The sequence below is a fragment of the Antechinus flavipes genome, chromosome 2 (genome assembly GCF_016432865.1).
Source record: "Antechinus flavipes isolate AdamAnt ecotype Samford, QLD, Australia chromosome 2, AdamAnt_v2, whole genome shotgun sequence".
In the NCBI taxonomy this organism is placed as follows: domain Eukaryota; kingdom Metazoa; phylum Chordata; class Mammalia; order Dasyuromorphia; family Dasyuridae; genus Antechinus; species Antechinus flavipes.
This window is the reverse complement of record NC_067399.1, coordinates 433,531,274-433,634,402: the sequence shown is the minus strand read 5'-3', so window position 1 is coordinate 433,634,402 and position 103,129 is coordinate 433,531,274. Positions and strand designations below refer to the sequence as shown.

At 37.5% G+C, this 103,129-nt stretch overlaps 2 protein-coding genes and 1 long non-coding RNA gene across 3 annotated transcripts; 2 read left to right on the top strand and 1 right to left on the bottom strand.

Moving 5' to 3' along the window:
- Positions 1-24,715: 24,715 nt before the first annotated feature.
- KIAA1191 (KIAA1191 ortholog) lies at positions 24,716-60,048 on the top strand. The gene is made up of 9 exons (XM_051978985.1): positions 24,716-24,979; positions 26,026-26,143; positions 28,478-28,556; positions 32,116-32,306; positions 34,447-34,564; positions 45,820-45,944; positions 57,166-57,272; positions 58,128-58,270; positions 59,520-60,048. Exons 3-9 carry the CDS (start codon positions 28,526-28,528, stop codon positions 59,723-59,725), a joined length of 921 nt encoding a protein of 306 aa, XP_051834945.1. The 5' UTR covers positions 24,716-24,979; positions 26,026-26,143; positions 28,478-28,525; the 3' UTR covers positions 59,726-60,048.
- A 965-nt stretch (positions 60,049-61,013) lies between these two features.
- On the bottom strand, positions 61,014-91,212 carry SIMC1 (SUMO interacting motifs containing 1). The gene is made up of 10 exons (XM_051978984.1): positions 90,596-91,212; positions 83,924-84,772; positions 77,225-77,454; positions 76,868-76,937; positions 75,314-75,468; positions 72,881-73,027; positions 67,938-68,066; positions 66,290-66,446; positions 65,734-65,818; positions 61,014-62,359 (listed from the first exon to the last, which is right to left on the bottom strand). The coding sequence occupies exons 1-10, from the start codon at positions 91,193-91,195 to the stop codon at positions 62,112-62,114; spliced, it is 2,670 nt and encodes an 889-aa protein (XP_051834944.1). The 5' UTR covers positions 91,196-91,212; the 3' UTR covers positions 61,014-62,111.
- Positions 84,636-84,979, top strand: LOC127550254 (uncharacterized). The gene is made up of 2 exons (XR_007950808.1): positions 84,636-84,724; positions 84,830-84,979. It is a non-coding gene; the product is annotated as an uncharacterized LOC127550254 (long non-coding RNA).
- Positions 91,213-103,129: the final 11,917 nt, after the last annotated feature.

Genomic DNA, 103,129 nt, shown 5'->3' with positions numbered 1-103,129 from the left:
TCACAATTTTAGCTGGAACTCTAGAGAAGTATACTTGAAGCAAGGTGTTAACTCAGTGGAATTGATGAGATAATGGTTTTCTAGTTCACTTATATACTTAGTACTTAATATGGTGATGTAATGGTTTTCTAAGCTCACACATAATTAGTATGCTGTAATGATATACAATAAGGTATATAAGGGCTAAGGACTGGAAGAGAGACATTCTATCTTTGACCAGACTTATGGTGGCTCTCATGCCTCCTACACTAAGATCAAGACTGGGCCAGAAAAAAGAATCTAGACTCTAGTATTGACCATTCTCGAGGTGTCTATCCTGCTGAGAACAAGGCCCATCTGAAGGTCCTCCAGAAAGCCAGCCCGAATATTACACACACTAATTAATAATAATTATACAATTTCTTAATCCCAATTTAAACAATTAAATCCCAATTAAAGCCCAAATTTAAGGTGGCAGAAAACTGCCCTTTCAAGTTCTTACACAGGGCTTTAAGAAATTGGCAGACTAGGACTCTGGGGGAAGAGGGTCAGAGAAATTTGGACCAGATGTCTGCCTACAGGTCTGTGGCACATCCTCCATGCCAGAAATTCTGGGGAGAGAAAACATGTCAAAGATGTTGGGCACATTACTCTAGCCAAGATATATTCCACAAAAATGAGGGAAACTTGGAAAATCCTAGAACAGGCATTTTTTTTTTCTTCTCAAGTTTTTTTTCTGTAAGTCCCAAGTTCTGGCCCTCAGAAAGCTTTTAATCTTGTAAATTAGGCCTACTTAAAAATACAATAGATCATTTCAATTTAGCAAATGGACAGTGTCAAGCTACTTAAAACTCAATCTCAAAAACCCCAGAATAAAATGTTTTAACAGTTCTGTAACTTTTAACTATTTCTGCAGACCCAAATTGGCCAGCTTTAGGGCCACAGAAGTATCTTTTTTTTTTTTTTCTTTTTGCTGTGGCAGTTAAAAACTTTCCCTATTTCAGAATTAACCCTCTCTTTTTCTAGCTAAAAGCTACTTGCATAAGTCTAAGTAAGTACAAAACAAGCACTTTTTAAATCCCAAACAGCTAGATCTTTTCTTTTGTAATTTGGCTGACTGAGCCAAACACACACACACACACACACACACACACACACACACACACACACACACGAACTGCTTTTCTAAATTCATCCAGCTCCCATTCTTGGCCCCACCTTGGAGTAGAAGAAAGGAAGTTCTTCAGCTAAAGCCTTAGGAACAGGTATGCAAGACTCTTTTGAAGGAACAGGTATGGAAGACTCTTTTGAAGGAACAGGTATGGAAGACTCTTTTGAATTTACATCCAACCCTTGGGGATGGACATTTTATCAGAGTGAGCTGGACACTTGCCCAAACAAAACGACAGTATTTAATTCCTATACTTTTTGGTACTTTATCCCAATTCTTCCTAAAGAGCTATCTTCCAGGGTCACCAAATAGGTTTAAAGCCAGTTTGGAAGAGAGTCCTCTTAAGGATAGAGTCTTTCCCCACCTTACCAGTTCTTGCTTTTCTGGGCTGTACTGCACAACTTAACTGACTGATTTCATACTTTTTTCAATTAGCTTTTTTCTCCTGAGCTGAATTAATCCTCTATTTTTGCTAGTCTACTTCCATTTTTCTCTGAGTGTCTCTCTTAGGGAGTTTACCTGATCAGAGTGGGAATTCCCCAAGTCAAGTCCAAGTGAAGGAATATAGCTTCTAGGGGAGACAGCAGGAGGGCAGTCCCCCTGACTTTGGAGTGCTTCTGTTCTAACAATCTCTCAGTGATTCTAAAGTCTTCTGACTTTGGAATCAATGATTCCAAGGTCCCCCTGACCTTGGAGTGCTATTATTCTGGCAATCTGTCAATAATTGTAAGTCTTCTGGCCTAGGAATATAATAATTTCTTCCTTTAGATTTTAGGGAAGGTATATTAGTAATCCTAAGGCCCTTTGGTTTTAGAATGCTATTATTCTAACAATCTGTCCACAAACATTGCTGATTGTAAGATATATGATTTGCTGCTCAGTGATAACCAAATTCCTGAGACCACTCTTCAGTTCTACCTCTGGGCCATAAAATTAGTATATCAATGACATGAAAAACTGGATAAAAGTGTCTCCTTTCTCTTAGTCCTTTGCTAAAATTCTTTTGGAATTTAGTTGGCTTCAATTGGTGTTACAATTACAATAAATTTTGTCCCTTGACTTGGATATGAGTTCATGCCTGCAAATTCTTTTGAGACACCTCATGACACCAGTTTGTGACCCCCAACCTTTTGGGGTCCTCTCTGAACCTCAATACAAGGACCACCAGAGAACTCTCTGGAGGTTGCCTGCTCAAGGATTTGGTATAGGAGAGACCCTCAGGAACAGGAAATCTGGAATAAACCCCCAAACCTTGTGGGACATTATTGACCACAAAAACAGATTCTAAGAGTAAGTAAAAGCAAAAAGGGATTTATTACTGTTGAGTTTGGGAAGGGACCCCAAAAGGTTGAGATTATAGACATGCAAAGTGTCTCAAAAGAATTTGCAGACTTGAATCAATATCCAAGTCAAGGGGCAAAGTTTGTTGCAACTGTAATATCAGTTAAAGTGGGACTAAAGTCCAGAAGATTTAGCAAAGACCCTCAAGAAAGGAGGCAAATTCATGCAGTCCATGTCATTGATATGCTAATTTTGTGGACTATAGGTAGAACTAAGGAGTGATTTCAGGAATTTGGTTATCACTGACCAGCAGATCTAGGACTATCCCAAAGTCAGAAGATTTTTAGAAACATTGAGAGACAAGATTGTTAGAACAATATCCTCCTAACATTAGAGAGTCTCAGGATCACTAAGATATCTTTACTAAAGTTTAAAGGAAGAAATATTATTATATTCCTAGGAGGGGAAGACTTTTACAATCATATATTACTTCATTATGACCTTGGGAGAAAGGGCATTTCCCATTTGACAAAGTGTTTGTCAATAAAAGGAGTGTGCAAAATAAATATAGTAAAACATAAGATTAAATAGCCTGGGAGGGAGGGGAAAAATTGGAACAAAAGGTTTGGCAATTGTCAATGTTGTAAAATTACCCATGCATATAACTTGTAAATAAAAAACTATTAAAAAAAAAAAAAAGATTAAATAGCCTGAATGCAGAAATACCAAAAGGTCACACAACTAGTCTGGCCTTTTCTCCCATTGTTTGGGAGAGAATAGGCTGACATCTTAAATTTGGAAATCTATCCCAGAAACGAAAGAGTACAAGTCAATAAAAATAAAACTCAATTTAATTTTCCCTAGAGAACAACTATACAAGCAGGTACCCTAGAATAAGAGAATTCAAAGCTATCACCTTTAAAAGAAGTACTTAAATGCCATTTAAGAGCTGGTGGGAAACAGGAGGGGACAAACAACCTGCAATTTTTGCAGCTATAGCTCTACTTGTCTCGAGTCACAATTAAGGCATAATTTAAAGCTATATTCCTATGACAGTATCTTTCACACAGGTTAACTTCACACAGGCCTAAGGCTGTTTGTTTCTGTTCTATACCCTTTGTTCTCCTCAGTTTCAGGTGCTGGGGTGATCCCCACAAGTAACCATAAGACTGGTGGAATTTGGATTGTAGGCCAGCAAACCTAGCAGGGAAGCCCTGAAAATCAGGGATGCCTGGGATCCAAGCCCAGAGTCACTGTTGATTTGGAACTAGTACTATACTCTATGGCAAACAAACTAAGCTATGAACTTAATCTTTTTCCCTTCCCCAGAGAATGAAATGGTGAAAAGGGGGGAAAATTATGCCTCTCCTATGTTGAAGCTTCATCAAAGAAAGGATTAGTTAGCAATACAAATCTTATGGATGTGCAAAAATAGTTATAGTTGTTTTTGAAGTGGCTAAGAATTGGAATATAAGGGGATAACAAGCTGGGGAAGAGCTTTAAAGTTGTATATATAAGTGGGATAGAACACTATTGTACTATTAAGAAATGAAGGGGATGGTTTTAGAGAAACCTGGGGACATTTGAATAAATAAAGTGAACAAAACCAGGAGAACAATTTATACAGTGATAATAATATGGCAAAAATAAGTAATTTAGAAAGATTTAGGAACTTTGGTAATCTTCAGAACTAAATAACCACTTTTCCAGAGAACTAATTGAATGGAATTGGTTGGAGGAAGTATTTGCCAGTATTGTCACATGATCCCTGCTTTCTGTTTCCTGGGACCTTGGGGAGGTCATTTGATCTCTGGAGGAATGAACTTTGAATTTGGAGATACAGGAAGTTGCAGGAAGTGACTTGATCGGTGGGAGGCAGCTGGCATTGGTGACCATTGGTCAAGGATAGTTATGTCCTTTTAGTCTATCCAATGAGAAGGCTGGAGTTTTTTGCTTTTAAACCCTGGACAAGAAGGAATCTGGTCAGGTTCCAGAAGCATATGGTAGGAATTGGGATGGCTCTCTGGTGTGTCTGGGCCTCTCCCTGCAGGGATTAAATAAATGCTTTCTCTTTGTACCTGATGATGTCTCTGATTAGTTAATTGGGAAGAGGGTCTTGCACCCAACCTGTTCCACACATTATGATGAAATATTATACTATTTATTTTCTGATAGAGATTATATGACCAAAAAGATGTGTGTGTGTGTGTTTACAGGACAGCCAATATGGAAGTTTGTTTTGTTTAACTATATAAATTGATAAATATGGTTTTCTTTTTCTTTGGTCCCCCCTAGAGGGGGAGTGGTAAAATGAGAAAGTGGATTTTTGCTAATTGCTTATTACTGATCATAAAACAATTTTATGTGGTTATTCATTGTTAATTATCCTTTTTCAGAATACTTATATACTTTGACTATCCATTGCCAGAACCCTCATTTTATGGATGAGAAATCAAAGCCCAGAGAAATTAATCAATTTGCCCAAAGAGATAGTAATAAACTCAGAAACTTCAAATCTAAATCAGAGCTTATTTTTATTTTTGGATTGCAAATTTAATGTTTTTTTCTTCTTTCTTTTTTACTAAGATTAACTTTAATTATGTTGAATTTTAGGTAAAGGGCCACTTAAAAGAAAGAAGTGAGATGGGCATGGAATTTGGCTGAATAAGGAAACAGGAGAGGTCAAAAAGATGGATATGGGAAGATAAAGATGGAAATATGAGCAAGTAGACAAAAAAAGATTTTAAAAAATATAGCTAATGTTGAAGGGACTGAGATAAGAGAATCAAAATATCAACCTATTTTTCATTTTCAAATTTAAACTTAGCAAAAATGTGAATATTTCAAAATATGAATAAGAAGATTATATTGGCAACTGTAAATTGTAATCAAGTACAGTCTGTTTTTTAAAGAATATAGTAAACTTAATTTAGTCATAGTATTACTGCTGGTAGTGGTGATGATGATTCTAACAGTGATGTTGAAATTCAAAAGGAGACCCAGAGAGGTTATTTCAAAGGAATTTGCAGGCCTGAATCCATCTCTAAGCTAAGGGGCAAAGTTTATTCTAATATTAATGCCTGGGATGTTTATTCTAATATTAATGCCTGGGATAAGTTTCAAAAGGATTTAGCAAAGAACTTGGAGGAAGAAGATAAGTTTATAGGAAAAAGAGAGACCAGGTGCTTCACCTCACTGATATGCTAATTGTATGACAGAGGTAGAATTGAGGAGTGATCTTATAGGTGGGATTGAGGAATGGTGTTATGCATCTCATTATTATCTCAGAATCTTTGTGATTACTGACCAACAGATTGTTATCTGACAACCAGAATTGTTTGTGGAACTGGAAACTGGCTAGGCCCTGTGGTCTCAGGGCCATATTTCCCTGTATCCCATCAATGTTATTTTTGGTCCTCTTCAAAAATGAAAGACAACAACCAAACTAACCACTTGGTGGTGGTAGTAGTAGTAGTAGCTGTTAAATTTTCCTGTACACTTCTGAACTTGTATTTTCCTCTGCATGTAGCCTATATAAACTAACATCACAGGGATAGGGGAGTCCTTATCTCAGCTCCTACTGGCATAGAAAAATCAAGTACCTCAAACCAAGATTAGCTATATATCCTCTTAAGTTTCCTTGGGAGGGAGACCCCTGAGCAATTGTAAGAGTCTTTTTAATGCTATTATCTGGAGTCTCCCTTCTGTTCTCTACAATATCAATCACCAATTGCAGTTAATGTCTCTCCTAATTGACCCAAGGATTAGCATCCCATGATCATTTAATTAATTAATGCCGATTAGCTTTCACAAAAGGACATTTATGTAGCCTTTTATTTTTATATTTGTGAGAAATAGATGGACATTTGTTTTCCACAGTCATGAAAATTAAATTGGAGAGATGAAACTTAAAATTAGAAAACTGAAATCCACAAGGACATAAAGCACTTAATGAAGAATGAAGTTTATCTTCCCCCCAAAAGAATGTAAGCTCCTTGGGGGCAGGGACTGACTTTTATAATAAGGGGTGGTGACCTGAGATTTGAAAAGAATCTTTTGTTTTTTGCCCTAAGCCCTATGGGTACTTTTCCTCTTCTAGAAGGAAAGTTCCTTGGGAGCAGGGATTGGCTATGTAATGAGGGGTGGAGATACTTGATCTGTAACTTCTGTAATTTCCAATTAATATGGAATCAGGGGAGGGACTTGTACTTCTGGATAGGAAATAAAATGCTTGTTGCCTTTGGAGTCCCAAAGGTGTGTCTCTTCATCTAGGCACCCATTCTTGCAAGAATGTGAAATAAATCTTTCCTACATTCATCAGTGAGTCATTGGAGTTCTTGGCAAGATATTTTGTTTCTTATAATACTTATATTCATATAGATTATATATATTTATATAGCATTCATATAAAGATATAGTCAGAAGAGAAATAAAAACACATTTATCATTGATGAGACTGAGCTCAAGCATAAAGAAATTGTTACAAAGTATTTGTTCCACTGAATTGACTTCAAAATGCTTCATTAGGGTCAAACTCTGATAACAAATAACCAAAAAGCCATAGCAGCTCTGCAACTGCTGTTAAATAAGAAAAACCTAGAAAGCTCACAAAGATTATGAAAAGCACAATTAATTCTAAAAAACAAAACAAAACAAAATACATCCAAAGAGAGAACAATGGCTTTCTTTATTTTATTGGAGGGAAACTAATCCTCTCTAGTGATGGGGGAACCCTGAAACTGTCCTTGACTTTTGGGGTGAGTCCTGAAACTCTCCTGACAGGAACCCATCCTTGGGGCAATTAAGTGGTTTCATTAAAATTGGCCCAGGACCACTCCCTACTTAGCTCAACTTAAATGGTCTCATTTAGCTGGAGATCTGGACCTGATTTTTCTACTGAGTAGCTGGCTGTATCCTTTATTGAGCTGAAAATTAGCCCAGGATCACTCCTACTTAGCTGGAACTTAAGTGATCTAATTCAATTAAAAATCTAGGCTTGGAGGCTGTGGCAATATTGAAATAATTTCATTCAGTTGAAACTTCAATCTCAGATTTCCTATTTAAAGGGGTATTTGGGGGTTCATTTCTTTGCAGAAGCCTAAAAGCAGGACCATGCCATGCCAAGGGACCTCTCTTTGGCATAGCTGCCTGCCACCCCTGCTCACTATGAAGACATTCTCTTCTCAGCATTAACCCCTCTATCTCTCTGTCAGGATTTCTCTGCTAGGATCTTTATCTCTATGTCAGGACCTTGCCACTGAGGAAGCTGACTTCTCAGTGCCAATAAACGTCCTTTTGCCAGTCTAATATTTCGGGTTTGTGAATTCTTTCATGTTGGAACTGCTCTGACCAAAGAGGGATTCCCACAACTCTCTGCACTGCCACTAACAGCATCATTTGCTTCCCTGACCGGGAATAACCTCATCATTGGGAGATCTGCTTTAGTGTGGGCAAATCTTGGTATAACAGTGGCTACATAGTGAGCTGTAGCCCTGACAATGAGGAGTAACAGTAACAATGTGACAAGTTTGATTCATAGCAGGACTTTATGACCAGAACAGGAGTACTACAAGTGCTTGTCTGAGCTCCGGGACTGCGTGGAGCTGGCGAGAAACAGTGCTGGAGTTTTGCAGTTGCTAAGATCATCAAGATGGGGGAGAGCAAAGCATTGTTGTGTCAAACTCAAGGCACAGCTTCTTTGCTGGGTCTTTGCTCTGGAAAACATTGTGATTTCCTAATAGTAAAAAGAGCAAAAAAGTCTTGGTGGTGTGAGTATGTGAGTGATGTAGACACCAGACAATGGAAGGCACCAAAAGGTTTGATCATGTGAAGAATTCACAAAGACCATTCTCTTTGGCAAAAAGTAGATTTATTTAGGGAAGAGGTTACAGACAAAATGAAGGAATAGAATAGACACCAGGAATGGTAGATATGAAACAGAGTGGGAGAACATGTGAAAGACAAATTCCTCAATGGAACTCACAATTACCCAGTAGAAAGAGAACACCCCATGAGGTTGGAGAGTGTTCTTAGCTGGTAGGCTACATTCTGAAAGGGACATAGCACCCTAAAAGAGTTATCTATAAGGAGGCAAAGAGGGGTCAGAAGAGACATAAGTTATGGTGGGATTAGGAGAGATACCATGTGACATAGGAGAGGGTTAAGGAGAAAGACATTGTGACCCAAAGGAAGGCAACAGTTATGGGATGGCCCATAAGTAGATTTTATAGGGAAAATTTAATCTTAGGGACATGACTATGATTTCTGATAGGACAAGGTAAGGCTGTCCAAGACCCCTTTAGAGAATAGACCTCATGGGTTTGACATAATTTGGATTTCTGAATGGATGACTTCCCCAGAGAATGGAACCATGGAGCTAAACTGATTTCTTTCAGTACTTTCTCCCTGCCTGCCTCAGGGATTCTTTTTTTTATCAATTTCTCTGCTAATCACACCCAAAAATGAAGACCTCATCTTTGGCATGGGGATTCTGACATTGCCAATGGTTGAGAACTCTCTCTTGGCTGCTATAAGTTCAGTGAAGATCAAGTATGTAATTAAGAGATTATTAATATCTTTATAGAGAACAATTTCAATTCAGTGAAAAAATCAAGGATATGGAGGAATTTGAAAATTTGAGAAGGTTGGCAGTGTTTTAGCCCACTATCTCAATATATGAAATAAACTGAGGGAAGACCTCACATGGGGATATGGCCTTGAGACTTTACAATAACAAGTTGTGCTGTAGCTAAAAAGATGCAAGTATTCAATTGTCTTGGATGAATATTTTTCTTCCTGTTTCCCACTAACTCTTAATTGGCATTTAAGTACTTCTTTTAAAGGCTTTGATAGCTTTGGGAATTTGGAAAAGAATTCTCTCATCTGCTCTTGTTCTAGGGGAATCTGAATTAAGAGTTTGTTATTTATTCTTTTGTTTCTGAAATAGACTTTCATGTTTAGAGAGTAAGTCTGGAGTTCCCCAGACAATGAGAGAAAAGTTGGGGGAGGAGGGACTCCTGCATTCAGGGTATATTTAATGTTGTGTTTTGCAGTTTGTACTTTGCACGCCTTTACTGACACCTTGTCTGTTGGGAGTTGCCCTTTCTTCTGAGATCATAATAAATCCTTTTTTGCCTTTTTTATCTAGAGAGTCTCTGATTGTTTTTATGGTCATTACTGCCTCACACAGATAACTTGCTAATAAACTGAAGTTTCTGATGTTCTACTGACTTTTCTATCTCATAAAATGGAGGCTTAATCAGTTTTATCCAATCTTTTGTCACTTGAATCAAGAAAAAACAGACAGCATAAATAGAAGCAGCAGTAGGACCTAGTATTATGGCTTAAAATAAATTAGGGTGGGGAGAATAGACTGTTGCATCACCTGGAGATTTAGGATAACTATTTCCTCTTCACCCAAATGCAGTCAGCAAAGAAAGAGGACTTACTTTGGCTAGTCATTTGAAAGATGTAAGAAAGGCCTACTCTCAGGCCTCAACCCTCACTTTCCTTCCACGTCCATAGGGTAATTACAGTACAGTGACCTATTATTCACCCCTGTTTTGCAGCTGCTGAATAACCCTGGGAACAAATATAGTTTAAAGAACACCGTCTGGGGTGGATTCTGGCCAAATTCACCAAGGACACATTATCTATATACTGGAACTTGCCACTACAGGAGTAAAGCTTCACTCTTGACAGACTCTGGCAGGACTGGCCCCCCTTCTGGATTCACCGAAGAAAGTGAAGTCAGTATTGCTGGCATTTAACCACCTTTGTTCCCTGGGCTATTTAAGTTATGATAGATCAATATCCAAATTGGAATTTTACCCATGGAGAGAACTCTCTGCCTGGGACCCTCCCAGTTGGGACTTGCAGGGCTGTGATCTGGGATTCCCCAACCTGAGTGATGTATTATTTCTTCTCTTCTCTTGATGTGATACAAATGATGAGATGCAAGAATAGAGAGAAAGAAATTCCCTAACAGCAATGGGATCCCCTTAGCCGGTGGTAGGCTTTATGAAAGAATTCGGAAACCCCAATGAATACAGGCATGAGGTTTGTGGCAGAGAATCTGATTTAATTACACTAAGAAGCCAGCTTGCTAGGAAAACAGACTTCTTAGTGAACAAGGAATATAGCAAAGGTGAGTTACACTGAGAAGAAAATATCTTCAGTAGTGGGCAAGGTTCTGTTAGGAAGTCTGCAAAGATAGGTTTGACCAACCCTTGATTATATCAGGTACACCTTGGCCTGGGCATTTGGGAGCAATTTGAGCAACTCAGCAGAGGATTATTGACTATGAGATCTCCAATTGAATGAGATCTGGGAGAAATGGGAGTTTGAGTCATTCAATATTGATTATGCCCCAGGCCTAGATTTCTAATTGAAAAGAGATTATACTTCCTTTATGGACAGAAGAGTCTGCCCCTCCCAGGGGAGAGCTTGAAATCCCTAATCACCCTTCTCTCACAGATTAAAGGGTACATAGCTTTAGGGCCCCTCCAAAGGTTTAAGAAGACACAATTTATATCACTCTAGTCTATGTATCTCTTTGTATTGTACTAGTTATCTTAATCATAAGATGTATTAAGTGCTTTTGCTGTAAGAACTGCACTGGCAATTCTTGTTGTCCTTTTTTTTTTTTTTAATAATTCATTGTTATTATATTCATTTATTATTAAACATTTTCATCCAATCTGGTATCTTAGGTCTTATTGTGGGAGCAAGCCATTCCGTAGGAGCAAATCATGAATCTTAACGTAACATAATTGGCGTCATGAACAGGATTACTTTACAGGATATCACTCTTTAAAAAGATGAGCTCGAGAGAAAAAGAGATGTATATTCATAGTTGGGATGATTTACCTTATTCGTCCCTGGCCAAAGTTTGGGTACAGGGCACTGTGATATATGAGGATTGGGGGTCTCATGTAAAGCAAGGATCTATCCCACAGGTAACAAAATGTTTGCAACAAATTTCTATTGAAAAAGGGAAACAAATAACAGGTAGTTGTAGGAGAGGTTAGACTTTGTTAATTGCCTACTGTACTGACTGTGATGATAGAGGCTGGAAAATATTAGAGAAAGTGGAACTGGAAAAAGAACTTGCTGAATTACAAGGAAAGTTATCTATGTTTCAGTGTCAAAACTTTATGTTGGGAGATCAAGCTAGAAATTATCAGAACATAGGAGAAAGGACTGCAGTAAGGGTGGTACAATATAAATATAAGAATAGGAAGGGGAAGGTTAATCAGAAGAAAGTGCATGCTGTGATAGCTTCGGCCCCAATTGACTGGACTCCAGATAAATGGGATGGTGCTGTATTGGATGAAAATGAGGAGGATGATTTAGAAGAGGAGGCATGAAAAGAGTGTGAGGAAAAATATCCAGATGATTTGACTACACACCCAGTATTTGGGGGTAAGAAGAGGGCCCAATGGGGCTTCAAGGACTAAGAATGTCACTGAGGATTTTACACAACAAATATTACTGACATTATTGCCGGCTTCTCCTAAAAGTCAGGAGAGCACTTAATTACCTGGGTAGTCTGTCTTAATGATGGAGGAGTAGGAGAAACTTGGCTGCATTACAAAAATTGTATCAAATTTATTAGTATATGTTCCAATCCCTTTGTAAAACAAGCTTTTAGAGACTATGTTAATACAAATGATGGTGCCTGCGCTCCCATAAACACCTCCCTTTTGGAGATAGTATATGAGGGTCTGAAGAACCAATATCCTAATACTATAATGTGGCCAAATAAAGAGAGAGCTTGACACCCTGAAAGATGGTATTCAGAGGTTAATAAGAGGTGGTCATGAAAACTGTTATAATGATGGGAGACACTGATAAATACACTAACAGTCTGGTAATAGCTCTCCATCACAACCCAATAATTAAAACTGCACCTCCTGCTTACAAACATATCATGTTAACTTTGCTGTTAGCAGGTGCGGGAGAAAATTTAGGGGCAGTAATAGATAAAATATCCCAGTTAGGAGATCTGGGGGAATTCAGTTTTACCCCTACAGGCAGTGGTGATCAGTCCAAGCCAACTATCAACACTTAAAACATATTGTCTAGGTGAGAATTATTTTCTGCCTTACTAAAAGCAGGAGTAAAATGGGAAGAGATTGATAGAATTCCAACCTCTGAAGTAGATGTAATATATAATTGGCACAGATAGTATGAGAGAAATGACTATCCGACTATCATAGTTTGCTGTAAGAAAATTATGAGCTATGCTTTAAAGTTGTCAGCTCTGCTGGACATGTATATAAGCTTTTTTTTTTTTAAAGCCCTCCAACCAACAATTTTATTTATTTTATTTTCTTCCTCAAAAATACTCCCCCTCCCCTTTTTTTCTTTTTCTTTTTCTTTATTTTTTTTTAAATTTAATTTAATTTTATAATTACTTTTTTAAAAATTTTTAAATAATTTTTTATTGATAGAACGCATGCCAGGGTAATTTTTTACAGCATTATCCCTTGCATTCATTTCTGTTCTGATTTTTCCCCTCCCTCCCTCCACCCCTTCCCCCAGATGGCAAGAGTCCTTTACATGTTGAATGGGTTGCAGTATATCCTAGATACAATATATGTGTGCAGAACTGAACAGTTTTCTTGTTGCACAGGGAGAATTGAATTCAGAAGATATAAATAACCCGTGAGGAAAAACATAAATGCAAGCAGTTTATATTCATTTCCAGTGTTCTTTCTCTGGGTGTAGCTGCTTCTGTCCATCTTTGATCAATTAAGGCTCTCTTTATCAAAGAGGTCCACTTCCATCAGAATACATCCTCAAACAGTATCATTGTTGAGGTATATAATGATCTCCTGGTTCTGCTCATTTCCCTTAGCATCAGTTCATGTAAGTCTCGCCAGTCCTCGCTGTATTCATCCTGCTGGTCATTCCTTACAGAACAATAATATTCCATAACGTTCATATACCACAATTTACTCAACCATTCTCCAATTGATGGACATCCTTTCATTTTCCAGCTTCTAGCCACTACAAACAGGGCTGCCACAAACATTTTGGCACATACAGGTCCCTTTTCTTTCTTTAGTATCTCTTTGGGGTATAAGCCCAGTAGATATAATTACTTTTTATTGACAGAACCCATGACAGGGTAATTTTTTTTTACAACATTATCCCTTGCACTCACTTCTGTTCCAATTTTTCCCCTCCTTCCCTCCATCTCCACCCCTAGATGGCAAGCAGTCCTATATATGTTAAATATGTTGCAATATATCCTAGATACAATATGTGTTTGCAGAACCGAACAGTTCTCTTGTTGCATAGGGAGAATCGGATTTAGAAGGTAAAAATAACCCGGGAAGAAAAACAAAAATGCAAATAGTTTACATTCATTTCCCAGTGTTCTTTCTTTGGGTGTAGCTATTTCTGTTCATCGTTTATCAACTGAAACTGAGTTAGGTCTCTTTGTCAAAGAAATCCACTTCCATCAGAATACATCCTCATACAGTATCGTTGTTGAAATATATAATGATGTCCTGTTTCTGCTCATTTCACTTAGCATCAGTTCATGTAAGTCTCTCCAAGCCTCTCTGTATTCATCCTGCTGATCATTTCTTACAGAACAATAATATTCCATAACATTCATATACCACCATTTACCCAGCCATTCTCCAATTGATGGGCATCCATTCAATTTCCAGTTTCTAGCCACTACAAACAGGGCTGCCATAAACATTTTGGCACAATGTATATAAGCTTTATGAAGTTATTTAGTTGTTAACTATATTATGGATCTTAAAAGTTTTGAAGAAAAAGAAAATAAAGGAAAAGAGAAAGATGATTTTACATACATGGGACAAAAATGATTGATATGCAAAAACAATTAATAGTTTGAACAGAACATCTAGTTAGAATATCACATGGAAAAATGTTGATTTTTAAAATAATTTTAACTGGTGTATATGTTAAAAGAATTTGAGACAACTGTAAATTACATGGGATTCCTATGCATTATTTTGATAAGTTATGTTATGTTTATTTGGCTGTCATGTGTAAAACTTGTGAAACTGATACTTGTGTAGGGGATATTGTCAAAATATTGAAACCTGAAATTTTTAAGGGTTATTGATTTGGAAGTATGTTAGAAGGAGGGAGCGAGAAAAGAACAGCATGTTGAAAAAAGTGGTGTGATGGTGAAGAATAGAAAGCTTTTGAGGAGGCAAAAATAGCAATATAAACTGCCTTGATTTATAGCTCTTGAAGGAAAGGCCAGTGGAATTACAAGTTTCTTTATTAAATGACTCTACAAATTGGAATTTGTGGCAAAAACAGGGAAATAAAAATGTTCCATTAGGATTTTGGTTCAGAAAACTGCCCAGTGCAGGTTTGAACTACACATCTTTTGAGCAACAGCTGCTAGCCACATATTGGGCTTTAGTGTAAATGGAACAATTGACTATTAATCACAAAGTAATATTGAGACCACAAATTTCTATTATGAGTTGGATAATAGGCACCTCTATTTAAACATGCAAGGTTTACTGATGGAACTGATAAATACATAGGACAGAAACACCCCTGGAAAGCTGTTTCTCATAATCCTGTCACAAAAGTTACACTTGAAACTACTGGAAAAGGGAGAAGCAGTCAGTGGACTGAATTAATTATGATATACCTGGTGATTAAACAAGAGAAAGGATGTCACCTATTTACAGATTCTTGGGCAGTAGCAAAAGAGTTAACTACATGGATGTTTGTATGGCATATAAAAAATTGGGACTTTTATGGGAAACGCATTTGGGGATATGAAATGTGGAAAGATATATGGGACTACTATATTTCAGTTTTTACTAACATTTCATTTTTCATGTAGATGTACATACCAACGGAACACTCCTAAACATAAGTATAATGTGTATGTAGATGGGTTGGCCAAAATTGGAACTACGCAAATAACTCCCGAAGTGTCTGAAGAACCATTACCCTTGGCCAGTTGGCTCCATGTAACTGCAGGACATTTGGGACCCAAGCTTTCTACAGGCAGGCCCTTGCTAGATGAATATCTATTTCTATTTCTATATTAAAATAGATTGCTGATCAATCTGTGCAGTGTCAACTATATAGAAAGAAACTTATTCCCAATACCATACTAGGGGAAACAGGGAGAGGAAGTCTGTCTGCACAGATTTGACAAATTGATTATATTGGACCATTACGTATGAGCCAGCGATGTCAGTATGACTGCACTTGCATGGACACATCTTCTGAATTATTAATTTAACCTGCTCCTATAAAAGGGCAACCTAAAAGAATGTAAAACTCTGATATTATTGGTTATCCAATGCAGATTCAATGTGATAATGGTTCCCATTAAGGGGAAAGAAATTGATCAATATTATCAGGCCCATAATATAGAATGGATATTTCACACACTAAACTATCTACAAGCTGCTGGCTTGATTGAGAGGATGAATGCCTTACTAAAGAAAAACTGAAAAAGTTAGGTAATAATACATTGTCTAAGTGGAAAAATAACTTATTTGAAGCTTTACAATAATTAAATAATTGCCCTATGGGTGATGGTATTCCACTTTCTAGAATGATGACCTCTAATTTGCAAATAAGAATTGCATGAACATATTTTTAAGACTTTGAAATGATGGTTCTATGATGATTTCTTTACTTTGGCTCCCTATCAAGGAATGCCAGGAGCAGTTGATATGACCTGGCTACTGTAGAAAACAGAGGAGACTGGCCTATACATGCTGGTGTAGGAATAAGATTCCCTTGGGATACTATGGTCAGCTCCTCACCCATTCCAACATGGCTATTAAACAAGTTCAAATAGTGGATGGAATTATTGACAGTGCTTAAAGAGGAGAAATTAAAGTGTGTCTCCATAATTTCAGCACCTCTGAAGTATGTATGGCCTTTAAAGGCACCAGAATGTGTCAGTTAATTATAATACCTTGCATGACTCTTTAGTGGGAAAAATATGATAGACCAACTATCAGCACTGCCAAAACTGATGATTTTGGCTCAACCAATATGAAGGTCAGAGCAAAAATAAAGGTAAAGATACCTTACTGATGCTCCAAAGGCCACCAAAATCATAGCAGAAGGAAGAGACAACACTGTCATAATTTGTTATTCAGGGGAGGACACATAGCATCACATTCCTCAATCACAAGAATATTTACAGGAATGATTAATATTTTATAGTGTTCCTGGGAATTGGTGGATTGACGAGGCACACTCATAGGGGGACTGCTGGAGAGTTGTTGGGATAGTTGTGGACTCATTTTGTTGCAGGATGGAGAAACTCTACACTACCCCGGATACACGGCAACTCTACTTACCCTCCTTATTCATGTCCCATCATGAATTGGACAGTGGGACCCGATGCTGAACTGTGGGGAGCACCAGTACCAACATTTTACGCCCATTTATTAATAACTCAGAATTGCTTAACACCACTATGACTGTGTCCTCAGAAAAAGATATACATGTGACATGTTGCATCATATCCTTGGCATTCATTACACCACAAACATACCCATGGGTTCAGCGAGCCTCATATGATAATTGGAATGTCAAGTGCCCATTTCATACCCCATAAACAAGGCAGATGAGGGGAAATATTTTATGTGTGTAAATGCTACTCCTGTAATTAATATAACTGCCTGGGTTACTCACTATGCTCAAATAACACAGGTAACTGAACCAGCTGCAACCCCACCATCCATTGTTAGGATGCTATCTACTTATAAAAATGTGGCTCAAAGAATCAACAAGCATATCCTACATTACCATGTTAGCTTTCCTTCTCTCAATTTATGTTCCAGAGTAAAAAGAACATGGTATGACACATTACTTGGTGGCACAGGAACAGGTTTGGTCTAGTAAATTCAATAGTTCTTGAGACCTTGGCCAGCAGACTGTGCAGTGTTGGACAAGATGTATCTCAAGCTTTGACAGTTAATGCCCAATGGTTACCTATAAGGATCCTGCCTCACCGACTTACTCTTGATTATCAGAAACAGTTCCTTGTGGTATTTCGTTCCTCTGTTATAGCCAATATTAAGATGGGTATTAACATAAGTCAGCTATTTAATTGGACATTATGTTCTTTTCAGAACATGTATACTCTCATACAAATACAAAATGCACAGCAGTTGTTGATGGATGGAATTGTTGATTTGTGGCATAATATTTTTGGAAAACATCTTCTTGAGGATCATTGGATTTCCTCTTCAGTGACAGTCCCCAGGGGCACTGACATCTCATGAACCAGCACTATTATACATTTTATGGTTCAACATCATGCTGTACTGTGCCAATTTCATGTTATTCCTTGTCTTATACCTTATTTTGCTTTATCACATATTATAGGGTAATATATAGACTTGGATAATGTAGCCCATTCTTTAAATGATTGTGGTAGTTGCTGTCAAGGACTTGCTGTGGAATGATCACCAGACAGATGGAGCCCTGTCTGTTAAACCCTTCATCAAATCTATGTGATTTCATTTTGTATCCATTGTCTAACTTTTCTATGTTGTATGAGGTTTCCTCACAGCATATGTGTATATCCTTTAATGATGTTGTTGATCTGTCTTCAATAAGGCAAAATGCCCCCTTTTCTGGTTGTTTAGTGAATATTTTGTGTCTCCACTGGCAGGATGATCATTGGTACTTTTCCCTTGACACTGTGGATGAAGTTACTTTGGATTGGGTACCCAGAATTCTACCTCTATATTTATCTATCCTTGAGTCCTCTACTCTCTGTTTTCAAATCTTGTAGAATGGTATATCAACTATTACAAAAGAATCAGAGAGCTCTCAATGAACATTGCTAACAAACACACATAGTGGCCGGCAAACTAATTGAAGCTTCACATTTAGTCACTTCTGATAGCAGTCATCCTTGGTATGATTTCATTTTGAATATCTGCTACTGCTCAGTGATATTTCTCTATTATAGGCCATCCCCTGTTGCTAGTTGCTATATTGTTAGCACTGTTATCAATATGCAATATATACATATATATATCAGAATTAGAAGAATTTATACTCACTTTATATCACAAGTGGGGACAGCCTTTGCCACTATAATTGGAAATGGCCTACAGCCTACATAATTTTAAGGCCAAATGAAAGAGTAGGTATAAGGATAAGATTCTATAAGCCTCGGCCCTCAGTTTCCTTCCATGTCCATGGGGTGATTACAGTACGTGAACTGTTATTTATCCCTGTTTTGCAGCTGCTGAATAACCCTGGGAACAAATATAGTTTAAAAAACACCTCGTGGGTGGATTCTAGCCAAATCTACCAAGGACATGTTATCTATATATTGGAACTAGCCACTGCAGGAATAAAGCTTCACTCGTGACAGACTCTGGCAGGACTGATCCCTCTTCTGGATTCACTCAAGAAAATGAAGTCAGTATTGCTGGCATTTAGCCACCTTTATTCCCTGGGCTATTTAAGTCATGATAGATCAATACTGAAATTGGAATCTTACCCATTGAGAGGAGTCTCTGCCTGGGACCCTCCCAATTGGGACTTGCAGGGCTGTTCCCCAGCCTGAGGTCTGCAAAGTTGGTGTTTCCCCAAATCAGTGATGTATAACATATAAATTTATATGTTATAAAATGTATAATTTATAACACATATATAATATATAACATATATATTATATATATAATAATTGTATATAATAATATATAATAATAATAACATATAACATATAATAACATAAATGTATAATTTATAACAGCAAATTAGTTGCTGTTAATCTGGGCAATTAATATTTTTGTAAATATTTATTTCAAATATATTGTCAGATTTATTGGCATGTGATGAAGCAAAAATTATTGTTTTAATTTCTTCTTCATTAGTGGTAAGTTCACCATTTCCATTTTTGATACTGTTTATTTAGTTTTCTTCTTTTCTTTTCCTAATCAAATTAACCAAAGGTTTATCTAGTTCATATTTTTTGCCTCTCTTGGCTATCCATCCACTCAGCTCAGCTACCTCTGGATAAAGAGAGCAACTTGCTGTCTGCAGTGGGCTTAAAAAGTATCTGTGAGGTCACACACACATACAGCCAGTCAGAGGGAGAGCCATCTCCCCTTACGAAGCTATCTCTAAATGGTCAGGATCCCACCCAAGAGGCAGTCCTTACCCACAGAAATTACTTTCAGGCCACTCAAATCTCCTGTTGCACTGTGGCTGCTCATTTAAAGGACCCTTACACAATATATATGTGCAGAACAATACAATTCTCTTGTTGCACAAGAAGATCAATTCTAATTTTTAAGGAGTTATATTCTTCAGTTAACTTTTTTTTACCTCCTATTCCATTTGGCTGATTCTACTGTTTAGAAAATTATCTCCTCCACCCCAAGTCCTTTACTCTTTTTTCATGTTTGGGTAATATCCTTAATCTAGCTTTCTTCAAGGCTTAAGTTTATAAGAAGTGATAGTTGAATGCAATGAAATTGTATTCTTGAGATGGAAAATGTGACAAATTGTCCTTTGTCTCTTTTTGTATCCCCAGTACTTAGCACAATGCTTAGCACATAGTGAAAAGGGAGACCCTGAAACTTTAAAAATCCTTGAAGGATTTGCCTCAGTGAGAGACTGCCCCAGGGAATCAGATAAAGTGGTTTACCTAGACAGGGCTGATTGAGTCTAGAGCTAGAGAATTCCAACCTTATTCAAATGTAGATTTTCCACTCAATTCAACTCAAGCTGTCCTCAGCCCCATCAAGAACAACCCCCAATTCATAGCCAACTTGAGCTGTCCAAGCCTCCACTAAGACATTCAATATAAAAGAGCCAAACTAAAACCCTCTCTTGGCAGAGGTTCCAAACATGCCATGCCATGCTATACCCTGCTATGCCAAGGAAGCCTCTTTCCACTGGAATATTCTTTTCCAGTGCCACCCTCTCTTTACCCTCACCTATTTCCCTAACCAGACTTTATCTCTCTCTGTCAGGATTTCTAACCTTACTTCCAATCCCTATAATAAACCTTTTATCAAACTAAGTTTTCAGGTCTGTAAATTCCTTTACAGGGAGCTCTGTGCCGCCAGAAGGAAGTCCCCCAAACTCCCTACCCTTGCACTGAATCCCAAGGGAGTGCAGGGGAGTCTAACCTCTCCATTTGCTTCCCTGAACTCTGAACCTGCCACTAGACCTTATCATTTAACTCCCTGACCACCAGAAACTCTAATCTCAGTTTGGTTCCCTAAATCTAGACCTTATCATTTTGGTTCCCTAGCCGGGAATCCCCCCAAGACTAGACCAAACAGAACCCCAAAACTCTCGACCTTTTAGATTAGCTACAGAATAGGGAAAGAAAAAAGAAGATGCTACAAGAATCTGGGAAAACTAAAAGTTTTTACCTGTCCACAATCTAGAAACACCTCTGCCTCTAAAAATCCTTCCTTGAGCAGAGATACAGGGCTTCAGGAAGCTTCCTCGGTCCAGCCCCTCCAGAGACAAAGAACCTTCCTCTGCATCTTAAGGATTAATAATTAATAAATAAATAATGAACTAAAATTAAAATTAAATGTAAAATTAAAAATAATAAATAATAAATTAATAATAACAAGGATTAATAAAATTTTTCTCTCACCAGAAAGCCCTGCCCTCAGGCAGGAACTCCAAGACACAAGAGGAAATGTCTCTTTAACTCTCCCCTTCCCCCCGCCCCCCCAAGACCAAGGAGACACATGGCTATTCTGGGGACCCAGGCCAGCCCTCTCTTTGATCTGCCTTGGGGAGATAAACAGAGAAACTTAAGAGAAGCCATGCTTTAGTCCTTTTCCCACTCCATTGTTACATCCAGCTCCTGGGGCCTTCAATGATCAGGCTGTAGCCACAAGGAGAAAGGTCACTGAATTGGGGCAAGCTTGGAGACATCTCTCTCTACTATTGGAAACTACAGGGGTTGAGCCATCTTCCCTAATGCCCTGTCCTCTGACAGAAGGTTGGGGTTTGTTCAGCTCCCCTGCCCTCAAGTTCCAATGTGGAATCAACAGAGGAACCCCCGGATAAGGACACTGCATTTCTTTCTCTGCACCTCTGGTCTTTCCTCCCCCTCCCCCATAGAATGGGGATCTCAGAGGAATCAAGGCCTGGTTCAGACTTCTCCCATATGGCCTGATAACCTGTCATTTAAATGCTCTATCCTGTCCCCTTATTGGGGTACTATACAATGGGGAGATTGGGGACTCAATCTTATCTTCTCAAATCTCCAGAAAAGTTTTCCACCAACTTTTAAACTAACAGAAGTTTACCTGCAATCTGGACAAGTGGGCCATGCTTCTCCCAGAAACTCTGCCTGGCTCTTAAGCCAGGAAGCCACAGCTTCCAGCCCTCTCAGGAAGCATGCTTGTCCCATACCTTTTAAAACGGGACTTTGTTTCCCTGATTTCTATTTATTCTGCCTTGGAGCAGTGCCCCCCATCACAGACTTTTACAAAGACAGGGGATTCCAAACTGCTCTTGGTTTTATTTTCCTTGTTTCAGGGCACTTGCTTCAAGTGCCACTTTCTCAGCTCCTTGTGGAGAGATGAATAGCCTAGCTGTGGAAAGCAGTCTATATGTCCTTTCTCTCTCTCTCCTACCCAACTTTACAGGTGGGAACTTTTCAATCCTAACTCCTAATTTTCTCAGTCCCAAGAACTTTTGCTCTCAGCATATTCTCTCCTATTTTTCTGGATTGGCATTTTATGCCCCTGCCAGCAATTAAAGGTTTCTTTCCTGTAAGATCCAACCCTAGCCAGGCTGCAGCTGTAAGACCTTTGGAATGATGGTTGGGGAATAAAATTCCAAAAAAAATTTAATTAAATTAAGAGTGTAAAGATAGCTTCTTTCTTTCTTTTCTCTTCTCATTCCCTGACTGCAGCAGGAAATGAGCAGTTAGAGGAAAAGACCGAAACTATTTGAAAATTCCTTAACTACTTTCAATTTGGTGAACACCTTTAAAGGAAAAAGGCCTTTCCTGTTGCCTTTTCTCTAGCTTGCAGAATTCCCTTGTGGGGATTCCTGTGGGCTCTCTCTCTAGACTTGTTCTCTACCCTTGGTCTGTTATGCCACAGTTCTCTTTTACTGCCTCATTTTCCCTAAACTGATCTCTATCTTGCCTCCGTTTCTCTGACATTACAGCTCAAGGAGCATTTTGTTGCTCTCCTTCTCTGGGGAAGGATGAGAGACTATAGAATCTGTCTGGAGTCAGGCAAGGAGCTATTGAATGAAGAATACTAAAGCCTTTTTTTCCCCTAGAAGTCAAGGATTTCAGTATTTCTAGTGATGGCTGATTTCCCATTTAGTGACTGTTCATGAGTTGGTTTTTTTTTTCAACTCTCTCACCTGAACTAAAACATGACTCTCAGCTCTTTTCACTCCTTCTGGCTTCTTCCACCCCTCTCCCACAAAGAGTAGGGATAGTAGGGGGGAAGGGTCAGGATCTTTGCTTAAACCATCTTAGTAATTTTTATGGTGAGATTGAGGAACCAACTCTCTATTTAAGAAAAAAAAAAAAAAGCAGCACAGACAGGAAATTTCTAAAAGCTTAAACTGCATTCTTGTCTTGATCTGCAGTCCTGACAAGCGGCAAAATGCCTATCCCTAGACCCTGCCTCACCAAAAAAATCAGTGGTTGTTTTTAATCAAAAGCCTCTTAATTGAAGAAGTGTAAATATTAACCCCACGGATTCAGAGCATTAACAATAACAAAAAAAGCCAATGGACATCAGAGGCTTATTAAACCTAATGGGTATCAAGGCCTCCTCCCTAACCTGACTGAGTCCACACCCTTAATCCCTGCCACCCTGACCCAACCCCAGGAGAAATTAGTTCTCCTGGAAACTGGAGTGAAAGGGCTAAACTCTAGGCTACTTAACACTTTTACTATAGACAAATAACTTTTTACTCCTAGCATTTTCTCTTACACTTTTCTTTGGCATTCGATATTGTTGGATGGGCCATCAGCATTCTGACAGGCAGCCCACAGAAGGGACCTGCAAAACGGCTCCATTCCTAAATGTCCTCATTCCACTCTGAAGGACACCCCACTTTCAATCTGCTCCTGAGATCTGTTTTCTCTAGGCTTCAGACTTTGGATTCTCAACTACCCTTCAGCCGGGAGAACTGGGGACAACTGACTGGGACAAACACCTTAGGTGCCCTGCTGCCGTTTTCATACCCCACACCTCACGTCTCACTTCCTGGCATGAACTTCCCAAATCTTATGACCTTTACCAGCTTGAAGCAGTTACATGAAGAAGAGATCTTTGCCCCTTTATCCCAAATGCATTTGGAGGTGACTGCTTGAGGGGGGAATGAAGAGGGGACCCTGAAATTCTAAAAATTCTTGAAGGAGAAAATCTCCTTCAACCGTGTCTCAGTGAGAGACCACCCCAGGGAATCAGATAAAAATGGTTTACCAAGTGGGGCTGGCTGAGTAGTCTTGAGCTAGAGAATTCCAACCCTTTTCAAATGTAGATCTTCCATTCAATTCAACTCAAGCTCAGCGCCATCAAGAGCAACCCCCAGCTCACAGCCCACTTGAGCTGTCCCAGCCCCCACTAAGACATTCACTATAAAAGAGCCAAACTAAAACCCTCTCTTGGCAGAGGTTCCAAACATGCCCGCTATGCCATGCTTGGGAGGCCTCTGTCCACTAGAATATTCTTTCCAGTGCCACCCTCTCTTTACCCTCACCTATTTCCTAACCAGACTTCATGCCCCTCTGTCAGGATTTGTAACCTTACTTCCAATCCCCATAATAAACCTTTTATCAATCTAGGTTTAAGTCTGTAACTTCTTTTACAGAGAACCTCTGCGGGCCAGAAGGAGTCCCCAAACCCCCTGCCCTTGCGCCGAATCCCAAGGGGGTGCAGGGGAGCCAAACCTCTCCATCTGGTTCCCTGAACCGGGACCTGCCACTAGACCTTATCATTTAACTCCCTGACCACCAGGAACCCTAATCTCATTTTGCTTCTCTAAATCTAGACCTTATCAATAGTAGGCACTTAAGAAATGTTTATTGAATGATGAATAAATGAAAATGAAAGATGAAATACGAGGGAAGAAAGCCATAACTTTATGGTTTTCCATAGCAGCCAGGTGCTCTAACCACCCACAATAAATGTTCGACAGCTAGATTAAGGCCGGGTTTTTCATTTGGAACTACATTTCCCAGAGGGCCTCGGAGCGGCATCCATACGTTTCTTCCGTCTCTTCCCCTTCCCGAGAGCAGCCGGCAATTTCACTTCCTGCTCCAAGTCTCGCGATCTTCACGGCTTTTATAAGTCTGGCTTGTAGTCTCTGACCCACTTCGCTCTACTTCTCACAGCTGGGGTCCGTTTGGGTCTTGGCGCTACTTGCGTCATGGCCTCGGTTCGCCCCGTGCTTCGGCGCTTAGCGAGTGACGGGGGCCTAGAGCCTTGTTAGTCTCAGCTTTCTGTCCGTGGCGGAGCCTCGGGCTGCGGACGGCCTCTTTCCTCTTCCCTTTCCTCCATCCCACCCCCTCCTCAGGAGACCTTGCTGGTAAGAGATGAGGGCAGGTGGGGCTGGGGGAGTGGGAGGTGAGGGCTGGGGGAGTGAGGCGGGGGGGGGGGGGGAAGCCGCTCACGGAGGAGGCGAGGGGGATAGTTGGGGGAAGATGTCAGTGAGAAAATATTGTGTGTGTGGTGGGGCTACGGATGTGATGCTGGGGGTTTTGGGAAAAGGTAGAAGGCCTGGAGTGTGAATGGGTGCCTGGCTGTGTGGGGGGTTTCCTGTGGGGGGCTATTGCAGCGAGATGGGACTAGATGATTTTGAGGGGCCTCACGGGGTGCGAATGGGGGAGACACTAGCGTATTCGTCATTTTGGTGGCCGGTGCTGGCTTCCTTATGCTTAAGGGTAGTAATGGGAAGTTTATGAATGGGGGATCGAAGTTTTGTGCATATGTAGATATGTGGGGGGAGGTGCTGTGGATAGAAGGATGTGTAGGGGGTACAGTAGAGTGGGTTGTATGGGTGGGGATAGGCCTGTGAGTCTATACTTTTTGTGGGATGTGGGACAGGAGAAAAACAGATGGTCTTTTTCATCTTGTCTACTTTATCCTTCTTACCAGGAGAGTGGGGAAGGTAGAGTACTTTGGGAAGGGTCTTAGGTTTGGAAAATGGAATTGAAAGCTTTTTAATGTGAAGACTTTCAGTGTGAAAGACCAGGCCCGAATCTTTCTTTTAAAGATACCTCTGTACTATCAGGAACCAATGCCTATGGGACTTTCACTTCAGAGTGTTTTAATTACTGGTATTTCACATGGCAGGAGGTAATGTGACTATATGTACTTCTTGAACTATAGCTAAGTACAAAGTCAGTGTATTTTGAGGTTTCGTGAACTCTTGTTTCGGCATCTGTTTTAATGAGTTCTGTGGTAGAACTGTGTCAGAGCAATTTTCATAGAACTGTTATAACTATAGGGAAACAAACTCTGGTGTCATTGAATTTGAGTTTTTTTGGGTATGAGTGGGGCTTTTTTTTTTCTTTTTTTTTTTTTTTTTTGACAGGGAGAGAAATTAGTAAAAGTTTTCTTTCTTAATTCTAGTCTGGAGAGCCTCTGCATGAGAACTGCTTGGGACTCTTTGCTAGTTCAACACTAGCTGCAGAATGTTTCCTTTTGACATCTTTGTCTTATCTGCATAACTTCCATAGACCTCACCGTGGTAAGCAGATTAAACTATTTACTGTTTAATATGGAGGGGAACCAATAAGGTTAGGCCTTAGACTTGGTTTAGAGTCCATAGTTTCCTCTGGAAAATAATCTTTATGAATATACCTTGGCTAAAAATTTAAAACCTTTACTGCCAACTATTGATAAGCCTCACTGAACTTAATCTGAGCAAGACAACAGATGTCAGTTGCTGGATTCTTACAAGGTACTAAGTCAGTGGAATTGATGGACAATAATTTAGCATGGTTCCTTATGATTGATTTAATCCTACAATGAGATGTTATGGGCCAGAACTTGAAACAAGGTATTAAGTGGAATTGAGGAGACAGTGGTTAAATCTAGTTTAGCATTGATTTAATCCTACAACAAGTAATGGTTTCCTAGTGATATAATGATTGATTGTATACTCAGTGTGGGACATATAAGCTAGAAACTTTCAGAACCAAGAGGACAAGTGCACTAGAAGTTCTCTGAGGCTGAGACAGATTCATTCCATCATCCACTTTTATGGTGGCTGGAGGCTGAAGCACAAACCTTTGGATTCCTAGAGATTCAGAGGGCAGAGAAGGCAGAGAAGGAGCCCACAGAACCAAGGAGAGAGGGAGGCCTCTAAGAAAGCTAACCTGGCCCCAGGAAAGGAGACAAGACTTTGAAAGAGACAGTTAAGTTTTTGGACTTTAATACTTGGCTGCATTTGTGGTGATTACTGAACTGAAAGGAAGGCTGCCTCCAGAGACCCCAAGAAAACCTCAACAGATAACATTACATTTTAAAGAGAATATTACATAGTATTGCTTGGAATAGGTTAGAGAAGAAATTCTTAATGGATAACTTTTAGAGGGACCATGAACTTGGAACTTGAAATATTTCCATGATTTTATTCCTTTTTTTAAAAAAATATTTTATTTTATTTTATTTAATAATAACTTTATATTGACAGAATCCATGCCAGGGTAATTTTTTTTTACAACATTATCCCTTGCATTCGCTTCTGTTCCGATTTTTCCTCTCCCTCCTTCCACCCTCTCCCCTAGATGGCAAGCAGTCCTATATATGTTAGATATGTTGCAATATATCCTAGATACAATAGATGTTTGCAGAACCGAACAGTTCTCTTGTTGCACAGGGAGAATTGGATTCAGAAGGTAAAAATAACCCAGGAAGAAAAACAAAAATGCAAATAGTTCATATTCATTTCCCAGTGTTCTTTCTTTGGGTGTAGCTGCTTCTGTCCATCATTTATCAATTGAAACTCATTTAGGTTTCTTTGTCAAAGAAATCCACTTCCATCAGAATACATCCTCATACAATATCATTGTCGAATTGTATAATGATCTCCTGGTTCTGCTCATTTCACTTAGCATCAGTTCATGTAAGTCTCTCCAAGCCTCTCTGTATTCATCTTGCTAGTCATTCCTTACAGAGCAATAATATTCCATAACATTCATATGCTACAGTTTACCCAGCCATTCTCCAATTGATGGGCATCCATTCAATTTCCAGTTTCTAGCCACTACAAACAGGACTGCCACAAACATTTTGGCACATACAGGTCCCTTTCCCTTCTTTAGTATCTCTTTGAGGTATAAGCCCAGTAGTAGCACTGCTGGATCAAAGGGTATGCACAGTTTGATAACTTTTTGGGCATAATTCCAGATTGCTCTCCAGAATGGTTGGATTCGTTCACAACTCCACCAACAATGCATCAGTGTCCCTGTTTTCCTGAATCCCCTCCAACATTCATCCTTATTTTTTCCTGTCATCTTAGTCAATCTGACAGGTGTGTAGTGGTATCTCAGAGTTGTCTTAATTTGCATTTCTCTGATCAATAGTGATTTGGAACACTCTTTCATATGAGTGGTAATAGTTTCAATTTCATCATCTGAAAATTGTCTGTTCATATCCTTTGACCATTTACATGATTTTATTCCATTGTAATTGACTTTATTTGTGATCCTATGTATTTATTCCAATTAAAACATTCTAAGAAAAGATGCATAGTTTTAACTAGATTGCCAGAGGGGTCTATTGATAGGAAAAAAAGGTTAAGAACTTAGTCTTAGATTATAGACTGAGAAAGAGATGATTTTTCAGAATGTGTACATTGTATTTATTAGCTTAAATCAATTTTACATAGTTTGTGTTATTTAAGAAGTCATTAACCTGATTAGATAGCATTTTTTTCTGGCAATTAATCCATAAATGGTGTGTTTACATTGTGCTATTCTCAAATTCACAATATATCATTATCAATGATAATTTTTGTAGTATGTTTTGTTTTCTCAGTTCAGCATATGAATATATGCTTTATTAATTTATTTGACAGGAATCACCTGGATATCTATCTAGAGAAACATCTGGATCACAGTCTTTCATGGAATCATCCAGAGAGCCAGACGTGCCTGGTAAACTCAATTCTTTTTAGTAAAGCCATACTTTATCTGTTCATTTGTTTAAGTTATTATGGAAGGAATCACTTCATTTGAAGGTAACATTTCATTTGTAAATTGTTTTGAGATTTAACAGGTTAGTATTTTTTAAAATGAGAAAAGTGATTATCCTAATTTATATTTCATAGACTCAGATTGTTACAGCAAGAAAACATCTTGGAGGAAGCAAGTCCAAATCCCTCCTTTTTTAAATGGGGAAATTGAGGCCTAGACAGGGGCATTCTCTGCCTAAGAATTAGAGCTGGTAATTTAGCAAAAACTGTTTAGAATCTACATTATTGATTTTCATTTATTTTTCACAAAATTACCAAACCTCTCTTCTTTAATAGACATTTACCTATTTACATTAGATGCTATAGAAAAGTGTAGGCCATGCCAGTCCCTGCCCTCAGGGCTTCTCTACTCTTTCAAAATAGAGGGAAACCCAGCCTCTGAGAGCTTGTACTATAAGTTTCTGACCATAGAATAAGTAGTTAGGACTGAGATCAGATATGAGGGAAAACTGACAGGTTATGAAGCATAGGGAACATTAGAACAAGTCAGTCCTGTTAATTGGGGATAATCTGGAATTGGTCAGAAAGTATGAAAAAGTACTCCTATTCATAGGAAGATGGATGAGATGAACTCTTAAAGTAAACTCCTTGTAGTGATTAGCAGAAAGATTTTAGTGATTTATTTGACATGGGGAAAAGGGAAGATTTTTTTTTTTTTTTGTTAAAGATTTGTGGCTTTCAAAACCTGTTCCACAAAGATTCATTTAGAAGAACAGTATTTGTTAATTCCAAAATGAGTATTAATAAACATAATCATTCATAATAAAATTCACAAATTCATTTTTTTGACCTCATGATGGCAAGAGTAAAAAAAAAAAACAGGCTATTTAGATTGGTTATGAATTAGCTACTTTAGTTGAGATGATTGGATTTTTTATTGTTGTGATTTCTGGATCTATCCTAGACCAGTAATTAAATTCTTAGTCCCCAGAGTCAACATATTTCCCTTTGTTATCTAATCTGCAAGCAGTATTAAGTGTTTACTCTATGATAGGTACTGTGTTAAGTACTGGTAATACAAAGAAAGGTAAAAAACAGTCTCTTTTCTCCAGGATCTCACAAATAGCAGTAGGAGAGATACCATGGAAATAACCATCTGTCCAAACAAGTTATATACAAAATAAATTGCCAGTAATAAACAGGAAAAGCATAGCTTTAATGGGGATTGGGGAAGCCTTCTTGTAGGAAGTAGGAATATAAGTAGGAATTTAGAAGGTAGAGATGAAGAAAGAGCATTCCAGTAATGGAAGACAACTAGTGAAAAATGCACAGATTTGGGAAATGAAGTAAGTGTCCTGTGAGAGGAACAGAAAGAAGTCCAGTGTCATAAGAAGAGAGAGAAAAGTGTGTGTGTGTGTGTGTGTGTATGTGGGCTGGGGTATGTATGTATATATGTTTTGAGGCTTTAAGGTTTAAAAAGACTGGAATTATGGGGTGGACAAAATTAAAAGTTAAAAAGCCAAACAGGATTTTATATTTGATCTTGGAGGCTATAGGGAGCCAGTAGAGTTATTAAAGGGTTATTATTTTGCTTTGACTTCTAAATTTAATTATTGTTATTCTTATTAATTATTCTTGACTATAAAATAATGTGGAGAATAGAGTGCTTGTTGAGCCTGGAGCAGGAAGACTCATCTTCTTTAGTTCAATTTTGGCCATAGATACCAGTAACCCTGGGCAAATCATTTAATTTCTATTTGTCTCGGTTTCCTCATCTGTAAAATGAACTGGAAAAGGAAATGGCAAGCTACTTCAATATCTTTTCCAAGAATGCCTCAAAATGGGGTCATGGCGAGTCAGACAACAGAAAAAAACTGAACGAGTAAGATGTTGTCTAGTATCAAAGAGTGTTAAACATTAGATTAGAATAGTATCTTTTACAATTCACTCCCAAGCTTATCCAACAAAGTATCAGTATCATAGAGTGCTAGAAGGTCTCTTAGATGCCATCTAGTCCAAATCTTTTGTTTTACATTAGCATTATTTTCCTAATATGGAATCAACTCAAAATCCTAGATGACATCAATTTAGACTGATTTTTCACTCATTGACCACTTCTTCTGGGGTCAGTCACCCTTGTTTATATTATTTCATAGGATTGAAGATTATTAGAACTAAAGTAATTTTGTTATTTTATTTTATTATTTTTTTTTTTGCAAGACATTAGGGTTAGATGATCTCTCCAGGGTCACAGAAGTCTGAAACCTTATTTGAACTTAGATCTGTCTGACTCCAGGACCAGTCCTCTATCCCCTGTGCCACCCAGCTGCTCCAGCACTGAAGGAATTTGAAAAATCACTTGGTTGAACCTCTTAATCCTAGATATAAAGAAACTGAGGCATTGATTGATAATTGCAACAGTTATTATGATGTATAGACTGAAAAAAATTTTATCAGATTGTTACTTAGTGCCTTACTGTTAACAGTTTGGCCACCTGACAAAAGAAATGGAATCTGATGGTATCCTATATTTGGAAGTTTGTTCATTTTCCAAGTACTTTTTGTTGGATATCTAGATGTCTTGCTCTGTATAAGATCAGAATTAACCAGGCATTGAGCAGATTCATCTTTTAATCTAGAATTTAAACAAACAATCTTAATTTGAAGAGCAAACTAATTAAATGAACCTTGTATCCCTGGTTAGAAAACTTATTTAAAACCCTACCACAGCATGAAAGGGGGAGCTGTCAACTGAGAATAACTTTGGAATTAGGTAACAGTATTGTTGTTGCCTTGTATCTCAGTCTTTAAAGGTCAAATCTAACAAAAGATTCCACCTTTATTTTGGATCAGTTTGGAATGTGACAGTTTTTCCCAATGGAATTGAACTTCGATAGGTTTTGAGATGTGTTCTCCTGCCTGGGATAATGCTGAATACTTAAAATTAGAAAATACACTGTTATAATTGAAGAAGGTTCTGATACAGATCATGCTGGGGTACTTTGCAGATGTCAATTTTTTGTAATTAATGTGGCTTTGATAGCCCTAGGGAGTACTTATGGTGGAGTTGAAAAATTACTTGCATTTGGGTGCAGTGATGTTTGATGAGGACATTTTATGTCATCTTCCATAGAAAGATTCTTAATAAGTTTTTCTTGTGGACAACCTCTTATATAATAAGGCCATAGGATGTAGAGCTGGAAGGAACCTTGGAGATTGCTTAGTCCAAATCTCATTTTATGGTTGAATCAGGGGTCCAGAGAAGGGAAGATAACTTGTGTTAGAATATTTCAAGTACTAAGTATCAGAGCTGCTGTAATGTGAATCCTTGGAAGTACCCCTGGTCTTTACATTTGGGTGCTGCTGTTTTGATGTAGTAGCATTTGGATTTTCCATTTTTCTTTCCTCTACTTTGACTTTAGAAAGAATTGATATATTAAACTTGTTCAAAATGGATATGACTGTACACTAGCTAATGTATTACTACCTGTATTCCTCATTATGGACATCTTTGTTCTTAGCTATTGAGCACAGTACAGGTGGGCTTCTAGGCAAGATGTCTTTGCCAATTGGAATGCATCGTCGGGCATTCAGTTATGATGATGTCCTGGAGGATCCCACACCGATGACTCCACCTTCATCTGACATGTGCAGTAAGGTTCTGTGGAAAAAGCCGGTCATCCCAGATCGGAAGTACCAACAGCTTTCCAAGGTATTTAATAGCTGTTGTTTTATGTAGAAATTAGTACATCTCTATCCTCTTAAGAATGGGAGAAATTTGAGGGTTAGAACAATTGGGAAGTGACATCATAACATTTAGGACAAACATTAAGCATCTATTATATACAGAACACAACCCAGCACAGGAGATAAATAGATTCCTTAAGAAGCACTAAGGGTACTAGTCTGTTTGGTGGCTGTGGCTCATTTATATCATTATAATACACAGTGTCAGGTCATGAATACATTAGAGAGGTGCAAAACAAAATTCTTTAGGCTTTGGGTGGAGATTGGTCTCAATTATGGGGAAGCCTTCATGGAAGTGGCATTGAAGTGAACTTTATATAAAGTTTGCTAGGAACTTAACAGGTTAAAAGTAGTTCATTTTAGACTTATGACACAGCTTGAATAAAGGCAGTAGAGGACAGGTAATGTTCGGGGAATAGAAAGTAGTGGAACTTATTGGAAAGAGGTAAGAGTAATTTGAGAAAGGTGAGTTCGTTCCAGTTGCGAATGACCTTGAAGGCCAGGCAGGAGTTTGGACTTTGCTTGGTAAGCCATGAAAAGGTGCTGAATGAGTGGGGCCAGACTCATTTTCCTAAGTTCAGTTGGTGAAGCTAGGGTTTTGCCATCTTCATCAGGTTAGCTTTTTTCTTACTGTTTCTTCCTTGCTATGTTCCATGCTAAGTCTAAAAAGGTAACTTTCAACCTGGGCAAGTGTTACATCTGCATTTCAAAGATGAATAATTAGACCTAAAGAGGTATCTGACCAGAAGGGAGTTATTTTGGATTAAATGAGTTTTGTGCCGAAGACACCAGAAGTACAAGAAACCCTTTCTACTTGTGGGGTCAGCTGCCGTTATGGTTCTTGGTAGTTTTTCCTGACTCTTAAAAAGAGAGATAAGGAAACAGAACAGAAAACCATGTCTGAGGCTAGTTTACCCATTTGTTTTTTGAGTAGACATGGAACATTTTTAAGCGTGGGCAGGGATTGATGGGCAGATGAAGGGAAACATAAAATGCAGTGGACAGTTACCCAGTTTGGTGAGGACATCTTTAACTTCAGTCTTTTGAGATTGAGAAATGCTTTAGAATACCTTCTTTTTTTTTCTTTTTCAATAACTTTTTATTGACAGAACCCATGCCAGGGTAATTTTTTACAGCGTTATCCCTTGTACTCACTTCTGTTCCGATTTTTCCCCTCCCTTCCTTCACCCCCTCCCCCAGATGGCAAGCAGTCCTTTACATGTTGAGTAGATTACAGTATATTTTAGAATACCTTCTATCTCATCTCTTTCCTTCTCTCATCTTTGTCTTCTAAATCAACCTATTATTTCCTTCCTACTACTCTCTCCAAAGATTTGAGCATTAAGTTAGGCACTTAGAATATGGACATCAATCTGTATTTAGGATGAGAAAATCATAGAATTAAGAGCCAGAAGGAATTTTAGGTCTCACTTTGTGTGAGTCTTTTTATAAAGTTTAGCATAGGTGCTTTTGCCCAGTGTCATACAGAGAGACAGACACTTTTGATTCCCATTTTACTGTTTTTAGTCTTTTGAGTCACTTAAAAATTATAAATTAGTATTCTTAATGGTTTATGATATTTGGTTCTATAGGTTATCTAAGCCTATAGTGTTTTCCCCTAATTATACCTCTTCTAATCAGTGGTTCTCTCAGAATTCCTTAATCACTGAATATGGACAAATTAGCCAATTTTCTTTTTTGTTTCTTCCCACATGCTCACAATACCAACTGTCCATTGATATAATTTCCTCAGTAACTTCTCTCACCTTTCTTTCAATTCATTTCTAAAAATCTAGAAATTATATATAGAATTTACGATAGAATTTATATGTGTATTTACAATTTACAATCTAAACTAGTAATATTCCAATTAGGTATTCCAAATTTGTAAATAAAGATTTAAAATTAAAACTACTTTTTTAAAAAAAAATACATATCTTAACAAAATAAAACTAACACTACATTTGTTCAAAACCCTTTTCTGGTTCTGTTTTTCTACTTATGAAGTAGAACAGGTACATTTTAGTAGACCTTGCAAACAGAATTTGTGAATAATTTTCTTCCCTGTCCATTTCAAAAGTGTTTCCTCACCCTTCCCTGCACAGGTTGAGGAAGGAGAAAATAGTTTCTCCATAACCCCCTCAGCTTCCAGTGATCAAATGAACAAGGTCCCAGTGGTGAAGGCCAAGGCTACGCACGTCATCATGAATTCTCTAATTACAAGTAAGCATGTGCTCTTAACCTTTTGTAAGAGTTGAGCTGGGAATACGGGGATGTTAGTTGGAGGTCAAAATACCTCAAATGAGCCTTCAGGTGCAATTCCTCAAAGTACAAACTGTTTATTCTATAGAAGGTTAGCTTTGAGTTAGCATCTCCTAAACTTAGTTTTTAAGCACCTTAGTTGATAAAATTAGATATATCTGTGTTTCTTTTTGCAGTTTAGCCAGCCTATTTTTAGAAAATATTTATTTGAATTTATTTTTTTCTTTTAGGAGAAAGAAAACTTAGAAAATTGTGCTGCCTTATTTATCCATTACACAAAGATAGTTGAATCATGAGTTCATGGGATTTAGAGTAAGAAGGAATTCTAATCCTTTCATTATAATTTAGGAAACTAAGGCACAGGGAGATGGAATAATTTGCCTGACATCACAGAGGGAATAAGTAGTAAGCCTGGAATTGAATCTAATTTTTCTGCTTTCAAATTTAGTTCTCATGTTTGTGGTTGGGGAGGTGGGTTTCCATCAAAGATAATTAATACATATATGACTAATTAGTATTAGTAATTATTATATATTAATAATGAATATATACTGATTTATCTGTGGTTTGAAGTTGTGATCTAGTTGGAGGTCTTACTTTTAAAGAAATTCACGCCTAGGCTTGCTTTTTATATTTTTTATTAAGATAGTTATAAAGGGTAGTCTGAAAGTTAATAATTATTGGAATGGAATTTCACTCTTCTGTTTTTGATGTTTATTTATATAGACTTGGCTTAGAGCTTTGTCAGCTGCTTTTTTGAAGCCAGGAGTAAGGTACAAAGGAATGCTTCCTACTCACTGATTTGCACAATGTCATTTTTCTGATCTCTTTCCAAGGTCAGAAATACTTGTTTAAACAGTTTTAGGAAACCAGTATTGGAATAATAGCAGGACTCAACAGTGATTGATAATCAGTGAAATCAAGTGTTCAGAGGCCATGTTAGCTTTTTTTATTCATGCACATTGACACAAAAATCCTTGCTAATCAATGATTACTTTGTTTTATAGAACTTGTAAAGGCTGTTCCAATGTTGATGGAAGAATAGCAGCAATTTAGCACGATGTATATTATGTATCTAGTAGATAATGTTCTAATGTGGGCATTTTGAAGTGTTTGTTTTAGTAACTGAGAGTACAGTGCAGTGATTGCTAACATAGATGTTGCTAATTATTACTGATAAAACTTTCTGAAGTTTAATGTCATAGAATTTTGAGCTGAAAGTAGCTTTAGAACTTATCCAGTTTAACCCTGGCAGACCCTACCCCCAGAGAGTAAACAGCTTAGACTTGAATCTAGATCTTGTGACTCCAATATTCTTTCTACTGTACCATGATGCTGTGATGAGAATTTTTTGTATTTCTAAAACTGTTTCACAGAACCTTTGTGTGCTCTGCAACATGAATAATAATTTAGAGCAGGGGTCTTCAAACTACGGCCCGTGGTCCAGATGCAGCAGCTGAGGACATTTATTCCTCTCACCCAGGGCTATGAAGTTTCATTATTTAAAGGCCCTCCAACAGTCTGAGGGACAGTGAACTGGCCCCCTATTTAAAAAGTTTGAGGACTCCTGATTTAGAGCTTGCTTCTCCTTCCAGCCTAACTGGCAGAGCCCACTTATTTGGAGTGTTTTGTACTAGGCATTTAGTCTCCCTCATATTGTTAGCTTTTGCCCTAACTTTTGTACCCAGTTCCATAGTGCCTATTATTTTTAGATAAGCAGTAAGTTCATACCTGCCTGCCCTTGCAGAAGCAGGCAACCATGAAAAAAATCCAACCCTGTACATATGCATGTACACAGACAACTCAACCCCCTGAAATGTGAGATTATCGTTGGACCACAGCATATTAATAAGGTTATTTTTCCCTTCCCCATCCCACCGTCCCCCAAAATCAGAGTTTTGATTTGCCCAGAGTTACACAGCTAAATAAGTGATACCAGGCTAAGTAATCTGAACCAGGGTTTTCCTGATTATAAGTCCAGCGCCATCCCTTGAGCCACCTAGCTACACCTTAAAAACATGGGGTATTAAAAGTACTACAACCCTAACTCTTCCTTATGATTTTCTTTTGCAAACAACCATCAGTGGGAGCCAGAGTTAGACTATAGAATGTGTATCAACTTCTTGGATGGTCCATGGATTTGACTGTGGACCTGTGCTAGCCTCCCATTGCTGTATTTCAAGCACAAAAATGCTTTTGTGACCAAATTATGTTGGAAAGCATTGCTCTAATCCATTGCCCTCATTCAACAAAGTAGAAAGCTGAGACCCAAAGAATTAAAGTGACTTGCTGAAGATCAAAGAAGACATTAGATTGGTGCTCCAGATACTGTAGAAGAACTTAACATTTTTAGAAAGGTAGTCCAGGATTATTCTTTATATTACTATGAATATGGCAGTTTCCTAGGTTTAAAATATCAGTCACAGTATTTCACAATTTAAAAGGACATCTCTTGGTTGTTAACTGACTAGGAACTTAAGTGAAAAGGAAAAGTCAGATTTAGTGGGTTTTGTTTGCAAGTCAAGATTAGTCAATACTTTAGCAGCCTTAATTGTGTGTTCTTCCAAGTCTGGGAATGCTGACTATATTCATAGCTAATGTTATGGAAGATTTGATCTAATAGAGAATACAGATATTGAACCTGGTTGAAAACGTTGAGTTGTCTTGCTAAATTTTGGCTAGGTTATCTTGGTGCTTTTGGGGAAAATGTGTTTCAGGATATTTCAGAAAGACCTGGACTTTATTTAGCAAGAGAGTTATTATTGAATATAGCAACTAACATGCATATTATACTTTGGAATGCAACTGAAATCTTTAGTACTTGAAATATTAAAATGCTTGTCTTTAATGAGAACTGTTTGTATGTTAGATTCTTTTGCTGCACTTCTAAAATTGCTCTTGTTTTCATATATACTTAACATTATTTTGTGTACTTGGCTTTTGGGGAAGGTTTTGTTTTGTGACCATATATTGCAATTCCATCCAGGAATTGCTGGTGTGGAAACTTCTTCCACTAACTCTTCTGTATCTCAAAGTCTTAAAGAATTGCTTGTTCACAGTGACTTGGCCAGTGTCTATTATAGAGAAGAGTTGAGCCCCGGTTGTTTGACTGGAAGTCAGTAACAAACATGTAGCAGATAATGGATTTATTTACGTATAAGAATCATGTTTTTGAACTGAAAAGAACCTTAAAAGATAGTCTAGCTCACTCCCTTAATATTCTAGATGATAAGACCTTGAGGAAGGCAGCATCTATTGTGTGCCAGGCTACTCATTTTTTTTTTTTTTTTGGCAAGCCAAATAAGTGGCTTGCAGGGTCACACAGCTGTCTGAGGCTAGATTTGAACTCAGGTCCTCCTGATTTCGGGGCTGGTGCTCTATCCACTGTGCCACCTAGCTGCCCTGGGATAGTCTCTACTCTCAAGGGGCTCACAGTCTAGTGGTACAGACAGTGTATAAATATGTACATTCTAGATATATGTAGGATAAACTAGAAATGATCAACAGAGGGAATGCCCTATAGTTAAAGAGGGTCAGAATTGGATTTTGTAGAGGGTGGGATTTTAACTTGGATTTGAAAGAAATTAGGGAAATCAAGAGATTGAGATGAGTAGAGAGAATTCTGGGCACTAGGACAACCAGTGAAAATTCCTGGTGTCAGGAGATAAAGTGTCTTTTTTGAGGAACAGCAAAGAAGTCACTGTCACAGATTGTAGAATACTTAGGGGTTGTTAGGTCTAAGAAGGAGCTAGGTTATAAAGGATGTTGAATACCAAAGAAAGGATTTTAAAACAATAGAGAAGAGATAGGAAGTCACTGGCTGGAGTCTATTGATTGGGGTTGGGGTAAAGGGAGGTGCAGCATGCCTAATGACACAAGTGACAAGGTTTTAGGAAGATCACTTTGGCAGATAAATGGAGGATGAACTGAAGTGGGAAGAGACTTGGGACAGGCTGACAACCAGCAGTATTATGTACCATAATAATAGCATTGTTGGAGAAAAGGGGGCATATTCAATATTCATATGGGGGTAAGAGTGAAAAATGTATTGTAAATGAAGGGAAAGAAAAAAAGCAACTATTTGAACATAAGGACAACAAATCTATACAGCAGCCACGAAAACTGTCTATATCGCTTTGTAGTTCATCATCTATTAGGAAATAGCTACTAGATTATTTGGAAACAGATGCCTGTAAAAAAATTGTGATTGCTTTTATTTTCATATCATCTAAGTTTCTTCCTTCTAGAGAGCCATCTTGTATAATAAACAAATACAGCAAAAGAGGAAGAGGAAAAAAAACTCCAGCAAAACTGTTTTTAAGTCTTTTCAGTTATTTTTCTTAATCAGAAACATTGAACATTTTTGAACATTGAATAGTTTTTTGCTTCCCTTCCAATCTTGGCTGCAGTGGTTTTGTTTTTACAAAAACTTTTAAATTTAATATAACCAAACTTTGCATTTCATTTTCTCTAGTTCTTCTTTGGCCATAAATTCTTTCCTTCTCCACAGATCTGAGAGGTAGACTATTCCTTGTTATCATATCACCCTTTATGGCTAAATCATGAACCCATTTCAACCTTATCTTGGTATAGGGTGTTAGATGTTGGTCAGTGCCTAGTTCCTGCCATACTCTTTTCCAGGTTTCCCAGCAATTTTTGTCAAATAATGAGTTCTTCTCCCCTAGCTATTTTTTCTTTTTCTTATTTAGAAATTTTCAAATTATTTTTCTTTTAATGTTACCATCCTTATGGTGACAAGAAGGGGAATAAAATATGTTGAGTGCTGTGGGAAAACGGGCAAGTTAATTTATGTATGTGGAACAGTGAATTAGTATAGCCATTCTGGAAAGAATTTTGGAAACGTGTTCCCAAAGTTATTTAAATGTGCATTTTCTTTGGTTCAGTGATATGTTTACCAAAATTCTACCCTTAAAGATATTGTACCCAAAATGTACAATAACATTTATAGCTACTGTTTATATGATGGCAAAGAACTGGAAACAAAAGTGGTGCTCACCAGTAGCACCAGTAGTTTGGCTAAACAAATTATGTTATATAAATGTAATAGAATAGTATTGCATTGTAAGAAATGAAAAAGGGACTAGTTTCAGAGAAATCTGGGAATATTTGTCTAATCTGTTGCAGAGAAAAATGAGTAAATCCAGTGCCTATTCTGTGCCAGGTACTTTGCTAAGTACTTTGCAATTATTAGTTATTTGATCTTTATAACAGCCCTGGGAGATAGGTGCTAGAAACTGAGGCAAACAGTTTAAGAAACTTATCTATGATCATACAACTAGTAAATATCTGAGACTGGATTTGAACTGAGGTTTTTCTGACTTCAGGACCAGCCCTGACCAACCTAGTTGCCTCTAAAAATTGTTCTAGAAGGGTCAATATGATTTAATAACATTTTCTAGAATGAATAACTTTGAAAGATTTAAGAACTTGGACAACTTAAGAATAATCAACCACAATACAATAATTCCCATTAAAATTCTAAAGAATATAAGGGAAATAAATGCAGTTTACCTTAAAATGATAAATAAAATTTATCTAAAACCATTAGCAAGTATTATCTGTAATGGAAATAAGCTAGAAGCTTTCTAGATAAAATCAGAATAAAGCAAGGATGCCTATTATCACTTTTATAATTCATATTGTACTGGCAAGCTAGCTGTAGTAATAAAAGAAGAATTTTAGAATAGGCAATAGAAACAAAACTATCACTCTTTGAAGATGGTATACCATCATATCATACTATATGATGGTATACTTAAGAGAATCAACTGAAAAAATAGTGGAAATAATTAACAGTTTTAGCAGAGTTGCAAAATACAAAATAACCCACATAAGCTGTCAGCATTTCCATATGTTACCAACAAAGTTCAAGAGAGAAATTCTGTTTATAATACCTATAGACAGCATAAAATACTTGTGAGTCTACCCGATATGAACTATATGAACAGAATTACAAAACACTTTTCACCAAAATAAAGTCAGAAGTAAACTGGAAAAATATTAATTGCTCATGGATAGACTGAGTGGATATAATAAACATATAATATATTTAATATCCACAATACACACACACACACATATAATAGAAAATAAAAATAAAAATGACAGTTCTACTTAAATCTGGGAAAACTGGAAAACAGTATGGCAGAAACTAGGTATGGACTACCATTTCACACAGTATGTCAAAATAATATCAGAATGGCTACATGATTTGTACATAAAGTGTGATCCCTAAGTGATTAAGAGAGCATGGAATAGTTATTTTTGTGTTTGGTCATAAATTCTTCCCTTCTCTACAGATCTAACAGATAACAAACAAAAAAGCATTATAAAGCATTATAAAATGTAAAATAGATAATAGATAAATTTGATCACATAATATATGTATTCTTACATATTTACATATTCTTACATTTAAAAAATTTTGTGCACAAAACAAAACTACTGCAAAGTTCTAAGGAAAGCAGAAAGTTGTGGGAAAATTTTTACAACAAGCATCTCTAATATAGGCCTCATTCCCCAATTGGAAATGATCAAAGGATATGAATGGGCAGTTTTCAGATAAAGAAATGAAAGCTATTTATACTCATATGACATACTCGTGAAAAAAAATCACTGTTTAGGTGATTACAAATTAAGATCATTCTGCGGTACCACTTTATACTTGTCAGATTAACTAATATTACAAAAAGGAAAAATAATAATAATCCAGCAACACTATTGCTAATTCTGTATCCCAAAAAGTGGGATAAAAAAAAGGGTGGAGGGCAAAGACTTGTATGTGCAAAAATATTTTATAGCAGCTCTTTTGTGGTGGCTAAGAATTGGAAATTGAGGTACTCTGCATCAGTTGGTATTTACTAAACAAGTTGTGGTATATGATTGTGATGGAATGTTATTGTGTTTTAAGAATGATTTTAGAAAAACCCGGAAAGACTTCATGGACTGTGAACAACAAGAGAATTATACACAGTAATGGCAATATTGTACAATGAACAGCTGTGAATAACTTATTCTAAGCAATATAGCAATATGACTGTCCTAAAAGACTTATGAAATATGCTGTCCATTTTCAAAGAAAAAAATTGGTGTCTGAATACAGCCTGAAACATATCATTTTTCTTTTTCTTCTTTCCTTCTTTTCTCTCTCCTTACCCCCTTTTCCCCAAGTCTTGTATAAAATGAATAATAACAATGTTCTCTGGACTGCCCATGTATAACTTATGGGATTGCTTACCCTCTTGAGGAGAAGAGAAGGGAAGAAGGGAAAGGGGTATAGATGTTGGAACTCAACTTAAAAAAAAAAATGTTAAAAATCGTTTTAACATGTAACTGGGGAAAAAAGAATAATCAGCCACAATTCCAGAAGACTGATGATGAGGCATGTCCCTCCCTCCCCCCTTTCACACAGAGAGTATTGGACTAAATATGTAGAATAACATACATTTTTGGATATGACTAGTGTAGGAGATTTGTTTGCTTGACTCAGCAAGTTTGTTATTATTATTAATTTTGTTTTTCTGTTTTTCCTATTGGGGAAAAGATGTAGGAGGGAGAAAAAATAAATGCTTAATTGAAAAATTAATTTAAAATGTTTAAAAGTTGCTGTCCTTGTATAAATTTTTCTTGTTTGCTCTCTTTATTGTCAGTTCATATTAAGAATTGTCTGAAATCTTCATAATTTCTTACAGCATGATACACTTTTTGTTCAATCATTCCTCACTTGTTTGAAAGGCAATCCAGGAGCATCTCCTAGCTTTTGCTTTGCTTTTCTTTTTCATGTGTAGCTATTTTGCTCCTAAGTAATAGCCTCTTTCATAACTCTTCCTCCCTGCTGACTCTCCTCTCCCCATTCTCTTTTTTTGATTTTATTTATTGATTGTGTTTGTTATATTTCTATATAGCTTTTTTTCTTTTTGTATGAGTTTTGTCTTTTGTGTCAGATAACAGCAAGGTTGATTTGATGCTTATTTTCCCTGTCCCATCTCTTAATGTTTTTATACCCATATATGCCTCCAAATTTTGAGAAATAATATTTTACCTACTTTTTCCTTTTTATACTGGAGTATTATTTTTTACTTTACCTTTTCTTTCCCTTCTTCTTACTTTAAGAATAGACTCAAAAATATCAACAGGATTCAGTTTTTTTCTTATTCACTCTTTATAAATTAAGGTTCTGAAGGGACATTTGTTTCTTTCCTTCTTAGAATGGTAGTATTAAAATCATCATAGCTTCTCGTTGTTCAAGTAACTTTTCTGTGTTTTTGGATTCTTATGTTCTGTATTTCAAAGTTCCTACTTAGCTTTGGGCTTTTGATCAGAATGCTTGAAAGTTCTCAATTCCATTAAAAGTTCATCCTTATCCCCCAAAGCAACACATTCAGCTTTGCACAGGACAAGTTCTGGTTGCAATCCTTTCTCTTTTGCATTTGCAATGTTGTATTCAGAGATCTCACTTTTTATTGAAACTGCTAGGTCTTGTGTGAGCCTGAATATGGTCTCTTGAAACTTGAACTGTTTTCTTTCTAGATATTTGTAGTATTTTTTCTTTGATATGGGAGCTCTGAAGTTTGTCAGTGACATTCCTGGGACTTGTCCTTTTGGGCATACAGGCAGAGGAAGCATTTATTAGACTCTTAGTCTATGCCAAGGAACTGTTCTAAGCACTGAGTATACAAATACAAATGAAAAAGACATTGTCTGTCTTTTTCAGGACTTAAATTCTTATTTATTTAGTAAAGCTTTTTATTTTTAAAACATATAAATAGTTTTCAACATTTCACCCTTGCAAAACTTTGTGTTCCAAATTTTTCTTTCCACTCTTTCTCCATCCCCTCCCCTGGAGGGCAACTAATGTGTGTTAAACATGTGCAATTCTTCTTTATATATTTCCACAGTTATTATGCTACATAAGAAAAATCAGACCAAAATGAGAAAGAAAATAAAATATGAGTAAACAATAACAAGAAAAGGTGAAAATACTATGTTGTGATCTACATTCAGTTCCCACAGTCCTCTCTCTGGGTACAGATGGCTTTCTCCATTCCATCATTGGAATTGGCTTGAATCTCTTTGCTATTGAAAAAAGCCAAGTTCATCAGAATTGATCATCATCATATAATCTTGTTATTGTGTTCTTTTTGTTCTGCTCACTTCACTCAGCATCAGTTCATGTAAGTCTCTCCAGGCCTTTCTGAAATTTTTCTTTCTTTTTTAATTAAAGCTTTTTATTTTTCAGAACATATCTATAGATAATTTTGCAACATTAGCTCTTACAAAACCTTGTGTTCCAGTTTGTCCCCCCTTCTCCTACCCCCTTCCCTACATGGCAGACAGTCCAATATATGTAGAAATGTGTTTAATACAAAAATTTTTTGTCTTTTTTTTTTTTTTTACTGAGGCAATTGGGGTTAAGTGACTTGCCCAAGGTCACACAGCTAGAAAGTGTTAAGTGTCTGAGGCCACTTTTGAACTCGGGTCCTCCTGACTTCAGACCTGGTACTTTATCTACTGTGCCATCTAGTTGCCCCTGATTGTTTCTTATAGAACAATAATAAGGAAACTTACATTCTAACAGAGGAAGACCACATAGAAGAGAACTGGAAAAGGGAGTGGGGCAGAAACCTTTGGGAGGGTGGTGTTGAAGTATAGAAAGTCAGAAGCAGAACATCAGAAGGAATGGAAGTTCTAAGAGCTGAAGGAAGTTTAGGATGAAGCATCTGAGCTATGGTGCCAAAATAGATTTGACTTCTGATTGCTAGTTTTCATTTGTGATTTCTTTAACTGCTTTCCCATCCCCTCTAACAGGGTTTTCAGAGAATTTAATTATTGATTACTAAAAAATGTCCTTGATCTTTTTTTCCAGGCCAGTTCTTTATATCAGATTTTATATTTGATTTTCTCAATCTTTGATTTTGTTTTAATATTTTTTTATATCCCATGGAGTCATTGATGCCTGGTCCATTTCTTGGGTACTTTCTTCTGTAAGTTTTTTTTTCCTTTTATTTCAATTTTTTCTTCCAAAAGTTTTTATTTCATTTTTATGTCTTGCTTCATTTCTCCTATGTGTTTATATAGTCCTTGTAGGAAATCCTTCCCCCCCCCCCCCCCCTCTGAATTATCATTGCTTGCAATTATTACAGAGTTATTCTTTTCTTTTGGGGGATCTTTAGATTTGTAATAATTTTTGATGTTGCTTGATGTTTTATTTTCTCATCTGTCCAGCTTTAGTTCCTGAACTGGAACTTTGTACTCATTCTAGGCTCCCCTTCCTGTTTCTTTTGAGTAAAATTGTGGGTCCTGTTTGGTCTTGCTTTGAAATCCCTGAGTCTTATACTAATCTCCTCTTATGAGGTAGGCTTTCCTGGATTTTTTAATTTCTGAGTATTGGACCTTAATGTCTCTCATTGGTATCCCAGGACACAATGTTGGGAACTTTAGGATCTCTGGCTCTTCATCCTTTCTCAGAGTTCTCGGGAAAGACCTCTGTTTTTGCTGTCCAGGATACATTTCTGAGTGTCTTTAAGTTTTGCTAGAAAGCTGTGCCCACTTGGTGTTGGAGAGGGCCCTTTCCTTTTCTGGTTGATCTCTAGGGTGGAAAAAGTCACTAAAATAGTTTCTTATTGAATTTCTTATATTTAAGTGGTCTTTAATAACCATGGGGGAAATGATTAATCTGTCAAAAAAAAAAAAGTGGTTCATTATCAAACTTGCATCAGTTGGTACACAGAAGCTTAGGAAAATTCAACATAAATATTTATCCCAATGTTTATCCTAATAGTATTCTAAAAATCCTGCTTTTTTTTTTTTTTTTTTTTTTTGGGTATATTTACCTTTTTTCCCATTGGATTATTCAGTTTGGTGAGAATTTCATTGTTTTGGTGGGGAACCTTCTTTTCATACAGCCCTATTGGAATCTGCTTGAAGAAACCCTTTAATTTCAAGTGCTCTAGAAATAGAATTGAATTGTTACTTGATAAGTAATCTTTAGGTGATTTTTTTTCTCTGTTTTTGAGGTTATTGGTATTTTCAATTTTTTTATTGATAATAGTGGAAAAACTGGAGCAAGTTAACTCATCCTCAGTTCTAGAACTTTTTTCATTAGTTATTCTTCATAGTGAAACCATATTTTCTTGCTAATGTGTGGAGCATCTTTGCTTCCTTCTATGTGTTTGCAAACTTGTCTTCTATTTCAGAACAGACGCAAGAGAGCATCCAGCGCTTTGAGCAGCAGGCAGGGTTGAGAGATGCAGGATACACTCCCCATAAAGGCCTCACCACAGAAGAAGCTAAGTACCACCGTGTGGCAGAGGCAGTCCATGTGAGTATAAAACGGCTTGAACAATTTAAAAAGTCAGTTGTAGAAGTTTAACAAAAAAAATACAGTACATAATTTCACCTAACAAAAGCTGATTTCTAGATTCCTTTATAGTCACAACTACCCTGTGAAGAGAAAGGTGATGAAATAATCATTCTCATTTCATGTAATATAATAGTCCAGATTTTAGTCTATAGAATGCTGATTGACTTGAGGTCAATAAATGATGATCATTTTGTTATATTTTCCCTTCAGGCTGAATTCGTTAAAGTGTCAAAGAAATCTGTTGGTGTTTTCTCATCTCTTTTTTAAATTTTTATTTTTATTAAAGCTCTTTAATTTTAAAAAGATGCATGGATAATTTTTCAGCATTAACCCTTGAAAAATTTTTTCCTCCTTTTCCCCACACCCCCTTCCCTAGATAGCAGTCCAACTTATGTTAAACATTTCTCTTTCTATATGAAATTGGTTTTTAGTCTTAGGTTATATTATAGAATTTGGTGCAAAGATTGTGTTTATAGCTAGTTTGATATCAGTACAGTGTGATACAGTCATAGTACTGCTGTGATGAGCAATTCAAATAACTGGATGCATTATTAAAACCATGGGGATCAACAAATCTTAGGTAGATGAAAATATTGGACTTTTGAATACTTGATAAAGTACTTGGTAAGGGAGAGGTGTTTTATGTGGGGTTTTACAGTGGTGCTCCATTTTTGGTGGCACACTGTTTAGTAATGGGATCAAGGAAAATGGGAGATTTTCCTTTGGAAAAAGAAATACTATTTGATAGTTTTGTTCCTCTCATGTTTGAGCTGAAAGATCTCCATGGAAATCTTGTCTAGGAATACAAAGGTTCAAATAGTAATTTCATTATTTGATTGATCTTCATTGTGCTGTTCTTTCAACTCTTGGCCATCAAGTTCTTTGGTAATGCCACCAGATTTCTGTGTAAAACGGTAGCAGTCAAGTAAAGAAGCCTGTCCTTGTTTAACTTCAACATGATTCTCTAGAGGGTAGGGAATATTTTTTTTCTCATTTGAGTGCTACTGATACAGAGGAGAAATTAATTTAGAGCCACATATAAATAAAAATGCCTACTATGCCCCATTAGAAAGCTTTTTAAACTATCTACTTTAAAGGTACAGATTATTTAATTTCCATATTTATTATGACTTAATCATAATCATATGATTATGGGACATTAACTCCATTGAGTCCTACTTTAGTGGCTCATTGTATTATGGAGGTGACTGGTATCTTAAATGTAGTACCAGAGAACTACAAATTGGCATATCAGATAAAGGTTAAAGGGCTTCAGGTAACATGTTGGTGATATTGTCTCTTGTCCAACCTTGTATTTTTAACAGAAAATACTGCATTCCTGACCTCTTTTCTTTCATTGGCTATATCTTTTATTCCCTGTATATATTAGGAGAAGAATAGTTTCCTCACTGCTCCTTAAGATTCTGCTAACTGGGGGCAGCTAGGTAACACAGTGGATAGAGCACCAGCCCTGAAGTCAGGAGGACCTGAGTTCAAATCTGTCCCTTAACACTTCCTAGCTGTGTGACCCTGAGCAAGTTAGAATTGCCTGGAGGGGAAAAAAAGATTCTCCTAACCATCATTACATTCTTTTATATTATTTTGTTTATTATGATCATCATATTCCATTCTATCATTATCATTTAAAGATATTTTGAATCGGGGTCTAGTAATGTATGAAACAATCTTTTCTCTACCCCAAACAGCCTTTCTGTTTGAGAATTTTCATAGACTTGTTAGCATTCCCTCAAATAACCTCTCCTCCCAACACCATCAACTACCTTATGTTCCACAATCTATACTTTTATTTTTGCTCAATCCTATGTTAGCTCTGTAAAAATTATAACTGTACTACTGTGTGTGTTCTGTCCTATCACAACACTGAAATTTTTCTCTCTGGAAACACCTACAATCCATAGGATTTAACTTTTAGGTTTTGATTAATTTTCTTTTTTCTTGCAATATTTTTCATAATCTGGACACTGTCAGCTGATAATGGAGGCCATATTCCCTTCTGTTAATATCTTGGGTCTTTGATCCCATATGTTTTTATCTTTGCACTGGCTGCCCCTCATCTCTGTAATGCATTTTTTCTTCACTCCTATTAGAATTAATCCTTAGTTGTTGTTTTTTTTTAAGGCTCAGGTTCTATCTTCTGCATAAAATCTCTTCTGATCCTGTTGGTTGTTAATGGATTCCTTTTTGTCAAATTACTTTGTATTTACTTATATATGTGTGAGCTTATATATGTGATTCTCCTCCAGGAAAATGTAAACTCCTCCAGGAAAATGTAAACATGTTGAAGACAAGGGTACTGTCCTTTTCCTTCTTTGTGTCTCCAGTGCTAGCATGTGACACACATTTAAACATTGTTGAAACCAAGGGCCAAACCAGCTAAATAGGAAGAGTCACTATTAGAATTTGAGGGGAATGAATTCTTTTTGAATACCTCAAACCCTGAAAATAGCCTTTAAAAAAAATAAATTAATATTGATGTCACAATTTTATGTTGCTGTATTTACCATGTATCATCATTCCCCTCCCCTGACAATTTAAAAAAAAATAATAGAGAAAAAAGTAAAAAGTAATATAGCAAGAACAACTGCATTGTGCAGTATTTGATAATTATCTCTGAAAAAAGAATTAGGAGGACATATCTTTCCTTTTTGGGGGCCAAGATTTGTCCTTATATATTATATAACATTCAGTTTCGTTGTTACTGTCAACTGGACCAGAATTAGCCTTTAACCTGTAGGTTGTTAGAGCCTTACAAAGCATGCAAGAGACAGGAAAGAAAGGGCATAAAAAGTTTTCAAAGATTTGAAATCGAGCACACTTGCAAGTGAAAGCCGCCTCCCTTCCTGCCCTCACCAGAGCAAGGCAGTGCTTTATGTAAGAGGCAGCCTCATGTGGACAATGCATGTGTCCTGGGTCCTGTGGGGACAGTCTCAGAAACACAAACAGAAGCAGAGTTAGCATGGCTGGCTGGAAGGGGACTTTAGCACCTAATTTAGTTCACTTAAGCTGTTATATGAGCACAGGGATTGTGAGCATGTCAAGAAGGGTGATGGAGGCTTTAAGCTGTAGCATACTGGCTCTTGGTTCCTGGGAAATAGGGGGCATAAATCCTTCAGTGAACACCCTGTGCTGGTCAAAGCAGTGAACTTTGCCCTGGGATGAGATCATCTAAAGCACAACGGATTGTTAAGCTCAGGGCTCAACCTGCTTGCTGTTCCTTAGCTCTGACTCCACTTATCCTGACATTAGTGTTCTCTGCATTTACGTTGTTGGAGTCACTGTGTCTGTTTTTCTGTTGGTTCTGCTTATTTCTCTTTATATCACTTGTATAAATTATAGGACAATCTTCTAAGACAGGAGATGCTGTAGTTTGATTAAGAATCTACACTGCTTAAATGATTTTTTTTTTAAGAAATGAAGTAAAGCAGAGGAATAATGAATAAAACAGTATTTCTAGCAGGGGAAGAAGGGAAGAGAAAATAATAGTAGTACTAGTAATAGAAAATAGAAATAAGAGATAGAAATGTAATAGAAAGGGAGGGAAATTTCCACTTTTGATCATTAACCCTGTTATTTGGGATCTATAATTTTATCATTGAATACTTCTATTGCTATAAATTGCAATCCTTCAAAAACCAATTCTGTTTGATTTTTGGCTCTGTTTCTACGCCTTCCATAAAATATATGTTTAGTATTTCACTACTACCTCTAAGATCAATTATAGAATCCTCTAGCTCTTAAATAACTAGTCCTCTTATTGTCTTCCTGGTCTTCTTACACTTTATTCCTCTTTCTAGTGACTGTCTTCATGCTTATTCCTTGACTATGCATGCCATCTTCTAATTCTGTGAGATTCTAATTTCACTGGCTTTCTCCCATGCCTGGAATTATCTTCCTTCAAATCTTCATCTCTTGGCTTCCCAGGTATACTGTAAGTCCCACCTAAAATCCCAGTTCCTGTAAGAAACCTTTTCCAGTCCCCCCTTAATGGTAGTGCCTTCACTCAGTGATTACTTTCAGTTTATCCAGCATAGATCTTGTTTGTACAGTTGTATGATCTTGTGTCCCTCATTTTTTTTAAAATTTTTATTTAATAATTACTTTATGTTGACACTCGTTTCTGTTCCGATTTTTTTTTCCCTCCCTCCCTCCACCCCCTCCCCTAGATGGCAAGTAGTCCTTTATATGTTGGATATGTTGCAGTATATCCTAGATACAATATATGTTTGCAGAACCGAACAGTTCTCTTGTTGCATAGGGAGAATTGGATTCAGAAGGTATAAATAACCTGGGAAGAAAAACAAAAATGCAGATAGTTCATATTCATTTCCCAGTGTTCTTTCTTTGGGTGTAGCTGCTTTTGTCCGTCATTTATCAATTGAAACTCAGGTCTCTTTGTCAAAGAAATCCACTTCCATCAAAATATGTCCTCATACAATATCGTTGTCGAAGTGTATAATGATCTCCTGGTTCTGCTCATTTCACTTAGCATCAGTTCATGTAAGTCTCGCCAGTCCTCTCTGTATTCATCCTGCTGGTCATTTCTTACAGAACAATAATATTCCATAACATTCATATACCACAATTTACCCAGCCATTCTCCAATTGATGGGCATCCATTCATTTTCCAGTTTCTAGCCACTACAAACAGGGCTGCTATAAACATTTTGGCACATATAAGTCCTTGTGTCCCTCATTAAATTGTGAACTCCTTGAGAGTGGGGACTGGTTTTTTTTATTGCCTTCCTATGGATCTCTAGTGCTTGACGCAGTACCTGGTATATAGTAGGCAGTTAATAAATGCCTGTTTAAAAGGAGATCCAAGATGGCAGAATATCAAGAAAGTGTAACTATTCTCTCTAACTCTCCACAAATAACTAGAATTAGTCTTGATTGGTAAATTAAACAACTCACATTGCCATAGGGTCACAGAAAGGGGAGTATGGACAGTTGAGGGATGGGTTCTATCCAGGAATGGTTTTGTGGAGCATTTCCAAAAAGGAACTAAAAAAGGACCAAAGCTTTGAACCAAGGCAAGAAAAGACCCAAGAGGGAGGGAGAGAGAGCCGAGAAGAGAAGGAAGAAGAGAAGAGGATGCTAATCTTGTTCAGGATGCAGGAATACAGAACTAATTGGCAGCTTTGTCATTGACATATCTAGTTGAGATACTGATTAGGGACAGGGTGCAAGTGATGAGTTCATTCCCGTTTAGGGAACCAAAATGATGAGGTTAGTGGCACCAAAACATCTTCTTGTAAGATCAGATCAACTCTAATTAGTTAGCAGTTTGTAAAGATTCCAACATCTCCCCCTTTCTTTTGTTTTAGAACATAGAGTGGTCATGACCTCCCTGATTTCTCAAGGGGGTGAGAACCCCACCTAAAAGGTGATCACGTCTTCCCTGAGTACATGGTATACATAAATTCATCAATATGGGAGGCATTATACATAATTTACATAAGCACATAGCAATATAACACAGGCTAGTAATGTAACAAATAACAAGAATCACCATGAAAATTTAAATACTGCAATAGTCTTATAAACAATATTTCATCTCAAGAAATCCAATGATTCTTGCAATTATATAAAATACATAAGCACATAGCAATATAACACAGACTAGTATTAATGTAACAAATAACATGAATCAACCTGAAAATTTACACATGTCCATAAGTCCTAGAAATAGTCCGTAAGGAATCCATTGTCCATTAGTTCATGTGCCAGGAATCTAATAATTCCTGTAAGCTCTGAAGTACTGCAAAAGTCTCATCAACAATTTTTCATCTCAGGGAATCCAATGATTCTTGCTAGTTTTTCAAGAATTGAAACAGTCTCATCTTGTCTTAGGAAATCCAATGATTCCTGAAGATTTTTAAAGTCCTTTTAACAGTCTCATAGTCAGCCATCTGATTCTTTCTCCATCTGTGGAAATATAAGCAGATCCTCTTCCCCAAGCAGTTAACCTAATTCCCTTCTATTTACCAAATTTGGGATTTCTCCTCATCATCTGGTAATTACATTGGAGTTGTTTGCATTGGATATTGTCTTGTTGTCTTAAAAGGCCTGTATTCTTCCCAACTGTAATCCTGAGTGCTTTTCTGTTGGTTGATGACATCAGAGTCCTGAATTTCTAAAGTCTCTCTGGGTGTAATCTCAGCTGCTATCATGCCCCACCTGTTTGATTGAAACTTTGGAGCTGGGTCCTGCCTCTCATTCCTCTGGGTCAATATACATTTAGAGGCCCAGTGAAAGCCTCGATTACATTTTGGACATGGGGTTTTGGGTTTTATTCTCTCACCCTGTCTTCTCATTGTATCTCTGTATCTACATTGGGCTCTTAGATGTCCAACTTTTCCACACTGAAAACATTGACGAATTTCTATAGAAGTCCCTTGCCAAGAGGGACCCTGTCTTCCCATATTCATCATAGTTTGGGCATAATAAGCATTTGTGCCCACTGTGGCACAGTGTCTTATGATCTCCTCCAAAGGAGCATCTTTGTTTAGCCCCCATATAATTCTTTTGCAAACCTCATTGGCATTTTCTTTAGCCAAATGTCTAGTCATTATTTCTGTTGCTGCATTATCTCCAATGGTTCTTATTACAGCTGTTTGTAAATGTCCCACAAAATCTGCAAAAGGTTCGTTGGGACCTTGCTCTATTTTTGTGAAAGCATTATTTCCATCTTTCTGTCCAGGGAGAGAATTCCAAGCTTTTATTGCTGCCTTAGAAATTTGCTCATACACTGTTATGGGATAATAAATCTGTTCTGAACTCTCTGCATACTGACCTTGACCAGCTAGTTGGTCAAAAGTGATTTGTCCAATAGCTCCTGTTTGCCTCTTGCGTTGGGCTTGAATCCTACATAATTCATGAAACTCCGAAAGCCACAATAAATTTTGTGCAGGTTCTAGACATGTTCTGGCTATGGATTTCTAGTCATTCGGGGTTAAGATTTCATAAGACAAATTATCTTCACATAAGATGATGTAGCCCTTTAAAGAGAGCAACCCTTTTTCAAATCTTTTATTTTTTTCCAAATTAAAAGGAGTGTATCTTCTCCCTTTTTGACCTGAGGAGTTGAGCTCTTCAATCACAGGATATGCATTTATAAAATCAGATATATCTTCTCCATTTTTTGCCTTAATTAATGCTTTTTCTAATCTTGTCAAATTCTGCTTTTCAGGAGAAGCTGACTGTGTTTCTTTCTCTCCCTCCCCCTTGTTCCACCCATGAAGGGTTAATTGCGGGGGGGAGGGTCATGAGATGTGGAATCACCTAATTCCTCCTGCTGTGAAGTATCATACTCAGAATTGTACTTAACTCCATTCTTATCTGATTCTTGCTCCTTTTCACCTAGTAAAGTTGACACTTCTCCCTGCTGCTGTTTCTTCTTTTTCCTTATTTTAATACTTATAAAATTTCCTAAAGCTAGTTGTATTAAATTATATGTATTAAGTATGTCTTTGGAAATTGAATTAGGCCCATTTTTATTATAGAATTGACAAAGATCCTCTCCTACCAATTTCCATTCATTTAGATCTAATTCCTTTTCCAGAGAGAAACAAAGACATATGTCCTTTACAGTTTGTAAAAGTTCAGTGATTTGCTGTAAACTTATAATTAAACCTTAGCTTTCCATAACTTTGACAATGCTCTCTAAACATTTTCCTTGAACAGAAACAGGCTGTTTTCTAAATATCTGTCCCATCTTAGCTGAAATTCTACTTTAACTCTTCTAACAAAATTTCTTTGTTGCACTCACCCTAATTTCTGGGTTGAAGAGTCTTTTCCACTGGATCAGGATCAGAGGCTTTTCCACTGGAATCAGGATCGTAGCTTTTCCACTGAAATCCACTGAGGGGTCTGTCAGTCCCACGTTCAGGGCACCAAAATGTTGGAGTTCAAATGTTGGAGTTCTTGTTCTTCTCAAAACACAGCCGGTTTAGCTTAGAGCCCTCCGAATGTCTCCAAATCCAAAGGTTTTGTCCTTCAGCCTCTGCCTCTGCTTTCTTCAGCCTCCAACCAGCACAGAGAGGGAATGAATCTCTTGTCTCCTTCACTGGCTCAGCTAGCTTTCTGGTGAGTCTTTCAGACCAGCTTGGTCTCCGTGGGGGAAGTGCAGGAGCCCAGCCACCAACTACAGTGGTGTGAGATGAAGATGAATCTGGTTGTCCGCTGAACTCTCGACTCGTAGCTTTTTCCTCTGAAAACTCTTCTTCTGCCACCAGCCAGCCAAATGGAAAATATTCTGGAATAGATCTCTCTTGCCTCAGAGAGAGGGCTTCTGGCGTAATTCCGCTAAAATCTCCCAAAGTGTTCTGTGTCTGTACCAGAGTGCTCTTCTCCAATCCAGCTGAACTCTCTTCTGCCACCAGCCAGCCAAGTGGAAAATATTCTCGAATAGATCTCTCATCACTGGCCTTATATCTGACTCTTTTGAGAGAATGGGATTATGGGTTTTCTCCCATAGTGCTCTCTGGCCCTAAGAGCTTTAAGGGAGGTGTGAATTCTTTGTAACAAAGTTACAAAGTTTACTTTGTGAATCTGGCATACTTGTGAACTCCGATGAGTAAAGGTGTAAACACAAGCATTGTACTAATTAGTTCTACTTAGTACATTTAGGAACTTACTTTGAGGTTACATATTTGAAGTTACATCTGATTATAGCTGCTTGAACTTCAAATTCAGGGCCTTTGCTACTATACATCATCAATTAGAATTTGGTGCCTTTGCTTAATCTAAATATATTCAGTGAGTCTTTCCCTTTAACAAAGATTTAGAAAAATTCTTTGGACAGTATAAGCTGTATTCCATACTTCAAATAAAGGGAATGCTGTATATTCTTAGCTCTTCCCTGGGGCCAGAATCGATCATTATAATTACACAGTATTCAAGTTTTGTTTTATAATTCTTCCTATTTATGTATTGTGTTGTAGTCACTGTGGACTTGTTTTCTGTTCTGAATTATTCTGTATGAATAATTCTATTAATTTGTACATTTGTTCATGTTTCTGCGAATTCTTTATATTAATTGTTCCATGTAGTTCCATTACAATAAATCAGGTGCATATACTGTAAATGTTTGTCTCTCGTTCATTGTTTATTGTGACAGGTTATGAGAAACATTTTGATTTCTGTTTTCTCATTCTGAAGAACTAAACACATGCTTAGGGGAATAGATCCTTTCATTCAGCCACATTAGTGTATTTAAATGAATCATTCAGGAATTTTGGGAGGACACATAAAAGTAAGTCTTTCTGGTTATATGGCAATTTTTAAAAAAATAACCCTGTGAGGCAGGTCCTATGAATGTTATCATCATCTTAGGGGAAACTGAAAAAGATTTGTATAAATATAAACAAATTATAAACAGAATTTCATTCCAGGATGAATTCAAGGCCAGGATTCTTCTTAATATATGATATTGCCCCCTCTTGCAATACTGTTCCTTAATAAATGTTATTTGGGAAATGCTTTCCAAGAATCCTTTTCACTTGGGCTTAGATGCGTTTTCTTTTTTTCAACTATTTTCCTATTTGGAAGCATATACTTTACTCAGTCTCCTAAACTGTGATATGTAACCCTGAATCTCTATTCTTGGAATAGAATCTTCCTTCTTACTGTGGACATTTTTTATTTGTTTCTGTTCAAGTTCCTTGGGCACTTTGCTCCCAGATACTTATCTTCATCTTTAGGATGTCTTGGTTGCATTTTATCAATGTCAAATATTCTTCCATTTTGAACAACTTCTTGTCTTACTCACACCTTTCACCTTCTTACCTCACTTATTTCAGCAAACTACATATATTTATTTGTAGAGTTGAGAAACTTGCTATTTGCTTCCAGACTTCAGATAATTGCTTCCTATTAAATAGGAATTAAAGACCTCAAATTTAACATTTCTTGTTTGTTCATTAATGCTGTAGCATTACCTTTGTGAAAATGACTTAGCTGCCTCATAGACTGGATTAAATGGCATATGTAATGACAACCCTCATTTCTGTAGTGCTTTAAATACATTTAAAAAAATATATCTTTTATATTAAATTTATTATTATATTGCTCTACCTTCTCCCAGAGAGTTAGCCCATATAACCAATATTTAAAAAAAAAAAAAAAAAAAGGGAAAAGAAAACAGGATAAGGAGATACCTTTTCTTCACTTCTGTGTTGGAGAAAAAAAGAGAATAAAAAGTCATCTCCGCTTTATTCCTTTGCAAAGGATATAGAATAGAACATATATTCAGACCTTTTCAATGTATTAATTCTTTTGATGTTTCCTCCCTTCTTCCTCTTTTTTCCCCTCTTTAAAAAAAATATTTTTTATGATGAGATTGGGAAAAAGGAAGGGATGCTAGCAAAAGTTCTGGTGATGTTGAAAACTGTCAAGATGAATTTATTTTAAGAGAAAAAATAAAACTGATCAATATATTGAAAAAAAATCTGACAATACATACATTGTTCAGTACTCAAGAACATGCCTTTTTGTAAAGAAAGAGAGTGTGGTGTCTTCCCATGGCTTCTTTTTGGGGGGCATTCTCATTCTTTTTTAATTTTGCAATATTAATTTTAATTGAGGTCATTCTTTCAATTAATATTGTATTGATTTTGTATATTTTTATGGCTCTGCTTACTTCATTTTGTATCATCTCATTATAAATTAATACTTTACAAGAACTTGGAAGAAGATGATACAAATATCATGATCTTTATTTTATGGATAAGGAAGTACTCAGAGACGTAGATTATATAGCATGACAAGGATGAAGTTTGGAGTTCGCTCTATAGTTCAATGCTTCTCATTACCTATGTGACTTTGGACAAATCATTTAAATATTCATAGTCTCAATTTCTCAGATGAGAAGGGAATTGAATTGGAAGACCTCTTTTAGCTATAAATATTAGTGTTCCGTGGAGGGGAAAGCAGTGTAGTAAATGGCACAACTGAGATTGGAACACAGGTTCTTTGACTTGCAGTTCAGTATTTTTTCCTTATTTTATCAACTGAAGATGCATAGTGGGTGGGTAGTAAAAAAAATGTTTTATTCCAGATCATAATTCCCCATGTGAACTTGAACCAAGAGATTAGATTATACTTCTTTAATAAGCTTATAAGTTGGTGTGAATTCTTTTTCCTCCCCTCTTTCAAACAGAAATTGAAGTTACAAAATGGAGAAATAACAAAAGAAGATAGACTGACTGCTTCAGCCCAATCCACTCCAAGTAGTACACCCCATTCTTCTCCAAGGCAAAAGCCCAGGTATGATGATTCACCAGGATTCCTCCTTACAAAACCATCACCAAAATTTTCAGAGCTAGAGTTACTCTCGTAGACCCTAAAAACTTAGCTCTTTGGATTTTAACAATGACCTGTCAAATAGATGCTTTTATTCCACACTTAGAGATGAAGAAATTCAGATTGAGATATTAAATAAATTGTCCTGTTAAGCTTGTACTAGCCTTATTTATAAATTTATACTTGGGTCTTCCTGAGTAGTACAAGTCCAGCACCCTACCCTATCTACTATGTCATCTAGTTTCCTCATTTAATGGTTTTCTGAATTTAGCATTGTTGTTTCATCATACTCAGATACTCCTGTGCAGTTTCTAAATGAATAGATTTCATTTGGAATTTGTGATGTGTAGCACTACAGTAAAGAATGTGTGTCCTGTCACACCTTGCCTAAACTTTTAATTAGATCTTTTGAAAAGTGAAGGTAGAAAAGTGAAGTAGATTATGAGGGAAATCAGTGTCATAGAGATACCTTATGTTTAATTCTGGTGGGGTGTGGTTTTATGTCTTCTATTGCTTCATTTGTGCCTGAGTTGACTATAGGTATAGAAAGACATAAGCTTAACTGTTGTATTCTAGATAAATCAGGGGAGGCTTCTTACCTGGTAATTTCTTACAGTAGAAGGTCCAAGAAGAACTAATATATCTTTGGAGTTATGGCAACATAAAGGGTATAACTGTTACTGAATAGTTGTAGTGAGCCATGATTTTCATATTCCAGTTCTTCACTGGAAGTATGATCATTGGATAGAATGTTATAGATTTTTATGGGGCCTTTTTCTTGTGTGCCTTATGGACTTTGTGTGTGATTTTTCCTTTCAGAGGTTGGTTTACTCATGGATCTTCTACTTCCTTACCGGGCCTAGATGTCAGCAGCATGGACTCTGGAAATGGAGATAGAGACAAACCCTCATCTGAAAAATGGAGCTTTTTTGGAACAAGAACGCTTCAGAAATCTGACTCGGGTATTATATTGGGAGCACTTTTTTGGGATAAGAAAGAGGAAACCTACGTAGTTAAGATGCTCGTGTTGGCTCTCTGGATAGTTCCCATTCTAACACTGCTGATAATTCCTTATTAGCATTGGTAGTAACATTAACTAGTTCTTAGTAGCTGTCATTAATGTAGCACTTTATGTACAGCAACTTATGTGATTCCTTAAGACCAAAGGGCCATAGAATTAAGGAGTAGAAGAAAGCCTTAGAGATAATCTAAACCTTCTCACTTTATTGAGAAACTGAGGTGGTGTCACTTGCTCAAGATTGCATAGGGCATGGTACAAGAACTGGGATTCACGCTCAGATCTCCTAATTCAATACTTTTTCTATTATGCCAAAACTGTTTCTCAAACACTAAAGTGATAAAAAGCAAATCTCTTTGCTAATGAAAATAGCTGATTCTGAGTTGAAGAAGTTTGGATTGTTGAAAACAGGTTAGGCTTAGGCTGGACATGAGGGATAGAAGTGAGAATTTTTTTGAAGCAGTTAAGTTTGTGAAAAGGGAAGCAAAAAAGCATTTATATATATAGTGCTGACTTTGTGCTACATATTCTGGTCCCATTTGATCCTTACAATAATGCTGAGACTTGGGTGCTATAATCTCCATTTTACACTTCAGGAAACCGAGGCGAACAGATTTAATTTAAGTGACTTGCTCATAGTCACATAGCTAATAAATGTCTGAGATCATATTTTAAACTCAAGATTTTCCTGATTCTGAGCCTGTTGCTCCATCGATCCACCTTACCACCTAGCTATTTAGATATTCTGGGATAGTACCATTATTGCTTACATTGATAGGTGTTATATGTGTTAACTGCTTATGAAAGGTAATTTGATATAAACAAAAAATTAATTTTTTTGAGGATTTCTTGAGGGTTTTAGGTTTTTACAGCAAGTTGAGTACTATAACATATCAGTTTATTGTTGGAGAAATGGAGATTCAAAGGTAAAATGACTTACCTTACAATCACAAAGACTCCCAAGGACCACTCTCCTCTTTATCCCCCTTAGTTCTGAGGTGCTGGGGAGTTTTTCCACTATACTGTATAAATAATCTCCAATTTTTTGAACTGTTTCCATGGCAATTTTCTAAATCCAACTTGTGGGTGTGTTTATAGCTTTAATTTTGGTCTTCCTATCACTAGTTGTCTTAGGCTTCTAGTCTCAGAAATGGATATAATTTGTTTTCTCTGATTGTAATTATTTCACTCAGGTTTCAGTGTCCAATCCTTCAGAGGTACTCAGAAGCCATCACCAATGGAGCTCATTCGAGTTCAGGCAACTAGAATTGCAGAAGACCCAGCAACCTTTAAGCCACCTAAGATGGACCTCCCAGTGATGGAAGGAAAGAAACAACCTCCACGAACCCATAACCTTAAACCAAGGGATATGAATGTGTTGACTCCTACAGGGTTCTAAAGCTTCCTTTTCATATGAGCAAAGTTGCTTTCCCTGGTGAACAACTGTTATATAGAGAGAGTATCTTAGAATTTTTTCTTCCCATCCACCTTGCACTTGATGTCATCCATTCACATCCATTCACGCTATTTCTGAGGAGATGTGATTGTTTCTTAAAATATTTGTAGCAAAGCTTGAATCTTTCTAATGTCCCCAAATTGGTCTTAATAACTTCTCAAAGTACACAACCACAGCCAATTTCTGATCTATAGAACAAGATGGCAGCGGGAAAGGGAAATAATTAAAATCTAGTAGACTTGTTCTGCATATTTATTTAAGATAAATGTTTGTTTGGTGGTACTTTTCTTTGATAAACATTTCTGTTTTCCATCTTGGGTGCTATAGCTAATAGCTTCTTATAGAACACTTAAATTAGAATCAAGGCACTGGTTCAAGAGCCCTGCTTCCTGGTTCCTAGAGAAGCACTAGCTTAACAGGAGATTTCTATTGGAAGTGGAGACTGCTGTTGACAGTCTCCTGTGATACATATGTTAAAAAAATAAGGGTTGTGATTTGTCATGGATGGTGAAATCATTGTCTCCAATAGATGAATAAGTGATCTCCATTCATTTCAGCAATAGATAGCAAACTAAGCTTAGAGACTAATTACTGATTTTGTTAAATTCTTAAGGGAGATTCTGTGCAATGTTTTGTGCTGTAGACGACTAGCTGAAATAACATTTAAAAAAAAACTTTTAAATTCTGAGATAAATCATCCTGTGAATTCATTGGTCTGAACCCTTTTCTTATTAGAAAAGGATGAGCTGCTAGGAAAATAAAAGCTTTTCTCTTTGAGAAGTTAAAAAAACCTAAATCATCCCTTTGTTCTTTCCCTTCCTCCCCAAAAAGATGATTATTTTAATATCCTTTTACATTTCTTTGCTCTCTTGAAAGCCTTTTTCACCACTTATCTCCTGTTTTCTGATTTAGTTTTGTTGAGTGCTCCCTAAAATGCTGTTTTAGAAACACCATTATCTAATGGGCCCCTTGTATTTCGTGTGTGTGTGTGTGTATTATTCTTTTTTTAATATGATGGATGATCTTGATTTGAGAATAAAATTCTCTGCATTATAGGTTTTTGAAAGGCAAAAAAGATGCAATAGGGGAAGATGATTTGTATTTCATAATTTCTTTGTGCCCAGTAGTAGTAGGGAATATAGAATTTATATCTGGAGGACGTTATGTTGGTGGGGGGAAGGAAAACCCAGCCCCTTCTCATTTAATAATTTGTAGTCTTGAAAATAGGAAATTTTATTTTCTGTAGTTCTTTATTCTATAGCTGTCACTTATAGAGATGGACTGCTACATACAATAAAGGGAACATCTAGATGTAAACAACTAGCTGATTCTGAATAAGCTCAGCACTAAAAAGAGAGGCCAAACATTAATTCATGTGTTCACATGGAGCATGGAAGTTTGGAAGCTATATGAACATTATAACATTATGAATCCCAGAATTAAAGGAGTCTGAAACCTAGAACTTGGGTTACTCTTCTCCTATCCACTAATATGTTTATGGAGGGTCTTAATTTTTGGTACAGTATTTTAAAACCTTTAAGATTTAATCTATATGTTTCTTCTACTGCCAGTTTCTGACAATTGTTGGTCTTAATGAGATCACCACAAATTTGGTGATTATGTAGCTTATCTTTAAATGTCAAAATCCAATCCTGAGTCCCACATTTTAAGTCCTTTCACTTCATGTGAAAGTCAGATCTTCTGACTCCAAGCTAGAATTATGCATTCTCCTTTCTTGTAGTCAGTTTGGTACAAGGTTTTAAAGGTGAAAATAGGAAATGGGCCTGGAGAGGGGAAATGGCTTGTCTGAAGTCACAAACAGAACAAGCAGTCATATTCCTTTGATTCTGAAGGCAAAATCACTTTCCATGTTTATCTGTTTTCCCTTTGCTCTGGCAGATGAAGGAATAAAATCAGGGAACTTCTGATTATCTGAGAAACCAAAGACAACTTGGCCCAGACCAGGCTCCATAATCTAGTGGGAAAAGGCTGTTTGTGTATCATTTTCTTTCAGTAAAAGGTGTTGCCCAATGAATCAACTTGCTCACTAAACACCAAACCTAATAAGAGGAATAATGCTAAAAAATCTTAGTTCTTTAAAAAAAAAAAATCCTACACTTGAGAAATTTATTATAAAATAGATATAATTTGTATATCAAAATCACATTTTGAGGAGTAGCTATGATGAATTCATAAGGTGAGTTTTTTGTAAAGGGTTGAAAATAGTGACCAAAAAAAAAAAACTGGACAGGATAGATTGTAGTAACCTACTCCTTTCTCTGCAAAAACTACTATGGTCATGTTGACTTGGGCACTTGAGACCATTGCCCTATGGGACCTGGTTTTCTAGCATAAAGTTCCTGTTAGTTGCACAGAGGAGTAGTAGTTTGAGGAGGAATATCTTCTCCTGGAGCTGAGGCACTAGGGGCTCTCCAAGCTCTCTGGCTAGTCGGACTCCAAAAGCCTTGAACTCTATTTCCACATCCACTGAAGTGATATCATCACCTTCCTGTAGATGGGGCTTGATCCTTTTGATAAGCAGATCCTTCCTTTCAATGACTGAAGTCCTCAGATGCTCTGGAAAGAAAAATAATTTGGAGAGTGTTAGCTAATCAGGACATTAGAGACATGGAATGTCTGTCCAGTACATAAACACTCTGATGGTCTTCAAATTTCTAAAATTTGACCTAATCTTTTTATTTTTGTTTATTTGGCTGAGGCAATTGGGGTTAAGTGACTTGTAGCTAAGAAGTGTTTAATGTTTGAGGCCAGATTTGAACTCTGGTATTCCTGATTTCAGAGCTAGTGCTCTATCCACTGCACCAACTAGATGCCTCTAAATTTGGCCTTATCTTAAGGGATCATAAAGAATGCTGGATCATTTGAGTTTTAAGGTACCAGATAATTGTAAATTCTGTGTGCTTCCTGCAGGACAAATTTCCTTAGACATCATTGGGTAACATTTTTTCCTGAAATAAATGACAAAGAAACAAGTCTCTTCCCATCAGATTATGGAGCTTGCTTGGCCCAAGTTGTCTTTGTTTTGGTTTCTTAGACAATTAGAGGTTAAGAGAAGTATAGAACTTTTCATCTGCCTTGAACATGGCATTTGTATCACTTGGATTTCATAAGAGCAAGATCATCCCAATGACCTTTTAACTAGCATTTTGTAGATCCTACCTTCTTAAACTGGTTCTTGATTCCACATGGGGTCTTGTAGCAATGTGGGGAGTCACAAAATTATCAGTAGTAAGTTTTTGATTTATATACCTGTTTAATGTACTAGAGAGGTCATGAGTGGGGTAAAAGTTTACCCCAGTGTAGGTGAACAGTATAATAAAGTAAGATTTTTTTTTCAGGTAGTCTAGAACAAATATGAAATACTATGTGCCTGCCTTAAATATTTATTAAGGGCCTAAATATGTACCAGGCATTGTGCTAGGAACTCGAGATATAAAAAAGAAAAGACAGCACTTGCCCTAAATGAGCTCATGGCCTTAATTTGGTAGAACTACAAACAAATATAGCTAGACAATCTACATACAGAAAAAATGGGCAGTAATTAGAGGGAAGGCATCAGAATTAAGAGAAGTCGGAAAAGGCTTCCTGCAAAAGACCTGGAAGAGGGAGATCATTTGAGGCACGGGAAATGACCAAAGAAAATGCCCAGAGATGGGGCGTCTTATAGTACAGCCATGTGGTCAGTGTCACTGGACTGAAGAATACACATTGGGGAGTGAAGTGTAAGAAGACTGGAAAAGTAAGTTATAAATGGTCTGGAATGCCATAGGATTTTGTTGGATCCTGTGGAAGCTACTGGGTGGGTTTGGACCTGTGCTTTAAGGAAATCATTGTAGTGGCTGAATGAAGCTTGGATTGCAGTGGGGGGAGATGAGGTGGGGTGGCTCCCCAGCTGCCACTGCAGTAGTCTTAAGCATGAAGTAATGAGGGGGCCAGTGTTAGAGCTATGGTAATTTTGAGAAGGAAAGGGGGCATAGTGAAGAGATGTTACAATGGCACATATTTGGATGGATATAGGAGTGAGAGTGAGGAATCCAGGATGACTGGTAGGTTTGTAAGCCTGTGGGGGGGGGGGGGGGAGGAAAGAGGAGGACTTTAGGGTGAGTATGTTTAGTTCTAAAACTATGTATGGCTGAAAGGCAGTTGGAGATGAGAGCCTGGAAGTCAATGGAGAGGTTGGTTACCTTTTCCTTCCAAATTCTGTGGGTCTCTATTATCTAAATACTTAAACTGACACTTAATACCTTGGTTCAAATTTTGAAGCTCCTTTCTGTTTCAAATAAGGAAGAGAAGAAAAAACTATGAATTAATATGTGTGTGAAATAAAAATTCAGAATTTAAAAGATATCACTAAATAGGTGACTGGTACAAAGTTAATTTTCCCTCAAATCAATTTAAGAATAGAGTAATGAACAACATGAAATACAGCAAACTGGTAGGGGAGAAGTCATGATAGGGTTAAAAATTTTGTCCTATACCCCATTCTTGCTCTCTGCAGACTTTTGGGAAGCATGGTCAAAGATAAACAACAGTACACTTTGAATCAGAAAATGAGGGTTTAAGCCCTATAATTGTGTGACTGGGGCAAGTGTCTCAAATTGTCCTCTCATCTGCAAAAGAGAGACAGGTAACTTTTACTTTCCAAATTAAAACGTCATGCTTTTAATACTTAGTAATGTCAATACAAAGAGGTAGGCATAGAGCAGAACTGTCAAACATGTTGGAAAAACAGTTTGGAATTAAGAGGCCTTTTCCTCTGATGATAGTTGAGCTAATTACATTACTAGGAGACTAGTTTTCCAGATCTTGAGGTTATCAGGGCTACAAACATTTAGGAATCCCTTTTCCATTTACTTTGATTTCCATCTACTGAGTATCCTTTGTGAGAATGGCAAATATTTTGGGTAGCCATTTCTGTATTTAATGCCAACTACACAGAAGTAGCCTAGGAGCTTGAATCTAGTAAAACCTGGGATTGGACAGCATCTCTTACTCCAGCTTTTTTCAAACACAACTAGTAGTGGTATGTGACCTGGGCAATTGCCTTTTCAGGTGGAATTTTTTTGTGTTTATAAAAAGCATGATGAAAGAGATGGGACTTGAACAAGTCTTGGGGGAGAGATAGCTTAAATAAGCTTAGTAATGTGTCATTTGAAGGTTTGTAAGGTGCTTTCCAACAGTGCTGCAAAGTACAAGTGTTCCTTTCATTTTAACTGAAGAATCTAAGGCTTAGAGAGGTAAAGGGACTACCTCAATACCACATAACTAAAAAGTTTGAAAGCTAGCTCTTCCCAGTTCAAGTCTGTTATATATCAATCTTTCCTTAGAGGCCAGCTTTGATGGAGTAGAGGAATCACACTGGAAAGTAGGGACAAGTGGAAGAGGATTTTTTTCAAAACAAATGAGGGTCTGAAAAGCAAGGCTAAAGCATAGGAATGATTGTAAGAGAGCCAGAGAATATGTGGGGAGGACAAAAGCATGTTTTGAATGACAGACCGTGGCCAAGTCATTTCATTTTGGTTTCAGTTTCCTTATCAGTAAAATAAAAGCAGGAAGTGAACTGAATAAAGATTTCAAGCTTTCAAGGAGATAGAAACATAATTTAATTAATACCTGCCTTTCAAAATAAAACTATTAGAGCTTAGGATGTGAACTTGTTCAACTGTAGTGAATTCTGAGGGAAGGAGACATCTTTATATCTAATGTAATGTTTAGTATGTGCCAACTTGCACTGTACTAAATGCTTTATAAATATTCTCATTTGATCACAAATACCCTGGGAGAAAGGTAAGGGATACTATTATCTCCATTGTACAGATGAGGAAACAGACAAACAGGTTGAGCTGCCCAGAGTCTGCCACCTAGCTACCCTTATAAACCTCTGCATCTCTCATAATCCCTTCCATGTATGTACAAAATGGGTTGCTTACCTGTTAATACGTGCTGATAACTAGATAAGAGAAACTGCAGATGTTCAACCAGCTCATCCCAACTCTGCCAATTGCTTTTTTCAGACTGAAGGAAATAATTGAGAGCCATCAGTTACAATTGCTTGTGATCACTCAGCACCTGTATTTTTCAAAATGCTCAAAACTTTTTGGGGATACCCTGGGAACAGGGTAGAGTGTGGATAGGAAATATATGAAGGACTATTAAACTGAAGAGGAATTAGTCTTACTTTGCTCCAGAATGCAGAATTAGTTATGGTTAAAATGGTTAAAAGTGATAGGAAGACAGATTGTGATTCAATGGAAGGGATTTTTTTTTTTTTTTTAAAACAAAGAGCTGTCCAGAAAGCTTCATTGTTAAGAGAACAACCAGGCCATGTGGTAATGGGGATGCCTGCTTCAGGCAGGAGTTAAATTTGATGCCTTCTGAGGTTGCTTTTCAGCATTATTTCACATTATCTTAGGCAATACTCAGACTAGTATCCTGTGTCCAGGCAATAAGTGGAATAAAGTGTTGGAAAGAGGGATCACTAGGTACCTGATTCTTGAGCAGTGATGTTGAATGGTTGAGGAAATAGAGGGTCTGGGCGAGAGAAAGTGGTAGGGGAGTAGGCTTTTCACAGCTGTGAAGGAACAGAACCTCTAATACTTTGCAGCGCAAAAGATGACTCTCCATGGTTGTAAAGAAGATTTCCCTGCAAAGGAGGATGGAAGAGAAGGGAAAGGAGAAATAGAGGAGAAAAGGGTACATGAAAGAGAGATTAAATTATTGAAAATGAAACAAAGTCAGGAACTGATTGATGGTAAACAGGGTAATGGATGGGCCAACTCCCGACTATTCTGTCTTTTCCTAAGCTACCAGCCATCTTAGTTCACAGGGGCTTCTTGATCTCAGAAGCTTGTTGGGATGTAAACTCTGAGAGTACGGGAACTGCGTTTCATCTGTTTCTGCCCAACCCCGAAATACAGGGTCCTCCACACAGATGACATTCAAGCAAAACCAGCGTCAGTCAATAAAAGAACTGTCGTTAGTTTTATCAGAATTCAATGAAGAAGATGACAGCACCGTGTCCTCCACCCTGGATATACTGTATCTGGACTGTTGGGTTTAGTGCTGAGAGCCATTTGTAAGAAATATACTAAACAAGGGGGAATGTCTATCTAGCAATAGCTCAATAAGTGGTAAAAGGACTAGGGCATGTGTCTTGTGAGAACTACTGAAGGAACTCAAACTTTTCCTTTTCCTGCAAACTTCCCTATTACCATCAAAGTTGCCTCCATTCTCATCTTCCACACTTGAGACCTGGCTGCCATTCTCAGCTCCTCACTCCCTTTCCCCCATGTGTCACAGAAGCTTAAGGTGGATGATGTTACCTCTCCTGGTCCTGTACCCACTGCCACATTAGTGTGCCTGTCACAAGTCTTATCACTCTGGGCCTCCCCCACACTAGTGTGACGGGATCTTCCTGGAGTCTGGGTCTATGTAAATCTCTCTTCTCCATGTCAGTGAGTCCCTTTCATCTCCAGGTCAAATACTGTTTGGCATTCAGTGCCCTTCACAACTCTGCTTGCTCTAATTTTAGTCTTCCAGCGTACCCCACCATACATTTGGACTCAGTGACTGGTGTTGCTGGCTTCCTTGCTGCTTCGTGCCCGTTGCCCTTGCCTGGAATATTCTTCCTCCTCATCTCTGCTCCTTGGTTTCAGGAAACCTTTCCTGATCCCTCTAAATTCTAGTGCCTGTCTTGTGTTCATTCCAATTTATCCTGTTTGCATTCATGTTTGTACTTACTTATGTACTTGTTTGCATGAGTCCCTATTAAACTGAGTTCCTTGAGGGTACACTGTAAGGGACACATTTCCTCCCAGCTCTCTTGGCAGAGTGGCAGGTCAGAAGTGGCCTGGTGGACTGGAAAGAATGTTGGGCTCACAGTAAGGAGACCACAGACAAAATCATGTCCCCTTTCTATATCTCCATTTACTCATCTGTGAAATCAGAGTAATATTACTTGAGATAACTATCACAGTTCTTGGGAAACAGTTTTTATAATGCATAAAAGACTACAGAAATAATCATTTTTAATACTGCTAGGTTCCCTTTTCCTTTATGGAACAGGCACAGGAAATCAATCTGAGAAAAGTAAGGTTCCAGAAATATCTAAAAACTAAATAAATAATATTCTCACCTCTGGCTCCTTTCAGGAATGTTCAGCACAAATCCAAACATCATTTCTGCAATCTTATTTGAGCTGCAGGTTGGGGTCCTGTCCACCTCAACGGCCAGAGACAGCATCCTCTGGAGATGTAAAATTACCCTGGGTTCAAAGTACAGGGCAATTAGGAGATATAGGGGAGAGAAAGGACACAGTTTGAGGCTTTAGGAATGGAGTCTTAAATTCAACTTATCTAACTTAGCCATCTTTGTTCCTAAATTTGCTCTTCCAGATTTCACTATTCCTGTTTGGCATTACCATTCATTTAGTCTTCAATGTTCAAAACCTTGAGGCAATAAAAATTCACATTTATATAACATTTGATGGTTTATAGAATATTTTACAACAACCTCAGAATACAGGTAATGAAAAATTTCATAGTTCATAGATAAGGCAACATAGATAGACTCATAGTCTCATAGTGTCAGAATTTTTAATTCTTTAAATCTTTAATAGCTCTATTATGCCTTAGTCTTCCCTCTTTCTTAAACTTTTCAGTTACTAAATTCTTTTAATTACACATCCATAACCTCTCACATTTGTCCTTTCTGCTGCCACTAGTATATGCTCTTATTGTCTCAACTATTGCAGTAACTTCTAATAGGTTTTCCCACCACTACTCTCTTCCCCCACCCATCTACATTTTAAAATATACTATAGACATAGATAATAATTCCTTATCTATAGCTCAAATCATGTGTGTTCAAAAATGTTCAGCAGTTTCCTATTTCTTCCCAAGAAAGTTTGAAAACTCCTTTGTGCCTTCACAGGAAAAGCTTGCTAGTAGAAAGTGCATGAATCTGGAATCCAGACAAACATGGGTTAAAATCCTAATTCCAACATTTTTTTGGCCTCTGATGATAAACAAGAAACAGCCTTTCTCAGTCTCAGTTTTCTGATATTTAAAATGGAGAAAACAATATTGGGATCAACTACTAAAGTGGCTTATTTTGAGTAAAGAGCTTATAATATATCCTCTAGTGAAATAGCAATTATTTTTATTGAGACTCCAATTTTCTAGCCTCATAAAGCCTTTCTAGCTCCAAATTCTATGAAATCAGCATTCTAGTCAAAATTTTAGGTTGATTCCTTGCTCTTAAAAAACAAGGCCAACCTTCTACCTTTTAATTTATATCTTTGCTCATACAGTCCCCATTCTTAGAATGTCCTCTCCCTAATCATATAATTCCTCTGCATCTTTCTAAAATCCAATTAAAATACCATGTCATTTCCTCCAAAAAGCCTTCCCTTATTATATCCCTTTGCTTACAATACTCTTTGGATCTTGCATTCCATTTTGCAACTAATATCACATATATTAGTTTTGTACTAATGTCTCATCTTTCAGCTATTCTGTTTCATGAAGACAGGGACTTTGTCTTAGCTAAATTTTGTAATTTTCCTAATGGTATGTTCCGAAGTCCTTTGCTTACTGGAAGGATCTTAATATGTTGAGTGAATAACCATGTCACTATTGTTAGCAAATAACTATCTGCCCATCTCGTGGGATGTGAAGACAAATATCATTCTTGGATACATGAGAACATTACTTCCTTGTTGTGGAATTGCTTCTTCAGGAAGGATTACTTAGGAACTCACCAGGTCCTAAGACTTACAGCTAGAATGGCCACTAGAAACCATCTAATCCAACCTCTCATTTTACAGATGAGAAAAAGAAGCCTGTTCAAGGTCACACAGCTAGTAAATAGAGTGGGGACAGAAACCTCCATTTTCTAGATCCAAATCCAGCAATCACCACACTACAAAGCTCAGATTTTTAAGTGCCAGCATATTCATTTGAGATTCTCTGCTCAATTAATATCAATATGTATGGCATGGACATGGAAAGGAATAGGGTTGGGATGAATAAGTGAAGTCTTCACGGATAACATGATTAAAAGTTTATGTAAAATTAAAGCTATTGAAAACAGAAAGTGGAGTAGAGCCAAGAGCCAAGCAGAGCAGCAGGAAGAAGTACAGTGAACTTTACAAAACTCCAGACAGATCTAAAAAACGTAGCAGAATGAAGCCTGATGGGGCAATCTGGGACAAAAAGTCACTCTGAGTCATTTGTTTATTTAGCATGGGGAGGTAAGAAAGGTCTTCTGACTACTGAGAATGGGGCTGTGCACCAGGACTGGAGAAGCAAGGCAAGGGATACGAACTGGTGTTCCATACTAGCCATGGCCGAGGATGCTGGCCGACTGCAGTGCTGTCACAGCAAGCTTCCCAGATGGCTGATAGGGACAGAGTCCAGCAAGTTATCTACTGTTGCTCAGATGCAGACCCAGACTAGGAGCCTGAAGAGCTCAGACTATAAGGAACAAACTAACTGTCCTCGATTACACCATTTGGGGAACACTGAAGGCTGCAGGTTGTCCCTGAGCTACCAGAATAACAATCCTCAAACCCCACAAAGTAGTTCTGAGCCCAGCCTAGACCTCTCCAGAAGTACTCAGGAACAGGCTCTCTCATACCAAGGCTAAATAAAGTCAGAAAGTAGTCTTGGGAGAGAAAGAGCAAATAAAAAGAATCCCACCAATAAAAAAGCTATAAAGAGACAGGAACACAATACACAAACCCACAAGAAAAGAATGACTCCAAAACATCTATAAGCAAAGCCTCAAAGAAAATACCTTGGACACAAATTTACTAGACTTCCTAGAAATAATGAAGCAAAAGTTAAAAGTATTGTAAATGAAATGAGAGTGCTAGAGGAACTATCTTAGAAAAGAAAGGAGAGCTATGGAACAAAGAATCAGAAAGGAAGCTGACAGTGGCACAACATGCACAAAACCTTGTCTAAGCAACAAATTCCCTGAAAATCAAAATGGGCTAAATAGAAGCCAATGATTCCATGAGGCGACAATTAACATTAAAACAAAGTCAAAAGATTGGCAATATAAGGGGAAAAAATGTAAGGTTTCTTACAGCAGAAACAACTGACCTGGAAATGACAGAGAAGAAAAAATATAAGGATTATTGGACTAAGAAATCTTAAAAGAAAACCGTCCAGATTTTTTAGAAGAAGGAACCAAAGTGGAAAGAGAAAGAATCTACTGGTCACTACCTGAAAGATCCTCCAATCCAAAACACTATAACCAAAATCCAAATTCTAGGTCAAAGAAAAAAGGACTGCAAGTGGCTAGAAAGAGAATTTAAGTATGGAAGAAACCACAATTAGGTTTCCACATAATTTAGCAGCAATCACTATTAAGGAGCTCACAATATGATATTTCAAAGGCAAAGGATATAAGCTTATAGCCAAGGATCAACCTATCTAGAAAAAAGATACTATTATACAGGGGGAAAATGGATTTTTAATGAAATAGAGGGCTTCCAAGTATTCCTGGTGACTACTTCGTGAAGCTATGGAGAAACTGTAGTTCAAGCAAAAAGAATAAAGAAAAACATTAAAAAAAAAAACAACAAAAAAGGAATAAAGAAAAACAAAAAAAGAATAAAGAAAAATGAATTAAACAAGGACAAAATACTTGGGAAGTTTGATGGAGAGATAACACGTTTCCTCTGAATTCTATCATCAGTAGGGGTCAAAGAAAGAGTTTAACTAGATAAAACCTGGTTCTATTATATCCTGATGACCTTAAGAAAGAAATGGAAAGGGAAAAATGAAGAGGAATGGAAAAAGGAACAGGGGAGGAAGGGAAAGGAAGGTTAGGGAAAACTCATAATCAGGATGCAAAAATGGACAACCATACCAAACAAGGAGAGGGTGAGGGTAGAAGCTGATAGTTAAATCTCTCATCCTGCAGTGATGAAAAGACACATACATTGTTGGTACAGAAATACATCTCAGGGAAACGGGAAGGAAAGGACAGAAAGGGGAGTTACAGAGAAGGATTGGTCCTAAGCAAAACAATTTTTGAGATGTCAGAGAATGAGTATCGGAGAGAGTGCCCCTCAACTAAACAAGGTATGTTATATAAATGTGATATGGTCTAAGAAATGAAAAATGGGGTAGTTACAATAAAACCTAGGAAGAACATATGACTTGATGTAGAATTAAGTGAATGGGACCAGAAAAACAATGGTACACACAGCTCTGAGAGCATTAGGAATTCTGATCCAGGTAAGGACCAATGACTCTAAGGGACTAATGATATAACATGTTACCTACCTCCTGAGAGAGGAAAGGCCAGAGTGCAGAATAAGACAGTATGTGTTGTTTGTTCTTTTTGGGGGAAAGAAGGAAAATTAGTAAGAATGCTACTTATAGAGAAGCGAAGGTGGAAATAACAGTTGAAGTCAGAGAACCTAGGTTTTTGATGTTAGTTCTTATACATCTAGGCTATGTGACCGTGGGCAAGTCACTGCAACTCTTAGCCTCCAGTTTTTTCATTTGTACAATGAAGATAATACTGACATGAGGCAGTATCTGGTGAGGCTATTACTGTGTGGCAAGGACTCTGTCAACTTTAAAAGAGGGATCAAGAGCTGGTAGCTTTTTTGATTGTCCCCCCCCAAACCAGACCCAGATTAACCACAGGACTCAATGACCTTATAAAAGAAATGCCTGGAAAGTTAATTGTACATTTAGCCCCAATCCCATCTGGCTCACAGGCTTTAGAAGGGGAAGGCACCTTAGACGGTACCCAGCCCTTTTATAGAGGAGGAGACAGAGTGCAGGTACCTCTGGTCACAAAAAGAGCTGTTATAGGGCACAGCTGGGTTTCCTGACTCTAACTCCCAGGGTCTACACCATCTTACTTCATTGAGAACAAGCTGTAGGATAGAGACACCCTCAGACCCAAAGGCTTTCTGTCCCTGGAATGACTTGGATAATTTAAAGGATCATAAAAATAAAAAACCTTCACGAGTTGTCTTGTGTGAGAGAAAGCCGCTGCTTCCAGCAAGACCTCCCCACTGCCCTAGCAAAGGAGGCGCCTTTTCCTTACAAATGATGGTTACTCCTTCCAGGGAAAGGTTGGAGAAGGTGGTCACCACTCTTGTCCTGGGGACTTCCTGAAAAGGTTTGTTGATTGTCTTCCTTCTGATCAAAGCCGAGCCTGGTCACAGCACCTACTAGCCACTGGATGATGTCCCTGCAATGGAAAGAGAAGCATTCATTTAGCAAATGAGATGGCTTCTTACTGGGTTTGCTGACAATCTTTCTGGAGAAAGTTTCAAAACACACACACACATATTAAGAGAATGGTTGGTGATGACAACTAGACTTAAGAGTCAGAAGACCCGAGTTTGAATTCTCCCGTTGTCACTTAATTTCTCTGTAACTGTAGGTAAGTTACTTTGCCCTATAAAGGAGGGGACAGCAACTACAGTATTCTTAAACTGGAAGAGATCTCAAAAACAACCTGACTTTAAGTAGTCCTTGACCAAGGATCCCTTGTACAACATCCTAGTGAGTAGTCATCCATCCTCTTTTGAAGGCCTCTTGTGAAGTAACCTGCCCTGGACCACTTCAGATACAATTCAATAAAGCTATGATTAGGCTTATTAAGCTTCTGGAGAGGCAGCATGGTATAAAGCAGTAATGTCAAACTCAAATAGAAACAGGCCCCCTGAGCCAATTAAAATTTTTTGTGTTGCAATGTATTTTATTTTGTTTTGTAGAATATTTCCCAATTGGATTTAAATTTGGTTTGGTCACAATCTGGAACAAACTGGCAAGTGGCCAGTTTGACATATCTACTGTAAAGGACAGAACACTGGCGCTAGGTTCTAGATCTGCTCCTGACATATACTAGCTAGCTAGTCATTTGATGCCTCAGTTTTGAAGGCAGCTCTATATGGTTGTAAATTGGAGAGTGGTTGCCAATCTGTATTGCTGGAGGGAGTTTCCTCATAGAAGTGCTATGCCAATGAAATTGCAGGCTGAAACAGAAGCAAAAAGCTGCTTGGGACTTGTGGAGGCTTGAAGATAAATAAGGTATGTTTTCCCTTGTCCTCAAAAACTTCATACTCTAATAAGGAATGCTCGTGACTAGTTTTATAAAGGCAATAGCTGACATTTATATATTTTAAGGTCTGCAAAACACTTTGTGTACATTATCTTAGTTAACTCTCATAAGTTTATGAGGTGAGTTAGTGCTTAGAGGTGGTATTTGTACTGATTATCAAAAGAAGTTTGGATGCTCCATGTAGGACTGTATCTTATAGTACACCATCAGCTACTAGTAAAATTATGTTATGAAATGTGCTAACTTCCAGGTCCTAATCTCTTTGGTCTTGCTGGATTCACTATACTTTTGGCTTAGGCAGATACCTAACAAGTATGTTAATAAACAAGAGAGGAAATACATGAAGATATATTAATGCCATGGATGTCACAAACTATTGATACAGTCCTGAGTATAAGATAATGATTTCTCCTTAATTCAGACTGCTACTCTTAATCCTAGCATTCAAAGTCCTTCACAACCTCACATTTGTTACCTTTCATTCATTACCTTACACAAATTAAGTTCTATAGCCAAATGGACTACTGTCTATCCCCTAACATGCTTGTATCTTTCTCACCTATTTACCTTTACTCAAGCCAATTCTTGCCCTTGTAAATGATGGGACCTGGCAAATAAAAACTATGCGTTTTGAAGTTGAGCACTGGGCTAAGAACTATGAAGGAAGATACAAAGGAAATAAGACATGATTATTGCCCATATATAAGTTTATCTAGCAGAAGAGCAGACATTAAAAAAAAAAAAAAAAACAGAATGATACTTAATATATTCCTGAGATCACATTTCTATTTACAAAACCCAAAGAATGAACTTAGACTCAAACTAGTCTTGTTACTAATACAGACTGTTACTGAATTGATCCCTTACATGAAGGTCTTAGAAACTCTAGGACTCAATTCTATAGAAAGATTGCATGTCATACTCAACTTTCCTTTGGTTCATCCAGTAAGCCATTTTAATCCTATTTTAAATTTTTTAAAATAGCTTTTTATTTTCAAAATACATGTAAATATAGTTTTCAACATTCATCTTTGCAAAATCTTGCATTCCAAATTTTTCTCCCTTCCTTCTCTCTATTACCCTAGACAGCAAGTAATCGGATACGTGTTAAACATTTAACACAATTTTTTTTTTTTTTTTGTATTGATGGATGAAACCATATTCTGGAAAAGAATAATTTTTTCTTAGGTTATTATTCCCATTTGCAAAGAAGACAAAAGGAGATCTGACTATGTGATTCAACAATTATGGATTTATTTTGAACATCTCTAGAATGAAATCATTCCCTCTGCAAAATTGGTTTCATGAATTCAGCAGCCTACACAAAATGAGTTTCCTCTCAGTGACTGCTCTCCTCTAGCTTCTCCTATCTCTACAATGGCTGCACTCAACTACAATAAGGCTAATTACCTGATATTATGGGGCTGCTTATCACAGGAAAGCACATTGCATGCAATGGATTGTTGGAGGTGATGCCGTTGACGCCTCAGGACCTGTTGAAAATCATCCTCTAGGGTCTGCACTACATAGCGCAAAAAGAGTATTCGGCCAGGCAGTTCTTCCTCCTGGGGGAAAGCATGAGGTGAACTTGAGAAGAGTTATTCCTTGCTTATCAGAGAAAAAGAACAAGTCATGAACCAAGACTTCCACCCTGGCTTCCAGGCTAAGGTCAGGTCAGGTGCTTGTGACAGACCAGAGGCTATCAGCCACATTGGCCAGAGCTGTGCCCTCAGTAAAGCTGAGTCTGTGACCCAGTGATTACACTGGTATGGAGAGCTTCCAGTAAGGGGCTTCCTCCATCAAACCATACCGACAGATTACAGATCAAAGACACTGATTAGGAATATTGTGAAGTGATTTGGCCAAGGTCACAGAGTCACTATGTGGCAAAAATAGGATGTGAATACAATTTTCCCTGATTGAGGATAATTCTTTATTGGCTACTGTCTTATTTTTTAAAAAGAGTAAGAAAAAATTTTAAAGCTTTCTTGATTATTAAAAAAAAGTTTCTGATTTTAATCAGTGTTAAATATCCCCTCCCACCACTACAAATCATAACATCTCCACACTTTAGTAGATGGTTCATTAAGTTGCTGTGGCCAAAAAAATCCATTACATGATAATGTATCTCTTTTCACTTAGCTGAGGTGGTCTTCACTTGAACTAGTCTCTCTCTGTCTCTCAGGTACTTGTACCTGAAACTTTCCTGCCTTGACAAAAAGGCCAGAATCTTTCTACTAGCATAGCTTTGAAGAGGCTCTCCTTTAAGGCCTCAGCAACCACGTTCTTGATTTCAGTTTCCTTCCGCACAACTGTTCCTTCCCTCCACCTTTCTTCCTATTACTTGGGGACACATCTTTTATTACAATTCTTGACAGCTAAACTCTCTCCAATGTTATTACTAAGTTTTGGGATCCATACCAGGTCACATCCACAGAAAAGGTAAACAATGTGTGGAACATGGGCAAATTCATCAGGGGCTGACTGTGTCCCCTTGTAAATGGCAAGAATGTTCTAATGGGCCACTTTGTTTTTAAGTCTGAAGGATACTTTCCTCCTTCAAGGATTTGGATTCAGGGGCCTCCTGATAGAGAGTCAGTACACTCAGTGCTCAGTCCCAACATCCACAAAGGATAATATGGACCAGAGTCCACAGGCCACAAGAAATAACTTACTGAGATTCTGTGATTCATTTTATAGTTCTATAGAAATCTAATAAATTTAGAGACCAGAGAATGGCTTAACTGGGCTAAGATGAAAAAATCATAGGAAACTTAGATGTCACAATAATCCCATGTCCTAATTTTGTAGAAAAGAAAACTAAGAGAGTCTAGTGAGATTAAGTGATATTCCCAAGGTCATAGAGCTCCTAAGTGGAGAGGCAGGACTCGAATCCAGGTCCTTTGACTAATGACATACTCTTTGTATGCGATGCTTACACACATACCTGTGTTATTCACATACCTGTTTTTCCATCACAGAAGTGAGCAGCTTCCAGTCCCATTCCACAGAGGCAACATTGGCTGGATGAAGCCTAAAAATCAAAAATTATGTTCATTAGAGTTTTGGAGAACTTCCTTGGCAGTAGAGGCCTAAAAGATAATGTGAAGAAAGGATCAGCTTCTCTATTTAGTCTCAGAGCTCTCTCATTAGCATCCAATAAACATGTTCCATCTTATCTCCCCAAATTTCACCCTCCCTGGATCTAAAAGTACATCTCTATTTATGCTAACTATTTGGATCAGCAAATTCTATGCAAAACCAAGTTATCAAATTTGGGCCCCTGGAAAATATATTAAAATAATCTGCAAAAGTTCCTACTGTTGAATTTTCATTAGCAGCATGTAGGCCTCTTTCCTGACATCCATACTTTCGGAACCTAGTAAGATATTCTTGATGACATGAGACACAATATCCTTAGGTGGGTAATGTTGGGGGGACACAAAGTCCATGAGGAACTGCAAAGTCTCTCGTGGGACGTTCTCTTCAATGGTGCTGAACACCATCCGTAGTCTTCGGTGGGGAATGGGTTCTTTCTTTTGTTCCTTGTTCTGTAGAGATAATGGAAAATGACAGTTGTGGGTGGTTTCCAGGGCAGACAAAAACAACAGAATCAGGACATTCTCAAAAAAGTAAAAGCCTATTTAGAAGGGTCATCTTCCAATAGACTTACAATCCTAAACTATTAAAACCATACAGTTTGTGCAGCCCACAGGAAAACTGTAACTTCAGCATCCCCACTGGGGAAGTCAACAGTAGGGAACTGATTAAGGTTTGATGAATGTTCAGCAGGCTTTATGTTTCTAGTCAGCTGAGAGCTCCTACTAAGCATTTAGAAAGTAAGGAAATAAGCATTTATAAAGTATTTATTTTGTGTAGGCACTGTGCTAGATGCTTTGCAAATATCTAACTTGACCCAAAGGCTTATTTATCCATAGAGACTTAGGATTCAAGTATTTACAAATTTTCATTTCTATAAGAATATGTAATTTACAAAGTGCTTTCTAAAACACTACCTTGGAGAAGTAGATTGTGTATGTATCTTTATTCCCAGTCTACAGATGAAGAAACTTAAAGTGAGGGTAAGTTGTAGCAGGGGAGAGAGGTGGCAGGTGGTGAGTGATGAAAATAAAAAAAGAGAAGTATTGATGAAACATTAAAAACAAAAGACAAATGGGAAAAATCTTTGTATCTTTCTCTGATAAAGGTTTGGTAATTAAGTTATATAAGCAATTAACAGATTATATAAAGACCAAAAATATTCCCCAATATTCTGATGAGTTGTCAAAGGATATGAAGAAAAAATTTTCAAAAGAATTGCAAACTATTAGAAACTGCATGAAAGAATACTCTAAATCACAAACAATAAAGACAAATGCAAATAAAAATAACACTGAGGCAATGAGTACAGTGGAGCAGTCCCATGACCCAGAAGGGTAAGTATAGAAATAAGCAAGCGGGAAGAATTGGGAAGAGCTAGTCTAGTCACTTTTGTTTTTCAACTGAAAGGAGGCAAATACTAAGAAAAGAACTTCCCTCTGAGGGAAGAATGAAACAGGCTTAGATTAACAGAGAAGCTAGGTTTGTTGGTAACTCGGAAGCAGATCACTGGTTCTCAGATGCCCTGGAGTGCAAGTCGCTGTGGCTTTGTAAGAAGAGGTTTGGAGCCGGAGATGTGGAAGGCAGAGGGAGAACAACTAACTGAATACAATGGATTAAAGAATCCCACTAGTTTTAAAACAAGAAAAGATTTTAACCTGGGCAGCCAGACAAGAAAGTATGAGGAGAAAAGCAAGCAGAGAGTAGGTGCCCCGTAGCCCCAGAGGGTACAGCATCTGGGGCAGAGCTAAGGAAGTCTTTTTTAGCATTTTACTGACTTATTTTGCTGGTTACAGCTCTAAGGCCATTTGGGAGAAAAGAGAGTTAAGTATCTTAAGTACCTTGCTGAGGAGCTTGCTTTTCACCTCCAATACTCATATTTAATTCTGTACCTGAGAGCATGTCCCTCTTCTCCCTCAACTCCGCCTTCATGGGCGGGAGAGTGGGAGGGTCAGTAATACCATCAGCACTAGCAGCTGCACTTGGTGCTGCCCCTTTGGGATGGGGATTTGGGGGTGGAGCGGGGAATTTTGGTCCTTTTTTAGTTTTTTTTTTTTAAAGGCTCCCCATCAATCTATGAGAAAGAGGCATCTTACAACAGTTAGGAAACAATTAAGTACTTTGGCTTTTTAGGCAAGGCTGCTATAGGTCCCCTGACAGCACTCTCACCTGTTCCCATTCAAGAGAAAATTAATACACCGGTGTGGGTGGTACCATGTTCCTTAATCAGTGAAAAAATTCAGGCCTACTGATACACCTCTATTGATATGTATTAGCACCTTCACTGCTGAAATGCAATTTGGTGATACTTATCCAGATTTTGATTCCCAGCAACAGAATCCAGGATCAAGACACTCCTCCAAAAACTAGAGAGGAGGAGCCACAGATAATCCTAGAGAACTTCTAACTTTTAACTTTATGTATTAAAATTTTTTTGATTTTTGACAAAGATGAACTGGCTCCGGCAGACAGGTTTTATAACCCACCGGAAGGGCAGTGTCCGGTGCCAGCAGCTCCACTCTTTAGATAATCACCAGGTAATGTGGAGAGCCCCAGAAAGTGGTGAATGGAAGGGACCAGATAGGTTAACTGCTCGGGGGGAGAGGGTGTGCTTGTATCTCTACTGATGGAGAAGGAACTCAATGGGTGCCAACAAGCCGTGTCTGCCTTGTCCATTAGAGAGATGGAAAGGGATAGGACTCTGAGAGTTAAGGAGATGACCCGGAGGCATCGGGTAGTTCCATTGCTGACTGTGCCCACCACTGAAAGAGCCTGGCAATTAACTCTTTATGTATTTATGAACATCAGAAATAATTCTCAATGAGACTGATGCAGGACTTCAAAACCTGCAGGAATCATTGGATTCCCTGAGAGACATTAAGTGATGGACAATAGATTGCTTTTGGACTATTTCTTGGCTGCTAAAGGAAGGCTATGTGTGGTGGTGAATTGATAGTTATTTTTTTACACCTTCCTTCTGAAATTCATGGAAATCTTCATAGTATTTTGTTTATTCATATTGTTTACATTACTACTTGCTTGTATAATATTACAACTTGCCTGTGTGATTCCTCCCATGATAATGGTTACTATATACCTGCTTCAATTAAAACAAAAGAAAGGGTGAGATGTAAAGGTCAGTCAGTGGGGAAACTCTGGGTAAGGTATAAGACTCTTCAGCCCGGACAGAACCTGCTAACAATGTCTGGGTTTGGCTCCCCATCTCCCCTAAGGGCTCTGGGCTATCCTGAAAAGTCAGAGGGCCGTGATAACCTGGGTTGAGATTGAAGCAGAGTGAAACCAGTTGGAAGAGTGATACCAGGTGGCAAACTACGTACAATAGCCAGGTGTTTATGTGGTCCCACATGCACAGAGTTTTTGTTACATTATAAAAAGGGGAAAGACCTTGAAATAAAGGAATTCCATTTTCCCACAACCCTCAGGAGTCCCACCTCATCACTTTTCCACTAGAAAGGATTTTAATCACCCTGGAGTGGGGGCTCTAGAAAGCAGCATATTTTAATCACCCCAGCATGGAGGCTCTAGAAAGCAACAGTAAGTTTTGTCACCCCAGTAGGAGACTCTAGAAAGCAGAACACAAGTTCTGACAAGAACAAGAATCCCATGATACACCAAAATATTCATAGCACATTTTGAGACATCAGAGAATTGAAAAAGCATATGATCATCAATTGGGGAATGGATAAATCAATTATGCCACACAAATGTAATAGAATATTACTGTGCTATAAGATATGATAACTATGCCAAATATAGAGAAGCAGGGAAAGAGTTACATGAACCGATCTATAGTAAAGCAAATGGAGCTAAGAAAACAACATACTACAACAATGTACATGGATACGATAAACATCCCCTCCAAAGTAAGTAGTGCAGAATAAGCATAATTCAAAAGAAGATATGAGAAGATACCCTTCATCTCACTCCTTTGCAGAGGTTAGAAATCCATAAGTTTAGACAATGCACACTTTTTTGGTGTATGGATCATCTATACTGATTTTTCCCTTTTTCTTTGGCTTTAAAAATGTTATTTTCTACATATGTACATAAAACAATGGTTTTCTGAGAAGGGTATGGAAAGGATACTAGGTGAAACACTAAAAAACTTTAACAGAGTTTCAAAGTTCATATATAATCCTCCATTTCTGTTCTTTAATAAATTTTTTGATAAAATGTTTTGTCTTATTTAGAAAAAATAAAAAACAAAATAAGATTTAGAGAAGTTCTTAGTCTAGAGTCAACCACTGCTAAATAGCAGAGTTAGAATTCAAATCCAGATGTATGCCCCCAAGTTTAGCATTCTTTGCAGTATGTGAAGCTTCAGTCAGTCAAAAAACATTAATTTAGGTCCCATATACTGTGAAGAAAAATGAAATAGTATCTGCAGTCAGAAAGTTCTATTTCACTGCTATAAAGTACTGGATTATAGTGTTGATTAAGAGACAGTTGGAAATCTTGCTCTGCTTCGGATTTCTGCTATATCTCTGGACAAGTCACTGAGTTTTCTCTCTATACTCATTTCCCATCTATAAATGGAAGTAATTATTTACAACATTCTTTGATAGCTCTATACTAAAGGTAAAGGTGATTAAGAACTAAGTCAAATAGAAATTATTCAGTGCTTAATGGAAAAATTAAGACTTCTTGAAAAGACTAATTACAGCAGATGTTTATATGACATAAATATTTACAATTTGGGAAGACTTTTTTCATAGTAACTCTCTGAATGATAATAGATTTACAGCTAGGAGTTAAAAGAGGTCATCTAGTGCAGCCTTTCCATTTTATATATGAAGAAACTGAGTCCCAAAGAAGTAATTTATCCTAAACCACATAGGCAATTGGCACCAAAGTCCAAATCTGAACCCAGGTCTTTGGACATTTGCTCTTTCCATTGTGAATTACTAAAATGTATGAATTAACAATCCCCATTTTACAGAAGAGGGACCTGGCTGATTAGAATATTAGCGGCACCTGCCTGAGGGACTACAACTATTGAATCCCAAGGTCATGACCCAAATTCAAGTATTTTAAAGCTACAGTCAATGTTATTTTTCCCCATCCTGAGTGCTTTTTTTACATTTATATTCACAGATAACAATTCTTCTATAAGACACAAGAATCAAAGAAAGGCAATATCCTAAGCTTAGAAAAAAATAAAATCCAAACAAAGCCCATTAATCATCTTCTTAAAATTGATTGAAGCCATAGGACCCATGGTTGAAAAAACAGCTGGGGAATAAATATTATCAGAAAAGCTATGAGTTCTCCTTCCACAAAGTTATGATCCTTTAAAAATGTAGAATGTAATCTCTCTGCAAGCAAGGACTATTTTTCATTCTAGCTTTGTATCTCTGTTGCTTAGAACAGTGTCTGGCACATAATAAGTGCTCAACAAATGCTTGCAAGGTTTGAAGATCTGGAAGATTTTTTTGGAAGCCACGCTGTGATAACCATATTTTTGTTTCTTAGTGCTATCAGGTCTAAATTGCTAGAAACTAAAAAATAATTTAAGAGTAAATCAACTTAAGGCTTTTGGTACTTTACCTCCTCCATTCATGTTACTAGTTCAAAAACCCTGGAAATGGCTCATTCTTTTCCCATCAATTTCTTAGATATCTCTTTTCCCTCCATGAACAATGGTAAATTTACAATACATACATAATTATGATCTCTGAGGATTTAAGGATTCTTTTAACCTCCACTACTAGACTAACATTAAAAGATGGAGAACAAGGGACAAATGAAGCAAGACTGAGTCAGGCCATATAAAAGATAAAGACAAATGATGATATGGAATTTGAGAAGGTCAGTCAGAATAATAGGAAAGATAGCTATCTAGGATAGAATTAGTATGAATTTCTTAATCTTATTCAGTACTGGCCTGGCCATTTTAACTGATGAATAGAAATCAATTAACTTAAAATGTGTATCCCTCTTCTCCCCACACGGACCACAGTTTGCACATAAAGATAAATAATAAATATTTATTGAGTTGAATTTCCAGGCCATTTGATTAAGACACTTTTTAAGATTTTCTGAATGCTGGGATCAGCTGGTAGAGGGAATGGAAGCAACCTTCAGTCAACGCAACACAAGTTTTCTAGTCAACAAATTCAGCAATTACTAAGTACCTAATCTGCGAAGGGCACCATACTTGGTGCAGGGCAAGAAACAAAGATTAGACACAAGAGGGCCCAGCCTTCTTGCAGTGTATGGTTTAAAAGAGGGCAGAAAACAATACACAATGTTCATCAGAGAGATGCAGGTCAAGTACCAAATATTTGGCACCAAAGGGGGAAAAGGGTATTACGAACTGATCTGTTTTGACCAACAAAATACAATTAGCCAGCTGGATTCCTCACAAGTGCTTTTAAATTTCATCAAGTGCTTTCCTTCAAGTAAGGCTTACTTCAAGTAAGGGGTCCTCAAACTTTTTAAATAGGGGGGCACTTCACTGTCCCTCAGACTGTTGGAGGCCGGATTATAGTAAAAATAAAAACTTTGTTTTGTGGGCCTTTAAATAAAGAAACTTCATAGCCCTGAGTGAGGGGGATAAATGTCCTCAGCTGCCGCATCTGGCCCGCAGGCTGTAGTTTGAGGACCCCTGAAGTAAGTTAATAAAGTGAATAAGTATTATCTCCATTTTACAGAGGTAGTAACTGTCAGATGACTTGCCTTCAACCATTAAAATTTCCTCCTAAAAACTCAGATCTTATTATAGGAGAGGCTAAAACGAGAACTGGTTTTTGTACAAAAAGGAGATGGAAGCAAAGTTTGTGTGGACACAGACACTATCATTATTCCCAGCCCCACCTTCCTAACTTCAGTTAAGTCGCCCACAACTTAGGCCATAGCCATTGGTATCAATGGGTGATGTTGGCTGGAAGGAACCATTACCTCTGTGACTTCTTTGTCCTGGATCAGCGCCTGGAAGAAGAGGTGGTGCACCGGAGGTCTGAGGAAATATCTTAGTCTGTGCAGACAGGGTTTCCTGGGCAAGTCCGCCGCTGGGGGCTTTACTGTCCTGGCAGCCGCCGGCACAGCCTTGTCTAGGCTGTGCCGAGCCCAGGGAGCCCGTTCTGTGGAGAATCGCTGTGCAACGGGGGAGAAGTCTTTCTGGAGCTGACCAGCGTGGCCAGCAGAGGCTCCCTTCTTCTGCCAGTTACCCGCGCACCGGTCGGGGGAGTCCTTCAGGAGACAGCGCCCTGACGCACTCTGGCTGCCGCTGTCACTGCAGCTGCTGCTGATTGGGGAGAGTGAGAAAACGTCGGAGGAGAGCTGCGGACTCGCCAGAGAGCCCAGGTCGCTGTTGAAGGTGGTCGTGCTGCAGTTGCGCTCCGAGCTACACAGCGAGTCCTCACCGCTGGAGACCGCAGGGAGGCGCTCTTCACATTCAGAGCCCCAGACTGGGTCCTGCCCAGCAGGCAGACTTCCACACGCTTTCTTCTCGAGGCGCGGGGAGCCCGCCCCAGTCCGCCGTGTTACCTCACATTTGATAGGATGACCGGCTTCTGCCGCACAATGGGAATGCTGCTTCTGAGAACAAGGGACGGACTCCAGATCTAGGTTCATACTGTTCTTGCAAGCAGGAGCAGAGTTAAAGAGACCCCCCCCTTCCTCCTTTTCCTCCTCCTCATCTTCGTCCTCCAGCCCTGTCAGATCTATAAAACTAAGTCCATTGGGAGTCTTCCCTACTGGGTAAGTCTTCACTACTGGGTCAGTGTCTTCGGTTAAATCGATGAAATCCTGTTGGGGGAAGGTAAAGAAAATGAAACATTAACTAATGATTCTAAACTTTCTTAGTAAAGAAGAGATACATAACTACTCAGAAGTTTGACCTAATAAACCATACAAGAAAAACCAAGTGGATGAAGATTATCAATTGCCCAGATTAATTGAAAAGAAGAAATGAATAATGAGTTGTGCCTTGAATTAAATATAATGAGACCAAAACAGATTGCCTTTAAGAAATTATAAAGTCAAAAAAATTAACAAATGAAAGGAAAAAAGGTCAAGAATTTCCAAAAAACCAATGGAAAAAAGAATGTAAAGGAAGGAAATACAGCAGTACCAGACCTTAAACTAAATTGTAAGGCAGTAAATATCAAAACTGGCTGAGAAATAGAAAGATGGGGTGAGTGGAACAGAATAGAAACATAATTCATAGCAATAAAAATTTCAGTAATCTTGTATTTGACAAATATAAAGATTTAAGCTTTGTGAGTAAGAATTCCTTATTTGGTAAAAAATTTTTGGGAAAGCTGGAAAGCTATCTGGCAGAAGCTGGGCACAAATCAATATCTTAAACCATGTACCAAGATAAGACTAAAGTGGATACATGACAGATACGAAAGGAGATACCACAAAAAAAATTTGAAGTATATGGAACATATTACCCAATAGACTCATAGTTAGGAGAATAACAGATAAACAAGAGAGAGAGAGCACTGTGAGGATAATTTTCAATTATTGTTAGATATCATTTTCAATTATATTAGATGAAAAAAATTTTGTACAAATAAAACCAATGAAGCCAAAATTAGAAGGAGAGCAGAAAATTGGGGGGAAAGTTTAAGAGAATCTATTAGATAAAGGTCTTATTTCTCATACACACAAAGAACTTTATCAAATTTATAAGAATACAAGTTATTCCCCAGTTAATAAATGATTAAAGAATATAAACAGGTAGTTTTTCAATGAAGACATCAAAACTATATAGTCAAATGAAAACATGCTCTAAATCATTACTGATGAAATACAAATTAAAACAATTTTAAGATACCATTTTATACTTATCAGAGTATCTAAAATGACAGATGCCCTTCAATTGGAGAATGGCTAAAAAAGAGTAGTATATGACTGTGACAGAATACTATGGTGATGTAAGAAATGATGAGCTGCTCAACAATGAGATGATTCAAAACAGTTCCAATTGTTCAGTAATGAAAGGAGCCATCTATACCTAGAGAGAGGACTGTGGCTACTGTGTGTGGACCCAACATAGTAATCTCACTCTTTCTGTTATTGTTTGCTTTTTGTTTTCCTTCTCAAGTTTTTTTTTTTTTTTTTCTTTCTAGATCCGATTTTTCTTGTGCAGCAAGAAAACTGTATAAATATGCATATATATATTGGATTTAACATTTAACATGTATGGGACTACCTGCCATCTAGGGGAGGGGGTGGTTTTGCAAGAGTCATTGTTAAAAATATTACCCATGCATATGTTTTGTAAATAAAAAGCTATAATAAAAAATGATGAGCTGGATGATTTTAGAAAAACATGGAAAATCCTGCACCTATAAAAGAAGATGCTATTCATCTTCAGAAGAAGAACTGAGAAGTAGAAATATGTATAGTATAGTATGGTCTTACATATATTCGTGTTTAATTGTAGCCTTCCCTAAGGCAGGCTAGGAAGGAAAAAAATAAAATTGAGAAAAAAAGAAATTATAAAGTCTCTTGAGTAAACTTCTACAAAGCCTATTAATACTAATATACTAACAGTGTTATGTAGCTCTTAAGACATGGAACACAATATGGTCTTCAGTGAACTGAAGATGTGTATCACATAGCAAGCAAAGAAAGGGATATAGAAACATGTAACAAAAAACTTCAAAGAAAGAGTCAAGGATTTATGTACGTGTATGTATGTATATATGTATGTGTGCACATATATAGAGACAGAGATAGACAAAAATTTTTTAATCAGCAAAAGTTCACCTTTTTTCCCTCCTATTCTAATCCTACTCTATTCCCCCTACTCCCCAGATAACTGAGAATAAAAGAAAACCAAAATCCTCATTATAAACATGTATAATCAAGTAAAACAAATGTCCAGACTGGCTATAGCCAAACAAAATATGTCTCATTTTCTACTCTGAGATCTTCATCTTTCTTAGGAGATAGGTAGCATGTTTCATCATTGGTCTTCTGTAATCCTAGTGTTGGTCATTATGGATGATCAGAATTCCTAATTTTTCCAAAGTTGAAACATCTTTGCTACCACTGTATAAAATTGTTCTGGTTCTATTCACTTTACAGCATCAATTCTTCAGTTCATATAAATCTTATCAGATTTCTCTGATCATTTCTTACAGTACAACAATATTCTATCACATTTATATATCATATTTTGACAGTTCTCCAGCTGTTGGGCACTCCCTCAGATTCCCATTCTTTGCCATTTCAAAAAAAGTTTTATTTTTTATATCCGTAAGAGTTGATTTTGCTTAGGAGTAATCCTTCTTTGAATCTGCCTTCTCTCAAATTCTCCCTTCTTCCTTTTCCCTCCTGTTTTCCGACTGAGTGACATGAATTTCTGCATCTAACTCCATGTGTATGTATGTGTTGTTCCTTTTTGTCACTAGTAGATCATCTAATCCAGTGATTCACAGGACTAGGCAGGAATGTCCTCCATGATATATTAACAAAGGGTCGTTCAACTGTGTACTGAGGCCAAATAATAGAAATTATTGCCTAAAATGGTAGCTCATTAAAGTTTCAGACAACTCAATTTCCAGGAAATTATTCCTTCTATGAACTTGGAATTTTCTATCTATCTTTGGATATTCTGAATTTGAAAATAGACTCATTTAAGAGTCATTTGCATAGAGATGATAAAGAGACTAATATAGAGAAGAAGGCCCAGGTGTGGAAGTGTGTGTATGTGTGTGTGAACAAGATGATGATCCTGTAAAAAAGGCAGAGAACAACAAATAGCCACATGGATAAAGGGAGAATCAAGAGAACATGTCACAAAACACAGACAGAAAAGAATAAACCCAGAAGTTGGTCAATAGTGTCAGATGCTATAGAGAAACCAAGATTGAAAACTGATAAAAGGTTAGCAAGTAGTAATGAGAAGGGAACTGTTTTGGTTCAGTTGATGGTATACCCAACTTTTCCTACACGTCAATTAAGAAATGGAGGAGATAGTTATAAGACACTAATTTGAGAGGACAATTAGGTCCAATGGTTTGCTTTAAGAATGAGAAAAAATTTTCATACCAAACTATGAAAAAGTATTTTATAGAGCTAGAAAAAAAAAATCAAAATTCATTTGGAAGAACAAAAGGTCAAGAACATCAAGGGAGTCAATGAAGGAAGGTGACCTCATAGTACCAGTTCTCAAAGTTAATAAAGCTGTAATCAAACAATCTGGTACTGGCAAGAGTGGTAGATCAGTGAAACAGATCAGTTACACAAGACACAGTAGTAAATGATCATAATAATTTAGCATTTGAGAACAACAAAAAGCCAAGCTTTTGGGACAAGAACTCACTATTTGACAAAAGTTGCTGGAGAAACTGGAAAACAGTATGGCATAAACTAGGTATAGACAAATATCTCAAAATGTATAGCAAGATACGGTCAAAAGGGATACATGATTTACATGTAAAGGATGATATCATGGGCAAATTAGGAGAAGAAATAAGTTTACTTGTTAGACTCATGGAGTAGGGAAGAATTTATGACCAAACATGAAATAGGGAGTATTACATAGTGTAAAATGGAAAATTTTGATTATATTATATATAATATGACATGATATATATTTTGCAAACTATATATTTGCACAAAATCAATAATATATATAGTGCAAATAATATATATTTGCACAAACAATGCAATTAAGATTTTAAAAAAAGCAGAAAACTGGGGGAAAATTTTTTACACCAAGGATTTCTGATAAAGATCTCATTTCTCAATTATACACAAAACTGAGTCAAATTTATATGAATATCAGCCACTCCCCAATAAATGGTCAAAGGATACCAACAGGAAATTTTTAGAAGAAATCAAAGCAATTTATAAGTCATTTAAAACAGTGCTCTAAACCACTCCAGATTACAGAAATGCAAATTAGAACAACTTTGAGGTAACTAACTCACACTTAACAGATTAGCTAGCAGAAAAGAAAAATGACAAATTTTTGGTGAGGTCATTAATGTACTCGTGAATTGACCAATATTTTGAAGAACAATTTGGAACTATAAACAAAAGGCTATAAAACCATGCATATCCTTTGTTTTAGCCATTCCACTGGTAGGTTTATATCCCCAAAGAGATTAAAAAAAAAAGGTGGGGTGGGGAAGGGAAAGGACCTGTTTGTACAAAAATATTTATAGCAGCTCTTTTTGTGGTGGTAAAAAATTGGAAATTGAAAGGATGACCATTAATTGGGGTATGGCTTAACAAGTTGTAATATATTATTGTATGGAATGATCCGAGATTTATAAAATGATTAGTAGGAGGCCTTCAGAAAAATCTAGGAAGATTTACACAAACTGATACAAAGTGAAGTGAAAAAAACCAGAAAATATTGTATACAACAGCAATACTGTATAATGACTAGGCCATTTTCAGCAATACAGTGATCCAAGATAATTCCAAAGATCTCAAGATAATAGACATCTACGATCTAAAGACTATCGATTCTGAATGCAGATTGAGACATACTATTTTTCATGTATTTTTTTTTCTTTTGTGTCTTCCTTAGTAACAGGATTAATGTGGAAGTACATTTTGCATAACTACACATGCAAACCTATATCAAACTGCTTATTATGTGTATGTGGGAATGGAGGGAGAAAATTTGGAATCCAAAATTAAAAAAGGACAAAAACTGTCTTTACATGTAATTAGGAATAAAATATTTTTAAAAGAAACTACTGGATACAAGACTGGAGTAGATGAAGTCGGAGTTAAAAAATTTAGAACAAAAGGAGTTAAAAGATTGGAAGGGATAAAGTAGGAATTAAAAGATTGAGGATAAAAAGTATCTTAAAAATGATCTAGTTCAAACCCTTTCATTTTATAAATGAGCAAAATTGTTCTTTGACCTTTTACCTTGTTATTTATAATCTGATTTATTAAGCTAGATGTGGCATTGGGGTCAGGAAGATGGAATTCAAATCTGACCTCAGACACTTAGTAGCTGAGCAAGTCACTTAACCCTGTCTGCCTCAGTTTCCTCATCTGTGAAATAAACTGGAAAAAGAACTGGCAAACCTCTTCAGGATCTTTATCAAGAAAACCCCAAATGGGGTTATGAGTCCACGACTGAAAACGACTAAACAATTACATGATGTTTACTTGCTTCATAGAACCACATGAAGAAGCGATAAAGAAGATGCCGCTTAATATTTACGGCAACGAAATTTGGAAAAAGGAGAGGAATCCCTGGTCCTTCATTTCTTCAAGAAGCTTTACAGTTATGATGGGTAAAGGGGAGGAGCGGCAGAGGTGATGGGCTGGTAAAAAAGGGAAGGGGAAATCGAAAGGGGAGAGAAAAATGAAAAAGGTGAGAAAAGGGAGCAGGAAGAGGATAAGGGAGGGAAAAAAAGAGTAGGAGGGTGGGGAGAGGAGAAGGGTTACCTTCCTAAGCTCTCAAGGAGTGCACAATGCAATAAAGGGTGACAGCGTGCAGACAAGAAACACACAAATAAACAAAAAAGAAATGAGGATAATAGAAGGAAGACATTAGCAAGGGGGGGAGAAAGGGAAGGGTAGGAAGACGAGAAGGGAGAGCAAGGAAAGCCAAGGGTTGAGGAGAGAACACGGACTCACCACCACATTGCATGCGGATTCGGCGTCTCGGATCCAGCGTCTGATTCTGATCCGGTGTATTCTTGTGTTTCGGACTCGGTTTCGGATCCCGCTCTGCCAGGACCTGCGGGTTCGGTCAGCGCCGGAGCTTCTAACAGGATTGCAACGCTCGTCATCGCTGCCATCCGAAATCACAATGGGTTCCGTCATGGGCTCGGCTTCTGAGGAGCTCCTGGAAGCTAGGGTGTCCGCTCCCGAGTGCCTAGGGCTGCGGCTACGGCTGCGGCTACGGCTGCGGCCATCCCGGTCCAGCCCGGGCCTCGCCTTCGCCGTCGCCTCAGCCTCTTCCCGTTCGGATCCCTGTCCGAATTTCCTCTGCAGTGGGGGCCAGGGCCCAGGCGGGCTTGGAGGGGCCTGGTGTGCGCTCTGAAGCGGAGAGGGAGGCCCGGCTCGAGTCATGGATCCTCGGGCAGGGCTTGGGCTCGGGCTCGAACCGGGCCCTCGAGCCTGGGAAAAAGAGAAAGGGCGCTTCGGGGCGAAGGCGGGGTCTCTTGACGCGGGGAAGCCTGTTCGTTTGAGGCCTCCCGAGCTCCTCTGCAGGGCTATGGGGTGGAAGGGCATGAGAGGGCGGAGCCTGGGCACGCAATCAGTGGGCTGGGCTTGAGGAGAAAAACCCGAATCTGGCTGAGCTAGGGCTGGCGTCCGAGCCTCGTAGCAACCTCTCTTCTACTCCACACTGAGAGTAGACGAAGGGAGAGGATTTCGCAGTGGGGTCTTTCCTCCGAATTGGGAAACGGAACCCGATTGAAATGGCTTGTTTTTTAATCGATTGCTAGAGGCGCTGAATCTCATAAAACAACTAATAATTCTTTTTTTTATAAGAGCTTTTTCTTTTCAGAAGATATGCATTGATAATTTTAAACATTCATCCTTGCAAAACCTTGTGTTCCAAATTTTCCCCCTCTTTTCTCCCCCACTCCCTTCCCTAGATGGCAAATAATCCAAAATGTTAATTAATGGGAATACATATTTCCACAACTATGCTGCAAAGAAAAATCAGATCAAAAAGGAAAAAATGAGAAAGAAAACAAAATGCAAGCAAACAACAACAAAAACGTGAAAACACTTTGTTGTGATCCACACTCAGTCCCCACAGGCCCCTCTCTGGGTGCAGATGACGCTATCGGAAAACCATTGGTGCGGGCCTGAATCATCTCATTTTTGACGAGAGCCACATCTGTCAGAATTGATCATCGTATAATCTTCTTGTTGCAGTGTACAATAATCTCCTGTTCTGCATTTCACTCAGCATCAGTTCATGTAGGTTTCTCTAGGGCTCTCTGTATTCATCCTGCTGGTCGTTTCTTACAGAACAATAATATTCCATAATGTCCATATACCACAATTTATTCAAACATTTTCCAATAAATGGGCATCCATTCTGTTTCCCGTTTCTTGCCACTACAAAAAGGGCTGCCACAAACATTTTTGCACATTGGATCCCTTTCACTCCTTTAAGATCTCTGGATATAAGCCCAATAGAAACACTGCTGGATTAACGGGTATGCACAGTTTGAAAGCCCTTTGGGCATAACAACTAAGAATTCTGCGTCAGAGAGGAGTCCAAGCAGCCACATAAGAAAGGCCACCTCACTTCTTTGAACATTATTGGGGGTAGGGGTGAGGGGGAAGGAAGATGAATAGGGAGGAGCAGTGAACTATTAATTTCCTCCTTATTAAGACATCCTCCAATCAGGACTGCCTTGCCTTTCCCAGGGAGATCCCAACTATGCACCTGTCAGGCCAATCAGAAAGAAGACACATTTAGACTTAAAAAGCCCTTTCAGTTCTCACCCAGGGGTCTTTGGCACAAATGAAGGCAGATCACCAGCCCCCTTTGCTGATTTGATATCATATTAAGAAAAGTTATTGTGTTCAGAAGATTGTCTTAGTTTGATTTTTGTTAAATTCTGCTAGTGACAATATAAAATACAGGGTATTTTAGCATTTGTCTCTTCCCAAACTCATTGAATTAGATAATCCATGCATTTCAACAAGAAAAAAGATGCTTCAAAACTTGATGTTTGCCTGGCACTCTTAAGTCCTGGTTGAGCAGTAAGGATGGGAGATTGGCCAGATGTACTGCCCAGCCCCCACTGTTGCTCTTGCCCTCTGCCATGGCTAAGGACTGTCAGGTTGCAGCCCATGATGCTGAGGTGCTCATTACTGGCAGGTCATGGGGCAGTCAGTATAGGGTGTCCTGGCTCCTGAAACAGTAGTAGTAGAAGGGCACTGGCTAGTGTGCTCAGCAGGAGGAGCGGCTCAGCAGGAGGGAGCCCAGGGAAGGCAGCATTGGAGCAGAGGACAGGGAACTCCTAGCAACCTGAAGCTCCGAGCAGGACGAGGGACCATACCTTCCACCCACATATCCAGGCCCCTCAGGAAACGTGGATGTCGTGGGGTGGGGGGAGAATATAAATGTCTCAGAAAGTGAATTGGGTCAAGAAGGGAGGAGCCTGGATGGGCTGGGCTTGTTTTTCTGTTGCCACAAGCTCCTTACTGCTTTGAGGAATTGGGTGGGGAGAGATACTCAGACTGTGGACTGAAGATATACTCCTTATGAGAAAGATCAATTCCATACCTGTCGTTTTCATTTTTACCACTTGTGTCGTCTGGAACCAATTAACAACCAGTACCAAGGTACCACTGAAATTAGAAGGGGGGGGGGTAGTGGAACAACCAACCAGAGGAGCATCAGAAAAGTGAGATTTATTCTTAGCTGTCTTCGAATTTAGGATACCAAAGCTAAATGCGGAAGTTCAGCATGTGCTATTCATCCATTCAACAAAGATACAGGTACAAGAGATGTTGTGAAGGCAAAATGGATAAAACAATAGTTGATGAGATTTGGGGGATGAGGGGGAGAAAATAGTAGGACCGAGTCTGAGAATATAGAAGAATGATATTACCCTCTATTTATAATATATGGTCTCTGTAGTTCAATACTCCTGTCAATGTATTTTTCCTATTTAAGCCTTTGCAACTGTAAATGCTAGTCTTCTCTGACTATAATAGAATTGTTATTGTTTTCTAGCTAACAGAACACATGTATATATAGGTAGACAGATTGGTTAACTGGATTCTATTTCTCTTTAATGAAAGTTCTATTCATCTCACATGTAGAATCCAAACAAAAAGCTGTAACTATTTTTTTTTAGCATCTGTTTGTGCTTGTTTTATGAAGCCATTAATTTTCTTTTTATAATTTTTTTGCATCACTCATTACTTTCATCAATTTTTCCTTTACATTTTTAACTCTTTTTTTAGCTCCTCCAGGAATTCTTATTGGACTTATGTCCAATTTACATTCTTTTTTTCTCTTTTAGGCTTTCCTTGTCATTTTCATGTTATAGGTAGCAGTGGGGCAGAGGACCAGGGACTCCTGGCAACCTTTAGCTCCAGGCCATAGCCAGAGCCCTGGGTGGTACAGGGTGAGGGATTATAGCTTCCACCCACATATCCTGTGGGTATGAAATGATATAGTCTGGTGTCTTAGATTAGCTAGTATAAAAGGGAGCAGTATAGCTTGTTCAAAACACCTATTATGAGAAAAATTAGTTCACACACTAAGTTTATGTCTTGATCATTTCTGTCACCATAGTAGTTTTTCATGGTCAATTTTTTTGTTTGTTCATTTTTTCTAGCTTAGCTCTTGACTTTTTTTATTTTAAAATTGGGCTCTGTTCCCAGCATTATCCCAAGCTTCAGTTTTTTCCTGAATGCTATTTTCAGAGATAGTTCTGTGGGTTAATTTTCAGTGCTTCCAAGGTAGTGTGATCTGGGGATAAGAAGTGTGGTCACTGCTCTTCTCATCTGAGCTTTAGTCTTTTCCCAGCAAGGACCTCTGCTTTCCTGCAGCCACAAGAACCAGTGTTTCTCTCTGCCCTGGAACTGCCTATGGACAATGCAACAACACTCTGCATCCAATGCCAGCTCAGGGTCTGGTCTTCTTTTTCTGAGCGTTGTTCAGTGCCCTTTCTGTCTTTAGCTTCTGCTAAAGCCCACAGATGGTGTCATTGTTATGTTGGGCTCCTGGCCATCCTCTACCCCAGTGTCAGAGAGGTCAACTCTTAAGTTGACTGAAGCTGGAAAAAGTCTTGGCCCAAACTTTTATTGGCTCTACCAATAAAATTCTACAGATTTTAATTTGTTATGTTATTTTAAAGTTGTTAGGAGAGAAATGTTGAGAAGTTCACTTGGATTGTTGCCTTTCTTCCACTATCTTTCCCACTGTTACTATTTAAAACAAAGGCTTTTTTTTTCTTTGCAAAAATAAGCCCCAAGGCTGTTCTTCTTGGCATTGGTCAAACTCATTTGAAACAACAAAAATTCCTTAGGATACTTTGTTTTCCACTTCACTACACAATTTTACTGATTTGTCTAAAAATCCTTAACCTGTTGGGAAGATCTCTCCCTATTTCTAAAATTGCAATAATGTTCAATTCAGCCGAGTGAAGTAAATTTTTGGAAGCACTCTAGTTATTGCAGATAATAGATTTCTACTATATGATAAGATAAGAATGAGTCTTTGGCACTATTGTCTCTATCATATTCAACCAACCACTGCCTTGGGATAGCTGGGAACTACAAAATAAAAAAAAAAAAATCTCTAATGTATATTGGAGATGGAATAATTCTTTTGTTTTAAAGGAGAAATTTTTGAGACATCTTGGGAAGAGGTGTTTTGAACAACTATACTACTCCCTTTTATACTAGCTAATCAAAGACAGCAGACAATACCACTTCACACACAGCATAGAAAGCCATTTATGTTCTTACACGCTTTCTATGGATCCTGTGTAACTACTTTCCCACTAGTCCCTTGGGGAACTACTACTATTTCCCTTTATATCCTGCTCTTTATTAATCTGAAATTACAAAGCCTCTTCTTACTCACATAACTGGAGGAAAGCCAACTCAAAACACAAATCCAAGATATTTTGCATCCAGTCTCCATCTTTCCTAGTTTTTCCTCTACTGGATACAAAGATTTCCTCTTGAATTGCTAATTTTTATGCCTGAGCATGGCAGTTAATTTATCACAAATTCCTTATTTATATAGCAGTTGCCACGAAGTGGTAGTCTAAAAGAACTGTTATCATTCTTCAGTTATTTTCTACAAACTCCAACTTTGACTCTTTTTTTCTCTCAATAGTATTTTATTTTTCCAAATACATGTAAAGATATTTTCAACATTCATTTTTTTTTAAGATTTTGTGTTCCAAATTTTTCTCTCTTCCTCCCTTAGCTTCTCCCCTCCCTAAGACAGCAAAGCAATCTGAAATAGATTATATATGTACAATCCTTTTAAACATATTTCAATATTTGTTATGTTGTACAAGAAAAATTAGACCGAAAGGGAAAAAAAAAAAAACCAAGAAAGAGAAAGGAAAAAAAAAAGAGGTTAAAATACTATGTTTTGATCCATAGTTAGTCTTCATAATTTTCTTTCTGGTTGTGGATGGCATTTTCCATCCCAAGTCTACTGGAATTATCTTGGGTCACTTGGAATTATCATTTGGATATTGCTGAGAAGAGCCAAATCTATCACAGTTGACCATCATATAATCTTGTTACTGTGTACAATGATCTCTTGATTCTGCTCACTTCACTCAGCATCAGTTCATGTAAGTCTCTCCAGGCTTTTCTGAAATCAACCTGTTCATCATTTCTTAGAGAACAATAATATTACATAACGTTCATATACCACAACTTATTCAGCCATTCCTCAACAAATGGGGATCCATTTATTTTCCAATTCCTTGTCACCACAAAAAGTTCTGCCCCAGATTAAAATGCTTCCTTCTATCATCTCAAATTGCTTTGTATTTATTTTATGTATATTGTGAATATGTTTATATGTTGTATTCCATTACTTTTTTCTCTAGAATATAAGTTTCTTGAAGGCAGGAACTGATTTTATTTTTTTCTTTTTATCACAGACTTAATCTAGCACAGAACTTGATGCATAGTCATATAATCTGCTTATTTATTGTTGATTGATTAATAAATTCTACTACTAATGAGATAAAAATTGTAAAAAAAACACCGTTTAGCATGGTGCCTAATGTGGGTAATTAATAAGGGCTTATTCCCTTCCCCTTCCCTTATAGTATGGAATGTGATGCATGTACTACTGCTATATGTGCATATGATCTATTTCTGCATTGTAAACAACTTTGTTTTTTGTGCTATGTATCACATAAGTATGAGTCATAAGACATTCCATACTAAATGAGTTTTAATATTAAAGTTCTTACATGCTGTAATTTTGTATGCTAATATATATGTTGCATGTCCCATGATTAGTGGTATAAAGTTCTAATGCAGCAATCATGTACAAAGTATCTGCATGTGCTTTGTATCTACCCTGTGTTAATTATATAAACTATATGATTTGCAAAGTTCTTTATACTATTATTGTGTTCTCATACATTTCGTTGTTCCCTCATATGATTTGCCAGGGAAGATCTCAATGTAAACTCAAAAGTCCTTTAGGATTTTGCTGGTGGTGTATGCATGGTGAAGGCCAGGAGTGTGATTAGGCATGTCAGACAGATAATGACTTCAAATCAGCTTCTCATATCTATGTTACTTGGAGGTGAAAAAACTGGGGAAACCACAAATCCCAGAGCTATTAGTCAAATATATAGCTTTTATGTGGGAGATAATCAAATATATTCTGACTGTGAAGTGTATGCTTACAATAATTTAGGGTATAGTCTGTTAAAAGGAAAATTCTTTGGGCTTTTACCTTGAATAATGAGACAAAATTCAGGAAAAAGAGAATTAAAAGGAATTTGATAAAAAAATATATCAAGGTAGCAACATTTTGATGGGAGAGATCACCCAGGAATTCAAGATAGAACCAATTTTGTATTGATGTAATGAGATAAATTCAAATATGTTCATGTTAGCAAAAAGGAATGGGCTGTTGTGACTCAGCTCTTCCTCAGTTGTCAGTATGTGCTGACAAATAGGTAGGGGGTGACCTGCTACTGTGCTTAATAGCAGGTAATATAAAGGCTGCAGTCTAGGACACCTTCCTCAACAGAACCTCCCCCAACACTGAAGAGTAGGATTGGGAAGAGGGTCACTAGAGTCAGCATAACTTTTAAAATAAGTCATTCAAAAATTACTAAACCCAGAGAATCAGGAATTCAGGTCAAAGAAGAGAGAATAAGCCTGAGGACATTAGCTAGGTAGAAAGACTCTATTCTGTGTCCTAAATAAAAAAGCTAATAATATTCTAGAAATCATCGGATCACAAATTTGAGCAGGAAGTAACAAACCTGGAAGTCAACCCTTTTTATTTTATAGATAGGGAAATCAAGGCACAGAAAACTTAAATGACTTACTTGTCCAGGGTCATACAGTTAGTATATGAAGTGGGATTTAAATTAAGGTCTTCCTGACTCCAGGTCTAGTGTTTCATCCATGACACCATCTTGCCTTTCTAAAGATGAAAAGCTTTCTAGAAAAGGGGAAAAAAAAGCTGAGAAAGACTTTGTCTTTTCCTTTTTTTTTTTTTTTTCCTTTAACAAGGTTGTACATGATTCTATAACTGAAGCAAGAGTAATTTAAAAAAACAAAATAAAACAAAACAAAAAAACAATTTTCAGTTTTTTGGTTAAAAAGTCATGGTAGAGTCCACTTCTCTCATAGGAAATATTTCAGAGTATCACTATGACTTCAGCTGAAACCAGAAGATAAAAGCAGAGAGAATTCCAACAGCCATGTACTGGGGAAAGACATTTGTGCTGAGGCCATGGGTCAGGCAACAGGAGGCTCAGGAGCCTCTGGTGAAGGTTACTTGGTTAGATATTATTAGTCTAGGGGATATGATTTTCAGGCTCACCCTAATTTATGATGGTTGTTTCATTAATGAGAAGTAGGATGCCAAGTTTTATATCAAAAGAGGCCCGTGGAATGGAGGCCCAGTGGGAGCAGGATGTTGGGGGCACTAGGAGAACAAAGCAGCTCCACAAGCTCTGAAGGCAGAGATAGCCAAGGGCATTCCTTGTCTGTGTGCCCCTGCCGGTGGCCACGTGTATTCTGTGAGTGCATTCCTCTTCACAGTGGTCTCAACTTAAGCTTATGGCCCAGGGATCTAGGGGATCTAGGCCTAGGATTATAAGGGAAGCGTTACATTGCCACTTCCCTTGGCCATTTTCTAATGATATGTGGGTATAGTGATTTATATTTTTAGTGAAGGGGAATTCCCAGAATGTCTTCAACCCGAAGTAGCCTTATCTTGCAGGCCAATCCTGGAAATTGGGGAGTGTCCATAGGTGCACTTCCAGAGTAGTGTAGACATCTCTAGTTTCCTCTTCCTTCACCCATCTCCAAAGGAAACTTTATTTCCTTTCAAGAAGGGAAGCAGTATGTTAGGGTCAGAAATTTGACCATTCTTTCCTTCTTAGAGAGAGGGAGTACTTGGATAGAATTATATCTATCTGTTTCCTTATATATTATTAGTCTAGGGGATATGATTTTCAGGCTCACGCTAATTTATGATTGTTGTTTCATTAATGAGAAGTAGGATACCAAGTTTTATATCAAAAGCATGACTCCCTTCCCACTAAATACTAGTTCCACAATGAGCCCATATAGCAGGTAGCCCAGAAATACATTTATCCAAGTCTGTAGCAAAAAAGGAAATCATATATGTAATATAGAGAAGTATACATAGAAGAATATGTACCAGGGTGAAGGAGGTTTCCTATTCAGAGTGAAGTAACTCAGTTCATTTTTAAAAGAGAATCCTAGATTTCACATAAGGGGAATTTCCCTGAAGGCTAGTATAATAAGCTGAAGATAGGGTCACAGTGCCAGTTTTCATGTCAGCTTCTTCTTAGCATCTTTTCCTTTAGCAATATGTATTATTCTATGGTTTTGGTTCGTCATCTCTATCAAGAGGTAGGTAGCATGGTCCTTTGGGATCCTAGTTGATCATTATGTTATTCAGAGTTCTTAAGTTTTTCAAAATTGTTCATTTTTGTAATGTTGTTAGAGTATAAATAGTCTCCTGATCTGCTCATTTTATTTTATATCTGTTTACATAAATATTCCCAATTTTCTCTTAAACTTTCTTCAACATTTCTTGTAGCACAATTATATTCCATTATATTAAATATACCATAATTTGCTCAGCCATTCCTTAGTTGATAGGCCCTTTTCAATTTCTAGTTCTTTGCCAATATAAAAAGAGCTTTGATAAATATTTACATATAGGTTCCACTTTTTTGGTATTTTTGGAGGTAAGTAGACCCAGTAGGGCTATCACTAGGTGAAAGAGTATGTACAGTTTAATAACTTTTGGAGCATGTTTGTACATTATTTTCCATGATTTCTAAAACAATTCATATCTTCATCAAAATATATTAATATATCTGTTTATTAACATTAACATATCTTCAGAAATTCCTAAATTATTAGGTATTCTAGCATGTATTGAAATGAATAATTTTTGACCATAACATTTGATTATATCCTATATCAACTTGTTTGTACTGCCATCTAGTGTTCCTATAGTAGATTAAGGTTTCTTCTTCTTCTGTATGTATGTATGTATGTATGCATAGGTTTTTTCTGGAGGAAGAAAGAAAAATGGGACATGGATATCCACTCAATAGATTGATGAATATTGTATCATGCCTGGAAATATGTCTTTGGGATGTATAATAAAATGGTTAGTCAATAAGCATTTTTAAAACACCATGTGCTAGGCACTAAGTGCTGAAGGTATAAAGAAATGCAAAAGAAACTTTGCTCAAACTACAAAACACTTTCCACACAAATAAAGTCAGATCTAAACAATTGGAAAAATATCAAAATATCAAGTGCTCTTGGATAGGTCGAGTGAATACAATAAAGATGACAGTACTATCTAAACTAGCCTACTTATTTAATTCTCTACCAAACTCCTAAGAAATTATTTTACTGACCTAGAAAAAAATAACAAATTTCATCTGGAAGAATAAAAAGTCAAGAATTTCAAGGGAACTAATGGGAAAAAAAATCAAATGAAGGTGGCCTAGCTGTACCTGATCTAAAACTATATTATAAAGCTGTGGTCATCAAAACCATTTGGTACTGTCTAAGAAATAGACTAGTTGATCAGTGGAGTCAGGTTCACAGGACAAAATAGTCAATAACTATAGCAATCTAGTGTTTGACAAACCCAAAGACCCCAGTTTTTGGAATAAGATCTCACTATTTGACAAAAACTGCTGGGAAAACTGGAAACTAGTATGGTAGAAACTAGGTAGAAAAATTATAACCTACACTTAACACTGTATACCAAGATAAGGTCAAAATGGATTCATGATCTAGGTATAAAGAATGATATTATAAACAAATTAGAAGAACATAGGATAGTTTAAGATAGAACATAGGAAGAACATAGGATAGAACATAGGACAGATAGAAGAACATAGGAAGGAGCCAGAACGGTTGGGCCATCCAAGAATTGGTCCATGGAGAAGGAGAGAGGTGTGCAAGGCTTCCTGAGCACTAAAAAGGGAGGAGGGGCACTTGGCAGTGGCGAGTGCCGCCTCTTAGGGCTAGCCCTACCTCCACAGAGCACTCGCCTGCGCCTCTATCTCTCGAGAGCTCTCACATACCATCCCTATGCCCTGTTCTGCATTCTGCACCTGTTACACTGTCCTTTTCCTATCTTTTCCCAAAGCTTTTTCCTTCCTTTTAAATTGCTTTCTTGATCCACTCTCTGTAGAGTTTGTTTTGCTTAGGACTAATATCCCCCCTCTCTACTTTCACTTAACCCTTTAGTCTCCTCTCTTTCATCTCTTTTTTCCCTCTTGTTTCCCTATTGAGGGAGATTTATTTCTGTATCCAATTGTGGGTATGGGTATGTTCTCTTCTTTTGATTACTCCAGGTGAGATAACTCAAGTGTTGTAAATTTCCCCTTATTTCTTTATCCTTGTCTGTACTCTTCTACTTGCATTTACTGATGATATAAGATAATATCCCTCTTCCATGGCTTTTTCTCCGAATGTATTCCTTTCCTTTTCCCTTTCTTTTCTTTTTTCTTTTTTTTTAAGATCATTGAAACATCACCAAAAAAACTTCCAGGCACTCTTATTTGATGTCTATGAGCCCTGATGATTTAGGGTTCTAAAATTTTTTTGTATAATCTCTTCAATTCAAATGTAAATATTTTGTCCTTGCTTAATTCCTTGTGACCATTCACTCATATTTGCCTTTTTATGTTTCATTTGACTTGTGCTTATGTTTAAAAGTTTTAAATTTAGTTTTAGTCTTTTCATCAGGAATACTTGGAAGTCCTCTTTTTGATTAAAAGTCTATTGTTCCCACCCCAGACCCCTTTTGAAATTATATGCAGTTTTGATGGATGTTATCTTTATTTGTAAATCTATATTTTTGCCTTCTGGAATATCATATTCTTAGCTCTTTGCTCTTTATAGTAGTGGCTGCTAAATTTTTTGTGATCCCGACACAGGAGCTATAATAGCTCCTTATGGATTATGCATTTCTTCCCCTTCCCCCCTGATTCTTTCAGGATTTTTTTTCTTTAAAGTTTTAGATTTTAGTTATAATATTCCCAACAGTTTTCCTTTTGGGGTTTCTTTGAGGAGGTGACAGGTGGATTTTTTTCTATTTTCACTTTGCCCTCTGGTTCTTATCAATCTTGAAGGTTTTCTTTTGTGACTTTAGGCTAGGTTTTTATGATCATAATTTTCAGCCAGTCCAGTGATTTTTAAATGATATTTTTTAAAATTATTTTCTGATCAATTGTTTTTTCAATCTTTTGATTTTGTTTTAATATTTTTTGTTATCTCCTGGAGTCATTATCTTCTACTTCATCCATTCTTATTTTCAAGTAAGTGCTGTCTTAGGTAAGATTCTGTATCTCTTCTTTTAAGCTGTTAATTCTCTTTCCAAGTCTTTCTTCAATAGTTCTCATTTCTTTTCTACTCCTTCGTCTAGTGTTTTTATTTAATTTATGAAATTTATAAAATCAAAGTTGGAGGACAACCTATGACAAAGAGTGATCATGAACCGAAAACTTCATCCTGGGCAAGTAACAAGAACAAAAATGAGCAGTAGCTGTGTGACTCTGACCCCAAGAGTGGCACAAGGTCTCATATTAATTTCCCAGCTAGTGTGAAATCTTTGGAATTACTAAGGCAGGGAGCTCAGGACAAGGGGGAGTCTGTAATTCTGTTGCTCTGAACTCAGTGAGCCTTCCAAATAACTGACGATGATAAGATCCAGCAGCAGTCCATTGCAGCTCCAACCATGAACAGACCCAGTTACTCAGACTCATACCTGGTTCAGGTACTTGTAAACCTTAGGATAGGTGGCAGCAATCAGATATTTCTCTGGATCCAGGAGCTTTTATCATACTGAAAACTTTCAAATGTCCAGCTTGAGTGCCTCTAAGATCCCTAAGGAATATAGCATTCCAAAAACAAAACACTAATAGCACCCAAGAGATCTAGGACATAGGG

Coding starts and splice junctions, on each gene's coding strand:
- SIMC1 (XM_051978984.1), bottom strand. CDS start 91,195: ATGCCCTTCCACCCCATAGCCCTGCAGAGGAGCTCGGGAGGCCTCAAA. Junction 75,469..76,867: donor CTTCTGTGATGGAAAAACAG/GTATGTGAATAA, acceptor GCTTTCCCCCAG/GAGGAAGAACTGCCTGGCCG. Junction 68,067..72,880: donor GGAAGGAGTAACCATCATTT/GTAAGGAAAAGG, acceptor CTTTGAACCCAG/GGTAATTTTACATCTCCAGA.
- KIAA1191 (XM_051978985.1), top strand. CDS start 28,526: ATGGAATCATCCAGAGAGCCAGACGTGCCTG. Junction 28,557..32,115: donor CAGAGAGCCAGACGTGCCTG/GTAAACTCAATT, acceptor CTTTGTTCTTAG/CTATTGAGCACAGTACAGGT. Junction 58,271..59,519: donor GCTTCAGAAATCTGACTCGG/GTATTATATTGG, acceptor TATTTCACTCAG/GTTTCAGTGTCCAATCCTTC.